The sequence below is a fragment of the Coffea eugenioides genome, chromosome 6 (genome assembly GCF_003713205.1).
Source record: "Coffea eugenioides isolate CCC68of chromosome 6, Ceug_1.0, whole genome shotgun sequence".
In the NCBI taxonomy this organism is placed as follows: Eukaryota; Viridiplantae; Streptophyta; class Magnoliopsida; order Gentianales; family Rubiaceae; genus Coffea; species Coffea eugenioides.
In genome coordinates this window covers 14422062-14565597 of record NC_040040.1, presented here as the reverse complement: position 1 = coordinate 14565597, position 143536 = coordinate 14422062, and the positions used below count along the sequence as shown (strand labels likewise).

The 143536-nt window shown below is 35.8% G+C and overlaps 9 protein-coding genes and 1 pseudogene across 11 annotated transcripts; 4 read left to right on the top strand and 6 right to left on the bottom strand.

The window, feature by feature from the left end:
- Positions 1-14459: 14459 nt before the first annotated feature.
- On the bottom strand, positions 14460-15867 carry LOC113773656 (annotated as a pseudogene).
- Positions 15868-22383: 6516 nt separating this feature from the next.
- On the bottom strand, positions 22384-26002 carry LOC113773654. The gene is made up of 2 exons (XM_027318286.1): positions 25678-26002; positions 22384-25079 (listed from the first exon to the last, which is right to left on the bottom strand). The coding sequence occupies exons 1-2, from the start codon at positions 26000-26002 to the stop codon at positions 22384-22386; spliced, it is 3021 nt and encodes a 1006-aa protein (XP_027174087.1).
- A 10747-nt stretch (positions 26003-36749) lies between these two features.
- LOC113775923 (autophagy-related protein 11) lies at positions 36750-46557 on the top strand. Of its 2 annotated transcripts, none has more exons than XM_027320975.1 (6): positions 36750-37038; positions 37400-38905; positions 40740-42408; positions 43248-43465; positions 45348-45561; positions 45975-46557. In XM_027320975.1, the coding sequence occupies exons 2-6, from the start codon at positions 37962-37964 to the stop codon at positions 46377-46379; spliced, it is 3450 nt and encodes a 1149-aa protein (XP_027176776.1). In that variant the 5' UTR covers positions 36750-37038; positions 37400-37961; the 3' UTR covers positions 46380-46557. The 2 variants fall into 2 exon arrangements, with proteins under 2 accessions (XP_027176776.1, XP_027176777.1); XM_027320976.1 differs by lacking the exon at positions 36750-37038 and adding an exon at positions 37251-37310.
- Positions 46558-54270: 7713 nt separating this feature from the next.
- On the bottom strand, positions 54271-59262 carry LOC113772817. The gene is made up of 6 exons (XM_027317298.1): positions 58788-59262; positions 57531-57809; positions 57257-57430; positions 57046-57152; positions 56051-56367; positions 54271-55093 (listed from the first exon to the last, which is right to left on the bottom strand). The coding sequence occupies exons 1-6, from the start codon at positions 58959-58961 to the stop codon at positions 54522-54524; spliced, it is 1623 nt and encodes a 540-aa protein (XP_027173099.1). The 5' UTR covers positions 58962-59262; the 3' UTR covers positions 54271-54521.
- Positions 59263-62322: 3060 nt separating this feature from the next.
- LOC113774637 (50S ribosomal protein L35, chloroplastic) lies at positions 62323-65792 on the bottom strand. The gene is made up of 3 exons (XM_027319214.1): positions 65404-65792; positions 65187-65303; positions 62323-62589 (listed from the first exon to the last, which is right to left on the bottom strand). The coding sequence occupies exons 1-3, from the start codon at positions 65668-65670 to the stop codon at positions 62512-62514; spliced, it is 462 nt and encodes a 153-aa protein (XP_027175015.1). The 5' UTR covers positions 65671-65792; the 3' UTR covers positions 62323-62511.
- Positions 65793-67203: 1411 nt separating this feature from the next.
- LOC113775170 (nuclear pore complex protein NUP43) lies at positions 67204-70972 on the bottom strand. The gene is made up of 5 exons (XM_027319932.1): positions 70217-70972; positions 68933-69002; positions 68046-68277; positions 67841-67914; positions 67204-67723 (listed from the first exon to the last, which is right to left on the bottom strand). Exons 1-5 carry the CDS (start codon positions 70879-70881, stop codon positions 67670-67672), a joined length of 1095 nt encoding a protein of 364 aa, XP_027175733.1. The 5' UTR covers positions 70882-70972; the 3' UTR covers positions 67204-67669.
- A 3650-nt stretch (positions 70973-74622) lies between these two features.
- On the top strand, positions 74623-90865 carry LOC113774759 (protein TSS-like). The gene is made up of 23 exons (XM_027319375.1): positions 74623-75190; positions 75605-75666; positions 75744-75836; positions 76862-76934; positions 77442-77831; positions 77933-77997; positions 78087-78218; positions 78712-78753; positions 78853-79374; positions 79499-79656; positions 80524-81028; positions 81270-81332; positions 81475-81576; positions 82339-82659; positions 82735-82827; positions 82902-83003; positions 83097-83201; positions 84195-84328; positions 85795-85978; positions 86709-86840; positions 86920-87032; positions 87842-87914; positions 88002-90865. Exons 1-23 carry the CDS (start codon positions 75121-75123, stop codon positions 90180-90182), a joined length of 5715 nt encoding a protein of 1904 aa, XP_027175176.1. The 5' UTR covers positions 74623-75120; the 3' UTR covers positions 90183-90865.
- A 5010-nt stretch (positions 90866-95875) lies between these two features.
- On the bottom strand, positions 95876-98590 carry LOC113775077 (heptahelical transmembrane protein 2-like). Of its 2 annotated transcripts, none has more exons than XM_027319809.1 (4): positions 98212-98590; positions 97954-98046; positions 97769-97841; positions 95876-96930 (listed from the first exon to the last, which is right to left on the bottom strand). In XM_027319809.1, the coding sequence occupies exons 1-4, from the start codon at positions 98463-98465 to the stop codon at positions 96256-96258; spliced, it is 1095 nt and encodes a 364-aa protein (XP_027175610.1). In that variant the 5' UTR covers positions 98466-98590; the 3' UTR covers positions 95876-96255. The 2 variants fall into 2 exon arrangements, with proteins under 2 accessions (XP_027175610.1, XP_027175611.1); XM_027319810.1 differs by having other exon boundaries at positions 97769-97838; positions 98212-98589.
- A 12013-nt stretch (positions 98591-110603) lies between these two features.
- On the top strand, positions 110604-113274 carry LOC113773653 (AP2-like ethylene-responsive transcription factor At1g79700). Its single transcript, XM_027318285.1, has 7 exons — positions 110604-110724; positions 110897-110953; positions 111097-111105; positions 111507-111595; positions 111696-111820; positions 112209-112285; positions 112718-113274. The coding sequence occupies exons 1-7, from the start codon at positions 110604-110606 to the stop codon at positions 113272-113274; spliced, it is 1035 nt and encodes a 344-aa protein (XP_027174086.1).
- Positions 113275-124778: 11504 nt separating this feature from the next.
- Positions 124779-133834, top strand: LOC113776140 (histone-lysine N-methyltransferase ASHR3). Its single transcript, XM_027321236.1, has 11 exons — positions 124779-125155; positions 126483-126629; positions 127273-127440; positions 128757-128783; positions 128895-129012; positions 129161-129257; positions 130520-130613; positions 130728-130806; positions 132076-132247; positions 132850-132930; positions 133480-133834. The coding sequence occupies exons 1-11, from the start codon at positions 124793-124795 to the stop codon at positions 133637-133639; spliced, it is 1506 nt and encodes a 501-aa protein (XP_027177037.1). The 5' UTR covers positions 124779-124792; the 3' UTR covers positions 133640-133834.
- The last annotated feature ends 9702 nt before the right edge of the window (positions 133835-143536 follow it).

The window sequence follows — 143536 nt, the reverse complement described above, 5'->3', positions numbered from 1 at the left end:
TCATACTTTTACATAAATAAATAATATAGTCAAGTACGAAAAAAATTATATCACTTGTTTTAAAAAATATAGCATTGTTTTTTCATTATTTTATTTTATTGTTTAAAGAACAAAGTCATTTTCTAACTACTCAAATATTGTCAATTTAAAAGTTAAAAGGATTAAATGTATAATAAAAACACAAAAATTTTATTAAAAAATGTTTAGTTATCAAAGAAAAATTAAGCAAGTGATAAAGTCGTACACACATTTAAATGAAGATCCAATGTACAAATATTATCAAAAGTATATATGCACTCTATTTCAAAAACAAAGACCCACAATTGAAAAAAAAAAAAAAGAAACACAAAAGTAAACTGAGTTCATTGAAAAACTGGACGGTTTTCAGTTGAACCATTGAGTCAAATGGCCCAAATAGGTTTGTCCAGATTTGACCAAATCAATTCCTTGTCCAATCAAACTAAAGATCCGACCCGATCTAATGCTAAGATCATAAGCCGATCGATTCAACCGTCGAGTTTAATAAATGTAAGACCTAATTAAGTCGGTAATAAATGTAAGACCTAATAAATGCACCTAATTTATTTTAGAACACAATAAACAGATCATGAAAAGAAGGAAATAATCAATAGTATGTAACACATCCTTGGGTTTTTTCTACTTTCGCGGCCTTTTCTTGGTACCAAAGTCTTCCTCGTCTTCCACAACACTTCTCTTTGCAGAATCTTTAGGATATTACTTGTGGAAAGAATTCATGAACCATATTGCATAGTTGTTTGTGTAGTCGATGTGTGGATAAGACCAAAACGAACAGTATATCCTTCGTTCCATTCAAAATTATCCGTTAATGACCATGCGAAGTATCCCTTAACATTGACCCCATCACTGCAAAGGAGAAAAAAAGAAATTGACAAATTGTTAGCAGAAGAAAGAAAACAAACGCATATTTCAATTTTCCTACGGATACGCAGTTGTCCTTGACCGTGCAACTTTACAAGTATCAACATGCTCAAGTAATTGGACAAATAACTTAAAGCTAAATAGACGTAATCCTTGTTCAAGTTATAAACTTACTCAATAGCTAGTCTGAGATTCAAAAGATGGTCTTGGATATATTTGATTCTAGTGTTATCAACCAGAGCTTCTGAAAGTGTTAAACTTGTGTTGTTAGCTTCATCCACACCTGTATGTATATAATGGGAAAATTTTTAATCAAATACATGCTCAAGCATATTGAAGTACACCGATCCCTTGTTTCTTCACTTATGGCTAAGAAGAAGGAAGGTGTTTCCAATTATCCAGTACGATTCTCAGTTATGTAATTCAATGGAACATTGTATGTTGCCTTCACACAGTTCAACAGTTCGCGAAATCGTTGGGGATAAATGTTCAACCAATTTGAGCCACCCTGCAATATCAGGCAACTACATGGTGCCTTAGCATATGGTATGAAAAGAATGGCAAAATTTTTAAAGAATTTCATTAATCTTGTCGTGCCTAATTAGCTATGTAGACTAAAGCCAATGGCTCCAGAGGACTAAAAGCGGTTGTATGCCATATTTTGCCAAGTTCATCAAATTCTTTCTTAAAAGTGAATGAAGTTGATGCCTCACCGTTGGATCAATGGGCACGCCATTTCGTTCAGCTGCAAGCTATATAAGACAGAAGAAACGAAAAGGAAAAGAAAAAATGCATCAGATTGGGTGTTATGCACATGGATGGAACTTTATTGCTCTTGTCGCGCCCCATTTTTCGCAATGGAAAAATAAGTATAAAAATAGGTATTTACAAAAGATGTGATTTTATTTTAAAATAAAAGAAAAGGACCTAGAATGGAACTTAAAAAAAATGCGACAATTTGGGTCCAAAATTTAGTCTAAGGGTTTTTAAGAAAAAATAGGAGTCGCCACTTGGTATTGAGTTTTGGTGTACCAAATCACCCAAAAATATTTTTTGACAAAAATAAAATAAAATAAAACCCCTTTTGACAACTTCAAGTCTTTGAAAAACAAAAGAAAATGGGTTCGGGAGTCACGGTTGAAGAAAGGGAAGGCAAAGGTTCGATTAACTCAAACCTAAGGCACCCTTTCAACCTAATCTAAGCTAGTTGCGAGGTTTAGTTAAAATTTTCCTAATCTAACCCTTAATTTTATCATATTTGGATGTTTCCTACATGGATGCAAATAAAAAATATCGAAAGGGGCAAAATGTTCATTCAAGGGTTTAATTGAACCAATCGCATTGATTGCGAAGATCAAAATAATTCCTTGAATGTGTCACAAGTATGCGAATGATGAAATTAAAAGAAAAGAAAAGAAATTAAATTATATACATAGATATAAGTTATCAAAGAAAAAGGGAATGCAACATAAATGGTACGGGAGGCAAAAACTTGTGACAATAATTTCCTTATACAGGGATTAATGGAATATTTAAACTGAAAAGTTATAATCTCCCATTTCCCATGTTTGAAAAAATAATTCTCCTAATATGCACAAGCAAATGAGCTAACTTATTATACAATGTTCTAAATGAAATGCAATTCTAAATGACATGATTAAGACATATAGAGGATAGGGGATAATATAATAGGAAATATCATGCAAATGGGAAAAGATCCTAAAAATGAAAATATGCATGAAAATGTAATGAATATCACACAAAAATGAGTCTAACGCACGAACAATCTAAGGGTCTAGCGTTGGACTAGCCCATTTCTAAAAATCCTTACTAGCGTTGGACTAGCAAGTAAGCGGAGGGAAAAACCACAACTAGTGTTGGATTAGTGTGGTGACGTCATGCATTAACAATTCATAGTAAAACAAATAAGGTATAAATTAAAATAAATAAACATGTAAGAGCACGTAACACATAACACATAAGCATAATATCTAAATGCAAAAATCCTAAGGAAAGCGGGTAAAACATATAACACATAAGCCACATAAGCACACAACCTACCTATTACATCGGGGAGCCTAACTACAATCTAAAAAGGGAAAATAAAGAAAATCCTATCTACCCTATCTATTACAACAGGGGACCTAACTACAATCTAAAAAAGGAAAAATATAATAAAAATAAATCTAATTATCCTATCTATTACATTTATGAGGTAATTAAATGCCTCTCGAATAATTATAAGAATTAACTAAACAAATATAAGAAAATTCGAATGAACATTTAAATCAAATAAACAAAACATATGAAAATATATAAACACATAGGAACACGTAGGAGCACATAAGAGCACGTAATTGACATTGAAATAATAATAGGGGTACCTCCCTTTTGAAATGGTGACTAAATGGAGTCAAATTGCCCTATTTATACTCACAATGAACAAAAGAATCATGACACCAATTTAATTGAAATAATAATAATAATAATAATGAAAATACTAAATTCACCTTAACATGTCAAACGTAAATAAATTTAAAAACATCTAAAAATTACAAGTTAAACATACTCAAAAGTAACATAATTGGCTATTAAAGAAAAAGAAGCAATCATAATAAAGAGAGTCAAAATTCACTAGGGACTGAATTGCAAAAATTGAAAAACTTTTGGGGACAAAATTATATTTTTTCAAAGTTCTGACCAGATTAAATGAAAGATAAAATTTAGGGACCAAAATGTAATTAATTTAAGGACCTAAGTGAAATAAATCTAAAATGTTCTGGGCCACAATAAAATTACTCCAAAGATCAGGGGCTAAAGTGCAAATCGTAATCAGATCTTCTTAAGAAAACAGGCCACTGGGCCATTATTTATTTCTTTGGGCCAAAAACTACCTAAGCCCAGCCAAAAGTCCAAACCAAAACACATAGGCCAGCCCGTCTTCTATCACTCAAACCCAACAAAAAATAAAGCATGGGTCTAACCTTCTAGCCCAACCCGAAATAAGAAACAAGGCCACTAAAAATAAAATAAAATTAGCCCCAACCACTTTCCTTTTTCTTTTCTTTCCTTTCTTTTCTTTTTCTTCTTCTCTTTCTTTCTTTCCTCTTCCTCCACTTCCAGCCGTTTCCTTCCCTTCTTCTTCGGCCAGCTGAAGTTTACCATGGCCGCCAGCGGCGCCACCGCCGGTCGCCGGCAACCTCTCCGATCGCCAAAATTTCTCAAAATATATCTCCCACTCCATTTTTCGCGTAGATTCCATTTCCGGATTTAGTTTTAACAAAAATTGACCCTAAAGTGGCCAAAAAACCAAGAAATCAGTCAAGTTTTTATTTTCTTAAAACCTTTAAACCTCCACAAAAAATCATAAAAATTATGCCAAAACCCTCCTTATAACTTCTACATTACAACTATAATCTTAGTTTGACAAGTAAACAACAACAAAATGATGCATTAAATCAAAACAGCCCCAAAAATGAAGAAAATATTTCAATGCCTTTAAAGCTCAAAACTCCAAAAAAAATTAGATAACCAAACATTTCCAGGCCTGGTGCTAGCTAACGGTCATCCGTTTTGACAACAACATGCACAATATTCAGCTTTTAAATCCATTTTTCCATTTCGGCATTTTATCAAGCATTTGGCATGCATTCACAACATCGTTTCTTTTTTCTTAATTTTATACAGGCTTGTCCCAAAAAACTTCAACAACACCATAATAGCAACAAAAATCAGTGAAAGGAAGAGACAAATAGGTAGCCAAACATGCATTTAATCTAATTAATTAAAAAAGGAAAGCTGGAAAAAAAATACCTCAATGAGGTTGTGGTCCCTTGACTAAAATTTTGAGGAAGTTCCAAGCTCTTTGTCCAACCGGTGGCTGCCTCCTTGTGTCTGAATAGTGTGTGGGTGTGTTGTGTGAAGTGAGTAAAGAGAGGGATATGGCCGAGAAAGTGAGGGAGCTTTCTTTCTTTTTTTTGTTCTGTTTTCTTTCTTCTGCCCAGTCCGAGAGAGGGAGAGAGTTGGGGAGTGCTTTTTTCTTTCTTTTGTCTGTTTTCATTTTTTCTTGTTCTCCGTGTGTGTGAGCCGAGAGAGCAGATTTGTAGCCAAAGTAGAGCTTTGTGTGTTTGTTTGGTCAAAATGATTATTTTTACCAAATGACAAGAAAGATAAAAAAAGTTGAGTGTAGGAATGGGTTAAGTGTTTTTTGGTAGGGAAAATGATGAAAATGTGTAAGTTTTGTAATAATTTGATTTTGATATGATTTTTTTGATTTTTTGATTTGACTTTTCTTTTCTTCTTCTTTTTTTTTTTTTAAAGATAAATCTATACAAATGAGCCAAAATATACTTAAAAATGCAGGAAAATAAATGACTTATCAAATAAAAAAAATTCAAGAAAACATAAAATTTGACAAAAATTTGGCAAAAATTTGGTGTCTACAGCTTGCCCCTCTTTGTCTAGAGTTTCAAAGAAACTCAAGACAAAGACGTAGACACCAAAATTGCTCTTCTGTTTCTTCTAACTGCACCTAAGCTAAAACAACAAGTCAACATTTGGCTATAATTATTGAGCAAAAGGATGCAGTAATATTGCAGAAAATGTGACCGAACTCAGGTAGAGTTGTCTACGTATCCCACCAGGGAAATCAGGTCAAACGTAGTTCGAATACAAGTGAACCCCAATGAAATAAGTACATTGACCATCTGTGATATTTACAAAAATCGAAAAAGCCCGAACTTTCAGAACTTCTAAACAGGAAATACAAAATGAATGTTAAAGCACAATTATTAGCCAAATAATCAAGAGAAACGGTCAGTAGGATACGACCCGAGCCTGCCGAGATTGGTGGGATAAAATTCAAATCCAACGAAAATAAAAACGGTCAGTGGGATAAAACCCGAGCCTGCCGAGGTTGGAGGGATAAAACTCATGCCCAACGAAAATAAAAACGATCAGTGGGATGAAATCCGAGCCTGCCGAGATTGGTGGGATAAAATCCAAACCTAACGAAAATAAAAACGGTCAGTGGGATAAAATTCGAGTCTGCCGAGGTTGGTGGGATAAAACCCAAATCCAACTAAAATAAAAACGGTCAGTGGGATAAAATCCGAACCTGCCGAGGTTGGAGGGATAAAACCCATGCCCAACGAAAAAAAAATGATCAGTGGGATAAAATCCAAACCTGCCGAGGTTGGAGGGATAAAACCCATGCCCAACGAAAAAAAAACGGTCAGTGGGATAAAACCCAAGCTTGCCGAGGTTGGTGGGATAAAACCCAAGCCCAACTAAAATAAAAACGGTCAGTGGGAAAAAATTCGAGCCTGCCGAGGTTGGAGGGATAAAATCCATACCCAACTAAAATAAAAACGATCAGTGGGATAAAATCCGAGCCTACCGAGGTTGGAGGGATAAAATTCATACCCAACTAAAATAAAAACGGTCAGTGGGATAAAACCCGAACCTGTAGAGGTTGGAGGGATAAAATTTGGAGAGATAAAATCCATGCCCAACGAAAATAAAAACGGTCAGTGGGATAAAACCCGAGCCTGCCGAGGTTGGAGGGATAAAACCCATGCTCAATGAAAATTAAAACGGTCAGTGGGAGAAAACTCGAGCCTGCCGAGGTTGGAGGGATAAAAACCATGCCTAACTAAAATAAAAATGTTTTATGGTCAGTGGGATAAAATCCGAACCTGCCGAGGTTGGATGGATAAAACTCATGCCCAACGAAAACAAAAACGGTCAGTGGGATAAAATTCGAGCCTACCGAGGTTGGAGGGATAAAATCCAAACCCAACGAAAACAAAAACGGTCAGTGGGATAAAATTCGAGCCTACCGAGGTTGGAGGGATAAAATCCAAACCCAACTAAAATAAAAACGGTCAGTGGGATAAAACTCGAGCCTGCGAGGTTGGTGGGATAAAACCCAAGCCAACTAAAATAAAAACGGTCAGTGAGATAAAACCCGAACCTGCCGAGATTGGAGGGATAAAACCAAACCCAACTAGAATAAAAACTGTCAGTGGGATAAAATTCGAGTCTGCGAGGTTGGAGGGATAAAACCCATGCCCAACTAAAATAAAAACGGTCAGTGGGATAAAACTCGAGCCTGCAGAGGTTGGTGGGATAAAATTCAAACCCAACTAAAATAAAAACGGTCAGTGGGATAAAACCCGAACCTGCCGAGATTGGAGGGATAAAACCAAACCCAACTAAAATAAAAACGGTCAGTGGGATAAAATTCGAGTCTGCCGAGGTTGGAGGGATAAAACCCATGCCCAACGAAAATAAAAACGGTCAGTGGGATAAAAATCGGGCCTGCCGAGGTTGGAGGGATAAAACCCAAACCCAACTAAAATAAAAACGGTCAGTGGGATAAACCCGAGCTTGCTGAGGTTGGAGGGATAAAACCCATGCCCAACGAAAATAAAAACGGTCAGTGGGATAAAACCCGAGCCTGCCGAGATTGGTGGGATAGAACCCAAATCCAACTAAAATAAAAACGGTCAGTGGGATAAACCCCGAGCCTGCCTTGGTTGGAAGGATAAAATCCATGCCCAACGAAAATAAAAACGGTCAGTGGGATAAAATCCGAATCTGCCGAGGTTGGAAGGATAAAATCCATGCCCAACAAATATAAAAACGGTAGAAATGAAAACACAAATTCTATACTATCGAACTGAAAGATCAGACTGCATGTTGCTTAAAAGGTAATAAAACAAGAAAACTTACCTGGTGGACTTGCAACTCTTTTGATTTTTTAAACTTTAAAAGAAAGGGAATAATGATTTTTTCTTTCCTCGGAAATGTATAGTAAAACTTGGAGCTCAATCCTTCTGTCGTTTGTCCTAGTGTGAATCATGCTCAACTAACCCAGTATTGTGTCACATAATTTTTCTGCAAAATAACAAAAAAAGGAAAAGAAACAATCGTGACAGAAACACTACCACCACCATGTGATCCCTTTGTCTTGAGAGCCGTGTAAACATGAGTTTCAATATCGATGAACTGCTTCTTTACGTTCGGTCGACAACCTCTTCAGAATCTTTGCAACCGTCAAATGTCAGTCATCCAGACTTTATTACCATAAGATCCTCAATTTCATGACTTCTTTGGCATAAATTATAGGGGATTGTCTTTTGAATGAGACCCAATAAATGGGAAACATAAACAATTGCAAAAAGTATTATTCATCATCCAATAATGCTAATATGAAATAAGTAATGATACAGAATAAATAAATAAAATAGTAAACAGAACAGTAAAACAAAAATTAGTGAATTTTTTGAATATAAGTCCAAGAATCAAAAGTTGGGTTCATATTTAGAGGACGGCCTTTGATGAGGAAAAATGGTCCAACTGACCCCTTCGACGTCATCCATTTTGGAATTCATTGTCGGCAAAAGAACAACAGTATGAAAGAGACCCAAATCAACGTAGTCACCAGCTCTCAGACCTCAACATCTTCTTCTTTGTTGCTGATCCTCTTGTATTCCAAAACCCTACCTCAGCGCCCTTTCGGGTTTTCACTAAGGTTACCCCCACCCCTTTTCTTTTTTTTTTCTTTTTTTTTGTTGTTTTTTGTTTTTTTATTCTTCTCTTTTTTTTTGTTCTTTCTTTTTCTCTTTTTTTTCGTTCTTTTTTATTTTTTTTTTGAAGGTGCCCTTTCAGGTTTTCACCTAGAGACATAGACAAGATAATTTAAACCCCAACTGGATCAATCCAGTTATATTCTGATAATGAGTAGCATTAGTGAGATAATTTTCTCTGACATATTTCAGAAAAATTGTATTTACATCATTTGCCAATTGATTAAAAAAAATTTTTCCCCAAAATACTGCAAAAGATAAAAGTCGGCAATTTTGGTTCTTGTGATTAGGATCGGATAGAGTAGCAAAGGAAAGGTTAAGGCTTGAAAGGCTTGGCAGCGGATCATATGATGGGTTTGCAATCATTTGAGATAACATTCTTTCAAAACTTTCCCCGATCTAGGGTGAGAAAGAGATAAAATTTACCCCAATTTAATTCTGATAGAATTTCTCTATTTTCTTTTTCTTCTCTTTTTTTCTTTTTTTTTTTTAAGAAACAAAATTGCCCCAGTATGGGGTTAGTGATTTTAAGGGACTGCCAAACGAAAAAGGAAGGTGGTTATGAAAAGTCAAAAGGAAAAATAAATTAGGGATAGAATGTCGAAATGAAAAAATGAGAGGAAGTATGCCTTAAATCCGTCTCTTGCAGTATTTTTAAAGAAAAATTTTTTATAATCAAATGAAAAACTTTTTGCACATGTCTGCATTGATTGGTTGGGAAAAAACTTTACCGTCCATTTCCATAAGGATGTGGCTTCGTCCCACATCGACGAAAGCCTAAGGAAACCTTTCCTTTGCTTCCTATAAATATGGGAGCCTATTGAAGGTTTTAGGTGCACCATTCAAGAGGACATTATATGAGCTATTAGTTTCTTGGGTCATCTAACTTATTTATAGTCAAATATTTTAGACTCTCTTGTTTTGAGTTTAGGAATATTTTCTAAACATTTTGTAAGTGCCATTTTGGCTTAGGGTCCATTTTCCTACGACTTTTGTATTTCTTCTTCATAGTAGAAATAATGCTCCTCCCTCGCCCGTGGACGTAGGTCAATTTGACCGAACCACTTAAATTTTGGTGTCTTTTATTTTGCTTTGTTATTTGTGTTTATTGGGTTGCCATAACCCTTTTATATGGTCGATTTTACCGCCTAATTATTATATGGCTGGTGTCTACCGCCTAAATATTATATGGTCAGTTATATCGCCTATTTTGTTCTAATTTTAATTTATTTATTTCTGAGCCAGTCCTAACAAACTGGTATCAGAGTTGGTTGATATATTTTGTAAGACAGATTCATCTCGTGGGGCTCGTTTATCCTTGGGGCCCACTCACCTATGGGGCCCATTAATCCGTGGGACCCGCTCACTAGACTTACATATTTGTTTGACCATTTTTTTAGACAAATTTCAGATTATAGGTTTTGTGGCAACAATGACAATAACAAAGACGGTTGTCAAAAAATTCGACGGGAATGCCAACTTCGGCATGTGGAACTCAAGATGAAAGCCATTTTGATACATGACAGAGTTGATTTGGCAATTTAGGGAATTGAGAAAAAGCCATAAGCTGTGAAAGATACGAAATTTATCGATATGGATAAGAAGGCTAGATCCAGTATAATTTTGAATCTCTCCGATGAAGTTTTACGGGAGGTAGCAACGGAGACTTTGGCCAAGGCTATGTGGGATAAATTGAAAACCTTGTATATGAAGAAGACAATCGAGAATCGGCTATATTTAAAGCAGAGTTTGTATTAAAATCGGCTATATCTGAAGGTACATCTATACTCTCCCATCTTGACAAATTTGATTCTATTATTATGGATTTGGAGAATATAGATTCGAAAATTGATGATGAAGATCATGCCCTATTACTTTTGTGTTCCCTTCCCCAGTCCTTTAAGTATTTTCGTGATACTATGATTTATAGAAAGGAAACAATTTCGTATCAAAAAATTAAATCTGTATTAAAATCTAAAGAGCAGATAGATAGGGATATTACTGAAAAAACTAGTGGGAGTCAAGCTGATGGCTTGTTTGTTGGGGGTAGATCTGAAAAGAGAAATACAGAAAATAGAAGTAGATCCAAATTCAGGTATAAAAATGTGGTGTGCAACTATTGTAAAAAGAAGGGCCGTGTTATCTCTGACTGCTTTAAATTGAAAAATTAAGAAAAGTAAAAGGAGAAAAAGAGTGAGACTACCGAGGTTAGTATTGCAGTTGATGAAAATGATGGAACCATTTTTTGTGTAACGAAAAATAATTTTAGATCTAATAATGAGTGGATTATAGATTCGGGTTGTTCATATCATATGTGTCCCAATAGAGACTGGTTTTCAACATATGAATCAACTGAAGGTTGAGTTGTCTTAATGGGTAACAACGCCGTTTGTAAAGTTGTTGGCAAAGGCACAATCCGGATTAAAATATACGATGGTATTGTGAGGACGCTGACAGATGTTAGACATGTTCCAGATTTGAAGAAAGATCTCATCTCTTTGGGCACTCTTGAGTCTATTGGGTGCAGGTATTCAGGTGGAGGTGGAGTTCTTAAAATCACTCGAGGTGCTCTTGTTATTATGAAGACACACAGATCTGATATTTTGTATATTTTGCAGGGATCTACTATTACAGGTGCTGCTGCTGTTTCAACATCAACTTTGTCCGATTCTGATTTCTCCAAATTATGGCACATGAGATTGGGGCATATCAGCGAGAAAGGCTTATCTATTTTATACAAACGAGGTCTTCTTGGTAGTCAAAGTATTGGAAAGATGGGATTCTGTGAACATTATATTTTTGAAAAGTAGAAAAGAGTTAGCTTCCAGTTGTTGGCAGTTCACAGGACAAAAGGAACTTTGGACTACTTTCATTCAGACCTCTGGGGGCCTTCTCGTACTCCTTTTAAAGGTGGTGTTAGGTACATGTTGACTTTTATGGATGATTATTCAAGAAAAGTTTGGGTATATTTTCTTAAGTATAAAAATAATGTTTTCCTAACTTTCAAGCAATGAAAAATTTTGATTGAGAAACAAACAGAAAAACATATTAAGCGGTTAAGAATAGATAATGGCATGAAATTTTGTGAAGGTGAATTTGATAGATTCTGTAAAAATGAAGGAATTGTTCGGCATCGCACTGTTAGAATGAGGCCTCAACAAAATGGTGTGGTCGAACGTATGAACAGAACGCTTTGAAGAAAACGAGATGTATGATCTCTAATGCAGGGTTGACAAACGACTTTTGGGTAGAGGCGATCAATATGGTCTGTTATATTGTCAACCGTTTTTCTTCTGCATCTCTTGATTTCAAAACTCTAGAGGAAGTTTGATCAGGTACTCCTTCTAATTACTCAAATTTAAAAGTTTTTATGTGTCCAGCATACATGCATGTGAATGATGAAAAATTGGAGTATAGGGCTAAAAGGTGCATTTTTCTTGGATATGCTTTTGGGGTGAAAGGATACAGATTATGATGTCCTGATCCCAAATCTCCAAAATTTGTGATCGGTAGAGATGTTACTTTTGATGAATTGTCTATGTTATCTTTCAAGAAGGAATCTTCTAGTCCTTGTACTACTGTTAGTACACAGAAGCAGGTGGAGCTTGATATTGGCAGTTTTGGTCCTTCTCAAACCAAATCTTTTATTTAGCAAGTGCCAGTAGATGCACTTGAATCTACTGTTGAAGATAATTCAGAAGAATAGGAATATTTCATAGCCAAAGATAGATCAAGGAGAGACATTCGACCACCACAAAGATATGCAAATTTAGTTGCTTATGCTTTGTCTGTTGCAGAAGAAACTGATACAGTTGGTAAATCTTCCACCTATTCAGAAGCAGTTTCTTGTGATGACTCTGCAAAGTGGGTTCTTGTGTTCTTGTGAGAAAATTGAATCCTTCATTGAAATGAAACTTGGGTTCTTGTGAAGTCGCTTTCAGATAAGAAATTGTTGGATGCAAATGAGTTTTCAAGAAGAAGGAATGTGTTTCAGGGGTTGAAGATGTAAGGTATAAAGCACGATTGGTTGTAAAGAGCTATAGTCAGGTACAAGGTGTTAATTTTAATGATGTGTTTTCACCTATTGTTAAACATAGCTCTATTCGTGTTTTACTTGCTTTAGTTGCTATGTATGATTTAGAATTGGAACAGCTCGATGTTAAGACTGTTTTCTTACATGGCGAACTTGAAGAACAAATTTATATGAAACAATCCCAGGGTTTTGAGATTGAAGGTAAGGAAGACCATGTTTGTTTATTGAAAAAATCTTTATATGGATTGAAGCAATCTCCAAGACAATGGTATAAGATATTTGATTCCTTTATGTTGGGTCATGGTTATTCAAGGAGTATGTATGATAGTTGTGTTTACTTCCGGAAGTTAAATGATGGTTTTTTCATTTATTTACTGCTTTAAGTTGATGACATACTCATTACTGCCAAGAATTTGTCATAAATTCATACTTTGAAACTGCAGTTAGATAGTGAATTTGAAATGAAAGATTTGGAAGCAACTAAGAAAGTTCTTGGCATGGATATCAAGCAAAATCGAGGAGTACGGAAATTATTCTTGACCCAGAAAAATTACCTTGAAAAGGTCTTGGAGCGTTTTGGCATGAAAGATGCTAAACCAGTACCTACTTCTCTTGCTAGCCATTTTCGGCTATCTGCTGCTCAATCACCACAATCAGATGAAGAGGAAAATTATATGGCACGGGTTCCTTATTCCAGTGCAGTCGGCAGTGTTATGTATGCAATAGTTTGTACTCGTCCAGATATCTCACATGCAGTCAGTGTTGTTAGCAGATATATGTCCTGCCCTGGTAAAGCACATTGGTAGGGTGTGAAGTAGATTATCAGATACTTGCGAGGTACTTCAAATGCATGTTTAGAGTTTGGAAGAAATAATAACACTTTGATTGGTTTTGTAGACTCAGACTACGTTGGGGATCTTGACAGGAAAAGATCACTTTCAGGCTATGTATTTTGCATTGGCGGTTATGCTGTTAGTTGGAAAGCTACTCTACAACCTGTCGTAATTTTGTCTACTACAGAAGCAGAATATATGGCTGTGACCGAGACAATCAAAGAAGCCTTGTGGTTGAAGAGTTTGTTTAGCGAGTTTAGTCTACATCAAGGTGCTACTGTTATTCACTGTGATAGTCAAAGTGCCATACATTTGACTAAAGACCAGATGTATTATGAGAGGACGAAACACATTGATGTGAAGTATCAATTCATTTGAGATACTATTGCTGAGGAAAAAGTCCTTGTTCAGAAAATCAGTACCAAGAAAAATCCTCCTGACATGTTTACAAAGCATTTTCCAGTTTACAAGTTCAAGCAGTGCTTAGATTTGGTTGGTATTCATTGTTCGTGATTTAGGCTCATTGGGGTTTATGTGGAGAAGGTGGAGCAGTTTTCGCTATTGTCGATATTGGAGACATGCCAAGGTAGAGATTTGTTAGTATGTGGCTTCGTCCCACATCGACGAAAGCCTAAGGAAACCTTTCCTTTGCTTTCTATAAATAAGGGAACCTATTGAAGGTTTTAGGTGCACCACTCAAGAGAGCATTATATGGGCTATTAGTTTCTTGGGTCATCTAACTCATTTATAGTCAAATCTTTTAGACTTTCTTATTTTGAGTTTAGAAATATTTTCTAAACCTTTTGTAAGTGCCATTTTGGCCTAGGGACTACTTTCCTATGGCTTTTGTATTTTTTCTTCATAGCAGAAATATTGTTCCTCCCTCGTCCGTGGACGTAGGTCAATTTGACCGAACCACGTAAATTTTGGTGTATTTTGTTTTACTTTTTTATTTGTCTTTATTGGGTTGTCACAACCCTTTTATATGGTCGGTTTTACCGCCTAATTACTATATGGCTGGTGTCTACCGCCTAAATATTATATGGTCGGTTATACCGTCTATTTTGTTCTAACTTTAGTTTGTTTATTCCTGAGTCAGTCCTAACAAACAGTATAGTAATTCAGTCCAACAAAGTCAAATGATCCTTTTACTTGCTTAGACTGTTCAGCTGAAAACTGAGGTAGACGTGATCTAACCAATTTTCGCATGCTTTCTGGATAATCACCAGTTACTAAAGGCTCCATAAACCTGAAACAAAAAGATAAGAAATGATAATTAGCAAATCAATTTCTTTTGTATCAAGCTTGAAATTAATCAAGAAATGCCACAAGCTAGCAGAATTGCATACCTTCCAAACATAAAATCAAGAGCTCTCCTCGAAGCTGCAATGTCGCTTTCCTTGTTTTCGTCCAGAGGCTCAAACCATTGGGCCACAAGTGTAATGCCTATCTTGCCTTCCTGAGATTTCTGCAAATGTGAAATGTTTGAACAATCAGTCATATGCTTAAGTTAACATGTTCAGGAAAAATCATGAGCAAAATTAAATCATACAATTGATCAGGTACGATAATTAATATGTGCTACTTAAAAAAGCACCTGAAATTTGTTCTTGTACGATTCTACAGCAGCCGCATGTGCAAGAAGCTGATTGGGAGTCACTATATATGGTTCTGTGCCTGGATTTCCATTGCTAGATATGATTTTGGACGTCTATGGAAAACATCTGCTTGGTAATAAACTGCCGGATCGTTTGCCTGCCCTGATACAGAACCACCTCGGCCGGGGCAGCTGTACCAGTTGCATGTCCATCATTAATTGCTAAAGGTCCATGGTTCAGTCAGCATAATCCAACGTTTCACCCGATCTCCAAATTCCCAAAAGCAGAGCTCCACATACTCACGGCAGTCATCCCTGAGTGAATCAAGTTAAAATATCTCATCAAAGAATGATCTTAATTTACTCTTGAAGAAACTAAGAAAGAGAGCCCCTCAAAGGGACATGAAGAGTCACTAGCTAGTTGATTCACTTACACAATCTGTGAACTTAGAAATCCACCATATTTATCTTCTAAGGCTTGTGGAACATCAAAGTGGAATAGAGTGACATATGGCTGAATATTTGTTCAAGTTTGACAATCATTCTGATCAATAGATCTAACATTGGAAATCGCAGAAGAAGCATATGTAAAAATGAAAACTGCAGAAGAAGAGAAAAACAATGAGATGAGTCTAATTCAATACCATTGGCTAGGAGCTCATCTGTGAGATTGTTGTAGTAGTCAATTCCTTCTCTATTTACACCAGTGTTCAAATTTCCACCTAACAGATAAAGGAACAAAATTGGTGAAATCGACTAGAAAATATAACCATACATATTTTAAAAACTGGAATAGGTCGAAAAGCTTTGTAGTTTTTTTTCCATTTTTTATTTTCTATTACCTAGCAGTACTCTTGGCCATGATATTGAGAATCGATAGGCATCCAACCCCATGTTTTTCAGCAACCATATTTAGTGTAATTTTCTCCAGCATAAAATTCAATTATGTCTAAAATCTCTATCCATAAATAAGTTTATGGTAACCCATACTTTTACCCATTTATTGTTGAGACGCATGACTGAGTCAGCTGCATACTTGATAGCACGCACGAACTGGTAAAAGTAAAGGATGAATGATTCTACTTTTAATAATTAGAGCAGATATGGTGAAATTGTAAAACAATGCCAAAAAAAAAAGAATTAAAATCTACATAGACTTTATGATCAGACCAGTTCTACGAACTAATTGATTTTGTCAAATTTGTTAAGTAACTGGTTTTTTCAAATCCAGACCTTTGTGGATGGCACATTTATGCATGTACTTTTGAAATCGTAGGTCAGTTTTCACAATATCAAAGTTTTCTTCTTCTGGTATGTCGAGATGCCTTGAATCGGGTTTTCGACTTTCGCTGAGCTGTTCGGGGGTTATATACACCTTATTTGTCAAATTTGGTTGTATATATACACCTTATATTCAGTCTGTAAATTATTCCTGTTTTCGTTCCAATAATAAAAAAAATCTGATTTTCCCCAAAATTGTTCTTGTGTTCTTGTTTGTTGCTTCTGTTCCGCTGCATCTGGTATAACATGGTAAGTCTTAAGTCGTCATCAATTTGGTAGAAAACCTGGGAATAGAAAAGCCAAAGTAAAGAATTTGAGATTGTGGAAATATATTACAATCATTAATTTGGTAAAAACCCAATTTATGGTACAGAAGAGCCCAGTCAAGAATCAATGGAGAATAATCTTCAACACACACGTCCATAGAGCCAAGACCATCGAACTAGATTTTCTTGGATTGAACTACTACACTAGTAACTATGCAACCACTGCACCAAAGTCCACTGGAGGAAATTTGAGTTATACAACTGATTCTCAAGTCACGTATGCAAGTAAGTTCTAAGTGTTTCTTGCAATAAATAAACCACATAAATAAATTTGCTTGTAAAATGAATTCGCTAATGTTATTCTCAATAAACCACAAATTGACTTATTCTCAATAAAAAAATGAAAAAACAATCATACTTTTGCATAAAATAAGACAAAAAAGTCTTTTTTTGCCCCTTTACAAGATAATGCAAAGAAAGTCTTACAACTCTAGCTATTGTATCTGACAATAATTTCACCTTGTTCTACAGGCGTTGTTTAAAAAAATGATACAAGTTTAACACTCGTAAAATCTCGAGTGGATAATACCAGAATAAGATATATTCAAAATCACCTTTTGAATATTCGACTAACAATTGAGTAAGCAAAATTGTGGCCCTCAAAGATAGACTGCTCCTTTCATTTAAAATTTGGAAGAATTATTATGAAGCTGTTAGGTTGGATAGCCAAGAACAACTACATACTGATAGAAAAATAGCAGAATGTGTGGTATTCTTTCTTCAAGTAATTATTTATGGTATTTTTCATGCTTTTGTAGTGATGGAGTAAATGTTAAGGGTTATTTTGTATGGTCATCCACGGACGAATTCAACTGGTAGTAAATACATTTCAAGATGTTTCATTATTACATAAGATTGATTATGTCATTTTTTTTATTTGTTTGTTTTTCTGTACTGAAGATGAAATAAATGAAAATACAAGTAGGCACATTGATTGCGTATTTGTTTAGCAAGATGTACTTTGTACCATGCGTTTCCCGTCTTAGGAAATATATAAATGAGCTTCTCAAATATTGAACAAAGTTGATTTTCTCAAAGAACATGCGACACAAAAAAAAAATTTTGGCAAATGGGATTGGTCGAAAAAAATAGACGATTTGGGTTTCGAGAAATTTCTAAATTTATGATGAATTTTAAAAAAATTCTACAAAGGGAACATTTTGAATATGGGATTCCGTTCAAGGGGTCTTCGCATTCAGCAAATGCAAGCTCCCTGATCTCACATTTGCCGAATGCGAAGTCTCCTTGAATTTTGACCAACGACATCCAAAAAAAAAAAAAAACAAAAAGAAAACCAGACCTCGCATTTATCAGTTACCTCGCATCTCTCAAATGCGAGGTCAGTGAAAAGAAACAGAGCATAGCCATATCTTTTTTGCTATTTCTGAGCAATAGAGCATAGCCACGAATTTGAAAGCCATTTGCCAAGTGAAAAGAAAATGTGCAGCGCAAATGCGACACAAAATTGGTTGGGGAGTCCTGTTGAGGTAGTAAAAGTGGCAAATTGGGAGGGAGGGAGAGAGGCGCAGCTGGCTAGCTTGGCAGAAACAGGTTCCAAAAAGGGGTTGAAGCTCTACAATGGCGGAGAGCTTCCGACGAGAAAGATGTGAGGGATTCCATCTGCCGGTCCTGGAAGCTACAATTCTGTTGTCTAGCTCAGCAAAAGAGAAGAGAGAGTGAGCTCCAATTTCTACCGGTTAGGAGACAGATTTGAATGCCTATTGTTTAGGTCTCTCTACGTTGATTGGTGTTTGTACAGCTTTGGAAATGAATTCTTGGGTCATTTTTTGTAGAAAGGCCAAAGAAGAAAAGTTGAGAAGAGAAGGATTCATCAGCGGATGTTCTGACAAATCAAGTGGTTCAGGCCGAGGTTAAATTGAATCACCACTTTTGGGGACATTTCAGATTCAGTACCTCGCATTCAAGAAATGTGAGGTACCTGAGCTCTCATCCGGCGAATGCGAGCTTGGTAAGTTCGCATTTGCCAAATGCGAGCTTTGTTGCTGTTTTTTAACTTTTTCCCAAAACCTTTCTCTTTTGTGGTGAAACACTGACCTCACATTTGTGAAATGCGAAGTTTTTGAACTTGCATTTCACAAATGAGAAGATCACACTCCTAGAACTAGTTTCAAAAATTATCCCCCTTGTAGAACAACTTTTTTTTTCATAACAATTTAAGAATTTACTCGGCATATCCTTAGAGGTAGCTGTGGCTGCCTGGAATTTTTAACCTGTTTTAAAATACACATTCATAAGCAGATCCTTGGAAAATTATAACTTTTAGTTTCCCTTCCATAAAGATTTTGAAATTAAAATTTGTTCCTTAAAGGTTTATATATGTGGCACACAATAAATTAGTTTCCATATAAGCCACTTTTTCTAGTGCCATTCTTGACGTTGTTAACATCAGCACATCAGTGTAAAGGTTTCATTTGTATACTTTGAATTTAGCTTGTTATAATTTTGGAAGTAAAAAAAAAAAAAGAAAAAAGAAAAAAAGAAAGAAAGGGCATCACATCATAGTTCAAAATTAGTTGTAATTACATACTTAAATGCTAGTCTTTCTGTTTTCTCATTTTTTTTTCTTTCTAAAATTAATCCCGAATAACTAATTAATCCCAAATTCTTCAATCCTAAAAAATGACTGATGGGACCTATATTTCCACGTCTCCAAATCTCCTGGATTTGCCTAATTGCAATATCCCAAAAAAGGATCCTTTTACCATCGGAATCGGGATTAATCCAATTAGAGTTAAACCTTTTACCATCAGAATTAGAGTAGAATCAGGACTAGTATCCTTTAACTAAGCTCTGGTACCTATAAAAACCACTTCATACTTCACAAAAGAAATTGTCATCCACTATCTCCAGATCTCTCCTTTAATTTGTTAAGAGTGATTATTTCTGATTCTTTGATTCTTAATTAATTTTTTTTATCAGTTGATCATGGCAAGAAAATCAACGATGTCAATTGTTGCTGCTCTTCTCTACCTCCTTACGTTTTCAACCCAGTCTATCCTTTGCCAACCTGACCTAAAGGTGAGGGACATTGATAAACAGCTTTCGGGATAAACTCTTGAACAAGGGCTACGGAGCCATGGCAGTTTTTGGTCTGGGAGAATATTTGGATCATCTGTTAATTTCTGCCCCATCGGAATTGACCAAGAACATCACCGCCATAACTGTTTTCTGTCCAACAGACGAAGGTTTTATTTCACAAAACCACATCGGCATTCCGACGACCTTACTCAAGTACCACGTTATACCCTTTAAGGTTGATAAAAAGACTCTTCAATCTTCCCCTGTTGGCTCCACCTTTCTGTGATGATATCGAACAGTAAACATGCAACAGACCAGCTTCCACTGGATTGATTTATGGGACGAACGCAGAATAAAGGACCAAATAACAGGGAAAATTAATAATAACCGAAGAATAATCGATGAATTGATATTGATATTGATCAATAAGCAGATTACAGAATTGGCGGGAAGGGGAAGGGAAGTGACAGAATGAAGGAAACAGAAAGAGAAAAGACTCAGGGAATGATCCCTTATAATTGCTAACAGAAATATGCTATCCTTCCACTACTAATCCTATCTTTATATAGAGCTAGCTAATGACCAGCTCTTTTGTCATTTCCTAATCCAGCTCGGCCATGTGATGCTTAACAGAATCTGTTGTAGCCACTAGCTCAGAAGTTCACGTTGCTTGAGTTCATTCCCAGGAAGGGCGTGATTTGGATTCCACGCCTCCTCTTGCAATCTTCTTTTATTTCGCACGTCTTCTTTACTTCATAAAGGCGTGAGCCAGTATTCCACGCCTGCCGTTTGCTTGAAGCTTCTTACTTGAAGGCGCGATACTTAATTCACGCTTTCAGCTTCTCTTAGCTAATTTCTGCTCCATGACAATTGCTCTCCCTTCAATCAATCTTGTCCTCAAGATTGAAATCCAGGGAACTCTCTCCTTATCTTCTCTGCATCCTCCCAGGTAGCTTTAGCAGGAGTGGTTCCCCACCAGTGAATAAGCCACTGCACTGCTGCTGCATTCTTTTTCTTGATGCTCCTGCGATCCAGGATTGCTGTTGGTGCCACCCTCAGATGTCCTTTTTCATCTAGGTTTGGTAACTGGAGCACTGGAGTTGTATCTTCCCCTACCTTTTTTTTTAGCAGTGATACATGAAACACAGGATGAATCTTGGACCCTTCAGGTAGCTTGAGTTTATATGCTACCTCTCCTATTTTCTGAATCACTTGATAAGGGCCAAAATATTTAGCAGATAGCTTGGTGTTGCTCCTCAGCTCCACAGACATTTGTCTGTATGGTTGTAACCTTAAGTAGACCCAATCTCCTACATGGAATGATCTTTCACTCCTATTTTTGTCAGCATAGAACTTCATTCTGTTTTGAGCTTCCTGTAAGTTGGTTTTGAGAATTCCATCCATCCTTTGTCGATCCTTCAAATGGTCCTCCACTGCTGCTACTCTGGGATGAGAGTATGGTCCTATTGCCAACTGAGGAGGTGCCATTCCATACAAGGCCTCGAATGGACTCATCTGAATGGCTATGTGATAGGTAGTGTTATACCACCACTCAGCAAGGGACAGCCATGCATTCCATCTCTTTGGCTCCAGATGTGTCATACATCTTAAGTACATCTCCAGCACTTGATTTACCCTCTCAGTTTGGCCATCTGTTTGGGGGTGATAGGCAGTGCTTAATTTTAAGTCTGTACCCAACAAAGTGAAGAGTTCAGTCCAGAATTGACTGGTGAACACCTTGTCTCTGTCAGATAGCATGCTTAAGGGAATTCCATGCAGTTTGCAGATGTGATCCAAAAAGAGTCTGGCTACTGTGGGGGTATCAAAAGGATGTGAGAGGCTGATGAAGTGGGCTGATTTGGTGAGTCTGTCCACCACTACCATGATAGTATCCTTCTTCTCTGAGATTGGCAGTCCTTCAATAAAATCCATTGTGACGTGACTCCATGAGTACTGTGGTACAGGAAGAGGTTGCAGGAGACCAGGATAAGCAACGTGCTCATCCTTTACATTTCTTGCATGTATCACACTGTAATATGGCATCTTTGATATCCCTGTGCATCCCTGGCCAATGGAACAACTGCTTGGCTCTTAAGTAGCTGGCCTGGATTCCAGAATGACCTCCCAGCTGCGATCCATGTATTGCAGCAATGATTTTCTTCCTTACATCTCCTTTTGAGCCAACCACTATTCTGCCCTTGTATCTGAGCACTCCATCCTGATATGAGTGTTCTGAAGGGTTATCAGGTGTGAGCAGCAGCTGTCTGACCATGTTCTGTACCTCTTCATCCCCTTGATAGCTTTCTATAACCTCCTTTATCCATTCAGGAATGACACACGTTAGTTCAGAACAATCTCCTTCTTCTCTGCTTGCCCTCCTGGACAGAGCATCTGCTGCTACATTTTCTTTCCCTTTCCTGTATTGAATCTCATAGCTGAGCCCCAGCAACTTGGTGAGCCATTTCTGTTGAAGTGAGGTAGTGATTCTTTGATCCAAGAGATACTTAAGGCTCTGATGGTCAGTTCTTATGATGAAGTGGTTCCCCTCCAGGTAGTGTCTCCATTTAGTAACTGCAGTCACTAAGGCTAGCAATTCTTTCTCATAAATAGACATTCCCAGGTTCCTGGGTGCCAGGCTTTGACTTAGGAATGCTATTGGCCTCCTGTCCTGCATCAGTACTGCTCCAATTCCTCCATAGCATGCATCTGTTTCAACCACAAATGGCTTAGTGAAATCTGGCAGGGCTAGTACAGGAGTGCTGCACATTGCCAGTTTGAGTTTCTAAAAAGCCTCATCTGCTGCTGCAATCCAGTGGAACCCATCCTTCTTTAGTAACATGGTGAGAGGTTTTGCAGTAGCCCCGTACCCCTTTACAAATCTTCTGTAATATCCTGTTAGACCAAGGAATCCTTTGAGCTCCTTGACAGAGGTTGGTGTGGGCCAGTTCATCATTCCTTCCACCTTCTTGGGATCTGCCCTCACTCCTTTTCCTGAGATAATGTGGCCAAGGTACTCCACCTCTGTTTGTGCAAAAGAGCCTTTGCTTTTCTTGGCATAAAGTTGGTGTTCCTGCAATAGATTCAACACTTCTGCTACCTGCTGTAGGTGTACTTCCAGGGAGGGGCTGTAAATTAGTATGTCATCAAAGAAGACCAAGACATACCTCCTTAGTTGATCCCTGAAAACATGATTCATAAGGCTCTGGAATGTTGCTGGAGCATTCGTCAGCCCAAAGGGCATAACCTTGAATTCATAAAGGCCTTGGTGAGTCCTAAAAGCTGTCTTGTGTATATCCTCCACCTTGACCCTGATCTGATGATATCCAGCCCTCAAGTCAATTTTGGTGAAGTATTTTGAGCCATGCAGTTCATCCAGAAGCTCATCTATTAGAGGCATAGGAAATTTGTCCTTCATGGTGAGTTCATTCAGTTGTCTGTAATCTACACAGAACCTCCAACTACCATCTTTTTTCTTGACTAGTAATACTGGAGATGCAAAATGGCTATTACTAGGCTGAATGATTCCCATTTGTAGCATTTCTTTCACCAACCTTTCTATTTCTGATTTCTGTACATAAGGGCACTTGTATGGCCTGACCTGGAATGGGGTAGCTCCTTGCTTCAGTGGGATGCTATGGTCGTGGCTCCTCCTGGGAGGCATGCCTTGAGGTTCAGCAAATACTCCTTCAAATTTGTCCAGCAAACTCTTCATCTCTGCTGGTATTACTTCAGTGTCCTCCTTCCCTTCCTCCAACACACACAGCTGGGCAGATATTCCATATGCCTGTTTTTTCCTCCATTTTGTTAGTTTACTCCCCTTGATGGCCTTGAGCTTGAGTTTGCTGACTTCTCCCTTCAACTCCACTGGTTGCCTTCCTTGCAGGAACCTCATGGAGAGCTGCCTGAAATCAAACTTAATAGGGCTATACCTGGCTAGCCAATCTACTCCAAGGACCATATGACAGCTTCCTAGTTTCAAGGTATTGAATTGATGTGTGAATTTGTTTCCCTGCATTTCCCACTGTACGGCTCCCTGTAACTGTCTGGACTCTAGTTGCTCACCATTGGCAACCCTGACTGTTAATGGATTCCCAATAGCTGGTAGTTGTATGGTTTCTGCTAACCTCTCATCAATAAAACAGTGAGTACTCCCACTATCTACCAGAATTATGATCTCCATTCCTGCTATCTTACCCTTAAGTTTAAGTGTCTTATGCTCAGTCCCTCCTGCCAACGCATGAATGGACACTTCTATGTTTTGATTACTCAATTCCCCTTCTGGACAATCACAGAATTCCTCTGTCTCCTTCCCTGGTTCATCTGAGTTCTCCCCTGCTCCCCATGGATCATCTATCAGCATGTAATTTAGGTGAGCTTGTTTGCAGATATGCCCCAGTGTATATGGCTCTGCACACTTGAAACACAACCCCTTTTCCCTCCTGTAACTTAGTTCAGAGGGGGTGATTTTTCTGAATTGGTTTGCTGTATGAGTTCCTGTTTTGGTGTTTTGGTTGGAAAAAGTCTCTGGTTTCTTATACTGGAAGTTAGGCCACTTCATTTTGGTATGTGGGGTGAAGTTTTGTTTGTTAATAGGTGGGATACCAGGTGAGGGCGTATATTTGTGCATCATCTTTCCCTGTGTTTTCCTAATGGCTTCCAGGTTCCTTTCCTGCAATTTTGCAGCCTCAATGGTGTCTGCTAAGGTGTGGGGTCTGGTCATCCTAACCATACTTACTATTTCCTCCTTTAAGCCACTAAGGAAACATGATTTGTAATAGGAATCAGGTTGACCAGGGAGAGATAACATTACCATAGATTTCAGTTGTTCAAACTTCTCTAGGTACTCAGTGACACTTCCTGTCTGCATCAGTTTGTTGAATTCCTCTATGGCCTCCTCTGGATCTCCCTCTCCAAACCTCTCACAGACTGCCATTGCTAGTTCCTTCCATGGGACTACCCCCTTCTCGTGGTACATGCCATGGAACCAGATGTCTGCCTTCTCCTGGAAATGGAGCTGAGAAATGTCTGACTTCAGGCCTTCCTCCACTCCATGGATCTGGAAGTATTTGTTCGCCCTTCTAACCCACTCTCTGGGGCTGTTTCCATCGAATGCAGGGAAGTCCATCTTTGGTAGCCTGGCTCCACCTTTACTCCCCACCCTCTCAGCTGTATCTGTGGTGACTGCTATCCTAGTCTCACTCCCAGAACTACCCCCTTCTACCTCCTTTCCTTTGTCATTTAGTTTGGCCATGATCTGAGCCATCATGTTCATCATCCCTTCATATTTCTGATCTAAATTTTTTATGGCCCTATCTGTGCTCTCCCGCCTATGTTCCATTGCCCTTATCGACTGTTCTACCCCATCATTTTTATTGGCAAAAGTCCTCATCACACTCCCCAACTCAGTGAGTTCCCTTCTCAGAGCTTCCTCCTGATTCTTAGTCATGTCCCAATGGCTTGTAGCTAGCTCTGATACCACTGTGATGATATTGAACAGTAAACATGCAACAGACCAGCTTCCACTGGATTGATTTATGGGACGAACGCAGAATAAAGGACCAAATAACAGGGAAAATTAATAATAACCGAAGAATAATCGATGAATTGATATTGATATTGATCAATAAGCAGATTACAGAATTGGCGGGAAGGGGAAGGGAAGTGACAGAATGAGGGAAACAGAAAGAGAAAAGACTCAGGGAATGATCCCTTATAATTGCTAACAGAAATATGCTATCCTTCCACTACTAATCCTATCTTTATATAGAGCTAGCTAATGACCAGCTCTTTTGTCATTTCCTAATCCAGCTCGGCCATGTGATGCTTAACAGAATCTGTTGTAGCCACTAGCTCAGAAGTTCACGTTGCTTGAGTTCATTCCCAGGAAGGGCGTGATTTGGATTCCACGCCTCCTCTTGCAATCTTCTTTTATTTCGCACGTCTTCTTTACTTCATAAAGGCGTGAGCCAGTATTCCACGCCTGCCGTTTGCTTGAAACTTCTTACTTGAAGGCGCGGTACTTAATTCACGCTTTCAGCTTCTCTTAGCTAATTTCTGCTCCATGACACTTTCCTACCCTCCTCACGAACGCCCCTCCTCTGGTCAAGACTCTCCATAACAATGAATCTTCCATCAACGATGTCAAGATTATGAACTGGGAAATCTACAATGATGGCAAGTTGATTGTTCATGGAGTTGATGCATATTTCAATCCGGCATTCGCTGTTGTTTATCCTGGTAGAGTTGCAAAGCACGATTGTGCCGAATGCAAGAAGATTAATTTGGATGATCATCATAATGATCACGAAATTCCCAAAGGTCTGAACAGCTGCAGCAGCAGATCGCTTCTTGTATTGGCTGTAATAGTATTGGCCGTAGCAGTAATTGGTTTGTCCTGCCATCGTTACTTCTACGAGGGTCGTCATGATGATCATCTTCCAGTGAAGACTAGTGGTCTTGTTCGAAGTATTATTTCGGATCATTCCATGTTTTTATATTTCTAAATAATTTGAAGTAGGCTTCAATAGTTTTGACAAACCTAGTCTTCTAGGATTGTCGAATTGTTTAGAATAAAATTAGTTTGGTGCTAGGGACTATGCTCATGCATTGTTATCATGACAAGTTTTTTACAGCAATTGTCTCAATTTGCACAAGTTTTTTTTGGAATAAGTTTATAATGTTGATTAACAATTATGCACTAGATGTCAATATCTTTCTCCAATTGAAAACTGAAAAAAAAAAAAAAAGAAATTGTGCCATGCTTTCCATTGCCCAATTTGACGTTAGAGTAGACGTGCTAATCAATAAATTAAAATTTTGTTTTCATTCTTTTGAATGAAATTTATTCTCCATGTACTTGAAATCTAGTCTAAATTTACATGTTCTGTGGAAGACTTTAACTTTAACTAATTTGTATAATCACTAATGATCATTGAAATTTCAAGATTCTTTAGTCTGTTGACTTACGTCATTAAAAGTATTTTCGCTTTCAATTTTTTTGGGGGGAAAGGAAAGAATGACCTCTTTCTTTTGACAGGCATAAGAACTCAATTTATTAAAATTCAGCAAATCATAAACGCTACTATAAAAATCAGCAATCAGGTCTTAGAAGAGGAAAATCCTCAATTACATTAGGAGGAATTCCCAATCGACAATACACTGAACAAAAGCAAAGAAAAGATAGCCCCTATTCCCTAGCCAATTCCCAGTTTTACTTGGTCCTAGAGATCTTCACCGAAGAGAGAATGACATCTTACACTTCATCAATTATGAGAACTTAGCTCATTACACACCAAATGCATAATATATATAGGCTCAAGAATATTTGTAGTGCAAGGAATAATGACATATTGATTTCATACAATGAGTGTATATATATCTACGTCAAAATGGGCAAAAACTTTATCTCCAATTCACATTTTCCACCTACTGCAACTTTGACCGGGATGTAATGCCCTTTCTTTCTTTTTTTTCTTTTCTTTTTTTTTTTTTACTTCTGAAATTATAACAAGCTAAATTCGAAGTATACAAATGGACCCTTTACACTGATGTGCTGATGTTAATAACGCCACGAATGGCACTAGAAAAAGTGGCTTATATGGAAACTAAGTTATTGGGTGCCAAATATATAAAACTTTAAGGAAGAAATTTTAATTTCAAAATCTTTATGGAAGTTAAACTAAAAGTTATAATTTTCCAAGGACCTGCATATGATTGTCTATTTTACAAGTAGTTGAAAATGCCGGGAACCCACAGCCACCTCTAAGGACTTTTTATTTGTTCTGTGCATTGCGATGCAACTAAACTTGAAAGGCACTAACAATGAAGAGGAGACTTGACGTTGGCATATCATAAAAATTGAATGAAAAGGTAAAAGATGAATGATTGATAACTTATTAAGAAGAAAATTAAATACTTGAAAATGAAGTATATTGCTTTGTTACCAAAAGGTGATAGTAATTGTCGTGCTTATTTACTAGTAGGCGCAGCTGGTGGTATTAACCATTTCGTTTTCATTGCCTTTTTTTGTTTTCTCTTTCTCGATGTTTTAATGGCATCTTATGTCATTCTTATTCTTTTTTTTATTATTATTATTTTAAAATCAGCACATTAAAATATAGTAAAAAAAAAAGTTAAAAACTGCAAAAAGCGAAAATAGATAGCTTAGGAGGTTAAAGTACCATAAACTTTAAAAGTGCATAAATAAATCTTACCCAAATTGAAAGTTCAAAGAGAAGAAGAGTTTTCATAAAAATTATTATAGCGCATTCTTGAATAAATTATAGGGTAAAAAAAGATAGTTAGAGAATACATTTTTGAATTTGTCACTCGGCTAAATAATTACTTTAACTTCAGCACATCAGAGAGAGGGGGAACTTTAACTTAGGGTGTATTTGATAAACTAAAATCTGATTTTGAATTTTGATATCTGAATGTTAATACTAAGATCATAACATTTAAGTGCATTCTATTTTTAAAAGAAAAAGCACATTCTGTATTTAACCGATAACTGAATGGTTTATCACTTATTATTCGAAGTTAATTTTGTCTATATAATTCAGATCTATTTAATTAATTAAGATGTTCTTTTTTTTGTTATCAAATACATATTTTTTTTTTTTAAAAAAAACATACATCACATTTCAAAGAAGAATTAAAGTACCTTTTTTTAATATATCTAAAATATCCAATCCAATCCAATCCAAATGGTTAGCTCAATACAAATTGCTGACCTAGCATAAACTTTTGATATTAAAGTGGCACTCCAAACCTCATGGTTCTCATTTTCGGTGTTTTACTTATTTAAAAGAAAAAAATTCATAAATCAGCTACTGAAATCCCAACAATGAGCTAGGCAATTTCAAGAGGGCCCTAGAAACAAGTAGCTCCATTTATATACTGACAATGCTGTTTTTAACAGAAATCTCTCTCCACTCAAGTATCATGTAGGGCTGCAAACGAGCCGAGTCGAGTCGAGTTTTGGCCAATCGAGCCGAGTCTCGACATAATTTCATTGAACTCGAACTCGATCTCGAGCTCGAAAAAAATAAAAAATAATTATTTTATTTTTTAAAAAATAAATAAAATAATATTTTTTCTTAATAAATAATAAAATATTAAGGATATATATGTAATTTTACTATTAAAATTAAAAATATATAAAAAATATATATACTTAAAATAAAAAAATATATATATATATACTTAAAATAAAAAATATATATATACTTAATATTTTGAGCTCGAGTTCGAGCTCGATATCGACTCGAGCCAGCTCGAACTCGACTCGAGCCGCTCGCAAGTCGATTCGTTTGCAGCCGTAGTATCATGGGGAAAAAAATTGTTTGTCACTCCTTACTTACTGCTTCCAAGATATCCATCCCGGGCCCTTGTTATTTGCCTTGTACTTTTATGATGATAATATTTTTCATCTTGTCCTTTCTTTTTATTTGCGGTTCGTTTCTCCAAATATTTTGGATTTTTTGTCGTATTGAGAGCTTCTGTGGATGCAATGCAATAAACAATTAAACAGTTCAGATTATATTATGGCTAATGTTTGTGACATTTTTTTTTCTTTATATACTTTGCAAAAATAGAAAGGAGGTAGAGAGTCATTAATAATCATTGAAATGCCATTAGTAATTGGACAGGAGAGAACTCTAATAGCTCTCATCATTATTAGGTTTGTGATTCAAATCTCGGGCCTGACAATTAAAAATTGGGAGAATGTAATTAAGAAAGGATAGAATATAAATTTTTTGGGAGATAAATTTTTTGCCCATTTTAACGTAGATATATATAAACTCATTGTATGAAATCAATATGTCATTATTCTTTGCACTACAAATTTTCTTGAGCCTATATATATTATGTATTTGGTGTGTAATGAGTTAGATCCATTAAAGCTAAGTTCTCATGATTGATGAAGTGCAAGATGTCATTGTCTCTTCGGTGAAGATTCCTAGGACCAAGTAAAACTGGGAATTGGGTAGGGAATAGGGGCTATCTTTTCTTTGCTTTTGTTTAGTGTATTGTCGATTGGGAATTCCTGCTGATGTAATTGAGGATTTTCCTCTTCTAAGACCTGATTGCTGATTTTTATAGTAGCGTTTATGGTTTGCTGAATTTTAATAAATTGAGTTCTTATGCCTGTCAAAAGAAAGAGATCATTCTATCCCTTCCCCACAAAAAAATTGAAAGAGAAAATACTTTTAATAATGTAAGTCAACAGACTAAAGAGTCTTGAAATTTCAATGATCATTAGTAATTATACAAATTGGTTAAAGTTAAAGTCTTCCAGAGAACATGTAAATTTAGACTAGATTTCAAGTACATGGAGAATAATTTTCATTCAAAAGAATGAAAACAAAATTTTAATTTATTGATTAGCGCGTCTACTCTAACGTCACATTGGGCAATGGAAAGCATAGGAAATTTTTTTATTTTTTTTTTAGTTTTCAATTGGAGAAAGATATTGACATCTAGGGCACAATTGTTAGTCAACATTATAAACTTATTCCAAAAAAACTTGTGCAAACTGATAATAATGCATGAGCATAGTACCTAGCACCAAACTAATTTTATTCTAAACAATTCGACAATCCTAGAAGAGTAGTTTTGTCAAAACTATTGGAGCCTACTTCAAATTATTTAGAAATATAAAAACATGGAATGATCCGAAATAATACTTCAAACAAGACCACTAGTCTTCACTGGAAGATGGTCATCATGCCGACCCTCGTAGAAGTAACGATGACAGGACAAACCAATTACTGTTACGGCCAATACTATTACAGCCAATACAAGAAGCGAGTTCCCGCTGCTGCAGTTGCTCAGACCTTTGGGAATTTCGTGATCATTATGATGATCATCCAAATTAATCTTCTTGCATTCGGCACAATCGTGCTTTGCAACTCTACCAGGATAAACAACAGCGAATGCCGGATTGAAATATGCATCAACTCCATGAACAATCAACTTGCCATCATTGTAGATTTCCCAGTTCATAATATTGACATCGTTGATGGAAGTTTTATTGTTGTGGCGAGTCCTGACCAGAGGAGGGGCGTTCGCGAGGAGGGTAGGAAAGGTGGAGCCAAGAGGGGAAGATTGAAGGGTCTTCTTATCAACCTTAAAGGGTATAACGTGGTACTTGAGTAAGGTCGTCGGAATGCCGATGTGGTTTTGTGAAATAAAACCTTCGTCTGTTGGACAGAAAACAGTGATGGCGGTGATGTTCGTGGTCAATTCCGACGGGGCAGAAATTAACAGATCATCCAAATATTCTCCCAGACCAAAAACTGCCATGGCTCCGTAGCCCTTGTTCATGAGTTTATCCCAAAGCTGTTTATCAATGTCCCTCAGCTTTAGGTCAGGTTGGCAAAGGGTAGACTGGGTTGAAAACGTAAGGAGACAAAGAAGAGCAACAACAATTGACATCGTTGATTTTCTTGCCATGATCAACCGATAAAAAAAAATTAATTAAGAATCAAAGAATCAGAAATAATCACTCGTAACAAATTAAAGGAGAGATCTGGAGATAGTGGATGACAATTTCTTTTGTGAAGTATGAAGTGGTTTTTATAGGTACCAGAGCTTAGTTAAAGGATACTAGTCCTGATTCTACTCTAATTCTGACGGTAAAAGGATCCTTTTTTGGGATATTGCAATTAGGCAAATCCAAACAAACCTCTTTCTCTTGTAGGAGATTTGGAGAAGCGGAAATAGAGGTCCCATCAGTCATTTTTTAGGATTCAATTTGGGATTAATTAGTTATTAGGATTAATTTTAGAAAGAAGGAAAAAAAAAATGAGAAAACAGAAGGACAAGCATTTAAGAATTTTGACCGGGATGTAATGCCCTTTCTTTCTTTTTTTTCTTTTTTTTTTTTAGTTCTGAAATTATAACAAGCTAATTTCGAAGTATACAAATGGACCCTTTACACTAATGTGCTGATGTTAACAACGCCACGAATGGCACTAGAAAAAGTGGCTTATATGGAAACTAAGTTATTGGGTGCCAAATATATAAAACTTTAAGGAAGAAATTTTAATTTCAAAATCTTTATGGAAGTTAAACTAAAAGTTATATAATTTTCCAAGGACCTGCATATGATTGTCTATTTTACAAGGAGTTGAAAATGCCGGGAACCCACAGCCACCTCTAAGGACTTTTTATTTGTTCTGTGCATTGTGATGCAACTAAACTTGAAAGGCACTAACAATGAAGAGGAGACTTGACGTTGGCATTTCATAAAAATTGAATGAAAAGGTAAAAGATGAATGATTGATAACTTATTAAGAAGAAAATTAAATACTTGAAAATGAAGTATATTGCTTTGTTACCAAAAGGTGATAGTAATTGTCTTGCTTATTTACTGGTAGGCAGAGCTGGTGGTATTAAACATTTCATTTTCATTGCTTTTTTTTTCTTTTTCTCGATATTTTAATGGCATCTTATGTCATTCTTATTCCTTTTTTTTTTATTTTTTCCAAAATCAGTACATTGAAAGGAGGTAATGTGTCACTAATTATCATTGAAATGCCATTTGTAATTGGACAGGAGAGAAGTCTAATAGATGTAATCATTATTAGGTTTGTGATTCAAATCTTGGGTCTGACACTTAAAAATTGGGAGGATGTAATTAAGAAAGGATATAAGGGATAACTAAAAAAAATAAAACACAATTAGTAACACTTGATGATATATATTTGGGCTCTAATTAGTTTGTGAAATACTACTAATCTAATTAATATGTGTGCATACCTTTTAGAGAAAAATAAGTTTGAAATGTGGACTGTTAACAATGCTACATTTTAAAAAGGTAAGGATCTAAATTGATTTTTTTTTTTTTTTTTGGAGAAACAGAAACTCCTTGTCGAGACGAAATTGAGCAAAATTACTAAATGCCCCCATCCCACTCGCACGAAGGCATCTGTCTGAAACAAGTTCGTACAGTTCCAAGTTTTTAACCAAACACCAAAAAAAATCCCATGTGATTCTGTGATGCATAAGGCGATGAGATAGCGAAACGTTGCAAAAATGTTCATATCAGACAAAGCAAATTGTTGTTTCCTTCCATGTTGACGTTTCCCATGGCATCTTCTTCTATCTTTTTCATGTAATAATCCGTGAAATGTTCTTGTATATATATAGCTCTTTATGCTGCAGGTGTACTAGTTTTGGAATTTTGTGTAAAAATACGAGTTTTGGAATCATTTGATTACATATAAACATACGTGAAAAGTTTTCTTTTTATGGAACGTGGAACCCAATTTTCTAAATTAAGAAGAAATATAGTTCATTTACTTTTCATAACAACACGTTGTGTTCAACACGTCGTGTATATAGTAGTAGTGCATTTTTCATGTATTGAGTTATTTTTATTAGTGAAGGTAATCGATTTTGGTGCCTTCATCAATCCCAAATAAACGTTTTCTGTGTTTATTGGTTTCAAAAAGAAAAAGAAAAAGAAAAAGAAGAAAGTAATGGTTCAATAGATATTGACATTTTATATGAAAAACAACCTCATAGTCCTACTTTTCTCAATATCCAATTATAATTTTCATCGTCTATATTCCCTTCTAATATTTAATTTTCTAGAAACAGGGAAAAACAGAAAGATAACATACGTCCTAAGTTTCATATATTCATACGTACATACATATGTGTGTGTATATATGTATAAAGAATTGATTAATTATTTTAGTCCAATACATGCTTATGATCATGCATGTTTAAATTGTATCACCGGAAGATAATCATCCTAAGCCTTCTTGTAGAAGTAACGATGGCAGATTGGCAGGTCAAACCAGTTACTATTACAGCTACAACAGCCAATAAAGCAAGAAAATTAAAGCCACCAGAGGAACTTGAAAAAATCAAAGTACATCATCCATCAATAATATAAGAAATGATCTGCTATTGGACGTTTGGGAATTCATCATGATCAGCAGAATCGTTCTTTGCAACTATAGATGGCGAATGCCATATTGAAATAGCCGTCAACTCCGTGAACAACCACTTTACCATGATTGCAGATTTCCCAATCCATTATCTTGACGTTACTGCTAGAAATTAACTTTGCCGTCATAGAGAGTTTTGACAAGAAAAGGGGCATTCTCAATGTGGAGCCAACAGGGAAAGATTCAGGAATCTTCCTATCTACCTTAAAGGGCACAAAGGTATTGGAGTAAGGTTGTTGTTGGAATGGCAATGTGGCTTTGGGAAACAAAGCCTTTGTCCGTCTGACAAAAGACTGTGATGGCAGTCATGTTGGGTCAATTAGGAAGGTGCAGAGGTTAGCAAATGATCCAAGAAATTCCCCATGTTGTGGGTCAATTAGGAAGGTGCAGAGGTTAACAAATGATTTAAATATTCCCCATGACCAAAAACTCCCATTGCGAGAGTTCCTTACCAATGCCCCTCATCTTTAGGACAGATTTGCTAAGGGTAGATTGGGTTGCAAAGCAACGAGGCAAAGAAAAGCAAGATCAACTGATGTGGTTGATTTTCTTGCCATATTGATGTATAAAAAATTTTATGTTTGGATTGTCATTGTTTTACAAAAAAATTTTAGTTTTTCCTAAATCAATTTTTCAATCACCTTTTTTATCTTACATATATCAAATTGTTACAGTACATTTTTCTATAAAAACTTCAAGAAAATAACAATCCAAACGGAGCTGATCCTTAGGATCTAGAGATCCTGAGTTCTAATCATCTTTTCTCTTTTCCGCTTTTAAATTCCACCCCATCCCTGTTGGGAAAAAATAATTTCAAAAAGAAAAAAAAAACCGATAGCTAAAGATGTTGATGCTAAAATTTAATTAACAACTACTGATAAAAGGTGGTTACTCGATCTCGATGGATGACAAATTTTGCCAAGAAGTATGCAGTGGTTTATTTTATTTATAGCTACTGGTCATTATTAAACTTCATTGATCTTAGGATATCAACTTCTAACTCTGATAGTAAAAGGACCAATTCTAATTCTAATAATGAAAGAATTTTATAGGTATCAGAATTAATCCTAATTCTAAAAGGATTAATTTCAGGGTACCGCAAATCGGCAAATAATGTTGTTACAACCAATCCTTTTTTCTTGAAGGAAATTGGAGGCCTGGAAAATATAGTTCCGAATGTTCGATCAGTGGGTTGAAGTTGGGATTAATTTGATATTCAGATTTAAATTTAGAAAGATAAGAAAAATGAGAAAATTATAAGGGCAAGAAATTAAGTATATGTAATTACCACTGCTCATATTGCCTGGATATGATGCCCTTTCTCTTTCTGCTTTTTTCCCCTTCTTTCCTTGGGAATTAGAACAAGTTAAATTGTATGTACAATTGTATAAATGAGAATTTACAAAGAGTAAATTCTATATATATTGATAGTGTATACATTATTACCATTTGATTCACAACATATGTGCAAAAGTTGAATTTCAAATTCAAATTTTATATAATTGTTATTTATTTAACACTGATAATATATACATTATTAGTGTAGAAAAGATTAATCTATTTACAAATAGTGATGTGCTGATGTTAACAACGATATGAATGGCTCTAGGAAAAAATGGCTCATACTGAAACTTTAACTCTAGTATTGGGGGGTCAAATGTATACAAGTATAAACCTTTAAGAAATAAATCTAGTTTCAAGATTATTGTGGAGGTGAAACAAGAATTTTGTACATTTCCAAGGATCTGTTTGTAAATGTATATTTTTTCAACAAGTGAAAAATTCTGGCTAGCTCTATCCATCCAGAGTTCAATATAAAATTGAAAAACTGTGCGGACACAACCAAACGTTTTATTTGTTCGGGAAAAGCAGTGTAATCATAATTTCTTATTACCCTATCAATGTGACAACGAGCTCATAAAGATAGAGGTTGAAGTTTAATCAATAGAGGCTATAAAGAAAGTGATTTAATTAGAGTTGCATTTTGATGTAACTAAGCTTGAAAAGCCCTGACAATGAAGAGGACACTTGATGCTGGCATATCATAAAAATTAAATGAATAGGTAAAAGATAAATACTTAATACCCTCTTGATAATTGGAACCGGTGACTTATGGGTTACAAGTGAAACATCTTATTGAACTTATTTAACAGAAAACTAAATACTAGAAAATAAAGTATACTACTTTATTATCCAAAGGTCATAATAATTGCCTTGATTATTTACTATAAAGCACATCTGTATTACACATTCCATTTTCATGTAATTGCTTTTTTACTTTCTTTCTCAATATTTTAATGGGATGTTGTGTTTTTCTTATTCAAAACATAAGTACATTAAAGCATGGTTAAAAAGATTAGAAGCCGCAAAAAGCAAAAGTATTTAGCTTAAGAGATGAGAAACGTACAATAATCTTTAAAAGAGCATAATAGTTTATTCAAATTAGAAATTTTAAAGCATCTAACTATCTTTTTGTCCTCTAATTTATTCAAAAATGTGTTATAATAACTCTTTTTTTTTATTGAAAACTCTTCAAAAGAGCATAAATGAATCTTACCCAAATCAAAAGTACAAAGAGAAAAGTAAGACTCCATCCCCGTTGTCTTTCTTAGAAGAGTTTTTAGTACAAAATTATTATAGCACATTCCTAAATAAATTATGCGCTAAGATGACCGTTAGAAAATACGTTTTTGAAATTTTTGACTCAACTAAAGTCCTGAATAGAATTATTAACCATCTTTCCTTGCCCTTTTCCTTCTTAGTATCACTTAACCTCAAACTTAAGTACATCCAACCAAAAAAAAAAAAGGAAGGACTATGACTTACAAATTAGTACTAGATGACAAGTCCGCCTAAAACATACGCGAAAAGTTGATGCAGGTAAAAGGGAACAAAACTGAATTTATGGGGGATGAAATCAAACATTGCACAACTTCATGGGGCAAATAGAAATTACCTTAGAGTATAAAGCATTATACTTTTTACCAAAATTTTAAAAAAAAATTATGCTTGAAGGCTGGAGCAAATAATTTACCTTCTTCTTCTTCCATGAAAGAAAAGGAAAAGGAAAAAGAGTTGATGATCAGGAAACGTGCATACATTTACACACACATCATCGTTAGTGCTACTAAACTCCTTATTACTCTTATAAAATATACTGCAATGATTGTAGAAGAAGAGTAAGAGGGTACATGACATTTCCAACATTGGATTGCCATCTGAAATCCTTTTCCTATTCTTCCTAGACTACTGCCCCCAATCCTACCCAAGTCCACCCCCGGCCCTTATAATTCTGATGTGAGAAGGATACTAGGGAAGGAGAAGAAACAAAACACACACACACACACACACAACACGCACTTAATTAATACCAAGATACTACCAAGCAACATCTTCCGCTGCTTCTGCTGGTGGCTCTGTTACCTGTTGGTTAATTGGCTGGTTGGTTGGTTGGTCGTTACTTCCGTCAGAAGGTTCTCTCTTCCCGATACTAGTGTATTAATTATAAAAGAAAAAGAGAAAAGAAATCTTTTTTTTTTAATTTTTTTTTTTTGATCAAATATTGTTCCATCAAGGAAACACAAGCAAGCCCATCTACAGAACTTACTAGGAAAAGGAGATAGCTTTTCGTGTTAAAACTCTTTCTATGCAAATCCTAAGTAACATTCTCTTTCTTCACGTAATTGGGCTTTTCGTTCTTTCCTTTCTTGGGTCGAGAAAAGTTTGCTTCTTTGTTACTGAATTCGTACGTTTTTAGCCTTGGCTTCGAATTTTGGGTGTGGGTTCTGTTTTTCTGGGGTTAAAGATTCACTTTTTTATTGCTTGATTTTGCAGGAATTGATTGATTTGGATTTGTGGGTTTCGGAAAAAAGAAGTGAACTTTCGTCGGTTAGTAAAAGTTGGGGCTTTTCTAAGAAATTGCGGTTTCAATTGCTAAAAATTTGGGTTTTACACGGGGTTTTTGGAAGTGGTTGAATAATATTTGAGGTTTAATTGGTACAATCTTTGGTGGGTTTGCTGGGATTTTGCTCATTTTGCTGACATCACAGGTGGTTGATTGTTTCTAATCAGGATTTTCTGGAAAATTTTTCTGGAAAATTAACTATAGAAATTGCTATTTCCTCTTGTAAACTAATTGGAGGATTTGGTGGGATTTGAGCTGTTTTTGTTGATTTTATGGTGGATTGTACATAATTGCTGGAGAGCTTTTGATAACATAAGCTTTAAAGGTCTAAAATTGGGGGAACTGTTCATCTGTCTGGGGCTAGTCAGTTGGAGAAGCTGTAACTAGTGTTTTAGCCCTGACCTTAGCTGAACTATTCAATTCGCGTTGTTGCTGTGGTTGTTCTTATTTCTTAGCTGATTCTGATTGTTGCGGTGGAGGGGCAGTTTTACAATGAGTTCAAATGTCACAGAAGGTGTTGTTCAGACGGGCAAGCTTTTGGTTCATATTGCTGAGAATGGGCACTCGTTCGAGCTCGAGTGCGATGAATATACTCTCGTTGAGGCTGTCCAGAGATTCCTAGAATCAGTTACAGGGATTCAGTTTAATGATCAGCTTCTTTTATGCTTAGACATGAAGTTGGAATCTCAGCGGCCCCTTTCTACCTATAGACTTCCGTCTGGTGATCGGGGAGTATTCTTGTTTAATAGAGCAAGAATGAGGAGCAATTCAGAGCCTCCTGCAGATGAGCAAGTTGATATAATTGATATTCCTGATCCCCAAGTGCCGTCCTCCTCCCATAACCGTCACCCCTTGGATGACGCTCCTGACCCTGCTCTGAAGGCCTTGCCATCGTATGAGAGGCAATTCAGATATCATTTTCAGTTTGGAGATGCTATTTATTCCCGTACGCGAGCAAAATTGGATATCTGTGAGCGGCTTTTCAGAGAGCAAAAGGTTCAAGAGAGAGCATTGGAGATTGCTGGTCATAATTTGGATCATTTTTATAGGATGATTCTCCAAAACTATAGGGATTTTGAGAAGTTTTATTCGCAGCAGCATAGAAGGCATGCTAATCTTCTGGCAAATTTTGGAAGAGATATAGAGAAATTGAAAGCTTGCAAGATTTTGCCTGCATTACAAAGTGCTAGCCGCAGGTGCTTACTGGATTTTGTGAAGGAAGAGAACTTGCAAAAGGCTGTGGAGGACTGTAGCAATTCCCACAAGCAATTTGAGAATAAAGTTTTAGACTTTAAGCAGGAGTTTGGACAGCTAAAGCGCAATGCTGAACATTTGTTTTCCAGTAAAGCTTCTTTCCATGTGGGAGAAATCGAAACCACTCTAAAAGAGCACCAGCGGTATATTAATGAGCAAAAAAGCATAATGCAGACCTTAAGGTACTCTCACTGTCCCGTTCTCTCTCAGTGAATTTGTTGGATTTCTATGTGTTTTGTTCCCCAATTTAGTACTGGTCTATAATTTGTAAATGTGTTGCATAATACACTGTCTTACTGATTCCATGAATTTGACATTGACTTTTGGTTATTATAGTGAAATGTCACGATGACTGGTAATGTGTTTGACTTTATTTTGATGGATTTAAACTTATATGTGAGGATGTTTGCATGAAAACTTATTATATCTGGTTCTGATTTTGGCACATGAATGCCTTACGTTGATTTTCCCTGCTGAAACAGCAGTTCTCTAGAAATTTCTTAAAATTTCACCATGACTATTGATGTCTTTGACCTTACTTTTGTTTGATTTTAAACTTATGAGTACGGTCGCATGAAAATTTTATGCATGTTTAGTTCTGATTTTGGCATATTAATCTTTTGCATTGTTTTTTCCTCTTAAACAGCAGTTCCCTTGGAATTTCTAAAACATCACTTTCCTGTCCTATTCTTTCACCGCTTTTAGGTAATGTAAACTTGCCTATGGTGCAGTTTTGAACATCTGAGGCCCTGTGGCCGTGAATGACTTGATTAAGCTGGTTTTTCTCATATAAATAACTTTTTTGATAAATAACTTTTTTGTTAGGTGTTGTAGCTTCAGAGAAATGTGTAACTGTTGTAATTAAATAGCATGGCAAACATAATTTTCAGTAAAAGACATTAGAAGGTCAAACATCTCGACAATGCTTATGTAATCTAGCCAGTAAAAGAATTTGGAAGATCAGGTATTTAAATTGAAGATATTTATACATGCTTTGTCAATAATTGGAAAAAGGAGTTAGCGTTCTGTTGGTACTTTAATGAATTAGAATCTGAAGGTAGGGAGGTTTATATAAAACAAAGGTTATAGTTCTGTGCTATCTTTTCAGCAGGAGCCTCATGTCACAAGTTCAGTGTGTTATTAGGTGAACATTGATGTGGACAAGGACATCAGTTTCTGTAATAGTTCTCTCTTGAAGAAGTCAATTAGACAGAGGTTTTATTTAGATTCTCGGGAATGTCTTTGGAATTAGTTGCATGGGAATATCTTTTTTCTATGGATGGGATATGTTTGTCTCTTTTCAGTGGTAATTTTCTTGATTAAATCCTTGGACACTGAGAAAGAGAAAGTTGGGGTTGGTGGCCCTCCTCAATGGTGCTCCTTAACACAAGCTCCTGAAGTGGGGATTATTTAAAAGTGCTTAAAAAACCTCTTTTTGGTGTTTCAGTTTTTCTTAGTCTACTGTAACCAGAATTTAAGAAAACCAAGACAACACAAATTTGAAAAATTTTAAAATGTTAAGAATGGTATTTTGGCAGTTTCAACAGTGTAAGCTTTGGTCTTTAATTGAAAGAAAGAACAAAGCTGAAGTTGTTGTTGCTCTTCTTTTATATTTGCTAAATACTTTGGTAGGCAGTACTATTTTTTGGCTTAAGCCACATCATTAATTTTTCTTATCCAACTCTAGACAAAGGAAAAATTATTATTATTATTATTATTATTTGTCTCTTTCAATGTGCCAAGGCCTGTTGATTGTTGTATATAAGCATGCTCTATTTTGACGTACATATTGGCACATGCATTTGGAGATTGACTTGGGTGTCTTTTATACCAATGTTGACCAGGCTGGAATTGATGTTACACTTGTCCTGGATAATTTTTTTCTTATGTCGTATTATTTTCTGTGGTTCTTTAGATTGGTTTTTTATGTTGAGTGGTCTAATGCCTGTACCTTCCCTTTTCTGGTACATGATTTGTTTATATGTCTCCTCTAAATTAATTATCATGTTTGTGCAGGAAAGACGTGAACACTGTAAAGAAGCTTGTTGATGACTCTCTTAGCAGCAAGCTGTCCTCTTCACTTCGTCCCCATGATGCAGTTTCAGCCTTAGGTCCTATGTATGATAGCCATGAGAAGAGTTGTCTTCCTAAGATGCAGGATTGTGAGCGTGCAATATCCAAATTGCTTAATTTTTGTCAGGATAAAAAGAATGAAATGAATGTCTTTGTGCACAAGTACATGCAACAGATAGCATATATACAATACACAATCAAAGGTGTGCGCTTCGAGTTTTCTGTCTTCCAGGAGCTTTTGAAGCGCCAAAGTGACCAATTTGAGCACTTAAGGGTGGTGCATGGAATTGGTCCTGCATACAGGGCATGCCTTGCTGAGGTGGTGAGAAGAAAGGCTACAATGAAGCTTTACATGGGCATGGCTGGACAATTGGCTGAAAGGCTTGCAACCAAGAGAGAGGCTGAAGTAAGGAGACGAGAAGAATTTCTTAGAGTACATAGTTTGTATATACCAAGGGATATACTGACATCAATGGGATTGTATGATACACCTAACCAGTGTGATGTCAATATAACTCCTTTTGACACGAATTTGCTTGACATTGACATTTCAGATGTTGACCGCTATGCTCCAGAACATTTAGTTGGATCACTTTCTAAGACTGAGAAACAGGGGACTTCCAGAGGTTCATTTTCGATGTCAAATGATAGTTCACACACAGCTGAGATTGAAGAAAGTGTCGTGGACTCCCCTGAGAAATTTGATTCTATGGATTTACTTGAAGGTTCAGAGTTGGCAGAGATTGCCGGAACCAGCAAGATGGAAGTTGAAAATGCAAAACTAAAAGCTGAACTCGCTTCTAAAATAGCTATGATTTGTTCAATGAGCCCTGAATTTGATTATGAGTCGCTGGATGACAGTAAACTAGATAGTTTACTGAAAAGTGCTGCTGAGAAGACAACTGAAGCTTTAAATTTGAAAGATCAGTATGAGAAACACCTACAGACTATGCTAAAAACCAAGCAAATCCAGTGCGAATCCTATGAGAAAAGGATTAAAGAACTAGAGCAAAGGCTATCTGATCAGTATCTCCAAGCACGTGAGCTTCCAGCTGATGAGGATACATCCAAACTTACTCACTCGGCTGTGAGGACTGATGATAACAAATCAGAGATAACAGGTGTTGGAGAAACTCATGTGGAACATGCACCGGCTGAAACCATGGATGAGTTTTCCTGTGCATCTAGTTCAACTAATAAAACAGGGCTGCTCTTTAAACAAGGTAAAGCACAAGAAGGATTGGATGATAATATGACGGATTCATCTGGTATGCTGAACCCTCAGTTGGACTCATCAATGATAGATCCGCACCGTGATGAAGGGCATCTTTGTGACAAAGAAGGAAATGATTCATATGCAGGATTATCACTTGCAACTAGCATGGCTGTGAGCATGTCTCAGCCTTCAAATGCCTTGCCTCCTGATATAGCTACTGAACAGGGTTTGGAATGCAAAAAAGGTGCTGTTCTTGTACAGGAGTTGCAGGGGGCACTTGAAGAAAAGGCCATTCAACTTTGTGAAGCTGAAAACAAGCTCAAAGCTCTGATAGAGGAAGTGGCAAAACTTGGAAGGGAGTTGGAGATTAGTCGGAAGCTCCTTGATGAATCTCAGGTATTATGTTTGTAAAGTAGATTGCCTTGAAATTTCAGAGTCAATACGGTGACTCCACGAAATATGCTGAATCATGTCCCTGATTGTTGTCTTTTCTTGCTTGTGTTTTGATTTTTCATTCAAATGTATTTTAGAATGTTTCATGGCATTTGTAGAAGGTTCAGCTCTCCCAATAATCTTTTTTTCTCTTTCTCAACTTACCTGCTGTCTGGTAAGTTTTTTAGGACCAACACTTTTTTCTCCAAACTTGGAATACATGTTACTGTAGTGGAGATGGACCTTTCTTCCTGTGCCATGCTAACCTAGGCAAGGAAAACGTAAAGGAATGAGGGCAATCAAAAGACTTGTTTAATGAAACTAGAAGGAAACAGAAATGTTTGATCAATGTCAGTTCACAAAGTATAAGATGGTTGGAAGCATACCTGTCTGGCAAAAATGATTTCGAGGTGATGAGTCTTGACATGGTTTTCTATATCCAAGCTTGGAAGTTTGAGAAGCTTTTTGCTTCGTACAGAATTTTGAAATTGATTGAATTGGAACTTTAGGTTACTTATCTTGGGTACAAGTAAGTAATAATTTACGGGCTTCCCTTCAAGGAATATTTTGGGTGTAGCAATACTTTACAGTTGGCTTAGTCTTATCTACCCCCAAAAAGACACCAACACAAAAGGGAAAAAAAAAATCCTCAAAAGAGAATGGAAAGAAAAAAGTTCAATGAAGTGGAATAGAAATAAATTGCTCATGGAAGTATGTGCCTACAACTCTTGGTATTTTCCTCATCTTTTTAATAATTCTTGCTAAAATAATGTTGCCATTATATAATACATGTGCTTTTGCAGATGAATTGTGCTCATCTGGAGAATTGTCTGCATCAAGCAAGGGAGGAAGCACAAACCCATCGTTGTGCAGCTGATCGAAGGGCCTCTGAGTACAGCGCTTTACGTGCTTCTGCTGTTAAGATGCATAGTCTATTTGAGAGGCTGAAAACCTGTGTTTCATCTAGTGGAATAGCTGGTTTGGCTGAATCATTACGTGGTCTATTTCTCTCTTTGGGCAAGTATGTATTCTAATTTGTACTTTTCCTATTGGTACTTATCTTAATATTGTATTAGCTTTCTATGCACCTGAAGTATGGTTAGACTAGGTAAGTCATTATATGCTTTAAACATGCACATTGTTTTCCATGTGTATTGGAATAGAATTTTAGTTTTTTGGGGATTTTATGAAGTTCAGACTGGCTGCATAGTTATTGTTTATCCTTGTTGGGGATATATGAAAACTTGAAAAAGTGAATTTCACGGTAATTTCAGGATAGAAGCCTAATACTATGGTTCTGGAAATGGGGAGACAAATAATGTAATTGTGCAAGCGATCTTTCACTTAGTTGTACCATCTTTGTGTCTTTGCACTTTTTCTTCCTGATGTTGTGTTGGAGAACAAGGATCTTGCCTTTTTTCCTTTTTGTGGGTGCTGCACCATTTTCTTTTGAAGAAACATGATTAAAGGTAATTCCAGCAAGTGGAATGCAAGCATGGCCTTCCGTGATAGAAGGCAAGATATAGGATGACATTTAATTTGGAATTAAGGAATGCTATTCTCTGAAAATTCCAAGAAAATCATAATTTGCTTTTCAACACTCTTTTATGTGACAAGTGGGGCTATTTGTCTCTGGAATCAGTTTGCAGTGTGTGCCCCATGTTGTTAAGGTGTTAACAAGATACATTTTGAGGGCCAGGACCTGGAAACCTTAAAAACAGGAATCAGCATGCTTTTACATTTGACAATATAGACAGAACATGGGATTAGGATCAGCCAGTCTATGCAAAGATACATGAATAATGTTCTCTGCGTGGAAATATTTCAAATGATTGGACATTTCAATTGTCTACTTCTTTTGTGACTCCACAGGATTTCTGTGCTTTATAACTTGATCAAATTATTTGGTAAGCAATTAAAGAAACATTCATTCTGAGGTGTTGAAAGTTTTTTTCTTCAAGGCAGAAGTGTAAATGCATAAAATGAGCTTTTCAAGTGAGCAAAAACACATTATACAAATCCATAGAGCATGGCATATATATGGCTATACTGAAACAGAAAAAAACCTACCAAGTGGTAAGTAAAACAGGCATGAGAAATGCCCCACTTCATCACTATGTCACAGTTTTACTTGGTAAGACACAATTCTCCAGCTTTTGAATAATATATCCAACCTGATAAACAATAGAATTCACTAAATGTTGTTACAGCAGAAATATAGACTGGATCATTCCTACATCTCCGAAATGCAAATATTGTGACTGAATGGGCTAGCCGCCTTATCTGATGTGCAAAAGTATTCAAGCAGGATTGCCTGCTGAACCAATTTTGTTCTTCATGCCATGATTCATATATGTTGGATCTTCCCAAACACAATAGTAGATACAGAGCTCCGACAAAATGAGTGCTGCATAGTTTCCTCTTCAGAACCAGTCAAAACAGAAAGTGAACTAACAATTGGAACACTTCCCTATTTTATTCTGTGTCTGGTACTAAATCTATGCTTACAGATTACCCATCCTTTGCTTATACCGGTTGACCATAGACCCTTGCCCCTTCAGAGCTTCCATAGATTATTAAGGTTGTCTAAATTACAAGAAACACTGCATGGTGATAATATCAGTATACATTGTGAATAGAGTTTTAACCAAGTCTGACTGCCTTTGCCATCTGCCAGTCATGCCTTTCATTCCCATTGTTGATCTTTCTGTCCTATTTTTGATTTATGTCATTTTAACTACAAGATCCTTGTAAGCTGATTACCATTCATGTGTGTTTGATACCTTCTTTGAGTATAAAATGTAACTGCTTTTATCAGTTGTGAGGAAGCTTTGTGCTATTATCTATCTTGGCTGTTATAAGTATGATGCTTCACTGAGTTGCATTGTAATTTTGAATTTCAGTTCCATTAGTGAAAATGAAGATGATGGTACTGTGGACTTCCGTGAATGTATCCGTGTACTTGCTGATAAAGTTGGTGTCTTATCAAGACAACGTTTGGATCTGCTTGATAGATATTCAAAAGCTGAAGCCAATACTGAGCAGCTTACTAAAGAGTTGGACGAGAAGAAAGAGTTGGTTAAAACACTCTATGTAAAGCATCAGATGGAGAAGCAGGTAATGATGGTTGATCTTTTATGGTGTGCTTATGACTGTTTTTTAAGGTATCTCACAGATAAAGGTTTTGATAAATTACTCGTGTGCTACGAATGACGATTGAATCATTTTACAATTTAACTGTCCATGCAATGTCACCTAATTGTGAAGTCCCTTGACCTTTGCATTTTAAAACTAAAAGAAGCCTTGTTAGTTTGGAATGTTTATGAAGCTGGATACTTTTATTGTTAGTTTGTCTCAAGTCCAAGGCATCCACCAATTGAGCCTGCACCTCAACCTGGTTTTGGCAGCCAGAGGAACTGTGCGGTTTTGGATCTCTTGACTTTACACCTAGTTAGAACACACGCTATCTGAGAGAGACCTATTTTCTGTAAATTTTCTTCTTTTGCTTGACGTGTAACTGTTCGTAGCAGGCAAACAAAGAGAAGATATCTTTTGGTCGATTGGAAGTACATGAGATTGCTGCTTTTGTTCTCAACTCTGCTGGGCATTATGAGGCGATAAACCGAAACTCCTCCCATTATTACCTTTCTGCAGAATCTGTGGCCTTGTTTGCTGACCACCTTCCAAATCGCCCTACCTATATCGTAGGACAGATTGTGCATATTGAAAGGCAGTCCGTAAGATCTCCACTTCCGACCGGTGATCAAAATAGAGATCGGCTGGATGTACTGACCTCTGACGCAGGATCCAATCTTTTGACCTTGAATGCAGGATCAACTTTAAACCCTTATGGTCTTCCTGTTGGCTGTGAATACTTCGTAGTGACAGTAGCTATGTTACCTGATACAACCATTCATTCGCCCTCTCCTTCCTGATCTTGCGAATGCCAAAAATTTGACATGATGGAAGACACTAAGTGTAAATATATAACTTGACATTTGAATCACTTCTTAGTGATTCTAACTTGGTTTTACTTTTGTACAGCAATTGATCAAAATTCATCCAATCACCTTGTAAATAAGATGACTGACTCTAAAGATGCAAGCTTTTATATGCATGTTCTTTACTAGGGTCTTTCTGTCGGATGCCAGTCTGCTGAAGCTCGGATATGTTGGGTAAATACTCCTCTAGGGGAACTTTAAAAAAAAAAAAAAATGCCCATTTTCATTGCTTGTCATGTAAACGGCTGTTTGGAATGTCCCATGAAGTGGTGATATATAGCGTCGAAGGTGAGTTCAGGCAGAACTGCATTCCCTCTTCAGTTCTGAAAGTGAAAGATCATACGGACGTGTTCTGTCTTATATAAGTTTGCTCTTTTTACTGTGATTTCGATTTGCATCAAGATGAAAAGGGATGGATCCTTCCAATCCCAAAATTACTTGGGGGCGTCGAGTGCTTTGATTTTTTTTCTAACATCTCAAAAGTGCCAACAAACCAAAGTTATCTATTTTAACCTGAACATTTTTTGCTTTTTACTGCTTTTACTATTTAGCACTCTTTCCCTCTTCTCCTCGTGTCCCATAGTAAAGAACTGCTATTGTGTTTATGTTAACAATCATCATATTTTCTACTGCAAACATAAACACATATCAACACTTTTATTACCTACCTATGGTTACTTGACAACTACTTGCTGCAACTGTTATTGGTCTTCGTTTATTAGTTATTACATACATACATACGTACGTATGTACGTCCGTACATATGTGTATGTAAAAGAATTTAAACTTTGATTGTTTGTGACTTATAATTCTCTAGTTTCTTTCATTTCTCATCATAGGAGTTTAAAATGACACTGCTAGTGTGCAGAGGATGAATGATTAGCTATCTTTTCTTCTTGAATTACAATCAACGCATAAATTACTCTTTGTGTAAGTAAGATTATGAAGGCCTGATTAGGAATCCACCCGAGAAAGGGCAGTACCTGTTAGGTTGTAACTAAAACTTTTCCAAGATGAATCTCTTAGAAAACTTTGTGGCAGATTACTTAATTTCTTTTACTATTGAGCTTGCCACCACTATTTATAACTAGCTTGCTGAGATGATGGAAGAGCGGTATAGCCATTCCTATTTCTGGATTTTGCTTGCACTCCCATTTTAGATACAGATAGCAATACTGAGACATTTTGTAAAATCCTATGATAAGTAAAACAGCCATTGAGGTAACAATACAGCTTAATTACTTCCAAATTAGGGAACGAAGACAAGAACCAACGACTATACTGTCCATGCACCATAACACGACTACATTCATTTCAAGTTTCTACACTCTACAATGAAATCTTTTTTAGCTCTCGAAACAAAAAATCCTATGCATTTTCAACTCAAGGCCATGGTTGAAAAATCTTATGAAACGTTTATTGAATTCTCTGAGGATCCTGGATTCAATTTGTATTGAGTTTATACTAAGATTTCATGATTGGGCTCATATTAATACTGCTACAAGTACTATTTGTGTGTTTCTATGTTAAGAATGTTTTATGTAGTTATTAGGTACGAATGATATATCAACGTATTAATGAGATATGACAAGTTTTGTAAAATTAACTCGGTTTCATTTTGATATATAACTACATTAAGTAGCATATTGCTCGTGGAATGCCCAAGAATCATTTATTTTAGTTTACCAAATAACCAAACCAAAAAAAAAAGGCTTTCATTAAATATCAAGGAAATAGTACATACGTGGAGGGATCCATTACCTCCAAACAAATATATCTAAATTTGACAGTATCAGCATTCAGCAAGAACTAGTACCCAGAAAAAGTAAATTAACCAAATCACTATCAAACGTAAAAAGATATATCTACCTCCGAACATTACGAAAACACTGCAACAATTCAACCCAAATTCACAAAGTTATAAACTTAATTTGCACATGTACACGTTTAGCTAGGGAAAAGGCAATAAATATACTTGTATAATTTAGCTGTTCAATAACATACAAAAATTCAGTTGATAGAACACAACTTCACAATTCACATGGTGGCAAGAAACGCACAAGCATCTGAATCTAGTCCTAATTCAAAATTAAGCAATGGATTTTTGCTTAGTATAAATAATTTTAAAAACCTAAAAAATGATTTAGTGGACCAGGATGAAAGTTCCCTGGACTTCAATCTCTATAGGTACAACTCACGGCTGGGTTTTGATGAAATATGAACATGCATCGTCTGTCATCCTAGTCTTAGATTTGTTGGTGATCCATTGCTGTTGTTGGGAGGTTTTCATAATCTCGAGAACTTTTGCAGTCTAATTGTCAATTGCAGATTTGAGGAACCCTATAAGATCGTGCAACTCAAATTAAAATTATAATAGCTATGTTTTTTTTTTTTTTTGTCTTAACATCTTTTTATATGATTACTAGGTACTAATGATAATAATTCAAGTGAGTAATTATATTTTTATACTCCATAAATAGCCATGTTTATTCTGTCACATTCCAAGAGAGAAAAAAAAGGGTAGGTTACAGTTAGAAGGCAGAAATATTAGGAGATTGCATATGCAAGTGAACCATTCCATATTGACATAGGTTTTCGAAAAATTGTCGGACCGTCCTACCAGACCAAGATATAAAACGAAACTGATAAAGGGTTCATATATAGTAATTAGTTAGTCTCCGTTAAGCTCTTGGGACAAAGCAAAACCCTCAAAAATCTGAAAGCCATCTTCCAAGATATATATGAAGTTCTCGGAAAAACCTGCTGGTAATCGTACGCTATTTTTATTTTCTGCTCTGAACTTTCTACTGAGTTTTCCTCATATATGCAGTTTAATTACGTTTTTCCTTCTTTCTGTCTTGATGTAGTGAAGTGGTTATCAATCAATGCTTTTATTAGTCAAAACTTGTCTTATGTTGGTTGCTTTTATGAATTTCCTAATAAAAAAACAATGACAACGATTGATTGTTTTTTTTAAAAGTGTAATATGATGATCACTTAATAGTTTTGCTCGAGAAAAAAGGTAAAACCTCTTTGTTTTAAGTTTTGGCACGATTTTTTTTTGTTTTTGATTGTCTGCAACTCCTTGTTCATTGTCTTAGAACAATGATTTGATCCTAATCGTCCCCTCGTCATCCCGTTTTCGAATAATTCATTGTTGGATTAGCAAGAAATTAAAAGGGATTTCTTGGTAAGTACGTAATAGCTTTTGATACCCGAATTTAGGTCCATCTACCAGGAGTCGTCGCCGCTGCCGGCAGGACAAGAGTAATAATTCTAGCGAACCTATGGACTGTGAGCATTATGGGAAACTGCTTAGTGGATTGCAAACTGATTGCATTAGAAACTCTGGACCCCTGCTAACAGATAAGCAGCAGAAGGGAGACGATAGTAATAATACCTCTGACAATCACGATAATTTTCATATCGAAAGTGAATATTATGGGAAGGTGCTAAGTGAATCCCAAATTGATTACATTCGAAACTCTGGACCGCTGCTAATAAAGAAGCAGCAGAAGAAGAAGGTTCCACAGGTAGTTGATCAACCAGGTGAAGACCAGACAGAAAAAGATCTGCCTGATGAATTTTGCGAACCCGTAACTATTTCAGAACCTTCATCAAATACCAATCCCAAAAGACGAAGAGGTAGCAATGTATCAGGAATATTGATTTATTGTTTCTCGATGTTTCTTTTAAGAAGTTTTGATGATACTGAAAAGTATAATGCTCACGTTTGTTAGTTCTGCTGGCAGGTCGAAAAGCTGAGGCCAGCCCAAGTAATACAACTTTGTCATCAGCTAAGAAAGCTTCAACATCAAAGAAGAAAATCAAAGCCCAATCTCCTGCTCCTCCTGCTTCCCCTACTCCTCCTACTCCTACCCGTGACCATCACATAACCTGGGATCTTTTTGATGAAACACCTGCATCAGTTGACCAGAACTGCCCTCTATGTGAAAATGATTTGTCTTCAACTGTGTTGGAGGTGGAGGATGAATATGAGATTTTTGGCGTTGAGCAGGTGACACTTCCCTGTGTTGCTATTTTGGCATGTGGCCATGCTTTCCATAGTGAATGCTTGGAAAGCATCACACTTCAGGATCAGCGAACTGATCCTCCATGCATTTTCTGTTTGAGTTGCGTCACATAAAACTGTTCCAACTCTGATGTTTCTTTTTTCTGAGAATTAGAGTACAGATGTAACTTCCCCTGGTATGAAATTGACAGTGTAGATTGAAGGATCCATTGAACAAATGGTCAAGGCAAATGTGGTCTAATGAATTTGCTGATTTTTTCATACGACAGTTAAAGCAAAAGTTTACTTCTTTTAAAAATCTTGGAGTTATTATTATTCTTAACTAACACATTGGGAAAACTACTTGAATGCAGATACAATTGAGAGCAGATACTTCAGAATTTTGGTGTTTGGTTAATGAATTAAACTTTATTAAGTTAATAGTAAAAAATCCATTTATAGCTTAGAGGAAACAGAAATATGCTTAAGAAGGAAAAAAAATATTAAATAACGGAAAAAACTTGTATAATGTTCTTGTACGCTAGTGTTGGAGAATTGCGCAAACAAAGAATCATATTGGAGATTTCAATTGGTCATAAGTACAAGATTCATGCAATGTTCGATTGCTGCAAAAAAAATTTTTTTTTTTTTTAAAAAAAAGCAAATAGCAACAAGCTTTTGTCATCCAAGAAAATAGATGGCAGTTAACATTAATTTCAGCAGATAACCATTCCCCTGATTCAAGCAAGTTATTTATCCCAACAGGTTCATATCCTTGAAAGTAATCTATTCAGTGAATTTGCCCTTACATGCATCACTATTCTACATCCATGCAGCACCCTGGATTATTTCACAATACACAAACTTATTAGAGAAGATTTTTCAGCTTTGTTGTTGTTGTTGTTTTTTTTTTCCCCCCTGACAGAATTAATATCTTTGTATTGAGTTATCAGTTAACTATATACAAATTCGAACATTAGCATAAAACTCAAAATGCCTCCTGAAGAACCACCACATCTGCCCAACAGTTCTTTCTTTGCCACTCATTCATCATTGTAATTTCTTTTAGCTTATGTACAAATCATGCATTTAACCATATAGGCTTTCTGTCAAAAATTACACACGCACACGCACTAGACGTCTTACAAACAAATTGCTTTGCATCATCTTTGTTGAGCAAGTTACTTTTCACTTTGAGTTTTCGACTTGTTTGCTTTCTTGTTGAAATTTTTTTACATGTTTCTTTGGGATGTATCTTTCAGATGTCTGCATGCATGGTTAAACTGAATTAGTTGATCTTTCTTGTTGCAGGCCACTGATGCATACAAGCATGTTCACTCTTAGTGCTAATTATTGGGCGGTCCTTTTTCTTAAACATTTTTGTGTTTTAGACACCTTAAGTATAAACAAAATTGCATTTGGACGTGCAAGTCTAATTATTGTGACATTATCACGACTAAAGGTTAAAGATACATCATCATACTACAAGCATAAAGGATTCATGTTCCCTCCATTGTTACTCTAAAAAGATGTTTATACGAACTGATATAGATTCATAATATGTCATCATTGTTCATATTTGAAATCCCATTTTTGCATACGTGTCATGATATTAGACCGATTTGTGGAAAAAAAAAATCTACAGTGTAAACATTCATCCATTGAATGAGAATTTTTTTTTTTTTTTTTAAGAAATGGGTGGTAACAATGCTTTTTTTTTCCAATCATGTGCAGGTTTGGATTGCCATTTTTTTTCAAAAATTGTTTACACTTTCCGTGAACACTTCAAATCATTACAGTATAATTTTTTACAAAAACTTCAAATGGGCTTGAATTGGGTGATATTCCTGACCAGAATGTGATTATTAAGTTTTACTTGTTGAGATACATTATAGTTGATTGAAGATATTATACTATACAAATCGAAGATCTCCAAGCAAATCATGTCCTAATTCATTATACTTTTGTCATGTAATATTTTATGGGTTTTGGCACGGTTGACTCGTTATAGTTGCTTGTTGTATGCTAATTATACATGCAATTTGGTCGGCTTTGTATAGAGGCATCAATTACACAATACTGTGTTCCTTTTAACATTCAAATTTTTGGGAGCTATCCTTTGCTATAAGGGCATCTGCAACGGAGTCTAATGATGCATGTAATGCTTGCCATAACACGGGTCCATTACACGGGCATCCATTGTGGCCGTATAATACTCATTATACGTATCATTCTGATAATACATATAATGGGTGGGTCAGTGTCAAAATTTAGTAATGACAAAATTTATACCAACAATGTTAAAGTTAGCAACGTTCACTTTTTTTCCAACGGTTATGTTTTAATTCTCTATATAAACATACAACACACTCCTTTTTCTTATATCCTACTATTCTACTCTATTATTTCTTTTACTCTCTCACTCATTTTCCTCAACCTCTTTGCACAATTTTTTAAAATTTCAATATTTTGTGATTATGGATGAGAATTTTTGTAGTTTTACAAATATGTTAAATGCTCCAAATATAGAAAATTCATCCTCCTCACAAAATCAAAACCCCCAAAATTTTCCAAATTACCCATCTTCTGGTATTCCTACAAATGTCCAAAATTTAATGAAAGTTAATACTTTTTTTTTTAAAAATAACAAAATTAGTTTTAAAAAATTACTTTATTTATTTATGGGATATGAGTTATGCATTATTAAAATAAATGTTTAATTTAATTGTGGACCCATACTATTACACCTTGTGGAGTGTAATTCATTGTGAGTGGAAGTATAATAAAAGATGAGAAGTGGCATGTGGATTACACTATAAAAAGTGTAAACCATTGTGGATGCTCTAACTAATTTTTTTTCTTTCAAAAAGCGAACAATATATAGCTACTAACAGGAAATCGGAGATCAAAAGCACGTAGAGATTTCTGCTACTTAGATGACTTTCGTTTCCCAAATGAGTTGCTTTTTTCTTGCAATTTTTTCATATAGCATAAGTTTAGCCTTACAACCATGCCGGAAAAAGTATTGCTAAAGGAAAGACCTTTCTAACATGTATATGTATGTCTCACTCAGGAAATTTATTCTGTGGACAATCCTTAGTCTAGTAAACTTTCCTAGTTGAGTAAATGAACTAAATTTTGTTGCTCATTTTCTTTTTCTTTTTCTTTAACTTCTTTGGTAAGAGAACCACATCTCTTTTATGGTATCTATTTGACGGATGACTGAATTTAGAAAAAGCCCCATCTCCAGTTCAAACTAAAGGTCGTCACTCCTTCCACAATTGTTTGTTTCGATTTATTTCGGCCTTAGTTTGCATTTTGTACTTTCATACTCTTTAGTCTTTGACATGCTATTGCTTTTGCCTTTGTTATTGAAATGGTTCTTTAGTGCACAAATGGATCTACTTTATGAACTCAACATTCCGTTTGGATTGCTATTTTTAGGAGAAAAATGGTAATCCAAAACAATAAGGAGTATCAATTCTTCTTATATGGTCCGTATCATGCATGCGGCTCTAGTCATGTTTAATTCAATCACAAAGCATTTAGCAACCATGGCCTGCCATTTCCCAAAAGGAGTAGTAATTTTTGGGGAACCAACATTTATCAATGAAATCTTCACAATAGAGAGTACCATATCAAGGAAATCTCATCGTTTTCAACCATGCAGAAAGAGGAGAGGACCAACATGCGAAGAAATAACAGAATAGCAGCTGCAACTTCATTTGGTCTATAAACAAGTAAAGAACGTGGAGCCAAGTGCAAAATTGGATTAATTGTTAGGAATTCTGGGAATGCAGCAAACAAATTGCAAACAAAGAAAGCTGAATAATTGTATCAATGACCCTCGAAATTAACTATTTGATAAATCTGATCTATTTACAGACCAGTAGTACACCGTTCAGGAAATTATCAGGATTCTTCATCAAAACAAATTTCTGAATCCAAAACAATTTCCAATTTCCAGCTAATCATTAAACACCAGGAACAATAGACACTGCAAAGCAACCAGTTCACCATCTAAATGGATTACATATGACCTGCATATACGGCACTATGAACCATCATCTATATTTGCTTTCATCAGCTTCTGCAATGTTGAACAAAAACTTCGGAAAAGATGCAATACGAGGCAGATTAAGTAGAAGGTCTCCAAGTGAGTCTCTTCTTGGGATACCTGGAGTCTGCTTGGGATCCACTGAGCTCACTACATCATCGTGAGCCTTCATCTCAAACATAAAGTCACTAGGGTAGTTCAATTCAGCATCTCTCCCAGCGAAGGGTCCTTCAGAGTAATTTTCTCCCTCAACATGTGCACTGGAAGCTACTGTTGGATCCTGCAGAAGACAGCAAAGCGAATTGACCTTTTTCATGAGTTTCTCATCTGAAGCTGCTACATTCTGGGTGTCACTAAGCATAATCTGTGCAATGTTCTCAAAAATGTTCTGACACTCTGATGCCTTTTCCGAAGGAATACTTCCAGAGGTCACTTGTTCTGAAATATGTTGTCCAATGTGACTCACAAGATCAGTCATAGACATAGAAGGATGAAGCCCCGGCACTTTCAAGTTTTTCAGCCCTTGGGAATCAGATAGATAATAGTTACCATTCCATTCAATTGCATTTGCATCCATAACTATCAATAAGCACAAGACGGTGAGTGACAGATCAAAAAAACCAAAAAATACAGTATAATTCAGATTTATCTAATATCAACAAAATCTCCAGAAAAAATATTGGAACTTAGCTAACTAGCCAGTAAAGAGGTTTGAGAAGGAAGATGCAGAAGCAGGAGTATTTTTTTTTTTTTTTCTGGTCATCTCTGCAATTCACCATACCTTACTCTTAAATTTTTACAGATACTTATATTTACATATGCAGGAACTTCACTCAGTGCTGGCTTCTATCAAGGTAGTTGACAATAATGACAATAAGGCAAAGGATATACTTGTAATTTTATAGAAGTGAAGCTCTGTACTGGGGAAGTTAAGGAAATCTAACGGTACAATTGAATGAAACTTGAGAACAGCAACTCTAAATAGATACGAAACATTTCAAAGTACGTCTACAATACTCTAATCAATCATGAGAGAGAGAGAGAGAGAGAGAGAGAGATCAACTACTAGGGCAATGAAATTCAGCAATCAGTAAAATCCTATACATGGTGCAAGTACAAAGGCTTGAGCAACTGAGATCTTTGAGCTAAAAGAAGAAAATCACAACCAACCACTAAAAAAGAAGCTGCATCAAGGATGAAAACAAAAGGCAAGAGAAAAGACCATCCCAACTAACAGACCCCATGGCTGCTAACATAGGAGGATCCTACAACTCTTCACCAGTTCCGCATATGAACTTCAAGTAAAAAATGAACAAAGAAAAATGATAGCAGCCGAGTAACTCTATAAGCTTCAAGTCGTAAGTTTCAATATACTCTTTAATCATTCCCAAAACAAGATGTCCAGTACTTAATATAAACAGAAAAACAAATATGTGAGGAACAGGAACTTCTTTTGCCAAAAGATTTAAATGTCACCATCTCAATCAGTAACTGATTTCCACTTAACAAATTCACACAAACATGAAGAAGAGATACCTGAGCTTGGCGAAGGGGCTTCTTTGGCTGAGCCTGTAGTGGCTGAATCCCAGGTATCGAAATTCAATGATGACAAATCTGAGATGGATGGTGATGCTACATCAGGAAAGCTTGAAACAGAGGATCCTTCACCAGTCCGGAGTTGACTAGATTTAAATTCATCTGGACTTTCTACAGCAGAAGCTTGCGTATCAAAGTAGGGTTTGTCCATAACTATCTCAGGCTGTTGGCTCAACATGTTAAGTCGTGTATCACACTGAATCAGCTTTTCAAAATGCTTGTTTAACGCACCTGGAGGGCATTGCAGAATATGTTGCCTGTTCAAATCATGTAAAGGCCTTCAATATTGACAGCCATTCAGCTTTTGACAAATATGGTTGCAAATGGAAAAGAAAACTCAACAGAAAATCTTTCCATGCACACGAATATAACAAAAGTCAGCAACAGATAAGTATCCAGTTGTAAGCCTAGTGATAAACATTGTTGTGCACCAAGGGCATATCCATTCAAGAGTATAAGCTTGAAATAGTGGTCTCTTTTCCAGTTTCAGTATAAAACAATCATCTCCTTTAACTGGTTCAAGTCTTCAATTGTTATGAAAGAACAATTTTACAAACAAAAAGCATAAACTTCGAAAGGTGTAACAATTCAAAAAACTTCATCAAAGAACAGACAAAATGGTGTACAACTGCAATAATTTCCATGGAATTATGCAACGTATCTTATGATCTAAATGCCCTCTGATGCCAACAGAAAAGAAACTAATGAACAATGACAAGACTCCCAATCTTATATATGCTAAGCCAAAGTAGTCACATTAGTCTAACGCAAAAAGCTGTAGACACACAATAGTAAATCAGACACTTGTGGAGGTTTATCTAAACACGAGACTCAATCAGTAATAATGACTATGCATATGGTCATCTCTAAATGGTTATGTCAATTTTTGCTTTAAAAAAATAACCCCAGTACTAAGACGATGTCTAATGATTTACCTATGTATACTAGCCTGTCCATCAGTAAAATCAGATGCTGCCTGCCACAAAGTGTGCTTTCGGGGCTGTGGGTTGGTCTCCCTGAAAAACAGAGGTTGCCGGGCAAGCTGAAACACCATAAATACTGTTAAATAACCTAAAAATACATGGTAAACTAAGCCAGATGAAATAGAAAGCTTAGATATGGCATCATACTCGAATTAAATCTTACCACTATAGTCAAAGTGCTAGGCCCATTATCAGGAAAACTTGCTTTAAGAGCCATAATATCAGACCACTGTATCTCTATTTTACTCTTCAACCCAGCTTCAAGAACTTCCCAAACAAGCTTGTGCTTAGCAAAGTAACATTTTGCCACCAAGTCACCTTCATGCCTAGCGACAAACTGCCACCACATAACAGATACAAGGTAAAAATATGGTTCAAACATTTAAGACATGCATTAAAAATATTTTTTTAAAAAAAAAAAGAAGCATGATACATACCTCCCAACGTCCAATCCTTATAACAGAAGCAGCAAAATTCGAAGCCTTCATCTTATCAGTTGCAATTGAAGCAGCTGTGTTTTTTGCGTCCTTGTTTGCTGTACTAGTGCTACTGCCAGATTGAGCCGCTACAGGAGAAGCATTGTTCTGGGATAGCCTCATTTGAATTAAATCCAGCAAAGACGGACTCTTCCTTAACCGCAAACCCAAAGGGCTAGGTTCATTGAGCGGATTGTACTGCAAAGGTGTAGCAGTAAAATCATTGTTCGCTGTGCTCCACTGTTGCAAAAAACCAAAAAAAATAATTATATAAAAAATGAATAAAATACCAAAGTTGGCACAGAAGAACTTGAAACAAAAAACAAGTCAAACCCATCAGGCTTCCAACACAACTAGGTAGCTGGCCATAAAATTCTATTAACCTATACTCCAAATTCAAAATCCAAGTTGGTCCCTCAACTCAACTATAAAATTGCCAGATTGGATGCATGCAATCAACTACTCGAGAAAAGTTCCATAATTGCAATGATTGACTTCTGGTATCACTTAAAACTGGGTCCAAACAAGATGGGCATCCTTACGAAAAGCCTCATGAAGACTGACACGTTGTATTAAATTGCATATGACAAAAGTTAAACAACAAGCATGTAGATTACCATGTATGCAGAAAACCACAGCCTTGCAAGCGCAGACCAACCAAGAATCTTAATGAAAAGAATCATCCTTTCATGCCTAAAACATGAACACCAATATCTCTCCTACGATAGTGGAAAATTGCCTTTGGAACCTAGTTTAAGAACACCTCCTCCATAAATACTTTTATGAATCAAATTTATTCAGGTAATTTCAAAATAAGATTGTTCACATTCAATACAAAAAAAAAAGTTAATCAAGTCATCCCTAATCCTTGAACACTACTAAATATCCATTTTCCTCAGCTTTACTGTATATGCGGGTTTCACTATTTGGTAGCTGTAACATTTGAACTTACGGCATGTAACAAAGATAAATTTAATAAAAAAGGAAAGTTTACACAAGCCCAATCTATTTGCTTATCCAGCACAAACTACTAGTTCTTTCAGCTTCCCTTCCGATTTTCGAAACTATTCTCTGATAAAATAACAATTCAAATAAAATATAATTCTAAAAAGAAATTGGACCTAAAGCCACCTCAAATATTCTCATTTAATTCAGAATAATTACTTAAAACTTAGAACTAATACTTATGAATTGAAAAAAAAAAAAAAAAGGAACTACCTGAATGAATGGCGGCGATGATGAGGTAGACGGAGACAACCTAGATCGTTTACTTAGACGTCCGTGACCTTCCTCGGCCTCAACCTCCTCCGCCGCCGCGATCTCCAACTTCACCGACGTATCATTCCCGGCACCAAACGACATCGTTCGTGACCTCATTTTCGACTCAACCATCAAAACAAAGGAAACTAACCAAAAAGAGAAAAAAAAATATATATTCAAAAGATGAAAAGGGAAATTTATCAGGTACTGAAGAATTCAGGTAAAAAACATAAAGGGATATTGGTTGAATTGGATAAAGGAGAAATCACGATAGTGCCGAAGAAGTTGGAGATTTTAGAACTGAGCTGAAAAGGAAAAGAAAAGTGAAGGATAATTAGGGCATAAACCCTAGAACTTGAAGGGGAAGAAATTTTTTTGGAGATTTTTCTTTCCCTTCCTTTCTTTCCTTTCTTTCTTTTCTCTTCCTTTTCCTGTGCTGCTTTTGGATCCTTGGCTTGGGCAGACAATGACAGAAAAAGGAATTTTTTAAAATTTGGTAAAAAGAGTACACGTGCCTTAAATTATTGGATGGGTACTTTTCGAGGTTGTTGACGACCAGATTCGTGTACTCGGGTTTCTGGGTTAGATCCGAATTAATGGTTTACAATTCGGAATTTACGATGTTTTGTAGAAATTGAAAAAGAAAAAAATAGTTGATTATTATTTCACAAAAATTGAAAATAAAAAAATTATTCACAAAATGCTCATGATCAAGAAAATTACTAAAAGTGAAAGTAGTATTTATTGCCAACTCAACCATTCTTTTATCCTTTTTCTTTTGAAATTTCTTGAACTGCATTTTTTTTTCAATTAAGAGCTGAAATTATAAATCATTTTAACAAAATTCATCTAGATTTTGTATTTATTATTGCTCTATCAAGGTGTTCACAAATACTGAAAACTGATGAGTTGCACTACTATTTCTTGCTATCATTATTACTTGTTCTAATAGTTGAACTGAAACGAAATTGAATAAAAAAAACTCCTTAATATTTGTCAAAATACATTCAATTTCAATTACTAAAAGAGTAACTGGAATAAGAGGTTTTACCCTTTTTTATCGAGAATCTGCATCCTCATAATGTAAATTTATTAAATTTTCTCAATTTATTTAGCATTTATTTCATATCACTCTTTTTATTCTTGACAAAAACTGAGGTTGCGGTGTAATTAGAATTGTATAATAAAACAAAAAGAATCGCATGGTATAAAACAAAAAAAAAAATTAACTCTTCTGTCGGGTTTGGATTCAGTTCAGGTATTCGGGCCATCTACTAAAATCGGGTCCAATAAAGTTATAGCCGCCTGCCAAACGACAGCGAATATAGCTATTGTAGAAGTGGATAAATTGTGGGCCCAGATTCCATGCAACAAACAAGGGGGTGATTGGGAGTCGGTGGTGTTTTGCTAAATCCAAATTCCCATATATGCCCAAATTTTTTTTTTTTTTAAAAAAAAAAGGAAGCCGAAAAAAAGAACATTTAACTCTTTCCCTTGTCGGATGAAGCTGAAAAAGCATAGGATCTCCAAGAATGGATATTTCCAAAAATTCTTCACAGATTCGTTGTATTATCCTTTTGGAGTAACCGTTGGGGATAGCCAAAGAGTGAGAAAATAAATTCTAATTAAATAAGAAGATCAAAATGAGTTATGGGCTGTACAGGGAACATTTTGTTTGATGTACATGAGAAGAATTATATGTGTCATGAGCCATCTAGAATATGCTAATCATCTAATCCTATAAATTAATTAATATATAAGATAATCCATCTCAGTTATGACGTATACAGAAGACATTAAATTGTTGTACCAAAGCAAAACATGCAATCATTAGGGGGATTAATGTTTGCCAATTTAGGCTGGTTGCCTTGTTTGTTTGGATTACCATTTTTCTTTAAAAAAAAAAAATTACGCAGCTCTTAATTATTTTTTATCTTGTATTTATCAAATCGTTATAATAGATATTTTTATAAAAACTCCAGAAAGCAGCAATCCAAATACTAGGGTTGCAATTTCAGGAAGTTGGGAATTCTGCTACATCGTCACCAGAGTTTTTTTTTTTTTTTTTGACGTCTTCCTTTCTTGATATTTTCGACCACAAGAATCAAATTAATTGAACTGAACACACCATCCAAACTAGAAGGAAAAACCAATATTGATTTTTTTAAAAAACAATTACCGAGACCTATACTATTTTATCCTAAAAAGAAGGGAGAATCAGCTGGATTGTATAAGAAACTAACACAATTAAAAAAGGGTGCACTAACACACAATTAAATTTTTTTTTTTTTTTTAACAGCAAGGTGGTCAGGTTGAATTCATGACCTACAGATAAAGGGATTTTAGATCTCTCTTGATATTGAATTCAAATCTTGATTATTCAGTAGTTGAATAAAATTAGGGAAAGTAGCTGCGGTCAACGTAGTAACTAGGAAGGGTAAGTTTAACATCTTAACGTGTAATACAGAGCTTAAAAACTTGATCAAAGAGGAGAAATATTTCAACCATTTCACTTTTTTTTTTGTGCTTTTGGGTGCAAAATTCAACTATTTCCCTTGTCGGATGAATCTCAAATATGGTAGGATATTTCCAAAATTTTCTTCATAGGTTCATGTACCATCCTTTTGTGCCCCGTCTAGTTCTTTACACCATGCTCCAAGACCCACATAAGAAGAAGAATTAAATGAGTTATCATCCTGTTTGCAGAAAACAACATTGTTTGGCGTTGCCATCTAGAACAACATTAATGATTCGGTCGTACAACTAATTAGGTAAATCCATCCCTTTGGCTCTAGTATTTGGCAGAATCATTTTGGGATGATGCTCAATGGCTGAATTTAATGACAAGAACATCACAACCATTATTGGGAGAATATTGGAATGCGCCTATGATCTTCTATTGTAGTAATTGTTGAACAAAAATTTCTACCAAGTGCAATGACAGTAGTATGCTGCTTACCTCATTACCTCTGGATCATAAACCTGGTCTCAAAAAGGATTTTCGAAGAGACAAGGTTAAATCCATCAGGCGTTAGTGTTAAGGACACAGCATAGCCTTCTTAACCTCGAGACAGAAAGCAAGCTTTCTAGTGGACAAGAGAAAGTATAGTAACTCCCACCAAAGTAAGGACCCAGAAAAAGGTACTTAATCCTATCTGCAATTATCAGGGCCTTAAGATTTATCAACTCAAAAGGAATGTTAAATCTCTTAATAGGATTGTAAGTGCAATTGTACGAGTTCTCTGCAACAGGATCAGCAGAGTTTTAGCGTTGCTAAAGCAGAAAATAGCATTTAAACAGTTTAACAAAGAAACAGAAAAAAAAAAAAAAAGAAAGATCCACTTTGTCTATGCAGCAGCTATTTACCAACAGATTAATGCTTCTTGTCAATGTCGTTACCAGGAAGGGTAAACTTATCATCATAAGGTGGCTTCTAAATTTTTTTTTTTTTATTAAAAAAAAAAAATACTTTGCTAGACGTGAGTTCATAGTGTAAAGTCATTGCAAAAGTAATAGCGAGCAGAAGTTCTTTTATAAGGTAGATGGTTAGACCATAAAATACAAACTAAGATGGAAGGGAAGGGCAAACAATGGATTGCTTACTTCCTCTACGTAGAAAAGACGTGCTTCAGTACAAAAAAAAATAACACAGCATCTGCTGCAGTGCCCATCTGCATCAGCTCTAGTTCGCTTTGCGATTTACTTTCAAATAAGGCAAAGCACCAATTACATTGTTGTAGTCACTCTGGTCAACTTGCACCTGCATAAAGCATGAAAAGCATATGATGAAGAAACCCAATGAGTTGATTCGAGACTAACAGTTTAGTAGATGAAGGGACTTCTGATTTGTCATGTTTCATTAATATATCTCCATGTTTCTGATTTTGCTAACTAGAGTTTGCTTAATGAGAGGCTTCTTTCCTCTTTTCAAAAGCAGCTACAGGCTGCACAGCATAAAATATGGACTTCTTACTCCTATCTGTCCTCTAAAACCTATATGATGTTGAAGCCCTGAACTCAATCGAAGTGCTACATCTGATTAGACTCTGAATCTTACCAAAAATGCTTAAGCATTTCACTTGATTTTTTATGTGTTATTTATCTGTAAAGTCTTGTTCCATTTCTTGATTTCCGTACAAGATTGTCCTCATTACATTAACATTTAGCAACTTATGAATCTCCATAGGGTTAAAATAACATGCAACAACGTGAAGTATATGAAGGTATACTTCTTACTTGTCCCTCAATAGCCAAATGACACCCTAAACTTGGTCTAAATGTTCCTTTTGTTAGACTTAAAATTCTAGGTAAAGTGCTCAAGCAGTTTGCATTGTGCTTTTGATTAACCATTACAAAGACACATTCTGCACAAATTTAAACTTAATCTTTCAATTAATCTTTCAAAAAGGACATTACAATCTGTAAGAAAGCTTAAAGTCCATTTATCAGGGAAGATTTCTCCAATTCCTATAGCAGTAAGTTCCCCAAAGAAGACAATGGACCAATTCCAGTACTCTTAATTGTGCAAAGCATGGGAATAACAAACAGACAACAATTTTCTTTCTTCAATTCTTGTTTTCATCAGCCATTTCTTTCTTTCGTTCTTTGTGTGTTTCCATAAACAGTGATGGTTCAAATTTTCTTTTATTGATCTTAAGCAATGGCATTTTTTCCTTTCTAACGTATAGCAAATAGATTAAGTAGGTTTAATTAAGACAAATAAGTCCTTTACTTGCTAGCACAAGCCTGACCTTAATATAAGATCTCAGGCAGCACTTATTCATGTTCCCACCCACCAAATATAACTCTAGATAGTACCTTAAGCTCAAATTAGCTAATCTCTAGTGTTAATTAAGTTTCAGAAAAAACACGTTGAAAAATCTCCATCACACTTTTTGAGCAAGTAACCCACTTGTCACAGGAAGGGAAAGCAAAAAAAGGTCTTAGCAAGTCAAGCCTCAGTAAAGATGAAGTTAGCTTTTACAACATGCATTACTGTGCCCGTGATACTGATAGTCTGATGATACTGTGCCCGTGAACAACACTCAAGTAGCTTGAGACTAGAAAATTTGAGTGACCATGGAGCAGGCTCAATTGGGCACAACCTTAGTCAGCACTCTTAGAATTTCCCATAGCATAAATCACTTATCTTAGGAAAAAAAAAAAAATTTTACACCATCCAACAATTTCATCTTTCTTTCAGTTACTTCTCCATGATGTAATGTTATTGTACCTTACATGGACTTAGATTGGAATTAAGTGTGGCTAAGCATCTTTTTAGATCTGAAATCTTAAAAGGAGCTCTCCACGATATTTATCCAATCATTGCTAGTCTCCTAGTAGAACATGACCTCCAATATTTTTGCAAGTTCTGAAGGCTACCTGGTCACTCTGATTGCTAAGATTGGCAGAAGGAAACTGTGAACTGGATTAGAAAACAAACTTTAACCCAATCAAATCAAAACCCATTTGCATACAGGGATACCATGCCTTGTTTCTTTATGCTATTCTTCCTTTTTCACTACTTCTCTTGGATCCATTTGATTCAGTGAACTTTCTTAAAGTGTTCTCTTTCAGGAACCAAACAGATTAGCACTGACTCCTTGTAAAGCCCCAACCTCATGTAATGACTAGCCAATATACTTTCCTCCTTCCACCAACCTATTGCTTTCAAAGGACATACTCGAATAATAACCTCAGGATAGTGTGAAGGGACAAACCTCTTTCTTTTGCTCTCTTAGACAGTTTACACAATCAACCAAGCAAACTTAGCTCTTCCTCAAAGCAAAAGCTCACCATTCTACTATAAAGTTTCCCCCTGGTTTTGGCACTCTGCACCTTTAGAACTCTTCTATCCCTTCCAAATCACCAAAACACATGCTCAAACTTGCACATCGCTGATTCTAACTAGTCCAGAAGAAGAAATCAATATCCGAAGGCCAGTATTGAGCCCCTTAGCTGGCCCCCATAGGTGTTCAAGGCTAAGTTTACACTTGGACAACATTGATCGTTTTGGCAGTGATAAAAAAAGAGCTACAACAAAATATTAAAAACACTTGATTTCATTGTCTTTCTTACTGTATCTAAATCACGGCATTTCTCCTATGAAGATATGTATGATTTGAAAACTTGATACAACAGAGTTGGGACGAGGTTAAAGGAAAACAACATACACTGTACACCAAAATTATATTATTTAAAGATTAAAGTTTCCAACAGGTGATCAGATAAACCAATTAGAATTCACTTCTACACAAGTTAATTGATCAAAACAGTAGACAGAACCGTAAAACATAAAACAAGGACTAGAAATGATCTCAAATTGCATCATTAGGAACTTGAGAAAAGAAGGCAAACCATCTTGGAGAGTCTCAATTTTCTCTTAGTATTCTTCTTTGCCAACAAATGCTGCTTCCCAGCTCTCCTCCTCATAATCTTCCCACTTCCAGACACCCGAAACCGCTTCGCGGAAGCCTAAAAATCCCAGAGAATATAAACACCCTTTCATACAGCTCACAAAAACCAATTCAACAAAATTAAAGCTCAAAAAGAAAAAAGGAAAGAAAAAAAATACCTTGTGGGTTTTCATTTTATAGCCTTTAGCACAGACGATAGTGAGGAACTGTGGATTACTGATCTGGGAGGGGGAAGCAACAGTGGAGAGCCTGTTAAGCACAACTGGGGTGAACCCAGAAATGCTGCAAGTAGAGCTGAGGTTAAGTGAAGTTTTCTTGGCGAAGGGAGAGAGGTGAACTGTCCTGACTGGGTGATGTTGTTGGGGACCCTTTATGCCTAAGGAGAATACCATTGTTGTTGTTCTTGAAATTGGGGATGATGCCATGGTTTAGGCCACTGTAGTGCAGCTCTGCCGGGAGAGAGGGCTTGGGTGGGGAGGTTCTCTGGGAGGGTGGAGGGGAGACCGGAGAGATGATGTGGATAATGATGTGTGGTGACTTTTTTTTTGGGATTTTGGGGCATCAGCAACGGCCAGCAAAATTTTCATCCAAAATTCTTACTTCTTTCTTTGAAAGCAAAATTCTTAATTCTTAATAAAGACTCTGGACTATATTAAGACCATTTTGTTTGTACATTATAAATTAAGAAAAAGGAACCATTTTGTATTTTATTTCTTTTTTCTTGGTGGTGCTTCTATGAGACCTTTAAATTGAATAATTAGACCATATTAATTCCTAGATTTATAATTAGTCACAAACACGTATTAGAAATTTGGTAAATTTTAATAATCTCGATGTTGATGAAATTTTTTGGAGCAAGGGATGTTGAGATTTTTATTTTCTTTTTTTTTTTGGTGTATCATTGAGATGCACGTGTGAAGTAGAGACTAGACTTTTTTCCATTGCATTGAAGAGAATTTCCCTCAATTACACCCTAATAAAATTTATTTAAAAATTAACATTGTTCATAATATATTTCATTACACGTATTAGTTATATATGAAATTTTGTATGAATTTGACTAAGTTTTATAGTCTGATTAATCATTACAAAATTTGTTACAATTTTGGTCCACTTTCCACCATTCAAATGTTTCACATAAATTGAATGTCAAAATTTTCTCAAAAGAATATGTTTTTAAGTATGTTAATCTAGAGATCGAAAGAAAAGTAATAACACAAATGGATGATTTAAAAATTTTGTAGTAATTTAGATATAAATAAATGAATAGATCAGAGGACAGAAATCCAATAGAGATAATCTTAACCCATGAAGTAGCTATAGTTAAATTGCTTATATCTGTAAATTATTTCGAAACCTCTTTTGAGGGCACCAAAGTTCATTCTTTGTTTATTGTTTGCTTTTTACTCGATTGTTCACGTACACATGGTACATACTTAGTATCAGTTCTGAATTTGTCCGTCCGTGTTTACGCAGATGGCAATTGTCATACAGGGACACTATTCAGATTATTTCTCTAAGGACTTTTATCCACCAAGAACTATCAGCTTACTGCATTTGTATATGGTGGTAATTGGCCCCCGCAGGCTAGCGCATTTGTATATGGTGGTAATTGGCTAGCTCGAGCAGTCCGCATGGTGGTAATTGGCCCTGCAGGCTAGCTCGAGCAGTCCGCTCCCCCTAGTTAGGGTATGGCGACCAAAAGGTCCTGACCAACCAACGTTCGAGTCCTGCGTGCAAATGCTCGGTGTGGAATGGGACCTCCTCTCCCGAATTGCAGAAGATTAGTCGGGTCATTAAGTATTACCAGTCCAAAAACCCGGATATCCCTATGTAGACAAAAAAAAAAGCATATGGTGGTAATTCGCAACTCTTCCCCTCGCAAATATGAAAGAAAACAAGGATTAAACGCTATAAAATAGCGAGGGGAAAAAAAAAACAAAAGCAAGAAAGGCTACTTTGAAAATTGTCTGTTCTTTTTACTCAGATGATGCCTGAAATTGTAACAATAGCCGTACTGGATTCTTTACAAGTCAGCTGACATCTAAATGAATAATATAAATGCTTTCCCCTTTGCCAGGAAGGGGCTGGATATAGATCCCTGCTAGCATCCATCTCTCACTTCCATCCATGGTCTTAAGCCCGGATGAGGAGCACCATTCATTGGATACAAAAGGGAGCACTTTGTTCTTTTAACAGAACAATCTTTTCACTTCAATTGCTTTCAGGTTTCATCGGTCCACTAATTAAGAACTAAGACACGGGGTTGGCAAAATCACCATGGACCAAGCAAAATACCCAGCTGCATTCCGCTCGAAAGAGAACTCCCTTTGCTGAGACCAGCCGCATTCAGGGGGGAAAATGAAAAATTATCGACACAGGATCAATATACAACAATCTTTCTTTAGGATCAAATGCTGAAAATCATGACCTTGTCAGGATGGCTATAGACTCCCACTCCAAGCTACATATAACATCCTGTACAGAAACATGGAAGTATCAATTGGTGCAATGTATTAAATAATAACTCCAAATCTATCAAAATTAGAGTAAACTAGTTCAACGAAAAGCAGAAGTAACACAACTTCCACTTACTGAAGGATTTTCTTTGTCAATGTCAAAGCTATTGATGGCACAGGGTTCAGCCAGAAGCTCCATCGGTACTTCACCTATCCGGTAGAAAAACAAACAGAATCAGTTCCAGCCATCAGAACCATAAAGTGGAACTCTTTCAACAATTAAGGAATGGAAATTCAAGGAGGAATTCATTAAACAGTTAACCAGAAATTAAGATGCTTACTTTGCTCAATCACAGCAAGAATGCCATCTTCTGAGCATATCATTGCAGGAAGAACACGTGATGATGAGACATTGCGGATATTAGAAGAATGAGTGTAGTTGTCATATTGGACCTCCCAAATCTCACTCTCGGATGGAGAATAAGTTTCAGGGGTCCCAGCCCCAGAAAGAATTACAGGGTGGTGCTGCCACCGAAGATCCCATGCAAACACAGTCCCAGAAGAGCCTCCTGCCTTCAGACACATGATAATAACACAAAATTCAAATTCTACCACGATAAAGCTTTTAATGAAACAATTTAAGAGTGTAAACCATGAAAGAGTTTTTGTCTCTAAGTCATAAAATAACAATGGAAAGCTGTGAAACTTCTTTGCATAATGGTATGGAGCTGCAAAACATTACTATCAAATAGCATGTAACAATATTTCATTTACAGCCATCCCCAACAACGACATTTTCTTTATACAGTAACTAGTGCTAGGCATTCATATTATGTAGATCTATTCCATGATCATAGCTAACAAGAGAAGCAGCAGGAACTGTCACTTCAAATTCCTGTCATGCTAGACAATAATTAGTCTCTTAAAAGCCATAGCATAATCCAGGTATGCTATTTCATGCACCTTAAATAGGAACCTTTCAATTTCATTAACTGTTCAAAAAATTATTGGACTAGTATATATCCCTTTTGACTTCTGATACCAAAGAAATTCACACTTCAAGAAATTTTGGCTGTGAAACAGAGTATGACAAATGATTAATCAGTGCCGCTAAACTAACCTCCTTGAGACTGCTGATTTCTTTGTGCTTATTAGACCCAAGCAAATTATGTTAACTAACAACAGCTCATAACAAGACTTGTGAAGATTGATACAGAAGAAAGCTTACAAGACAAGTGTGCTTTCTTGATGGATGAATATCGACTGAGTGCACAATACCAGTAGTAGTTCCAGAACTCCTGTAGAATCAACAAACTAACTAATTTTAGATAACTTACCAATAGAAGAGATCAACAAAAATGGTATTAACTTTTAATGCTGGTCACACCTAAGAATATAAAGTGTTTTGCAGCCAAAGTACTCCATAAACAAGTCAAATAAACCAATTCTACAACTCCCAGCAAAAGATTATCAGTTTCACCACCCAAGTATGAAACCAAAGCAGATGTTTAACTATCATGAATTAGCAAAGCAGTTTAGGACCATTAACTTATGGAACTTTGTTTGGCAGTTTCATAACAACAATCCTGATCTAGTTAAGGATTCTGAACAACTACATCATGAGACGCCACACAACTAAATATAAAGAAAGAAAAGTGTTCAACATCCAGTGCTGCAACTTTTAGCATCATTGAGTTCATAGCATGAGATATTCATTAAAGCTTCTGTACCTTTTGAAAAGCTTCTCATTTATCAAAAGGAAGAAAATGATACATAGACATACTATAGTTATACATTAGACTACCATGTCACATAACAGGTTAAAATGGGCCTCATTAATCATCAGATTTAGACCTATGAAGTTTAAAAGCAAGAAACAAGGATTAAGTGTTTAGCATTGCATAACAACAACCGAAGTTGGCTGATAGTCTCAACCAAATGAAGCATTTCTTTCATCAAATTTGTTTGGTTAAATAAGACAAAGCTTATTATACTGCTATTAATGAATGCTCTTCTCAGAAAACTTTCTCTGACAAACTTCAGTTCACAAAATAACAAATTCTAAAAGACCAAACAGCTAAGCAAGCACTTAACAAATTCATTCCCTTAAAAAATTTTCCTTTCTAAGAGTTCCCCTGCACAAATCCAACAATTTGTTATTCACTCCTTGCTCTAATTGTGTGCTTATATTTCTTCTCATCAGGCAATCCTGCAAACCAGCAGCATTTCAAACATACGATCTGTTACATGCCAGATTTTTTTAATTCACAACATTAACAAGTAAAACTATTAGGCTAGGTAAATAATTACATGAAACAAATGATTTAGCTTTACTCAATTAAGTTCAAAACCAACCCCAAAGAAGAAAAAAGAGCATCATATGAGATAAAACCAAAAGGAGCAATAGACCTTATACTACACAGAAAAAGGAAATATGAAAAAGCATAGATGAATACATTATGAAACATGAAAAGATCCAAACTTTGAGAAAATTCAAGGTACAATGAGTTACCAATTGCCTTTGAATTGAGACACCGGTCCGCCGGGCCGTCTCTGATCCCACCATTGAAGGCTATATCCCAATCCACCAGTCACAAACTCGAACGGCGAAGCCCACTTAACAGTGCTATAAGAAACCAACCCATTACTATCAAAGAACCTCTGATTGCTCCCTCTCCCCTCACTCCCAATTCCAATCAGATTAATCTTCCCATCCTCACCAACACTCACAACACTACCAGACCCATTTCCATCCACATCAATCCCCGAAACGGGTCCGCGATGGAACCCTTTTTCGGGTACCGAAAACTCAAAATCCAGAGACCCATTAACTAAATCAGCAGACAAAAACAGCAAAGACCCGGAAAGGGTTGAGGCTGCAATCAGGGGTTTTGGTGATTGGGGAATTAAAAGGGTCTTGAGAGATGTGATTCTGGATGGGGTCGGGTAAGAGGATTGAAGGGATAGATTGGGAGGTGAATTGGGGGTGTAGGTGAGGGTCTGGAGGGACGAAATGGAGGTGTCGGAATTGAAAGTGGCTAGGAGAACGTGGCGGTGGAAGGCGGAGAGCTGGGGGAGCCACCGGAGGGCGTCTATGTACTGGTCCTGAGGGAATCTATGGACTTGGAAAGGCGGAGAGTGGGAGGTGGGTTGGGGGGATGGAATGGTGAGGGCCATTGTTTTTGGATGGAGGCGTTAGGGTTTTGGGAGGGTTTAGAGAATTAATGGCAGTTTCAGTAGCGGGCGGGATGACAGTTTGTACGTGCATTTCACCACTTGTTTTTCTTCGTAGTGGTACTAACACATTTAGCATCGTCATGACTCGTGTGTTCAAACTTCAAATTAGTATAAAAATAAAAGGCAAATACATCATCATGAAGATGTTTATTTTTTTTCAACAATGCTATGAAAATCAACCATCTAAAGGGGACCCACTAAACTCCGTTGTCCAGGCAATTACTGACTAGAAGAGAGGGGATCCTCTCACAATAATAAAGATGTTTATTAAAGTAAGCAAATTGTCTATATCTTCCACACTAATTAGATTAAGGGAAAATGATATGTTTCATCCCTCACATTTCGTAAAAAAATTCTTTTCGTCCCTCACATTTAAAATGAAACAAATTGATCATTCACATTTAAATACCAGCTTTTACATCCTAGAAATCATCTCTCAGTTGTGAATCAAACCATCTAACAACCCGATTATAAATTTTAGGAGTAGAATTAGTAGATCACTTGCAAAAATATATTTCTAACAACTAAATTAAACCATTAAAAAATCTTAATTAAAACCCATTTGCTTCTGCATCGAACTCCTTCAGTGATTCCATTTCACTGGCAAATCTGCTTTCATAGGAAGCTCTTGCAGCAAACCATATTCTATCTTTTTATGCAAGTCCTGGATGCTCTTTCTTGAAGTTATTATACATGTGTCTCACACACATGCGGTATTCCACACCAGGCAGTAGCTCATGTATTGCTTGAAATGGATCTTATGTATTTCCACCAGATGATGTTTCAACTGCACCTTCTCCTTCTTATCCTACTGTTTTCGCTCCCATGCCAATGCAGGAAACAGCTCCCTCTTCGGCGCCATTGACCAGAGTTCATCCCATCTCAATGTTGGCTGCCACTATACTCGTCTTGTGTGTAAGTGTGATTGCCATCGGCAGCGTTTGAATGATCTGAATCTAAGCAAGAGACATTTTTAATGGTTTGAAAGAGGATACAATCTTCCAAATCTCCAGAAGTTTATTTGTTCGGATTATTTCTCATATATAGTTTTGAATTAGGCAAATTGATTTGGGTTTGTCTTCTTCTATTCTCTTTTGAAGAAGCAAATGGGTTTTAATTAAGATTTTTTAATTGTTCAATTTATTTGTTAGAAATATATTTTTGTGAGTGATCTACCAATTCTACCCCTAAAATTTATAACCGGGTTGTTAGATAGTTGGATTCACAACTGAGTTGATTTCTTGGATGTAAAAGCTTAAGTTTTTAAATATGAAGGACCAATGTATTTCGTTTTAAATGTGAGGGACGAAAAGAATTTTTTACGAAATGTGAGGGATGAACAGGTCATTTTCCCTTAAATTAAAGAAACATATTTGATTATCTTCAATTTCTTTCTTTGATACACCATATAAGAGTTACATTCTATTGTAAGTTATATGCTAGTAGTAAAGTGACGACACATTTCTCTAAAACTCAAATCAAACGGTAAGAACATTAATCTCGACTTCAGTTGTTGAATTTAAAAAAAATAAAAGAGTTATTAGAGTATAACTGCAATAGGACATATCCTTTAATTAGAGGCGTAAACTAATCTAATCAAGTCAAACACCCTATTTTTCAAGCTTGTTTGATTAATTTAGCGAAATTGAAATTTTGTTCAAACTTGTCTTATTTATTTATCGAATCGAGTTTGAATGAGTTTTTTTTTATTATAAAACATAAAATACTATTCAAATTTTGTTTAACTAGTTGATAAATCAAATTCAAACAAGTTTTTTATTAAGTTCTAAAAAACATAAAATGCTATTCAAATTTTTTTTTTTTAGTCGATAAATCAAACTCAAACACATTTTTATTAATTTGAACTCGATTCGAGTATCGAGAAAGTTTATTCATTTTTCAACCCTATTTTTAATACTAACTCAAAATGTGTGCTTTTTTGATATTCTCATAGCTATATAATTGAATCTACCGAAAGCATATACCCCTTCACTTCCTCTCTCTCTCTCTCTCTCTTTTTTTTCTCTTCCTCTAATTTCGAACATCATTTAATACTTTGTATAAACTGTAGTTATATCCACTTGAAAGTCGAAATCGTACTCAATGGTCAAACACAAGCTAAACAGTAATAGGAGATAATTTAATCCAATTTAATCGTACTCAAAACCGTGTTGTTGTTTTCTAGCTCCCTATAAGTATAACCTGTGGTTAAAGCTACAACAGTCGTAGTTGGATAAGTAACTAAATTGACTTCTGGCCATGGTTTTGCTAACTCCTTTTATCTTTCGGTACGATGACATGAATTTCAAGATTCAATGCCAGCCACTCATTTTGATATGGTAATAGATAACGAGGGTTTAGAACTCTCAGGTTCTAAATGAAAACAAAATGCTGACGCTGCAGAGTGCCACTTATTGTAGTGGCAAGTTATCTTTTTGTCCCCGCTAAATCTAACTCTCACAAAACCTGCCGCAGTCCCATTGGCCAAGAAAACAGATTTGTCTGAGAATTCAAGAACTTGAAACAACCGAATTTTCAACTCAAAGTTTCAAACGCATTTCTTGCAGAGTCTGCTGTTGCAGTTTTTTCATTGGGATTCATCGATGCTGGGTATATTATATAGCGGAATATACATGATCATACCTATTAATAGAAAATCATGTCTGCTGGTCCTTTCAGCTATCTTAATTAGTGGAGATTGGTCAAGAATTGGAGTTGTCTCAAAAGAGAATGAGGATTTGCTGAAGGCTGCTGATTTTGTTGTCGTTCCATTTTGCTTCTTTCTCATATTTTTGCTTTCCAAGAAATCAGAAGATTGATGATCGGTCTTTCACACGAAGTTTTGATTAATAGTCACTCTATTCTGAAGCTTGCTGGAGAGACAAGTAACGTGCATGAAATCTGTCTTCAGAATTCACACAGAGACAAGTGCAGTGCTGGAGGAACAAAGACAAACTCGCTAGTTTGCCGGTCCAATCGATTTTTTTTTTCAATGTCCAACAAGATATCAAAAAGGAAATTATAGTAAACAGTTCAATTTCTTGACTTTTCTCAGTGTTGACATAGAATTTGCTCCTGCAATTTCAAGCATGAACTCAGGATTGATTCTTGAAACAGTTCAACAAATGCAAGGTCTAGATCCTCTTTGAGTTTAACTAGCCACAAGAAGACATTGTTAGAATACAAAAATCCACTAGTCTCCATGCCATTTGTCCGAGGAACAGCTTCAAATTTTCGTATAACTACAAGGAGGAGATCGTCTATAATTTGGACTTTGGCCAAACATCTACTAACAAACATAGAAGTGAACGTGGCACGAACTTGAGCGCATAAAATCAATCGGCCAAATTAATCGAACTATTGCCGGTCAAATCAGGCCAAAAATGAAAACCTCTCAATGAGAGAAAACGGTCAAATGAAACGAAGATAAGTCTCTTGAATTACTTCAGCTGCTTCTAGCACCCAATCTTCCAATGACAAAGGCACAAAAAATTGCAGAGAGAGACGCGTAGATGATCAGTTAGTGAAATGAGAGGCCTTAAATTGCCAACCTTACATTCCACTGCTTGTGACAAACACAAGTGCCATGGTTTTGGGTCACCTTATCCTATCCGCCTCTAACTCTCCTCTCTTTCTATTTCTCATTTCTTTTATCTTGTGCTCCTCTCAAAACTCAAAAAAAAAAAAAAACACAAGTAGGAGAGCTAGTTTTCCCTCTTTACCTTCCTCTCTTCTTGGACCCCCTTACTTCGCTACATTTATCATCCCCTCTGTATCTTCCTTTATTATGCCCCTTTTCTCGAACAAAGTGTGCTTCCACTTCAAAAAACTGTATACAATAGCAATTCCAACCTGCACTTTGCACCACTTAAACTAGCTGAACTTGAAACTTCTGAAGCATTTTTCTTCACTATCCAAAGTTTGCGTTTTACTCCGTTTCTTATCGTTCTTCACTTGAATTCAACTATTTAGCTTAGCCCAGAAAAGTTGAGCATTAGATAGTCTGTTTTATGCGCATTTAGCACTGATAGGAGTCATCATCTAATAACAGCAGAAGGGGTTACAGTGCATTTTGAATTGTAATATAAGAACAATTGATTGTTTAGTTAAGTGAAGCTGGTTATAGTATTGTTGTAAACTAGCAAAAGTTATCTACAACCCAATCGTTTCAAGAAGAAAATGGCTCCTAAAACTGGAAAAGCTAAACCCCACAAAGCTAAAGGAGAGAAGAAGAAGAAAGAAGAGAAAGGTTTGCGATTCTGCTCATCTTATATTATTATTTCCTTCACTAATTTCCTTCTCCAACTATGCTTTTGTTTGGTCCCACTAGTGTTTGTCTTTTAGGCGAGAAGCATTGGTTTAACATTTCTGCTTTCACATTACCATGATGACAGAACAGTATTCATATTATCATAACAATTGCATCAAGTACAAAACATTTTTTTGAGCCAAAACTTCTCAATTTCCCACAACATTGCACAGATTTTACATCAAGTTTAGTTCCCTTTAATTTTTTTTTTGTGGCGCTATAATTACCTATTGTCATGTTATTGGTCGAAAGCTCTTCATACGTGCGTGTGTGTTAAACAACCCTCAGTTTTTTGGTCTTCCAATTAGTTAGTTCAGTCTTGATTAATTACATCTGTTTTGGGGTTTCTTGCAGTAATGCCTACAGTTATAGAATTAACAGTAGATACACCTGAGGATTCACAGGTGACACTTAAGGTAAGTGCATGTTCTGGCCTTCTGCCAATTCTGCTAACACCACCAAAGTGCACCAATTGGAGGACATTTTACCGCAGGGAATATCGACGGACAAGATTTTGGATGTGAGAAAGCTTTTAGCTGTCCATGTTCAGACCTGCCATCTAACCAATTACTCCATGTCTCACGAGGTCAGTGCTCTCACCTTCGTACAGCATTCTCCATTCTTCGTGCTACGTTATCTTATTACATTTTACACTAAGAATTGATGGACTCTAAACATAAGATAAGACACGACCTTTCATCTATCATCTTCCTGCACCAGAATGAAAATGAAAAAGGGTACGTGATGCCGATTTTGCATTGATGAAGCTCAGGAGTTAGTTATAGCATTCATGTCATTGAAGTTGAGGTACTCGATTAATCACAATCCAAGATTTGGTCCAATCTAAGAAGATTGCATGTCTTGTCGTTGTATCTCTGGTATTGGACAAAACTGGGAGAGGTAGCTTCAAAGTTACCAAAACTTTGTGGGCATACTAATATAGTGTCGCAGTCCTAATATTAGTGTCAATTGTGTGGGCGTAGAATGCGAAATTTCTCCCTTACACTCTTTCCTTTCTTTCGTGCCATCTAATCCATCCCTCTCCCACTTACAAGAAAAAGAAAAGGCTAAAAAGATTGATCCGAAATGCTAGCTTTGACAATTAATATAAATATATTATTGTTGTGATATTAAAACTCTAGCTGTGCAAAATCATTTGCCAACTTACCAAAAGGATCAGTTGTGTCCGACCCGCTAGGAAGAGGAACTTGGGACCATGATTATGGAAACCATCATTTTCAAAATCTTCTTACAAGTAAGTATGAGGAGGATGCATCATCCTGGAAAATCGCATTTTGTGTTTTTGAATGCATAGTAATCTTGCAGAAATTGAAAAAAAGAATCGTGTTAAGAGAATGGATAATGTTTTGTGCTCTTCAAGTAATAATTGAATGTCTTACTTTAATTTGTAAAATATGAGAAATATTTTGAAGCTAATTATATTTTCCAACACTTCTTCAAGTTTTTTAGAAGTAATAATAAAAAAAATTTCCACGATAAAATATCATGTGGGAATATTCCACCAAAATTCTATTGTTTTTTAATTAGTTAACTAATGAATAGTTTTTTAAAAAAAAAAAATCCTAACCAACGATTTGCACCTCCAAGCAGGTAAAAGGCCCACGGCTGAAGGATTCCGTCGAAATCGCCTCTCTCAAACCGTGCCATCTCACCATTGTTGAAGGTATTATAATTTTTACATTTCCAAAATGTTTCTTTTCTTTAACAAAACACATTGTATCGTTCAAATTGAGTAATTATTTCTTCTATTTTGAGATTAGATATCAACTTGAATTAAGACATACCATCTCATTGTCAAATGAAAAAGATGTTCTCTAGTCTTAAGTCTTGTTTCTATAAACTCAATAAATTTGTGTTTGGATTGTGAATTATGCAAATTAAGATTTAGATACAGTAATTTGATTAATTTTTATCCCCTTATGCAATAATCAAACTATACAAATTTCTTACAATACGACACTTCTAGAAAAACATTTGATTTTTATGATTTGGGAGGTCTAGAACGCTTTATAAAACTTATCTCGTGGATAATTAGACCTATAATCTAGTGATCCTTGAAAATACTGAAAAACATTTGAATGTTAGGACATAAATTATTTTTCATCAAGAGTATTGTGGCTATGGTCGATTATCACAAAATATAGGGGCCATTGTCTAATAAATTTTGCAGAGGACTATACTGAAAGCCAAGCCGTGGGCCATATTCGACGACTACTCGACATTGTCGCTTGCACGACATCGTTTGGCGGTTCATCTTCTTCGCCGAAACCGAACAGTAAACCCGGTTCAAAGGATACGGGTCATAAGGATTCCGGCTCTTCAGAGTCCGAACCCGGCCCGGAAAATGTCATTTCCGACCCGACTTCTAAGCCCAAACTCTCCGACAAGAAGTCCGGCACCGTTGCTCATTCCCAGAAACCGAAGCCTGAGATTATTCCCGCCGACGGAGGCTTGGCGGAGAATAATGGCGATGCTGCAGCAGCTATGATGTGTCCTCCGCCGCGGCTCGGGCAGTTCTACGACTTTTTCTCCTTCTCTCATCTCACTCCTCCCATCCAATGTAAGTTTTTTATTTTAAAATCATTTATTGCTATTTTTTGTCCAAAATTTGTATGTTATCTCGTATTAATTGTCATCTTTTGAACAAATATATTTTTGCAGATATTAGGAGATCAAATCGACCATTTCTGGAGGATAAATTGGAAGATGATTTCTTCCAAATTGATGTAACTATGATAAATTCTTCTTTTTTGTTTTTTCTTTATGTAATTATTTATAGGTATTTGATTGAATTGTATGTTTAAATTTGTTACAGGTTAGGGTTTGCAGTGGAAAGCCAACAACAATTGTTGTTTGTGAGAAAGGGTTTTATCCAGCTGGAAGAAGAATTCTTCTGAGCCACTCTTTGGTTGGATTACTCCAGCAATTAAGCAGAGCTTTTGATGCTGTAAGTATCAGGATTTCCGATACCATTTTACCTTATTGATTTCTTGACCAATGGGCTATTTTTGCTAAAAATAGATCCACTATGTTTACATTATACTTTGCGCGATGAGCTAGGCATTTCACCAGTAAATTAGTTTTGTTTACAGGTTACACTTTACTAATACCAACATATGAGGTTAAAAGAAAAAGGAAATAAAAAGAGATTAGAGTCTTTTATGCTTAAACTTTATAGTTACTAACTTCGCAACTTTTAAAAAGAGAAAAATTATGAAAAAACGGAGAAAAAGAGCAAATTTAGTAGTACTGTTTAATGTCTATCACCTTCGTAAAGACAAGATGTTTTGTGTAAACAATCTTGAGGCACAAGCTCATAACTTTGGATTTGTCTTGGCCATGATCCATGTTACTTGCTTTGAGTCCCTAACTGTTATTTCCTTTCATGCTTTCAGTAAGCATGATCACTTATTTTTTCAACTTTATCTTGTGGTTATCAGGCATATAAAGCTCTGCTGAAAGCTTTCACTGAGCACAATAAAGTAAGTATTTCTTGTACGTCATTCTGTCTTGATCCAAATATTTGGGATGGAAAACATATAGAACAACAATTTGTTGTAAACTTCAGTTGTTCTTTTCAGTTTGGGAATCTTCCTTATGGTTTTCGAGCGAATACATGGGTTGTACCACCTTTTGTTGCTGAGCAGCCGTTGGCATTTCCACCATTGCCTGTTGAAGATGAAAATTGGGGAGGAAATGGAGGTGGACAAGGAAGAGATGGGAAGCATGATAATAGGCAGTGGGCAAAAGAATTTGCAATTTTGGCAGCAATGCCATGTAAGACGACAGAGGAAAGGCAAACTCGAGATAGGAAAGCCTTTCTACTTCACAGTTTATTCATCGACGTTTCAGTCTTTAAAGCTGTTGCAGCAATAAAGAATTTAGTGGAAAATAACAAGCACTCAACAACTGGTTCTAGTTCCATCAAATATGAAGAGAAACTTGGAGATTTACTCATTGGGGTGACAATGGATGTGGCTGATGCAAGTATGAAGTTGGATTGCAAGACTGATGGCAGTCGAGTTCTTGGAATGTCACAAGAGGAAATTACTAAGCGAAATTTACTTAAAGGCATAACTGCAGATGAAAGTGCAACTGTCCATGTCAGTTTAGCAATACGTTCTGTTCTTCATTTTCTTAAATTTTTCCAGATGTCATTCCTGTTCTTGACATTTTCTGAGGAAAAAAAATATATTTTCATTATTCACACATATTGTTTTCTTGCAGGATACTTCTACCCTGGGTGTTGTGGTTGTTAAACACTGTGGCTATACAGCCATTGTCAAAGTAGTAGCTGAAACAAATCAGAATGATAGTTTAGTTTCCCAGGACATTGAAATTGACGACCAGCCTGAGGGAGGCGCAAATGCCTTGAACGTGAATAGGTCAGTTCTCATTTGGCTTCAAGATTTGAGAATTTTCCTGCCTTTACATTAGTATATGGTTCCTATGATGTTTGAAATCGTATGCTTTCTTGGTTCAAAATGGCCATTCATAATGCTGTCATTGAATCCTCACTTGAAAATAGATATATACCAAACTTTTGCATAACTCTCACAATGCAAAAATTGTTGTAAAATATCAATTCTACTCCTAATGAGAGCAACAACCTTCCTTCTTAATAGTTAGCATACGGAAAACTTAGGAGATATTGGGCACTTGCTTAACTATGAGATTTCATGGCACAACTACATGCATCAAGCATGCCACTTTCTAGTTGCATATGTTGTATGTATATTTCACAATGGATTGATGTAGGCAGGGGTAGAGCAGCAGGGTGGTCTTTATATAGATCCTTTTTATACAAGATCTTGAAATTTTGTTTAAGTTTTTCACTCCCGGTCCCCTGACTTTTTCTCAGAAACATTTGAGGCCTTAAAAAAAAGAAGTCTTCAAATATACTTTTTTAATACTTTTTTTTGGCGTTATTACCTTGTCCTTGAAGGATTATTTTCTTGTTTTTAACCCTATGTAGCATTATACCATTGTTGCAATTTTTATACACTTTTATTTCTGTCCCTAGGGGGAAAAAATTACTTCATTTGATTCAGTCATTTCCCTCTTGCAACCATTGTTGTAAGATAAACTTATATACAACATTTCTATCTTCAAATTTGCCAGCTCTTCCCCCCAGCCAAGTTGCAAAATTGTGGATCTACCACTGCTTCATTGCAACTACTGTAGCTAATATTACATTTTTCTTTCATAGTAATGATACTGTCAGTAACCAGTGTCTGGTCATCTCATCTCAGCTTGAGAATGCTATTGCACAAGACATCGACATCCCAGACATCCAGCCCAGTTCAAAGATCAAATATTACAGATCTTGAAGATTTGCGCACTTCTAGGTCATTGGTAAGAAAGGTGTTAGGTGAAAGTTTGTTGAGGTTGCAAGGAGAGGATACTAAACAAGCAAAACCAAAACCAGTTAGATGGGAGCTGGGAGCCTGTTGGGTGCAACATTTACAAAATGAAGATTCAGGTAAAACTGACTCTAAAAAAGGTGAAAAAGCTAAAGCTGAGCCAGCTGTAAAGGGGCTTGGAAAAAGTGGTGGACTGCTCAAGGATATTAAGAAAAAATCGGATGACCGAGCCTCAAAATCTGAGCAAAGAAAAGAGGTTGCAAATGATGGTTTTGGTGCGGGAAAGAAAGAGCTAGCAACGTTAGATGAGGCAAAAGAAACGATGTGGAAAGAATTGCTTTCTGAAGCATCATATTTGCGCCTTAAAGAGTCAGAGACTGGTCTTCACCTAAAGGTTATCTAACTGCTCTATAAAGGAAGACATAGTTGCATTGATTTTGTATTATTTTCTGTGATTCATGTACTAACTAACACCTGCAAGAGTATTTTTGCATTGCGTTTAACTTTGTCTGTGATATGTGATAGACAACTCTTCAGAAATTTTAATGGTCTAACCATCGGGAAAATGATGTATGTGCCCCAAGAGGTTTAGTCTTCTTAAAACTTGATTGCTTTGGTTTCATTCATGTTGGCAGTCGCCCAGCGAGTTGATTGAGATGGCACACAAATACTATGCTGATACTGCACTTCCAAAACTGGTGTGTTATACATCTTGCTACGTTCTTTATATAGGAGCTTATTAATGCTTTGAAATCTCAATTAATGGAGTTTAAGACCAGCAACTATTGGTTTCATTGAAATGATAAAGAGCATCAAGTATTGATTTTACCAAACTGACAGGTGGCTGATTTTGGCTCCCTTGAACTTTCACCAGTTGACGGAAGGACGTTAACTGATTTCATGCATACAAGGGGTTTGCAAATGTTCTCCTTAGGACGCGTGGTAATAGTTCAATTCATTTATGCTTTTCCATCTTCTGACACCTATTGCATCACTGAATATATGAAAATCATAGATGAATCTTATGACTAGTGAATCTGTGATAAAGTGAGCAGGCTTTTATCAAGGCAATAAGCCAGAAAGTTAGAGCACATCATTAAGATAGTAATATTATTGTAAATGACAACTAGCTGTGATCTTGCAGAAGCTTGTACTTTGGAAACATCTGCATCTAGCATTCTTGAAACCGAAACACCAAAATTAGTGATGCTAAATTTTTACAAAAGTTCGAGGTGTAAATTTTGGAATGATCATTAAAATTCTGTAATAATTTATATCTACTCATGGGAGGGCTATTCTGCATTATTCAGGCATTTTGAAATGCGAAATGCTGTTTCCATATGGTATTTCTAGAATTTTTACACTCAGGTAGCTGAACTATCTTTATGAAAAATATGAGTTGATTTTAAGATGATTTGTTCTGATACATAAATATATCAGCAGAAGTAAGTTTAAATCCTGTAACTGTTAGATGATTGACTTTGATAAAAGTTCACTGTCATTGATGAAAAATTCTATGTGTTTATTTTTGTTAGATGAATTTCTTTTACTACCTTTATATCTTAAATTATATGGATGAACACCATTTTCACACTTCAATGAGTAATGAAACATGAATATGTCCAACTTAAGATTCTATATTCTTTATTAGCAACCAAAGAAACAATAAATCTTGAAAATTTATTTTTTGTGCTGTCATGCCAGGTTGAACTTGCAGACAAGCTTCCTCATGTACAATCACTCTGTATACATGAGATGGTTGTTCGAGCTTACAAACATGTATTGCATGCTGTTGTAGCAGCAGTAGATAATGCTGGAGACTTGGCCTCATCAATTGCATCATGTTTAAATGTATTGTTAGGAACAGCATCTAGAGGAAATGCTGATTCAGAAATTACTGATGATGATACATTGAAGTGGAAGTGGGTGAAAACTTTTCTTTTAAATAGATTTGGGTGGAAATGGAAGGACGAAAACAGCCATGATCTCAGAAAGTTTTTGATTCTTCGTGGGCTTTGCCATAAAGTATGTTACTTCTCAAACTAAGAAAAGATGTCATAATCTTCCACAGTTATATAAAAAGATGTCATCTTTTCTCAGGTTGGACTAGAGCTTGTTCCCAGGGACTATGATATGGATTCATCTTGCCCTTTTAAGAAGACAGACATTATAAGCATGATACCTGTATATAAGGTATAAAACTCTACAATTCAAGTGAAAGTTGATTTTGAATAATTTTTAATTACAACATTTAAATTTCCCTACAGCATGTTGTGTGTTCGTCTGCTGATGGGCGTACTTTGTTGGAATCGTCAAAAACGTCCTTGGACAAGGGTAAATTGGAGGATGCTGTCAATTATGGAACTAAGGTAACACAAACTTCCATCTCCCTGGCAACTCAAGGATCTATTTTGACTAGATTGAATTGTTGACGATGCTAATCTCCATTCTGTACTCTGCAGGCACTCTCCAAACTTGTATCAGTTTGTGGACCTTACCATAGAATGACAGCCGGAGCATATAGTCTTCTTGCTGTGGTTCTCTACCATACTGGAGATTTTAATCAGGTATGAATGTAATACTGGAACCCATGATCAATTGGCAAATCCTTTGGATGGATATAGAGTGCAGCTTACACTGAAATATCAAGAAGAAACTATTCACAGAAAAAATGGAGCATATCATTCCTTGCTATGAGTATTCGAAATTGAATTAATTGGTTTGTTGAGCTGGTCAACAAAGAGTAAATTGGACTGGTTTATATAAATACTTGTTTATAATAAACACAATGAAATACAGTTTTGCTTGTATTAGATTAAACGAGAAATTGATCATGTAGCCTTATCGCAAGAGAAGGTGAACCAGTGTTCTCCACTGCAAATAACTTTTATGGTAGAATATCTTAATTTGGTCATTAAAAAAAATGGTAAATCTTTAGACGATGTGAAGGTTACTGCCCTAGCTCCTTCATGCATTTCTTCTTCAACAATTCTCAGGTTATCAGATCCCAAACCTTTAGAAACTATTACACATTTTAGAGGAATGTCTATTAGTTTGTGACTTTCTGTAGTCATTCACTCAATGTAGTAAAGATAAATTGGAGGAAACACATACCATGCTTATGCTTTATATGTTGCTTCTCACTTAGAAGGGTGTAAAATATTGGTTCTTCTTTTCTTTCGGTTCTTGGAGATCTTTGGGACCTTTAATTGTTATATGATATTTTAATTTCTTGAGCATTTGAAAGAAAGTAGAAAATGCAGTGATGCATAAATCCATGTCTAAGTAAATATTTGTAGAAGAACCAACGGAGTTGCACGGTTAGGGCCAGCATTGCTGGTATTGATGTAAAGTTTCAATGACATATTTCTATTTTCAACCCGTACTTTGACATCTTAAAATGTAAATGCATGGTTTTTACCAAATATACTTCTGATTTACCTAGTATGACGTGAGAACTCATGATACTGTCAAAATACTTTTCTCTACTTATCATGCTATTAAACACATACTAACTTTTTAACTCTGTTGTCATCTTTTACCATTTTTCTACGATTCAGGCTACAATTTACCAGCAAAAAGCTTTGGATATAAATGAGAGGGAGCTTGGACTTGATCATCCAGACACAATGAAAAGTTACGGAGACTTGGCTGTCTTTTACTATCGGCTCCAGCATACTGAGTTAGCCTTAAAGTAGGTCAAATACATTTAAATTTGAAAGAATTTTCACCTAGATAGATTCTTATTGAAATGTTGATTGTTCTTGTTGCTTTTGTTGCCTACTTAGAAAACAGTCACCTTTACTACAATATTGCCGATAAGGTACATTGCTTAATCTGCAGCTGTTTCACCTAACTTGTCCCTTAAAGAGGAAATTCAGAAATCCTTTCGCTTTAGTTTTGCTGGAAAGTAAAGTAATTTTTTCTGGATTTTTTCAGAGTAGAGGATAGAAATGTATTAATGACAAAAACGGTACAAGTGATGAGAATTGGTTAAGGAATCAGTTGACTTTCTCAATGAACTTACATATGTTATTTTAAGCTAAACATCTTTACTTGTTCTAATACATGGAAAAATTTTTTAAATGTATCAACAATGTGAAAATTACTATATTACTGAAAATTCTATCAGGTAGCCTGCATGGCAACCTCTTGTTTCTAGAGGACCAAGCACAAATTTGTCTTGACGGCTCAAAGAATATGTATGTTTTTGGTCCTGCTGTGGAGAACATAGAACAATTTTAGTTGTTTGGTAGCATGAACATCATATTGCAACAATAGTTGCATCTCTTATTCCCATAGTTCCTTTTACTTGCTTTTATCTGACCATTTAATTCCTTATTACTGCTTTTATGGGTTTAATTTCTAGGTGATCTGTGCCAAACTATTTTTTGTCATTGCTCCAGGCTGACAGTTCTGCATAGCATGTTATATGTATGTATTATATTCTGATCTGCTCTTGAACTGTAGTCCAGTTTCCCATTGTTTGTGATTCTACTTAAAGGTCCTGGAAACTTAACTACTTTGAAATGTTATTAAGAGGTGGCTCTGGCAGTTTATTTGCTTTACCTATGGTTCAATATTCTTTCTGTAAGATGCTGTAGTTGATTGCCATCAATGCAAAATCTTTGCAGTGAGCTGGTTACAGTCAAGGAAAACAGGTCATAGTCATAATCATATTTTTAGTACACTATCATCCATTTGGCTTTAGAATCTTATCTAGTTGGCACTAACTATAATCTAAATAAGCTGCAACCTTTTGGGCCTGGAAAAAATTCCAACTTTTGCTAATCTTTTGGCCTTTGACTGGTAAGTTCAAAAAAATAATGTGCAGTAAAAGAATTGTGCATGAGCTGTTGATTTGTAACAAGTTCTTGACTATATAAAATATGCTTAACAAAATTCTGACATATTTATGTTGATAATCTGGTTGAGTGGAAGACTTAAACTTGCTAAATCGAACATGACATCTACTTACTTTTATTAAAAATAGGAGTGAAAGAGTTCTTTGAGTATTAAGACGGACTAATACCAAGTCATGTACAAGGCAAATCCCCATGGTGCTAAAGGACTATCTCTTGAGTCTTGAGATGTTGAGGCACAGATGTTTATATGATCTTGGTTGTTTTTCATTGAATAATATTTGTCTGTTTCCCATAGGTATGTCAATCGTGCATTGTATCTCTTGCATCTAACTTGTGGACCATCTCATCCAAATACGGCTGCCACCTACATTAATGTTGCAATGATGGAAGAAGGTTTGGGCAATGTCCACGTTGCTCTTAGATACCTCCATGAGGCTCTTAAGTGCAACCAAAGACTTCTTGGAGCTGATCATATCCAGGTCTCTCTCTCTCTCTCTCTCTCTCTCTCTCTCAGAGGGAGGCATAAAGAAGGGGAGATAACATAAAATACTGAATTTTAGCTGCAAAGAATACAAGACCCTTACATACATACACACACAAATACATATATACATACATATTTGTGTGTGTGTGTGTGTGTGTATGTATATGTAAACTCCGCTATATATTCCAGCAGATGTCTTGCTATTTTCTAGAAGAACCATTCTTAGTGCATAGTCATGGTTTTTGGGAAAATTACCAGAGATTCAAATTATGTTTGGCAAAAATTATAATGGAATCTTAAACTTCTCTCCCTCTTGAATGACTGCTCTTGTGGACATATGCACGTGTCCACGAAAACACCTAACCTCATGAAAAAATTGATCAAACTATGTGGGTTTGGTTCAGTGCTGTCAATCTGTCAGTTATTTTACATCATCATCTGTTATTATTATTGTTGTTGTTTTGGTGTCATTTGGTCTGACCAAATGTAGTTGTAAATGTTGGTTGGTTGTGGATATGTTGTTTGTGCAAATCTACACAAACTAATTTTCTGTGTATCTGATTTACAAAAGTAAGCAGATCTTTGCAAAAATTTAAACAAGGGCTTTCCTCAAACAAAAGATCACTGTTTCTATATATTTCTTCTTTTCTCTGCCTTGTGCATTGAGCATAATGGATTCTAGCTTTCCTTTAGCATGTTAAAACTGACATTTGTGGCTATTTCAGACTGCAGCCAGCTATCATGCTATAGCAATTGCTCTCTCTTTGATGGAAGCATATTCATTGAGCGTTCAGCATGAACAAACCACTCTTCAAATACTGCAAGCAAAACTTGGACCAGATGATCTTCGTACACAGGTGATACAAATTATCTTGCAACAAAGCCTGAATAGTTTTCAGTTGATAAATATTTCAATCTTATCAGATGTTTCTTCAGGATGCGGCTGCATGGCTTGAATATTTTGAGTCTAAGGCCCTGGAGCAGCAAGAAGCAGCGCGTAATGGTACCCCAAAACCAGATGCTTCTATCTCCAGCAAAGGACATTTAAGGTGATATTCTGTTTATTATTTTCATTCCCATTTTGCATTTTCTATCCTGTGAGAAAATACTTAAATTGGAGTAATCTCTTAAATTTAATACCTTATGGAGGTTAATGGAAATGCTTGAATCTCTTGAGTGCCTCAAATTCGTATAATTAACAGGCATGGATTTCCATTAGTGAAATCAAAAACCTGTTTGGTGTGCTCAAGTTTTACATAGTATTTGGTAAACCTTCAGTGCATCCACCTATATTGGCCAAAACATAAAGGAGCTGACTTAAAACTCGTTTTAAGTGGCGGTTTGGGGTAGCGGTAGCTTATACAAAATACTTCACTTAATAGAGCTTTTAATAAGCGCACTTATTAAGTGGTTAAGCATGTTACTTGGATGCATACTTCGATAAGTGTTTATTGGGTTAGATAATGTGTAATTTTCAATTTTTAAAATGTATTTATCTCTTTATTGAGTTCATAATATAGGATGAATTGATTAAATTTTATGTTTTATTTTTGTAACACAAACTATTCTAAAAGCACCAAATTTGAGCTTTTGCTAATAGTTCTTTTAGCTCCAAAAGAACTACTCCTGAATTTATGGAATGATTTTCACCAGAAACCTCAAAAGTACTTTTATCACCTAAAATTACCTTTTTGGCGAAAGCACTGCACTCCCAGCCAGGCTCTAAAACCAAATAATCCCATTCTGGTACCATCTTTTTCATCACAAATATAGAAGAATTAAAATTTGAAAATTGCTGTGACTGCATTATGGATTCTATGGTTCTTGATTGCATAGTTCCACTTTTTTGTTGTACTAGTGTGTCAGATTTGCTGGATTACATAATACCGGACGAAGTACGGGATGCCCAAAAGAAACAAGTTCGTGCAAAGGTCAAAATCTTTAATAATTCTGAGGTTCTTACGTGTACTTTCAATGTATGCTGCTACATTCTGATGAATATCATAATTATGACGCAGGTAAAAGCCAAAATAGGACAAAATGGGGAGACTGTTGAAGACAAATATAACAAGGATGAATTGCTATCACCAGCTCATTCTGCGGTGGAGAATTCCAGTGATAAAGAGAATAAATCTGATCTTGAGAACAAATCTGAGCTGCTATATGTGGAAAACATTGACAAAAAACATGATTTATTTTCAGCAGAGCAAGCCATATTAAATGATCATGATGATCTTGCACAGGATAATATATCTGAAGAAGGTTGGCAAGAAGCTTTACCTAAGGGTCGCTCAGCTATAGGCCGCAAGCCTCCTGGTTCAAGGAGGCCCAGCCTCGCAAAGCTGAACACCAACTTCATGAACACTTCTCAGGTATCCAAATTCCGTAGTAAAAGTACCAATTTCTCATCTCCAAGGACATCACCTGATGAGTCTGCTGCTGCTTCCACACCTACTCCTGCTCTAAAGAAGTTTGGAAAGAGTGCTAGCTTCAGTCCTAAGTCAATTAATCCTGCAATTTCAAGTACTGGTGCAGAAAAATCAGCTAACCCAAAGTCAGCCTCAGCTAGCCCCGCTCATACTGATCCAGTTAGTAAGGCTGGTCAAACCATAAGTTCGGTCAGTGCTCAGACGACTGGAAAGCTTTTTTCCTACAAAGAAGTTGCTTTAGCTCCACCTGGTACAATTGTGAAGGCAGTGACTGAAAAGTTTCCAAATGAAAGGTCTGCAGAAACAAGTCTGCCATCAAGCAAGGAGACAGGTGTGACATTTGCAAGTGAAGTGGTAGAAAGGAATAATGGGGAGGAAAGACAAGTTAAGAGTCCCACTGAAGAGAAATCACCAGTGGATCCTGATGAGCAAATGAATGAAAATGCCAACAGAATGGTACAAATAGAAGAGGGAGCGACTACCTTAGTCAAATCTTTAGAAGGAGATGAAACTGGAGGTTCTAATGTAAAAGGATCTGAAGTTATTGAGGGTAAACAAGAAAAGAGTACTGTTGAAAGCAAGGAAGGGGAAACAGCACAAGGTTCTGTTTTGGAAGCTGAGAATTCTGTTACTTCTGAAAAGTCAGAACTTGGCACTTCCGAAGTTGAAGTGTTTGAAAGACAAGATGACAAATGTAAGGGAGCTTCATCTGAGAATGAACCTATTTCTACTTCGGTAGAAAATACCACCCTGTTGTCAGAAAAACATACATTTCACCAAAAAAATGCAGTAGAAGCTAAACAGGAGAAGCTTTCTGCTGAGAATGAAGCAAATGAAGGTAAAGAAATTGCAAGCTCTTTGCCAACCAAAGGAGAAAAACAAGGGGATACTGAGGCTGGAAAAGGAACAAGCAAGAAGCTTTCTGCAACTGCACCTCCATTTAATCCATCAACAGTTCCAGTTTCTGGCTCAGTTCCAGTGCAAAGCTTTAAAGAGCTTGGAGGAATATTGCCTCCTCCTGTAAATATTCCACCACTGGCTCCCGTTTGTCCAGTTCGTAGATCACCACATCAGTCAGCAACTGCAAGAGTTCCATATGGTCCCCGACTCTCAGGTGGTTATATTCGATCAGGGAATCGGGTTCCACGTAATAAAACTGTTTACCAGACTGCTGAACATAATGGGGATGGAAGTCACTTCAGCCTGCCAAGAGCAATGAACCCACATGCGGCTGAGTTTGTACCAGGCCAGCCATGGGTTCCAAATGGTTATATAGCCTATTCAAATGGTACTGCTGTATCACCAAATGCTTATAGTATATCTCAAAATGGTGTACTAGTTTCACCAAATGGTTCTCCAGTACCCTTGCATGTTTTTCCAGTGACTCAAGATGGGTTACCAGTACCAATAGTATCTGTAGAACCTTATTCAGTTGCAAGTGCTACAGAACATGCTGAAGATCAGAATGAAGTAGCATCAGATGGGAGTAGTGAGGAGTCCTCCGGGAACTTGACAGTTGAAAGCTCAATAGTCGAGCAAGGTGAACAGGATCAATCTGACATTGGTGAAAAACCATGTGATGATGAGTCTGGAGTTGCTGCAAAATCATGTACAGATCCTGAAGAGAAACCCACAGGTACGGCCACTCCAATTCCTGAGATTGTTGCTGCAAAAGAAAGCTGTGGTAGCATTGTGGTGGAGAATGCTAAAATCAAACGTTGGGGAGATTATAGTGATGGCGAAACTGAGATTGTTGAGGTCCAAAGTTGAGAAAGTCTATTAACTTTTGATAGAACTGAACAGTCTTAGAGCCAAGTCGTCGGAAATGCCACAGCGCCAAGAGCAACTAGTGAGACTTGGTATATGTGAAAGTCATGAAGTTTTATAGCTGAGATTCTATCCTTTGGGAAGGACCATTATAGCTGCTAAGGTACCAAATATGAGTTGGCTGATGATGCACTTTGAGAACAGATTGATATGTTGTACAAATCAGCATTATCTACCTTGAAATCAGTAAGTTGCATTGCCAATTAACCGAGGGAGCAACAGATTTTGATGGAGGACCGCACTATTGGGTTTAACTTGTTTCGTTCTCTTCTGGAATTCAATTTTGTTGGTTCTTTACTAACCAAGTAAGATCTTGTAGGAGTTTTGCATCTTCAGGCGTTCTACAAATGATGACTGTGAAGTGCAATGTAGATCTGCCAGGGTGTCATAGTTTCTCATCCCAGTTACGCTTTGCTGTAATTTAAGGATTTTTAGCTTTGGTTCCAATTATTTGATAATTAGGCTAGCCGAAGATATCAGCAGTCACAGACTTGAAAGGCTCAACACATTAGGCTGCTAAGTCTGTATGGCATCTTGAAACTTAAAGGATCATGAATAAGTTTTTTTTTGCAGTCTGGGCTTTTATATACACCACTCTCTTTTCGGGGCGAGGTTGAGCTCTGCTATTCATTGGTATGCAAATATGCTTCGTTAAATTTGCTATTGAGTATGAACAATATGGTAGTTAACATAATGATCGCTAAAGTAACAAACCCACTAATTTATTCATGTTGTCGATCAGAAGATCAAAATAGATCTTAATTTTGTATGTTCCAAAGTAGAGATGCAACAGGATCAATATCATTATGTTCTGTATTCTTAGACAACGATAATAATACTTCGCTAAATATCATTTAAAGAATGTATATAAACTGGGAAGAGGGTGCCAAAGCATGGTCGTCCTCCATGTCTTGCTCACGTGCGGGTTTTGAAAGTGGCCCGAGCTGGAAATTTTTTTTCCTTTTTTTTGTATTTGTTTGCTCTTTCTTTCTTGGAACCCAACGTCTTTCTTTGTTGTGAAAGTGGTCGTCCTCCATCAAATGTCTTTTGTCCTTGGAACCCAACAGTAATTATAGCGTCTTTGCTAGCAACCCTATAAGAAAGGCAGCGTGCTTTTTATTGAGCTGTTAAAATCGGGGTGGTGATGATTAGCTTCCTATTAAAAGCAGATAACAGGATGCTAGAGACTGAATCACTTATCGGCACTTGCTTCCTATTTGAGCGAATTTCAGCTTGAATTACCCCTGCTGTGGGATTTATTAGTTATAAATTATCAGTTAAATAGATAGATCAGAGTGTCCAATAGGAACATTGACTTTTGACTTAATTACTAACACTGCCCAACAATAAATATATATATTCGAGTAGACAGGGCGGCTATACATTCGTTCGTTATGCTGGCCTCAGGCGTCTTAATGGTTCCTCGGATTTGAAACGCACAGGCACTCTTTGTGGCTTTTCATGAAGCTTCTCGGCCCAGCTTTTCATGAATGGAGGTGGAGAGTTGCTTTTTAGTCGTTCTTCATGTAAACGTCTGGTCTTATATTCCTATTCCTCTCCTCCAGCTTATTTTGCACCTGCTGCTCAGCCTTCACTGGTTCTGTTGCATTTTTTGGACTCTTGCTGTCGCCATTGATATACTCCTTGTTGCTATAACCTGGAAGAGGTGTTCATTCTGTTTCTAATTTACAGTTCTTTTTTATCAGATTATATTTCTTGTTTCGTGCCTATCCAGGTTCTAAGCTTAATGAGGTTGTTCTTCTATCCATTTGCATTCAGTTTCGCTTGTTTACTGATTAACATTTTTTGTTCGTAAGATTAGTTCCTATCACTATATTGCTTTTCCATGGTAACTGCTGTTTAGATGGTTTACGTTTGTCAACTGCTTAGCTGGTTATGTTGTGTGCGTTGCCTTTGTTAGCTCCTTACTTGTTTTTTCCCTTCTCTTTCGCACCATTGTTTTATATGCTGCTGTTTTTTAAGTCACTGCTATTCCTCTTATCTGTACGTGTTTGGTTATTTTTTTTTTTCCTCATTGCATATGTCATTGTTCCTTGAACTGTTCTTTGTTATTTCTTTATAGATGAGTCGCTGCTGTTTTGTTTTATTTATGCCATTTGCTGCCGGTTGAATTGTGAAAACATATTCATGCCTTTTAAGTTTATGTTAGCTGCTTTGCGGGACGTTTGCTATGGGTGTTTGATGCTTTTTCCTTGGTTTCACGCTGTTCCTGCGTTGAGTGAGTTGCTTCTCTTTGTTGCATGCAGGTTGTGCGCTCCATCTCCTAGAGTTGTAGCTGTTTTCACACTGTCCCGGTTTTAGCTAAGAATAAGAAAAAATGCAGTCCCTCGAGAGTGTTGGCTCATCCAATTCGCCAGCAAGAAATACCGCATTTTCATTCATGCTGCTTCTTTTTCAGATTGAACGTGCCTGACCAGGTATATCCTTGCTGTACAGATTCGCTGTCATTATTGCAAAAACACCTTATCTCAGCTTTCACAATGCTTGAATTTCTCTGCAAATTTTAGATATTTCCTACTCAATTCCAGGCAATCCTCATTAAACACCAGTGCAATCAAATTATACTGCGTGAGGGCTACAAAACATGGATCATTAAACTCAACAAATAGTGGTTTGGATAACGTTGGTAGGAATTCTGTCGCAGCAACATCCTGAGGCAGAGTGATGCTTTCTTGCTCCGTCATTCCGGAAGTTTAGTTTTTGATGTGATTCATTTCTCAGAGGACCGTCAGCAAGCACGCATGCCATGGACAGATCCATTACCTAATATTTTACATCTAAAGCCGTCCTTTGAATCAGAAAGTTAGCCTTGCTCTTTTTGGTCTGATTTCACTCATTATTTCTTTTTTTAACAAAAAAAATTGCTTGCCTCATACGTATATAATTTTCTCTGCAGTGAATAGAAAACTAAGAATAGTACGACAGCGAGTTTTATCATCATTGAAACCAGATTTTGCGCACAACTTAACTGAAGGAGCGTGTTTCTATCAGATTGTTACAGGGCACAATCGACATAAATTTGTAAGTTTTTAATTACTTTTTAATGCATCTTCCTGTGATTATTCTGCAGCAATGTTAACGATGTTGAATTAACTGCTTACCTGGTGACAAAACACCTTCTGTTACTCTGAGTTTTGGAAACAAAACACTAACTATTACGATCCATGGAAGACAGTTTATAGATAACTGGGACATTTTTGCTGCTGAGCATCAACTGGAACTAGATGAAATTTTAGCTTTCCTTCCTGAATCAAGCTACACCTACAATGTTCTGATCTTTGACAAATATGGTGTAGAAAAGCAGTTCTCGTGGTATCATAGTTTCCATGTTTACTCCATCATGAAAAATGTATAAATTTAGATTAATCAAAAATAGAAGTTTCCCTGCATCGTGTTTCTTTTTTCAAGCGTTTAATATAAGGATTATTTTTGCTCATACATTATTCCATGCTCTGCAACTTCTTTTTCTTTACCAGCTTAGACTTAACAAATGTAAAACTATCCTGGTGAAAAAGTTGCCCACAACACTCGGCTTCTTCCAGACATTTCTTTTTTTCTAACCTTAGTGCCTTTGTACTTGCTCCTAAAAACATCCAAGGTGCATGTCAAAGGTTATAGGACAAAAAATAAAAAATGTACTTGCATTTCCAGTATACATTCTATAACCATGCTAAGAATCCAAAAAAACTTCCAACCGAACTAAATAATTTCTCTGTACGTTAAATATCTTCTGAAATACATGTTCACTGTCCCCTCAACCTGGGCATATTTACACCGTACCACCGTGCGCAAGCACGGTGGACATCTCCTAGTCTTACCTGAATTGTGAAACGCTATTATTTGAATTGATAGAAATCTCAGCGGTTTGATTAAGGTCGAATAGGTAGAGGTGCAGCTTGTAATTGATATCTGCAGTTGTCTAATAACTGTTCTTCCTGATGGCTAACTTTTAAAAGCATCATACATTGTGTACACCTTCTATAGTAATGTAGGTCGACAGCAATACCTGGGAAAAGTGCAACCAAAAGGAGCCATTTCAGAAAATTTCAAGATTTTGTTATAGTGATCTGCTGGAAAGTGGGGTAACAAATTTCACTTTGGGGGCTTGCACGGTTTTCTTTTCGTTTCATGCTTAAATTTCAAGAAAGGGCAACACACCTGCACGGTTGGAAATCCTGGACTTTGCTAAACGTGTACTTCAGCTCAAAAGAAGCTTAAGTAAGAGGGCCTCTGTCCTCCAGAAGTATGCTTGTTTCTTTCCTCTGTACTAGTTAAACTGAAACAAAATCACTCGACATCCTACCCTTCGTAAACAGTATTAAATCTCTCATCTAATTTAAAATGAAAAATTAGAAACTGATCAGTTCTTGGCTGTCAGCCCTAGCCACGGAATACTGAAAAGTAAAATTCGAAGGTTTGAAAAATGAATAATTGATGCAGCTCGTATTTTCGTTTACGAGCTGTTTCAGTTGCTGTCGGAATTGAGACATTCCTGTGATTAAAGTGAACATAATTTTGGGAAGAGGACCAAATGGAAGGGTAAGAAATATATGCGATAGGGAGCATAACTATTGGAAATGACCTTCTTAGAAATGCCAAATGTAGGTTATGGTGGTCAACAATCGCGTGCTTAGGAGCCGATCTAATATTCCCCTATGGCTATCAATTCACCGTGATTTCCTGAAATCTGGACTTATACTTGGGATCATAAATACCTCCCATTATCCATAATCAAAGGTAACACATTCTCATCTGCTTTCTCGTTCATATAAACTCCTGAACTCCTAATCACTAACTCAGGCATCGAAGTCATCCCGAGGCTACAAAACCCCTAGGCCTTTATTTCTCGTTGTGTTTGCAGACAAGAAGTTCGGCTCAGACAGTTCAACTCCGCCAGTTTCCTCCTTGCACGAACCACATAGAATATTTAATGGGATGTTCAAAAGATTTGTTGTGATCTTTATTGAAAATTTGCATAAATAAAGGCAGGTTTGCTGTGTGTAATTGTTTCCTACTTAATTCTTTCCTTCTCTTCATTGTAGCAAGTGAACTTGGCTTCTCTTTACCCATAACTACTTGCATGGCAAAGTGAAGTGGAATGGCCTAGTGGATTGTTAGTAATGGGAATCTTTTGAAGTCGACAATAGGTTTAATTTATCTGCGATTCCTTTTGGCATTTGGGTGGCAAGTTTATCTTCTGACAATTAATAGATCCAAATCTGTTTACGAGTTCACAGAGGATAGTAGTAAGTTCAACTGTTAAAGAAGAGATGGAAAATTTTTTGAGAGTGCAGTAATGAGAAGGAATTGGGAGATTGACACTGGATGATTTCAGTAGTGATAATGAGAGCCAAAGCTCCCACATTTAAACATTGTACTGCTGGCTCATATTTTTGTATAGCTTGTCATAATTTCCATCCTTTTGCACCCTATTTAGCTTCGTACAATTTCTTGGACGTCATTTGCTATCGTAGTAAATGCTCAAAGTGTACATTTATTTCAAGATTTTGTTCAGACTATCTCTCAAGGTTTCGTACTTCAAGATTTTGTGCTGAATTACTGAACGCTTAGGGATGCATGAAGTAACTTCTTTTGGAGCAAGATGGCTGGAGTCGTATAATTGAATGATGGCACCTTTTGATTCGGGTTGATTTTCAATATGGTCCACCTTATTGTAAGACAATTGTGTCATTAAAATCCTAAAATGACTGACCTATGTCCCCTTCAAAGGAAAGGGGAAAAAGAAATGAAGGTCTTGCAAGAAGCCTCCTCCAGACCAGATGTGAATCCTCTTCAACAAGGATCAATGGTACAATCCAATAGAATATGGTTCTAATCTTACTCTTACACCCACGACCACCACCTTAAAACAAAAGCTGCAACAGCATTCACCTCATCATATCTTTCATGAAGGCGTGAACCGTGAAAAGAATGCAACATATATAAAATCCATTCGAAGATTCACAGCACTGCTGCATCTAGCTAACCATACGCTTCAACCATCACAGGCTGGTAACCCTCCACGCAAATCCATTATTACAAGAGTGGCAGCGCTATGGGCAAGAGCAGCAACAACAACCAACACATGGAAGATTTGGTGGCTCTGCCCCACAATATCAAATGCACCTGGCCTCCATCTCTCCGGTATCCTACTCGTGTAAAATCCTGCTCCAGCAGCATATAGAAAGCCCATTACAATCTCATATCCAAGAGCTACTAGTATGTGTGGGCTGTTATGCCAATAAAGAATGACGGCATGTGCTGCTGGTATCACTCCTGAGAAACCCATGGCGAGGAAAATGTTTGCCCTGAAGGAACGGAAACGACCAGAGGATAGAGCAGGGGCAAAGAGGGTGACCACGGCAAGGCTACCAAAGCCAGTAATTGAGGCCAGGTAAAAAAGACGCCAATAAGGGTGACATGAGAAAGCATAGTATATAGGGGCAAAGAAGGAGCAGATTATCATCAAGGAAATGCCAGCATAATCAAGGCGCCAGAAGAAGAGATAGAAACGTCTGGAGTGGCAAGCAAATAGATGGGCAAGAGAGCTACATATCATGCAGCACATAGCCCCTCCTAAGAGCACAAACCAAGGCCATTTGGGGATAACATCAGAATCTCCATTCACATGTAAGATTGATGGTTTAGGAATGTGCCTTAGATATGATTCCTGCAATCAAATATATCAAGTAAATTAGGTCAGATGTATTAGTGTGCCATCCACCAGAGCAAGTTATTTGACTCTAAATGTTTTTTCCTCCAATCTTCATGACCTACAAGTCTACGAAGTCATTTTCTCCTCTTTAACATCCATAATAGACGAGCAAATTATCCAGGTAATCGCTAGACTTCTTCAATAGTCAAGATTTAGACTTCTTCAATAGTCAAGATTTGGCCACTTGATTATTAGTAATATATTTTTATCCATTAAACTATCAAAAATATAAATTTTGGACCGTTCCATCTAATTTTATCATTAATTTTATTAGATCTACGAGTCTACATGATTTCCAGCCTACTTGCTCGACACCCCTTTGCTGGGAAACCAACATGTGCAAGTCAAACTAGCAACAAAATCAAAATGTAGATAAGCAGAATCGGGTCCTCTAGAACAGGAAAAAGCTACTTCTACTATACTCGTAGTAGATTGCAATTTTGTAATGCTCTTTTAGCAACAAACTCATCTACTTTATTTCGTTTTATTTTCTACTATCACCATTTTTTTCAATCAATTAGAACCTTACGAACCCTCTTATTAGTTGCAACCAGTTTGCGTAATAAGACACCATGATTGAAAAATCGACTCTATGTTTAAACAAAAAAACAAGAAATCGATATAGCAAATCACAAGATCACATGGGCGCGGGACTCGGTCACAAGATTTCCCCAAATTATGGGCCCAATGTCCTGTAAATACCCAATTTGTTGGGTCCCATTCCCCACTACCGTAGTACCGTGCTGTCCGTTGAATTTTAGTGACTTTGCAAAATTTATAAGAGGAGACTTACTAGGAAAAAAGCATCAGAGCCGTTGATTGTCTTGTTCATCATCATCATCAACGGTCCATCAGTCCCCGGCCTACTAATTCAGTTTAATAACCTTATCAAAATAGTTCATATTCCAGGAGAAAATTCTAGTACGGGAAAGGATGAATAGCTTAAAAGAAACAACAAAATGACGAAAATGTCCTCACCTGAAGAATCTTCCGACCAAATTCTCCACCGTCGCTTTTTTCGTCAAGCTCATCGCCGTCAACCACAAGAATATCGCGAAACCAACCAAATGCCTGAGAAAAAAAAACCACATTACCAAATGCTCTGCTAGCTAAAAAAAAAAAAGAAGAAGCACCAAATTCAACTAGCTTAAACCTGAGCTGCAAAACTTGAATTTTTTCAATGAAAATGGGCGATCAGTTACATTGGGAAAAAAAATTAGAAAAACGAAAACTCACGTCCAGATATTCAGAGTTTCATTGTGGACGGAGAAGACGCTCAAAACGACGTATTTTAACGGCCACTCGCAGCGGTAATGGTCTCTGATGAATTCATTATCCTGCATGTAATCAGGTAAGGACTCGAATTTCAACAATTTTTGCTGGAATTTCATCTTCTTTGTTGCTCTTTTGTTGTTCCGGTCCGAATGGACCGATTCAACTCCATGAGCACTAGCATCAGCATTTCCGGTTGTCCTGGTCCTCTGCTTCATCTTCGCCCGAATACTGATTGCCTTCTTTTGCTTTTTCCGGCGAGGTTGTCGCCGGAAATCTCAGGTGGCTATACTTTTCTCTCTCTGTATAAAGAGAAGTGAAGAGAAATGGACATAGGAGTATTTATATGATGGGCGGGGAATTTTCACGAGTGCAGCAAGCAACGTGTTGCCATAGATTTTTTATCTTCGTGTTGCCTATTTTATTTTATCTTATTTTATTTTTGCGTTGATAAAAAAGTGGAAAATTACTTTTTTTTAAGCATCCATAACATCTCTATAATTCTAATTTTTATATTTCAATTTTATTAGATGCACCCTAAAAGAATTAGACGACGCCAAATCAGTAAAGTATCTACTCCTTGATCCACTTCATGAATTAGGGCTTATGGTGCGCGGATTCCATCAACATCTGTATAGTCTTGCTTTGAAACTTGATTTGCATTGCAGGTGAGGTGGATTCAAACTTCCTGACCTACCGTTCAAAGAGGAACTTACTCTCTTTTGCGGCTATTAAATCAAAATTCAGTGATTACTCATTCAAAGACGGATATTACTCACTCAGTACAATCGAAGTACTAATTTTTTTTGGTTGATCAAATGGAGAAAATATGTCGTTGACCTTACGGGGAAAATATCTTTTAATTTATTTACTTATTAATTTTGTTCTGGTGAATTAGGTTAGAATTATTATACTTGACATAGAGATAGAGGGATTTTTATTTATTTATTTTGAGATAGAGGATTGATTAGCCAACAAGGCCAAAGGTTTTAAGTGGCCCGGAACGATGGGGTAGAATAGAATACTAGAATTTCTCTCCCCAAAAAAAAAAATTAATTAAAACGATGGGTCAGAATTGATATAAAATTCGAAATCTATCTGCTGTGACTTTCTCTTTGCTATATAAATATTTATATTATTTTGGGTTTTGAAAATGTAAAGGGGAATATTATTAATGATCGGACGTTTTAGAGTTTGAATTCAAAATTGAATAATTTTTTGTGGGAACTAATTTAAAGTCCCACCTGAAGGATTATGGGATCTAATGCAATAATTGTCTTGTGAATATTTAATGCACTATCTCGGACAAGCTCAAATTAATCCGAAATTTAACAAATTTAAATAATAATTTTCTAAGTGTCTAATTAGTTATTTAAATTTACAATCATCATAGTCTAGATTTTTTTAATAATATCTATTTGGTTTTCAAAAGTTTTACACTAGTAAATAAACGACTCGGTTGACAAAGAAAAAGATTTTTTAGGGAGGTAAAAAACCCAATATATTAATAATCAAGTTACCTTTATAATTAAAGCTAAGAAAATTTCACAAAAAAAAAAAAAGTAATTTTCATGTGCAGCATAATTTATTTTCATTGTTGGTAAAATGCGAAGTTTGCGTGGCAGATGATGATGCATGTTCTTTCTTTTTGTGAGCGCAAGTATCATTTTTATCTTGCTGGTCTGCATGGAATTTTCAATTGTTTTAGGTGAAGAATGCCATTTGAGCGATGAAATAAATTGATTTTTATTTTCTGTTATTTGTAAATTCTGAAGTTAATGGTGCATGCCTGGTGGATATTCTTTCTATATTTTTATTTTTTGGAGGTCCAATCTTCTCTCTATTTCTGTAGGTGTTGTGCTTCTTCTCTTTTTTTTTTATTATTATTTTTTTTGTTTATCGTTTAATCTTCAATGGATTTAGGTGAAGAATGTAATTTGACTGATGGATTATCATCGTCGGATTTGCAGCCAGCCTGATTTGTTAGTTTGCGTGAGGCATAGTTTCCGCTGACCAAAATGTAGAAGCCAAGACCAAGAACTGAATTACGTCGTTTAGCGGATTTGATATTATCTTTGCCAAATATATTGTAGGCCCGATGGATTTGGTGTCGGATGGATTTACTTGAGAATGATTAGTCAAGGCACAACATCGCTTTCTTCCACGCTCACTTTTGTAGAAGACGTAATCAAGGTGTAGTTTTGAAAGAGAAATCAAACTGCTCAATTCAAACTGCTCAATATTTGAATTATGTTTAATTCGATAAGAATTGATTCCAACTTGGTTCGTCAAACTAAACATTAGAGCATTTTGTGTTCGATAAATATTTAAACTCAGTTAATGCTTGACTCGATTATCACATGATTAAAATTTATAGGTAAAAAATTTAAGTTACTTGAGTTTGACTCGATAAGAGTTTGTTAAATTCAATTTAATGGATAAACAAATAAAATTTGAACAGAATTTCGAGCTCAATAGAATAATCAAACAAATTTGATCAAACACTGGGATGTTTGGTTTGCTTAGACTCGTTTACACTGCTGTCAAGAAACTTTATTTTATCTGTTTGGATTCAAGAGTTTTTCAGAAACTACTTTTTAAAATACTACTAAAATTTTTAAAACGTACTTTAAAAAATAGTCTAAATTTTTTTTAATGTTTAAAAAATATCCCAAAATATATTCTAAAAACTCTTTTACTCTTAAATATCCCAAAATATTTTCTAAAATATACTATAAAAACTCTGTTACAGTAAAATTTTTCAAAAACACCCCAAAAAACAGCTAATCCAATCAGCGACATATGGAAGTGATATTTGTGAGATGAATTATACCTTTTTGGTTGAAGACTCTTCCTTTATTGATTGATTTTAATTGACTTTGTACTTGCTTAAGAGGAAGGACGCGAAGAAAATTGATGGCCATGGTCTCCCTTAGAAGGGAAAAAGGGTATTTTGTTGGTGTTCAATAAGAGGAGTGCGATCGTTATTGAGGCAAATGGTATCTTTCGAATTATGCAAGTAATATTTGTGAAACTAGTTACAGCATTCTAGGTTAGTAGTTAGTGCTCTTCCTCTATTGACTGATTTTAGTTTATCTTCTTTCTATTTGCTTAACAAGGAAGACGCGAAGAGAATCGATACTCGTGGTATCCCTAAAAGAAACAAGTGTCAGAGGATAAATAGATTATCAGACGTTACCATTTAAATCCAATTTAATGGGTCAAAGCTTGGATTAGCTGTGTTCGGGATTGTTTTTTTATATATTTTACTGTAGCAATGCAGGTGAAAAACTTTTACTGTAGATGAGATTATTATTTTTTAAGACTGTTTTTGAGGTTATTTTTTGTCTTTTTAGAATTGTTTTTTGTATTTTTGAAATTATTTTTGTTGGTGTATTATTGTAGCATTATACATGAAAAATTTGTTTTTAAAAAAATGATGAATCCAAACGGGCCATCATTTTTTGAATGTCAATTACGTGTTTGTCTATTACATGCCTTAGTTGCACATGATAAGCACGCAAAATAGAACGGTGGATCGAATTATAAAATTCGAAAACTATTAGTCGCTCAATGAATCGTGCAAATCTTTACTTACGAATTTTATACACAATTAAGCATCAGGTCAATCTCTTTCTTATCCTACTTTGGACCTAATTATAAATTAACTAGTTCCCTAATCTCTATCTGATTATATTCATAATATCCTGCATACGGTTTCTTGGATGGTGCGTGCTTCACGCATAATTAAGGTATATTTTAACTGGAAAACTTTGAGAAGACAAAAGCTGAAGTTTCACGCAAATATCTTCTTAAAAGTTATTCACTCGCCTGATGAATTTATGACTCAGTAGTAATCCATATGCATACTTTCTTTGCCTTGACTCATCTTAGACTCATCTAGAAAAGTACTCCCATATTGCCTTCCGGTGGGACAAATTTTCAAATGATGTAAATTGTAGTAATATATACGTACACACACATATATATATGTATGTATGTATATATGTATGTATGTATTCATATTCTGGTTGGTATAAATGCTCATACTTTGGGGGAATATTAATGTTGCTTCTGCTATTGGTTTCAAGCAGGCGAAAAATGACGCAACCTGGTTGGCGAATCTTATTCTTAAAAATACTCCTAATAATATTCATTATGATAAACTATTTTGGTCGTCTTTGACAAACAAAAGTTGCATGTTCTTGCCTGCGTAAGAGTTAAATGAGTTTAATTGACATTCATTTTGTATGCATGCTCTTGGTACTCCCTTGCTATATTTTGAGTGGACTTGAAATCTTGCTAATGCTTAAAATCACTTTTTTTTTTTTTTTTAAATTTAAGTCTTTCATTTGTTTGAGTGATGAGGAGAAAAGAAGGGTCATGGGAGACTGTGTCTAGGTATAGAATCTAAGAGTGTTTTTGATAAAATTGAAGTTTAAAAATTAAAATATGAAATCTAAAGTTTGAATCTCATACATTTGAGTGTATATCATATTAAATTATTTTTTGGAGCAATTTTTGTCTAGAAATTTCAGTGCTACTTAGTTAATTCATTCAAATGTTCTATTTTTTTTGTTATCAAACAGGTCTTAAACATATTAAGATCTGAATTTATTAATTTTAAATATTGAATTGGATAATCAAATAAGCCGCAAATGTAGAATATCATACTACTACTCATAGTATTTCATTCCAAAGTACATAATAATAATTTTAGGAGTTAAATCCACACTCATTTCACTATTCAGACAATCGTAACCTTATATGCTAAAAGAATCTCATGTACGCGATCATGAAAGATGTCGTCGCCAATCAACTTAAGCACATTCGACAAGGATTAACCTTTCATTGTCTTGTACATAAACTAACACAGTAGCTGCATCTCATATGTGTTAAATTTGAAGTGCAAATTTAAATTAAAATTAATTGGTAGCATAAGAAAAACTATTATTTATTGAATAACAAACACCTAAAAAAGAATCTTTTACTCAAAGGAGATGATTTTGGTAAGGATTTTTTTTTTCCTGCAACCAACTCTACTGAATGCCTTTTCTGGGATTGACACCATTCACTTTCTTACAAATGAATGAATGCAAATGATAGTGCACCAAAAGCATGAAAGAGTCAAAAAGTTGTGAATTTCAAATAATAAACGTGGCGGGTTTAGGGAAAAAAAAAAGAAAAATAATGAAAACAAAAGAACAAAAAAGGCCCTCTCCTCGAGTCAAAATTGAGCACTATTCTTTGCGTTTTATATTATTTGGTGCGGCTCCTTTTCTACAAAGCAGAATCCAGAAATTACCAGTAATGCTGTTTGAAAAGTACGTCGAAATCACGATCCGAACAGAGCACCGGTTAAGGTTTCGAGCTGACTTGCAATGAGCCGAACAGCGAGACTAGCTAGAGAATAGAGAAAGTAATAGTATTGTGTAGCGTACCTTTTCTGGTCTTTTCATTCATTATTTATACAGTTCTTTAAGATAGTCATGGGAGAGTCCAAAGTTATCCCTTTACCCTTAGTAGTTATCCCATTCTTGAATATGAGTCATACTAGGTCACGAGGGATGGAGTCCCTCTTGAACCCTACTTTGGGCCTTATTCCGATGGATCAGGAGTCCTTAGTCAGTTCGACCTCCGGAAGATCCATGGTTGAGGGCCAAACAGACTCGTCAGCTCGGCTGAACCGACACTGTGTCCGTGGGGAATTGGCCCCTCTACACTGTCTAAACCTTTCTACTTTTCTACTTGCTCACAGGATGACAATTGCATACCATTTTAAAGATAAAAAAGGTTGTAGATCTTCAAAGTGATCAAGGGCATTATATATGAATCAGCTATGAATTTATGATCGAGAATTTATATATAGCCTCCTCTCGTTGTTTTTTCATTAAATTTACTTTGCAGGTTTGTCGATTTTTTCTCTTGGTTCTTAACTTCAGAAGCAGATTGAACGAATGGAGTTACATTTTCAAGATAATGGTACAATTTATTTGGCCATTAAAATATTATCAGGACTTCATTTTAAATAGTCCCATGGAAGTTGAAGACTATCAATCCATACCTACTATCACAAGATGATTATGCATTTTCTTCAGTCTCAGGGTTGAGAATCTTTGGTTGATTGCGAAATAAGCAATCTTCATTTTAGCACTTGGTGATTTTTCATTGGTGTGGATTTGTGTGGCGGGGCCGCTGGATTTTGGCACAAAACAAAAAAGATCTGAAAGCAGAAAGCATCCTTACTTCAATGGACGGTGGCCGGTGGGTGGACAGCCGCAGCTTACGTTGGAAATTCAACAGTCAGCCAAACTCTAAGGTACCTGTCTTGTCTTTTAACTCTTTTTTTTAAAATCTTTTTCTAAATATTTCATGCGATAAGAAGTACCTTTTTTTCTTGAGGAAACAACTTTACTATTTACCTTTTCAATAAGCGTTACTTTTTTATTTTTTTATTTTTTTCGAGGGGATGCACTTGTTATTATTAATGATAGTTTACCCAATGATAATTAGGATTTTTTAGGATAAAGAGCTCATAGGGCTTATTCTTGATTGATTATTTTTTTGGTTTTATATAATCAGTTTTTTGTGATGTTTTCAATTGCTTTCATATTCAGATTATTGATATTGTTAATAATGAATAAAATTAAAATCCTAAATTATTCAAAGAGTAGCTTTTGCTGATTTTGATTATTCTCTATAATCACTTTTTATAATTAAATTTTTATAAAATCTAAAGCAAACGAGAACAAGGCCATAGTAAACTGCTAAGCTTAGATTCGCCTCTGAAAATTTGTGTTGGTGATCAAGAAATTCTTTTTTGATCCTATCACCTACTGTTATGTTATGCCCAGAGAAAGTTTGGCATCTATGTTTGCCAGTGATCTAGGCCTGCTTGTTTCTCTTGTTTTCTCCATATTTTGTTTTTTCCAAGTCTTGGCTACTTTACAAGTAGATCACCAAATCACCAAACTCGAATTTTGCTGGACAATGGCATTTGCACTGACTGTAGAATCTTCTATGTTCAAGCTAGTATTTCAAAGATTTTCTAATCCGCAGTTGATTTGTTAGACTGGAGCCCCGAAATTAACATGGACTATATATATATATCTCGAGAGAAAATTTTGGATGGTTTAAAAAAGCATTCCATGTATGATTTGCTTCTATACACTTCAATTTTCGATGCTAAAACTTATCATATGAGAGAGTTACACATACAAGAAAGCAAACATGTTGTTTGGATTATACCACCTTGATATGAATGGATAATCTATTAAATTATTGAATTGTTAAGTATTAAATCTAATACATTTGAGCACACATAACTTATCGCTTAATTTTGGGAGCAAGTTTTGCTTAGAAAATTCAGTGCCACTTAATTAATTCAGATATTCAATTTTTGATTATCAAACGGTCTGAATATGTTAAGATCTAAATTCATTAAATTTAAGTGTTGAATTGAATTATCAAACAAGAGCCTTAATCTTCCTTCACAATAAACGGGTCTTCAGTAATTGGCTATATATTCCTCAAGAAACAAAAATCAGCTAAATTTTTTTTCTTAGGCAATATGAATAAGCAAACAGACTAGTTTTCCATAATATTGGGCCTATCTTGGGACCTCTTATTAGACTTGAAAGGTTAATTTGAGCTTCTGAGGCTGGACCTCCCATTTCGCATCGACAATGGGCTGCAAAATGTTGTCGACAGAAGTGTGGTGTACGGAGTACTAACGTGTCACAAAATTAAAAGGTTCAAGTTCAGGTGTTCTAGGATTTTATTTCTCTAGTGCATTTCATTTCAGTTAGATTTCTTTATAGGTATAGAGATTGGAGCTTCTGATAGAAATCCCATTTTATCAATTTTCAAGAAGAATAAAGTTCTTAGTTTTGTTTCAGCAGAGTAAAAGTTGTTTGGTGGAAAGTTTTTTTTTTTTTTCCTTTTTGAAGAGTGGAGTAGTGCATAAAAAGTGGAGTAACTAATTGTATATATCTGTTTAAAGAGAAAATGATGAACAGAAATCGGTATTGGATTCAGAATTTGTAGCTGTTTAGTACATAATTAATGTTGTCGTACGTAATTAAATTTTCTTCATGTGTACCATACAAGAAATTGCTTCATAAAGAAAAGCTACTTTCTTGACCTTGGTGCATGCATATATAAAGTTTTCTTCGTTAAACTTTTCTTGATGTTTTCATCTTTTCAGCTGTAACATGAGTAGTTCAGAGTTGCTATTCAGCAAGTTGAGGGAAAAAAAAATATTTGCTTTCAATGTCATTTACTTATCTTTCATATGAACACGAGTTTATCTTATTAGTTCCCATCGAAGTAGTTAAAACTACGTTTAGGTCGTTTTCATGATTAATTTTTAGCTTGACTATCTACTCTATCCAATGTCCACGGTAAATTCTTTATTTAATAACTTTGCAGGGCCATGTAATTAAAATATCAGCTGAGCTGATCCTTCGTAAAATGATTAGAATAGATTAACATTTCAACAACTAGATTATTTTTTCTGGGCACTCTTCGCATTGTAGAGAAAAAGCTGCCGGTCATGGGATAGGTGGAAAGAAACAAATGAAGTATCTTTCATATTTCTTTTCCTCTTGTCATTTTGTCTAGTTGAGTAGAAAAAGGCTGAGCACATGAAAATATAGAATCATTACTAGCTTCTTGATTGAGATAAGAACATTTTTTAGAACGATGGGCTGTGAGCTAGATTCTGTTATGACAAACTAATTGCTTGCATCCCATTAGAATTCACAACTTTAATCCATGCGAACATGATTTCTTTGCATTTGGTGATGCTTCATTTACGAAAACGAGGACTTGAATCTATGCATGTATAAAGGCCTTGAAGATATGTTGACTGATTATGCATGGCTGAGCATCACACACAAGAATTGGGAGGAAAAAGCATGCAATTTTAGGGCTCTTTACTATAAATAAGGGTTAAATCCAATAGACACCCTCAAAAAATGCCTTTTTTTTTTTCTTCCCTCACATTGTCTTCTGAATATTTAGTTCAACCAATTCACCTGCAGCGCAATTATAATTTTTTCAATCAGGAATAATTGGATCGGGAAATCATGTCTAGATAAGATATCTCATCGATCGGCTTGGAAGATGCGTTTTAATTAGCTGCCTATTCGCCACAATCTCTGGGTGTAAGATTAGGGTTAGTTTCATTTTAGCCCACCAACTGTACCTCAACTCTTGCTTGTCCCTAAACCACAAATTGATACACTTTAGTCCCTAAATTATAAAAGACATTCCACTGAAGTAAATTATTAACAGAATTTTCAAAACTAACGAAGTACTGGTTATACAAGTAGCATGATTTTATGTTGCAATAGTATAGAAGGAAAATCATATAAAAAAATTGTGAAAATTTTATAGAATCTTCTCATAGTGTGAGTACTTAAAAGCATTTCGAAAGAAAGTTCAAAATCCTTCAATTAGGGTGATTTGCACCTCAGTTTTGGATACAATAAACATGTATTATACCCTAAATTAAAAATTGAACATGTCCTACAAAAAAGAGGCATGCCAGCATCTATCTAGAATCCTGAGGTTATATCATAATGGAGATTCTAAAACAATTGTCTCCTTTTCAACACATAAATCAGTTGCTATATTTAATTTCGTTTGATTTGTTGACCTGCAATCTAAATACTTGTACGCCAGAGGAAGTCGATGGTTACGGGTTGATCATAGTTTTCTTTAATATTTCTTTTTCAGATTCTGATTAGGTAATCTACACGTATCTATAACTATATATTTAGTCTTGATATTAAGGGGTCCAGTGCTCTGCTTACCAAATGTACTTGCACAAGATAGTGTTTTTGATTGGATGATTAACGAAACATTGCCTGCAAAAATGGTCCCTCTTGTGCCTTAAATCCCAAATAGTCCATGCATAAACTGCTGGAAAAAAGTATATCTCATCCATTAATCAATGGTTACTGCACCTATTAAGTTCATTAGTTTGAGCAACCTTGTAATAGTAAGTGAAAAACCTGCAGTATCTTTTGAAAGATAATGATTGATGTTCAGAAACCTTATTGCTGCACTCAAGCTTACACTCTTTTTTTTTAAAAAAAAAAAATTCATATGTTACCCTAAAGCCAAATTTCTGAAAATTGTAAGTTTCAATCAGGTTTGACCACGTTAACTTGGCGAAATCCACTTGTGATTTGGATAAGATTTATTGATTAAATTATATTTCATGAGATGGTATGCAAATGTATAATGCAAATTTTACGCCTTAAACCAAAGTTAAGTCTAGTTTTGCAAACGGTCGACTCGTCGATGACAAGTGATATTTGCACCCTAAAAATAGTTTTGGACACTCCATTCTAATATTTTATTATGTAAAGAAAGGTGCAGTGAGAATATCATTTACCTTGTTTGTATAAAAGAAAATTGCAATAGGGATTTATGATTTATTGTTTGGGCAAATTTAACACTTTTATGGATAAAAAAAAAAAAGCAGGTCTACACACGGAGGTGAGCCAAACCAAACCAAACCTCCTATTAGGTTTTACGTACATCAGAAAGCCATTCAATGTCAAACCAAACCTCCTAAACACAAACATATACATGCGACTACTAGTATTAGTATAATGTAAATAGCAGATTTACAACACATTTTTATGCCAATTATGAAGGATTAATTCGTAATAAAGATAAGTAAGCTGATCTAAGTGCATGTGGATGAATTTTTTTTTCCTTTTACTAATTGAGTTCCACCAATAAAAGTTTGTAGACAATCTTTGAAATTACAGCTCCATGTGTGTTTAACGTATTATCTTGACGAAACGTATAAGATCCCAAGAGGCTGCTTTGTCTATCTCAAATAGCATTATCTTTAATGACCGCTTACCTTCTGAATTACATTGGAAAGCTGTTAAACTTCTTGACTGTTTCTGAAATACAGATGAAATGGTTACCAGTTTCTTTATTTAGGGGCGATTTGACATATTACAGCTTTGTACCTACCTTAGAAAAAGACTTGGAAAAAGCGCACGATAGTTTGTCCTCCCAAATATCAGAATGGTAAGTCAACTGAAGGAAAAGTGTATTCCTATTGCTTGGCAATTTACAAGAAGTAGATAACCTTGGGTATGGAGACAATGTCCCAACTCCAAACCAAATCCACAGTTGAGGAATGGATTAATGAAGACCAAACTTTGATAAGGTTGCTAAATGAAAAAACTGATTTGTCAGGAAACAAAACAATCTGCTCACTTGAAAGATAGATCATAAAAACCATTTACTTCTGACTAGTTGATCTGATTAAAATTTTAGTCACCATCAACTGAGCTATGATTTTTCTTTTTTTCTTTTTTTTTTTTGTGTGGGGGGGGGGGGTGTTGAGGACTAGCTACAAACAGCTATGGAAAAAAAACTAATTCACACGATCATTGTCAAGAATAGTTATTCCACTAAACATTCCATAGAAAAGCAAGTGCTAAGCTAAGTCCCTACAACAATACCATATTTTAGGTTGGCTTCCATGCATGAATCTATTATGAAAAATCAATTTAGAAAAGATGAGAAAGATATAATTAGACACAGTTTAGTGTCCAAAGCAAATGATTTGGAAAATAGAAAATATAAAATAGCTGAATTGAAGTACTTCAGATCTCTGGTGATAATATTCCCTAAACCTTGCTTTAAAATTTTGGGTTCCCGGTTGGTCTATAAGTATAGTTTTGTCAATAATCAATTTCTTTTGTTAACCAAAGTAGATGGTCAGCCATAAAAAAAAAATACTACAGCAATTATTCTAATTAACTCTATAACCCATATGCCCTCGTGTGCGTGGAACTTCTATCTTTCCTCTTACCCCACATCAATTGTATGTAACCTATGAACCAAAAGTCTGGAGCCTGATCATTGATATCAACATTTACTCGCAATCAACCAAAAAAAATTCCTTCACTAGAAGATATCATATAGACCAAAAACATTGTTAGTCTAGGGAAAGATCGACAACAGGGTTTATAGTACAAATTTAATATGGATAAAAGTTTGAGTTGTTTCCATTAAATTATACAATAAAATTGAAGTGCACAAGTAACAAAATTCATGTTAGGACAAATGAGAAAAAATCACTCCAAGCCGGTTTGAGACGGCAATTAAATCTTCCTTTTTGCCGGCTATCTCCCTCTCGTTTTCCAGCCCATTATTAGCATTCTTCCAAGCCGATAATTTCTTCTGTCTTCCTCGTGATCCCTTTAAAACCCCTTCATTGGGAGACTCAGTCATATCATTCCAGTTTGTATCTTACTATCCTCGTTCTTACTTTGACGTAGCACTTACTTGTTGGCTTCAAACCCAGCACTAGTTCCATGACGAAGATTTCACAGCAAAACCAAAGGAACAATTCAAACCTTGGGAATGGGATCAATAATTCTGCTATCAAAGTGAAAAGAACTAGGAAAACTGTCCCTAGAGACTCTCCTCCTCAGCGTAGCTCGATTTATCGAGGTGTCACAAGGTTGAATATTTGCACTTCGAATTTTATCTACAGTTTGGATTTATTTTCTTTTTTGTTCTTTAAACATTCTTTTCCCTCGAGAGTCGAGTCTGATTTGGTAAAGTTTTGATGGGTTTAGGCATCGATGGACTGGAAGATATGAAGCTCATTTGTGGGACAAGAATTGCTGGAATGAGTCTCAGAACAAGAAAGGAAGACAAGGTTCGTATCGATCATGGTCCTCTTCTCTGTGAAATTTTATTTTTGATTTGTTTCTTCTGGATTCTGGTAGTGTTATCAATGGTAACTGATCCCTTTTTTTTTGGTCTGCTGCTGCTGAACGTGTGGAATTTATGGAAGCGCAGTCTACCTTGGTAAGCAAGCAATTTTCGTTAAGCTCGATTTAAAATTTTTTTTTTCCCATTCCATAACCATTATCACTTTCTATCAACTGTGGCCATGCATTTTCTTCTTTCTTATTTTTTTTTCTGTTTCTTTCTTCCACATTACACATCAATAAGAGTGATAATATCCATCCTAACTCTTAAAACGGTAAAAAAAAAATTTAAAAACAATCGTCAATAATTTACAAATGTCTTATAGTTGGGGAAATAAATATCTAAAACAGAAGATGTTTTCCGACTTTTGTGCCAAAAAAATGAAGAAGAAGATATTTTCCAACTTTTTACAGACTATTTACGTTAATTATTATCCAAAATTGATGAATTAACATTTTTCTGTCGATAATGTATATGGTACATGTATCTTTCTTCAGGTGCCTATGATGATGAAGAAGCAGCTGCACATGCTTATGACTTGGCTGCACTTAAGTACTGGGGTCAAGATACGACCCTTAACTTTCCAGTACGAAGCTAGTTGCTAATCATAATTACTCTTTCAAACATGTTTGTGTTCATTCTCTTTCAATCTTGATAGTGGGACTTACTTGCATTTATATTTTTAGTTGGCAACTTATCAGAAAGAACTGAAAGAAATGGAGGGTCAGTCCAGAGAAGAATATATTGGATCATTGAGAAGGAAGAGCAGTGGTTTCTCACGAGGAGTGTCCAAGTATAGAGGAGTTGCAAGGTAGGACATAGGATAATTATGCTCTTCTTTTTTCATGAATTTGATGAGTCGTGTACTTTACTTTTTTCTTTTGCCCCTGTAATGCATTAAGAGGTATGGACACAAAAAGTTGGGTACTGATTTCATTTTATTGAAAAAGAGGAGTTGGGAATGAAAAGTTTGAAATGCTAGACAATTATCAATTGAGTCTCTTACGTTAAAATGGAAAACGAAAAGTAAAATTCTGGAAATTTATGTCAAAATGTTTTTTTGCATATTTCATTTTGATCCTAGGTTAATGTCAGAGTAGAATTACATATCCAAAATGCTCCAGCAAAGGTGAAGTAAGTTGAACCCTTTTTTATGACTGATCAATCAAATTCCCTATTTTAATCCTATAATTCAACAGGCATCATCACAATGGAAGGTGGGAAGCTCGAATTGGCAGAGTTTTTGGCAACAAATATCTTTATCTTGGAACATATGGTAAGCCTTTCATTTCCTTTAAGCAACAACATGTTGAGCCATCCATTACAATTTTTCCAATAAAAAATTAAATGGTGCATGCATGCAATATAATTCATCTGGATATCTGCAAATAGTATGCGAAATTTTACTAATTGATTTTGATTGCGACTTCAAGCGTATGTTTGTTCTTTATTCACTTATCTGTCTTCTACCTAATAAAAACAAATTAGTATATGGTTAAAGTGGTTGTTTGGCGACCTAAAATACATTAGAGATAATATATTTTCTTTTTGTCAGTCACCATCACTTAGTTGGATGAGTCCACCAACTCTAACCTTCCATACCCCTTGAAGATACGCGGAAATTAACTGTCATTATTAAAATAAATAAATGTAGGAAGTAAATTAATTTCCCTATATGATCCTTGAATTATCTCATCAATTCTTGCAGCAACTCAGGAAGAGGCTGCAATTGCATACGACATGGCTGCCATTGAATATCGAGGACTTAATGCTGTAACAAATTTCGACCTCAGTCGTTACATAAAATGGTTAAGACCTAATGCCACCACCAGCACCACCACCTCCGCTGCGATCACTGAGCCTAACCCTAATGTAGACACCGATTTAATGCCAACCCCAGATCCAATGTTGGCATCAAGCTCCATCTACCACCCTCAGACCGAACAACAGCCGCAACCTTTGGATATTACCACCGACATAACCCTAAACCAATCGCGCCCTGCCTCAGCAACATCAGCCCTTGGTTTGTTACTTCAGTCATCAAAATTTAAGGAAATGATGGAGATGACTTTGGCAGCTGAGTGTCCGGTGGCCTTAACCACGCCGGAGTCTGAACCAACGCAATGTAGCATTCCTGATGATGCACAATCATTCTTCACTACACCTGACATGGGCAGCTACATTGATCAAAGTCAAGAGGATATTTTTAGCGAGCTAATTAACCCTTTCATGCAACCAATGTTACAATTCGACTTTGATGTTTAAGGGGAAGAAGGTTCACTTCTATGTAGTTCTTTCATAGTGTTAAGTTTCCAGCTTCTTTTCTAATTTTTTTTAAAAGATTAGAAGGCAGTGCAGTAATTTGTTGGAGTAAAAATGTCACTATTAAATCAAATTGCATTTTTGTAGATATATATATGGGAATAAATGTATGGTGCATTTTTGTTATTTGTTATAATATCCATCAATAAAATATTTCTCCATTTCATTTGCGTCATTTTTTGGTTGATTCTATATATACTGCAAGATAAGAAATGTAGACAACTTGGTAGTACTGTAGAAGAATGTTATATAAACTTTTACCTCGTCCAGCAGTATTAGAGGAAGTAGCTTGTTAGCTATTAATGATTTCGAAAAGGCTGGATATTGAGGATTTAATGTTCGCCTCTAAGCTGCCTTTTGATAGCATCCTTTATTGATTAGACGCTTCTTTGCTGTCCCAAAAAGAAAGATTAGTAGGATTCATATAAATCGCTCTCATAAGATCCTGATGGTCTTGATCTCATGCCTGCTCATCAAATTATCCACGTGAAATATCGATCGGTTTATGATATTTTGCAATGATGTTTTATCCTAACAATTTGGACCGACCCCTTTACACATTTGGACTTCATTGCCCTTTCGTCTTCTTTTAATCCAGTAGTTCTTCGTTTTTGTTCGAACTTCATTAAGATCTTATACAATGTTTTTTGTCTTGCTCAATTGGTCTTTTATGCTTCCACTAGCTCGTCATGGAGTATAGAATTTTGTCTTGCTCAATTTGTCTTTTATACTTCCACTAGCTCGTCATGGAGTAGAGACATATTTACATTTGCACTAGCATGGGAGGATATATTCTAATGTGGTCACGCTATCTCTTAAGTGTTTTCGAAATATCTGTGTGTATAGGTGAAAGAATAGCTGCAATAGATTACTCTTTGAATAATTGAATGTGAAAGATTGGTTGATGTTTGTCTTATCTACCGTTTTTACTTTTGTCTGCTGTTGGTGGGATTTTATAAACAGGTAAGTGGTCACGTGAAGAGAATAGTTACTACTAAAAGGAAAAAAAATCACACGCTCGCATGCACATCTATCAAGGGAAGTTTTTAGATTTCTCTCTGCTGTCAGGTTTAGGTAAAAAGGCTGTCATGAGGGGATCAGTTCTCAATCTAGAAATCCTCACATAAAGAGACATAAACTGGGAAAATGTATTAGAAAGAACACAGAGAGAATGATGAAGAAGAGGAGGTTTTCAAGAAAATTTGTTTTTGCCATCCCTCAATTAGTAATCTACTGCATGTCGATTTGCAGGCCGTAAATGGTTTATCACAAATATCGAAAAGATTGATTGCCATATCCGACTGTGTTAATCTGTACTCTGTAAATAAAATCTAGCAAGAAAAATGAATTGAAATCATTGATGATTTAGCAGGAGAGGATCTCAAATTTTTTTCATGTTCAAAAATGAACATCCATGCCTAATTTTGTGGAAGCTGGTAAATTTGTTCTTTTTTCTTCTTTTTGTTTTTTGGTTTTGAATCTAGGAACAAGGAGGGTAGAGATATCAAATAATCAAGAATAATACATAAATTTCTTTTTCGGTGCTTTAATTTCAAAGAATTAGGAAAAGATCAGATAGAAAAATTTATCCTTAACTGTCAATTTTTTTTTTTTTTCCTTCAATAGGGTATCCGACTGCATTGGCAACCGACTAGTCCTCCACTGGACGGTGATCCCTACCCCACCAAGGAACCAGAGATTGTTAACAAGGTGAGAATATCCGACTGTATTATCCGACTACATTGGTAACCGACTAAGACTAGTCCTCCACTGGACGGTGACCCCTGCCCCACCAAGGAACTAGAGATTGTTAACAAGGTGAGAGTCGACCACACGACCAAAGGCCCTAAAGAGGACATCCCTTGGCCAGCCGCTCTACACCGGGGGCATCCTTAACTGCCAAATGAATCAGATACTTTGTACTTGTTTTGAAAGATGCCTACCATTGCTACGTGATGTGCTACTTTCATTTCGGCAGCCCCATATTCCCTTTTGCAAAAGCTGCAGCATAATTAGCGATACTGTATTTCATCTCATGATATGCAAAGAAATAGTCAAGAAGAATCATGCAGTATCTGCATTTCAATATTGCACGCATTGTAAATTAAAAAATGAATATAAACCCTACAAGTATGCATATTCTAAAAACCAATATTCAATAGCATCTTTTATTAGAATTATGATTATAGATATATAATTATACTAAAATTCGCCCATTTAGATTGTTATTTTTCATATTTTTTGTAGGAAAATATACTCAAAGAAAACGGGGATGAGAACCATGTCTTCAGAGAAGTGACCATTTGAATCAATACACTAGAGTGACAATTTTTTTTAATTTGATTTTAGAGCATGAAGACTCATCGAGACTGCATAATAATTGTGCCATGCAGCACGAATTGATTCCTGTTGATGAAAAAAAAAAGAAAAGAAATAGGGAGTATAATTATGCAATTGATGCTCAAAGAAGTTAAGATTCAGATTTCCACCAACAACATTTGACGTTCGCAATTGACGTTCGCACTTCAACAGTTGAAGTGCCGCCATTCCCTTTGACTGCCTCTGGGGTGCCGCTGGGCTCTTTGCCATTCTCCTCCAATTTCCTTTCAACATTCCACTCAAAAAGCCCATTCAGTATCCAATCCACCAAGGCTTGTGTTCAGTTCTCTGCCACATGCTTTGAATAATTCCTTGTATTAACTTCTCTTCTTGTTATATCAGGATTCAAGAATCACCCTGCAGGTATGAACAGCCGAAGGGGGGGGGGGGGGCCAGGATTCTGTAGACAAATGATAATTAGAGTAATTAATTTGTGGAAGAGGTAAATGAAGTAGGTAAAAATCTATTGTTTGGCTATACGTTTTGCAACATGCCCTATCCGATCAATCTCTACTTTTTTCTGCAACAAATATATGTTTCCCAAAATCTGTCGCAGATACAACTAAAACATTGAAATTGAAGAGAAACTCAATCCACAGCATCAATCACTTTTTTTTTTTAACACCAATGGTAGATAAGTATGGTACAGCTAAAATTCATGGTAGTAGTAAATAAGTTAATATTAGGACTGTAAATCGAACCAAACAACTTGTTACTTGACTTGAACTTACCTCGATTCAGGCTCGTTCAAGTTTGTTTGTTTAGATATCAATCCAAACTTGAACATTATTTCAAACTTGAAAATATTAACGAACTAATCACGATTTTTACGTTGTCCACTTCGATATGTTCATAAACATATAAGGTAAGTAAATTTCACAAAAATATACATAGTTTCTTTTCTTAACTCCACTTCTTTTCTTCCAGTATGTATATTACTTGTCTTATAAAATAACAAGCATATAATACTCTTGTCTCTTGAATAGAAATAAAAGTAAATCTTATATACACTGACAATGTATACACTATCATCGTTGGATTCATAACATGTATACAAAAGTTGAATTTCAAATTCAAATTTTGCATAGTTATCATTCATCTGACACTGACAGTATATACATTGTCAATATAGGAAAGATTAATCCTAGACATAATTGATTTTAATCACATCCCTAATTCATCATAATAGATTTCTTCAATAGGCATAATTGACTTTAATCACATCCCTAATTCATTGTAATAAATTTCTTGAATATCATATAGCAAAAATTAAGGGAAAAAAGTAATAAATTTCGGTGAAAATCACTATATAATACGACATAAAATTTCAAGTTAAGCCAAGTTTTGATTGTATATGCTTGAGCTCAATACTTTAACAAGTCAAGTCAAGCTTTTGGTGAACATACATTCGAAATTTCACGAACCTCCATCAATTTCTTGCAAAAAATTATTAAACACAAGTCAAGTTCAAACATTCCTTTTAATATCCAAACCAATTCTAAACATACTTTTATCCGACTCGTTAAGCCTCATTTTCAGCCTTAGTTAATATTGCACAGAGTTCACTGTTGAAACCCCTTTATCAATGCAAAGTTCTTGATTTGTGAAAGGATGAGTGCTGTAGATAACTCATCCAAATGATCATAAGGGCGGTAGGCATATTTTTGGCCGTCTTATTATGTGAACTTGCTGCAAAACATGGAATTACAGATTGAAAGTCTAACTCATTTATTTTTACTTAGCCTCTTGGACTAAGTTTGTAGGCTGTCAATGGTCCGGATTTGAACCCGGACCCGAAAGTTTTTTCCAAGTATAGGTTAAAAATAATTCTATTACCCGAATCTAAACCCGTACCTGTTTACTCTAATAAAAAAGCGGGTCAGATACGAAATATAGGATTCTGACTCATATTCGATTCAGACCCGGACAATACATAAATATTTATTAAATATAAATATTTCTAAATACAATAAGAATTCTTTTACCTAATTAACAAACCTTAAACTTACAATCCACCCACCTGCACATCTCTCTCTCTCTTTTCTCTTGCTCCACCCGCACATCTCTCTCAGACCTTATTTTTGTTGGGCCATATTTTTTTTTGTAGATCCGGATCCGATCCAGGACCCGTTAGACCCTGTTCCGGGATCCTAAGCACAAGACCCGTTAGGTAAACAGGTTGGGTTAGGAACTAGTATATTATAACGGGTTCAGGTCTGAAATTTTCAATTTTGGCCCGAACCCAACCCGTTGACAGGCCTATAAGTTTGAAAGCTTACATTCTAGTGGACTAAAATTGCTACATTGATGTAAACTGGCCCAATACAATTGTAAATCCTAAGACATTAAGAACTCGTGTGGAATGCTATTTTTTCGGAGTTTAGTAATTTGATATATGTGAAATAATTAATTGATTGAAAAATATATTTACGAAAAACTTAAAAATTTTGGGATGAAAAATTGCAATCCAAACAAGACCTTAATATTTTTATTGAAGTGGCATTGGTTTTATTGTGGGAAGAATTATTTTCACAGATTAGTTGGAAAATAGAATAAATTAGGGTAGCAGCCAAGTTTCCCACTTTGGTCTCTTTCAAAATGGTCACGAGGCTCCTTCTAAAAGTAGTTTGGAACATACTTATTAAACTCGACGCAACCCGATAGTAAAATCGGTCAGTTGAGTGGCTCGAACATCAAGCCGAGCTGAGTCTCTAATTTGACTAGATAAGGAATTGATTCAGTTAAACCCAATAAAACTCATTTGACCCGTTGGTTCAACCAGGAACTTGCACTAGTTTTTCAATTGATCCATTTTTTTTTCCAATTATGGGTCTTTGTTTTTTAGACAAAGTATATATATGCTTTTGATAAGATTTGCATATTGGATCTTCATTTAAATATACATAGGATTTTATCACTTTCTTAGTTTTTGTTTGATAACTAAAATTTTTTTAATAAACTTGTTTACTTTTTTATTATGCAATTCATCATTTTAACTTTCAAATTGACAATATTTGAGTTGTTAGAAAATTATTTTGTTTTAAAACAAAAATGAAATAATAAAAATAATGCTATATTTTTTAAAATAAGTGACACGTTTTTGTTTTATATTTGACTATATTATTTATTTATGTAAAACCATGATAAAATGAAATTAAATGTTCTATTAATATCTATATATATTCATTATATATCTTTTTAAGTACAATAATTAATATCTAAAAGTACTTTATTAGATATTTTATGTGTATTAAGATTACTATTTATATTTACAAATATTAAATTAATACTCAATGATTCAACCTTCGACCCATCGACCGTCCTTCAGCCCGGTCGGGTTTAATAACTATTGGAATGAATCTATAATTTTCATTATGAAATTTCCTACGCCAATCCCTATTGTCATCCCTAGAGACACGTAAGTTAGGAGTCTCATGGGAGGGCTCCACACCAGGGATACCGGCTTCCTTCGACAAATGAAGCCACAGATGGACTGGATCTGGATTGCTGTGATCAGCTCAGCATGTCCATTGTTGATGGGAAGATGTGATATTATATATGCAGCTGATCCTGAGTCCAGCTCAGTCAATCCAGGGCCTTAAAATGCCAATGTAATTGGTCCAATCCAATGATCTCACTGAGGCGGTCCATCACACAACCACCCCTCAAAAAGTTACCTTTTCTCATTTTAATGGTTAATTTAATTTTATTTATTTATTTGGCTTTTTTATAATACAAATTTCTCTAATACAATGTCAGGTGTGTTTTTAATTACTTTACAGTTTTAACTTTTAAGAAATATCCCTTTATTCTAAATTTAATGTTGTAACTGTTTATTTGCTTGAATCTAAAGAACTACCATCGGAGAACTACCTTAACTTGGGAAATTCAGCAGTGATTTAAGATAGGGATGAATAAAGCAGCTATGATATTTGCAATTGCAACTCACTAATCAAGCTTTAGCATATGGTATTTATCTGTTTTGGAAAACTGTGCACATACTATAGACAATGCATGTCATGGTGCAAAATATATTTTCACTGATGAGAGTTGTGGACAATGTCTGTACTCTAATTTTTATTTTGAGGGAAATAAAATTCTTTTCTGAAAATTATCAGACGGATGGGATTTAGTAGTAGCAACATTTTTCTATCAATAATTTGATTTTATTTGATTTGGTCATCAATATTTGGAGTTTGAGCTACACAATTTGATACAAATAAACGGAACTTTTAGCTATGACGTACGACACAAATACATGAAAATTGATGGGAAATTTCCAAATTGAGCAAAAACTGAGGATGTTTCTTTTTCCTAGAAGCAACCCACAACCCGATACCTATAGAACCTCAAATTCCTATTAAAATAGAATTGGCATCCAAGCCTACGTCTACTTTGGATTTTGGAAACACCACTGTATAAATAGGTGTTACCATATTATTTACTACTTTTCTACGTAGCAGAAATCATTCTTTGTTCTTCTTTTTCGTACCATTTATTTTGCTTACATTAAATATGGCTAAAATAGCACATAGAAGATTGCCCCGCGAGTCCGATGATCATCAAAATTCAGACAGCGACAGGAGATGGGAGCATACTATGATTACTATCGACGTCCTGGGTTCTGACAACCAAAACATCCCAGCTGACGATAACGGTAAAGTGCACCAATATTCACCGCAAACTCCTGAGCTAGTCGTTGCAGTTTGTGGTTGCTTGCTCCTCCTCGTTTTTTATTTTGTAATCATCTGTCTAACAGTTCTTTACGTTGAAGACAGTAAAGATAATTATGTTAATCTTGAAGTTCCTTGTTTTGAAATTCACTCTGCCTCCATGTCTAATTTTAATGTCACCAATGCTCAAATCAATGCCAATTGGAACGTTTCTCTCCTTGCCGCAAACCCCTCGAGAAACCTGGCATTCAACTACGGGTTCATGCAGGTTTATCTTGCACACAAAGGCAGAATTTTTTCATCGACAACGGTGAAGCCTTTTCGCGAAGCACCCGGGAGGGAGAGGATGCTGGAGGTGGCTTTTCCAACGTTTTCTGTTGATGGATGGGTAGCCGATTCCATAATGGATGATAAAGGGTCGAAACAAACCTTTGTAATCAACGTAGGTATATGGGGTTCTCTTAGCGTTGAGGATAAATCATCTAAAGGGGAAAACAAGAAGCAATGGACAAAGACCATCAACTTGTCTTGTGAAGATATAAAGCTTCGGTTTTGGAGTGCTGATACAGCTTCAATGGTATCACAATCCCCGGCAGAATGCAATTCTATCAGTTTAGTCGTCGACTGACCTCCAGGGAGGGATTTTCTATCTGTCATAGAATTAGGGTTAGGAAATAATTTTTTTTTTTAAATTAAGTTTACATTTAACAATGGTTATATTAACTAGTTGAAGTTGGTTTGCTTGTGGAGTTTCACTAGTTTGTTTGGCAGAGTATTTGTCGTCTGTTCATGCATGAAACGATTTTAGCGAGTGATTTGATCTCCTTGTGGGAATTTAATCTCTTTGAGTTGTACTTTAAATCTCATTGGTTGTGATTGTTTGAAGGATTACTTGAAGAAGTAAAAAGACAAACAATTTTATGCAGAAAAAAAAAAACGCAGTTTGATCAATAAGTGGAAGAAACACTTATTATTCGTTGAAGATCTTCCACCAATTTTCTTTTTTAAACTTCGTTTATTCTTCGCTATCATTAACATAAAAAATTCTGATGAAAGACACTAGAGGACATGTTCTGATCTCTGAAGCAGCAAAATATACGTTGTTAACTTTATGTATATTGAAGATGCATGGTAATTTTCACCTAGAGAACTTTGGCACTTTTCTCTTATTGTTGGTTTTTGTACTTGAGATTAGTAGTATCCTTGTTAACCAAATTAACCCTATATTCAATAATTATGGTATTATATAATCCCAAAGAACGGGACATATTATGAGTTATTTAAAGTCACTTTCAACCAATTTGGTAGCTATATTATATAAAACATCGACCCAAAGCAACCCTAGATTCCTAGAAGCAATATTGATTCCGTTTTTCCCTTTTTGTTTTTCAAATAAGATTTACTTGTGTAACTTCAACTATGAGACCAATACAAGAGATTGGAACTAACCCCCTTTTTCTTCAAAACAAAAAAAAAAAAGGAAAAGAAGAAGAACTAACCCCCTTTGTAGGGTAATATTAACATAAAGTTAGAATACACTTATATCTTGGTCGTAAATTTTGAAGCCAAATGTGTCTAGATCTTGAGAGTGATCTCAATCTTGAATACTAGATTAATAACTCATCAATGGTTTTTTCCCTTTTATTGTTGGAGTTGGCAGAAGCAAAGTGACTACAAATACATCTTTTTGGGTAATTTCATGATTTTCCTAGATAAATTTCACAATTTTCATTTAAGTGCACCATTCATCTCTCTTTGTGTAAATTTCAAAAGTTCCCAGGATCGTATTACTAGAATTTATAAATGGTTTTCCAAAATCCGCAGATTCCCAAATCCCTTGATTTGGTGGCATTTTGGAAGCCACAAGGAAAGGATGTAACTTTAAACTCCCATGATCATCTATGGAATTTTGCCTCCATATTACTTGATGAATTCTTCTTTTTCTTTTCTTTTTAAAGGCATACTGAATAGCATAAGAAATTGGATTAATTTTTTTTTTTCACATCAACAATGTATACACTAGCAATAAATATGCAATAATGGTAGAAAATATATCAAATTAACATGTCACAAATATGTACAAATTTGAAAATCAATAGACACAACGAATCTGAAAAATCAAAATGAGTAAAGATATATTGAAACTCCAAAGTGCCTACCATTCAAATGAATCATTATAACTCGATAGATTCGTGCATGTTTTCTAATAATTAAACATGATTTTAGCCTCTAAAGTTTTGACAAAAACTAATGCAGTCCCCAAATGTTTGACATTTTAGCACAATTTTAGTTCCTAAAGATTCGGTAGAACGAATTTGATTCTCGGTATCTCAAATTTGAAATAGATTTAGGATAATTTATGGATTTCTCCAATTATGTCAATCAAATGCAATCACATGTTGATTAAGCTAAATTTTTATTAAAAAATAAGATAGAATTGAGGAAAAGCAAAATAGTTGTTAATTTGAACAATAAAAATGACTAACGTGATGAAATGTATGCAACCAATTAAATAAGACATGCAAAAAAGAAATTTTGTTAAAATGTACACAAAAATTGAATGTTAGGGATTTTTTGCTTGCAGGCGGTAGGGATAGACAACGAAAATGAGTTCTGCATAGATGAATTGAGTGTTCCGAGTGGTTCAATTTTACTGTTTAACAATTTTCTTATTTTTTTTTATCTATTTTATTGGTTAATTAGTTAGCACTTGAGTTACTAGTCCTTAGTCTTATTATTTTAAGTTAGTCGCTATTTTGTTTATTTAGTTTGTAAAATTTAATTTAACGGACAATTGGCTGCAAATGAATAAATTTTGTTAGTAATTGGAAAAAGTTCTTCAAATATCCTAAATCGGTTTAAATTAGATTTATTAGAGACTAGATTTGTTATTGTCAAAATTTTAGGGAGTAAAATTGTGCAAATACTAAGCATTGGAGATTTGATTTGTTTTTGTTGAAACTTTAAGAACTAATATTGCACATGTGCTAAACATTTGAGACTACAACTATAATTTTCCCTTTAACATTCAACAAATTATATGATGCAACATTCACTCAAAATTTTGTATACAATTTAAGTGACTCTTAATGTAAATAAAATCTCATATTTAATTGAATATCAAATTTAACTTTCTTCATATCTTGAAAATCACATTCGGTACAAAACTTTTATCCTTAATTTGATTTGAGTTTTGAATCTCACACGCCTGTGACTGCCCATTAGTCCATCACGACGAGGCAACCCCTGTTTCGTTTGTGGCCCAAATTGCATGTTCGACCTACTAATCCACCAACTTTTTACTAATAGTTTCGCTAAAATGAAGTCTAATCACCATTAAACAATTTATACACTGTTTACCCAAAAAAAAAAATATTTATACACTAAACTCCAAATTACCATCATGAACATTTTTTTGGGCTCTTACCTATAATATTTCAATTTAAGTGAAAGTTTTTCCACTCCTAATCAATTGAATTGACCTTTTTAAAATGATAAAATGGTCTCGATAGTGCATTAATTATATTGATTCACATGGATAGTATACTATTCACTTTGACTCTTATTCTATAAAATTCAATTATAAGCTACACTCTAGACTTCAACGATTAATTGTTTGAAGTTAGAATCTTTCAAATTCTTCAGTGCAGACTAGGAAAATAATGTACTAACTATCAAATAGTACAATACTTTGTACACATACATTCTTCTTTTTTTTTTTTCTGTCAATTGTCATCGTCTAATACTACTTCTTTTCCTATTTCTATGTTAGTTTATTCTATGAGAAGGCCCAACTAAATCAATTGGAAATTGATGGTGATGGAACTATTATCCGATTTAGACGAGTACAACTACGCACCTATATAAAATTAAAAAAGTTGTCACCATCTAATACTACTTCTATGCTAGTTTATTCTATGAGGAGGCCTAACTGAATCAATTAGAAATTAATGGTGACGGAATTATTATCCGATCAGACGAATGTATTATGCACCTATATAAAATTAAAAAAGTCACTTATAATAGCAAAATAATGAAAAGTAAAGTTTAAATCTTTGACCTTTCACCCAACTTTATAACTTTAAGTCAGTAGTGGTAGCCAACGGCTGCTGGTTTCATGCATATACATTCAAGAATCCGAAATAATATACACTAGTTTAGTAGTTTTGTAGTAAAAATAAAAGTAGTATTCTTTCTGGAAGTTCTGTACAATTCCTTTTCCCCCCAAAAAGGAAGTAACAAAAATTCATCTTTCCCGCCCAAAACCCCCGCAACAGTGTCTCCTCTGCCAAAACCCCTACCCCCGCCCCCCTCCGCCCCACCCCACCCCACCCCACCTTACCGCCTAAGCTAAATTCCGAAATCTCTCTCCACTGCCAAGATAACCCCTTTTTTTCTACCCGGAAACAATGCCTGATTTAGACCCACCATCCATATTCTCCTCACCAGCTTTACTACCCATTGTTCCCAGCTCCAATCCCATGAAATCCATCACGAATGGAGCTGAGAATCCCCTCAATTTGAAAACCTTGAACCCCAATTCCCTGTGGGAAGTCAGCAAGAAGAAGGGCGAGGTAAGAGAGCAGGGAGAGTTGGAAAATCCTAGCAATGGCAGTGATGGGATTAGTGCTATGAGGATCTGCTCAGGTGCTGAAATGGGTGGGAATAAGAGCTTGATAGAGCATGTGAAAGATTGGGTTCAGAGGAGGATTGATTCTGGGGTTTCTGAGCATAGATGCTACTTGCCCTTTCTTGTTCATGCTCCAAGAATGGTAATTGCTCTTTAAATTTGGTTAATTTTTGCAGCAGTTTTTAGTTTGGAAGTATTCTTGGAGGTACTTTGTGGTATTGATCGAAAGGGATAACTTTATTAATTGTTTGCGCAACGCTTTTCGAAATGTTAGTTAAATAGTTGCTAAATCTCGAGACTTTTGACGTTATTGTTCTATGTGAGCTGAGTTGAAGGATTATATTGTCAGTGAGTTTGTTTTTCACTTTTTTGGTTCTTGAAATAAAAGGGTTTTGTTATCTGGGAGAGTGGGAGTGGCATATTCTGGTTACTTGTTTGAAGTGTTAAGTTGAAATTATGAGAAATGTCGTCATATGCAACTGACTTTATAAACCAGATTGCAGTGATGTATAGTGACAACTAAGTCTTGAATCTGGCTTCATGGTGCCTGGTCCTGAGTTGGAATTCAGTTAAAACCTATGGAAATTCTGTCTTCCATGTTTTTTTACTGACATGCTAGCTCCATAAGTTCAAGCTTGTCGAGGGATGAATTGCAAATAGAGGTTGACAACATAAAATTTTTTTAGCCGCATGGTTTTCCCTTTTAAAAGAGTTTCTTGTTTGTGGTGTATAATTGTTCCTTGCCTTTATTCGAAATGGATGAATCAGTTTCTTTCCCCACCTTATGTACTTAGCACCTTTGATTTGACTCAACGCTTTTTGGTTGAGATTACAAGAATAAACTTCTATTGATTGATTGCTGCAGTGAAAGTAGTTATCTTGGCTCTTTGCTGACGAAGTTTCCATCATGGAAGTTCCACAAAACATTAACTCGATTTTGACAATTATTGAGGATGACTATTCTGGAAAAAAGAAATATAAGGGAAACTTTGATGGTATTTTTTCTCTCTCTCACATTTTTTTCGACTTTGTAAAATATCCCAACCATGCTCAAGCACTTCCTAGAAAAAATTACAGGTGTCTAGATTGCCGTTGTCGAGAGAGAAGATAAACTCAAGGCTTCAACTTGCAATGGTGACTTTATGCTGATGTGGAATACGGTAGCATAACAATTAACCTACTCTGATCTGAATGTTTTTTCAAGAAAGTTGCATAACTTATGGTATACAGGCAGATTTAAGTCTCGTCAAGCAGCATAAAGGAACTAAGATTACTTTCATTTGTCTTGAAATTCTCATCCTGTTACTAGCATTAAATTCAGTATTCTATAAACTGCAATCAAGAATCTCGGTTTCTGTGATCATTTCCTAGTTTGGCAGTACCATAGATGGCTATTATTTGTATTTTTTTTCCAGTAAACAATTTATTGTTCTGGATAAATTTAGTATTTTCCTGATCATTCGTCTCAGGTTGAATGCCGTGTTTGCAAAAGCTGTGTGTTCCCAGAGGAGGAGATATTATGCTCTGTTCGTAGTTGTCAGGAGGTATATCATTTAAAGTGTGCCATAGAAAAGCTTCGGTTCTCATCCTTAAAACCATTCAAGTGCCCTCAGCATGTAAGTTTCTCCTTCAGCTGAAGCTTCTATAATTGGAATGCTTTTGTGACTGTTACCAGTCCTTCTGTTTATCCTGGTTGTCTAGTGCTGATTACTCATTACTATTTCCCCAATATTTGAGGTTGGTCATTGATATGTTTTTCTCAGTTAAATTGATCTCTTCCATTCCACTGGAATGTCATATAAAGCATCTTAATGCTCCAGTTTCTTATTCTTGTTTGACAAACCTAGTTATGGAATTCAAGCTTAGCTAGTTTTGCACTGGATCTTTGATGTCATTTCCCAATGTTGCATCTTTTGTGGGATGAAAGATGCTATGAGCATGGTCATAAACTTTTGCGGTGTGTAGAGTGATTGGATTTTAGTAGTAATTGCATAGAGTCCTGAGAAAGGATGGACATTGATTATGAATTGACATAAGATGTTTCCACGTTTTAGTACTTCATGGAGTTCTTTGCTGATATCTCCCTGTTAACTTTTTCTGTAGTTTCAAACAGGATTGGTATCTTGTTATAGTTTCATATAATTGTCATGTCTGCTTTTACAGCAATGAACTCCCTCTTTGAGAAGATAAGTTTTCTCTTTGTTTAAGTTATTGATGCTGCAGCAATGGTTATATTTTTGCCATTCTTTGCTGGAATAGGCTTGTTTCCTATGCAAAGATAAAATCCACTTGTTACGCTGTACAAGATGTCATATGGCTTCACACCTGAAGTGTGCGGCATTTCCAAAGGATATAATCTATCATCCTTGTCAAGAGGGTCAAATGATTTGTTGGAGACATCCTAATGATTGGCACAGTGACAGAGAGGTCAATTCTTCCTTCTTCAATATGGTTTCCCTTTTCTTGTATTCTCCATCTGTTGCTTGGTGTCATTTCTTAGTCTGTTGTGGTCTATTTACTAGAGTGAAATGTAACTTGCAAGGTGCCACCTTCTATATAACATGAAGTCATTATGTAAATCTCTGATGCGCAGGAAAAAATTGAAGACCTTCAGAAATTTCTTTTGAGTCACTGTCTTTGATCTTCAGCAGTAATGGCTGTAATTTTGAAAGCATTTATATTTAACACTGTGGAAGCTCTAAAATAACCATGAGGGAGCCAAAATGGATCTTTCCTTCTGTGTGATTACCCTTGGGTGTTATTTATATGACAGAAATGTATAGAACATGCATCTAGGTGTCCAATCTAAAATTTGACAAGATAAAAGTTTTCTTGCTTTCATTACTGACGGGAAAGATTGTCGTAAATAAAAAGAGAGATTGTTGTAAAGGGCATATCATCATCTGAAGAAGGTTTAAACCGAATAAATGTCCTTTTGGCATGCCCATGTTGGAAGTTAGCTGGAAAACCAAAAAATTTGTTGGAACCTGGGTCCAGTCATTTCCAAGAATGTGGCAGCTATGTAGGTATATCAATGGAAAATTTCCTATCTGGATGAGGAGAGAAAGAAATGATGCTTGGCTAAACTTAATTGTCATAAAGGTACTTTTTTGATGTTTGTTCATGTACAGATGTTTAAGTGACGATGAGAAAATTCACTTCATTTACATTTCTTTACTAATACTGCATGCTCGCTTTTGTATTCATTTGTTTCTTGGATGGTCAAAAGGAATTTTTTCCTTTTTCATAGGAACTAGACAGTGCACTCATTGCAAGCTGTTGCTTGTAAGCTTTTGAGGCTCATGTCTAGGACAACATTTTTGCCCCTTGACTCAAGGAAAAAAAATCCATTCTCGGTCTTCCTGTATTTTAAGAGACAGGTTGATCTTTTAGTCATCTTTCTTTTCTCTACTTTTTTTTTTTTAATGATTTCCCCCCTTTTAGCAATATCTTTCAAATTTTTGCCAGAACAATTTATCATACTTTCTGGGTGAGGCACTTCTGCATCTAACTGGATGTATGTTGAGATGTTGCTTCCTTTGTACAGTTTCCTATTCATTACAACTTCTTTTTACCATTTAACAAGCAGATTTCTGGTTTTCACATTGAAATGGACTATACCATCAAAATTATTTATCCTTTTTTGCTAACTTTTGCAGAATTTATGTTTCTGTTATTGCTTGATTCTTATTTTTGATGGATTAGGCTGGCTGACTGGACTTACGTATCTTTTTTATAAACAGCAAAGAGTTCCAGCGAATAACATGGAGGTTAGACTTTTAGATTATCTTTCTTTGTTGTTCATCAAATGAGAACAGCTTCATGGAATGTTTTAATAATATAGATCATCTAATACGTTATTTTGCCTTTAAACATGTCAGGAAGTATTCTGTGAATTACCTATACCATACAGTGAAGAGGAGTTCAAGATTGACATAAGTTGGAAAGATATGATAGAGCATAAATTGGAGCCACCCCCTTATGTCCACATCAGGCGAAGTATCCTATGCATGCAAAGATTTTGTTGTTGCTTGGCTAATGTACTTTTTATAGTTGAGTGTTTTGGCCATTTTGGCTGTGCTGTTGATGAAAGAGATTTGTGTTTCTCTTTTGTACTAATCCTGGTTGTATGAACTTAACTAAGTAGATATATACCTTGTTAAGAAAAAGAGAGACAATGCTGATGTTGACATCGGATGCACGAATTGCTGTTCTACTGAGTGCGCCGAGGATTGCGTCTGTAGGTACTGTATTTTCTCAGCTGATTGCATTTGGTTTCAATTTGACTCCAGATATGAGTTATCTAGCATCATAAAGTAGTTATGAATTGATAGTATGAGCTGTAAAATGCTACCTTGTCTTCAGTCAAAAGCAACTTTGTGTTCTATGATATAACTACAATGCTCCTGTGTCTATGTCTACTTGCTGGCAAAATCTAGGATAGAATATGACAAACAAAATCAACTTGATTTCTTGGAGATCATGTCGAGTTGGCTAGGTTAAGCTGAACTAGACATCTTAACTGAAAAATTACTAGACTTGGCAACTTATTTGAAATTGAAGTGAATTTAAAACATAACTAGCATCAACGTTCTCAAGGCTAAGCCTCACTTAAGACCAACTAGTCAAGCAAATTGAGCTTTAACATTATTGGTGTATCATTTAAAACATACTTTGGCAGGTTCTTAAGGCACAACGATATATTCGTATAAGTTTCATGCAGAGTAGGAGACTGTTTTCCAATTGCACATACGATTTGACTCTCTTTTGGCAAAATTTGGAAAAGGATCTAGCACAGAATATGTGAAGCATATGTTCATAGCAAAGATGACTAGGAAAGCAGAAAAAAAGAAAATTCTTTGAAATACTAGCAGGTCTTCAAGTGAAATATGCTTGGAAATTCAGTGTCAGCAATAGATATCTCTGAAAGCATTAGTGTATTGTGTCTAGGACAGAAATCATGTTTTTGAAAATCCTCAATATTTTGTTGTGCCTGATTTTGTTAGATTATGAGCCCCTAAATACATAATGCCTATTACCTGTGAGTAATTTTTGGAAACAAATTGCATGAAGATTATGTACCAGAAAGATCTGAGGGTCATCTTAGAAGAAAAAATTAATTAAAGGGCAACTTCAGGAGGTCAAATCCTTTTCCAATTTCAAAATGCAATAATTTGCTGCCATAAAATGTTGGATTACCCAAAACTTCTTAGAAACACATGAATGAGGGTAGTAATTTGCCTAATTTATAGCATGAACTCCTTAAAATAGAACTGATGGATCAAATTATGATCATTTATAAACTGGCAACAGAAGTTCATTTCAATCGGTCTAGTTGACCTTTCCTCGATTTATCGATGTAGTGTGTGAACTACTGATCATACTAATGCTCCTCATGAGCAGTTGTCTTACTTAATAGACACACTTTTAAATAACATATCTGTTTTAGTTTCTACATTCTGGCATGTGCCTGATATTTTAATTCCATAAACTTGCAACGCAACAGGGTTCAGTCCATTAGCTGCTCAAAGGCTTGTCATTGTTCTGATATGTGCACCAACAGGCCATTCAGAAAAGAGAAAAAGATCAGTATTGTCAAGGTGAAATTTATCTTTTGATTCTTGATGCACTTATATTACTTCCTTAACAGCTCAATTGTGTTTTCTTGTTTCAACTCTTCTCCAATTAATACAATATTTGTTGTTCCATGTTAGACTGCACTTTGTGGTTGGGGTGTTGTGGCTGCTGAAGGAATTAACAAAGATGACTTTATAATTGAATATGTTGGGGAAGGTAATTTGCTTGGTTTTTTAAGTACCGAAGCTTTCAACACTGCTATCTTCATCACAATTCTTCTATCTCTTTCTAGGAAAAACCCTAGTTGACTGACAAATAATGTTGTACGTTTTTAGAGTAATTATGGTACCAATCTTTCCTTCGGTATCTATGTCATCTTCATTATACCTTAAGGTAGACTTCTGCTGTCCTTCTTAAGGCTTCTTAGACTCGTGCATCTTAAAGGTGTAGAATTTTGTAGCTAAGCATATTCTTTTGTACCATAATCCTTTATAGTCCTGAAAGTAGTGCTATTAAAATGTCTATCATCTTATCTGCTGCCCCATTTTCTGAGGATAATTTGTTTCGCTTACTGCATCTGGCTGTTTCCAAATAATGTTGACTTCCCAGAAGAAAAAGACATTATGATCCTACCTCAGAACTTGTAGTCATTGGCCTGTTAACATTTGAGCATTGAGAGAAGGCATGAACATTTTAACTAGTCAAGCACAGAAGCTATGTGCTAGCAGCTGAACATTCTCACTAGTCCTCCAAAGTTGGAATGGTTGCAAAGTATCAATAGCTACTGAACTCTATCTACAAAAGATATTTGTCTAGATAAAACCATGGTGGCTTGATTGTTTATGAGGAGATGAACAGAATAAGCCCAGATGAAGAATACTTGGTGTAAAGATCCTAAGGTCCCTCCCATTGGTGAAATAAGAAAGATGAGTGGTGCGAGATCCCCCAGTACTTGTATAGACTTAGTTGCCAGTTGTTGATCCTGGCTAACCATACAGAAACAGTTATCTAGGAACCCTATTTCGTACCTAACGAGAGTGTCAAATGCACACTGGGAACTCTCACCCTTAACTTTTGAAATTCCACACTGAGCTGAAATTGGCCCTTTATCTTCAGGCAAATATTTCAGAGAATTGGCTCTCGAACATTCAGGCAAAAAGGGGGTAGGTGTAGCTTTCGAAGGGTCCTCACTAAATGAGTTTAACATTCTTCACAGAGAATTCCATTTGTTTCTCTGTAATATAACTCCAGACAAAAGAACTACAGCATTCTACATAATACAAAAGCAGGCAGTACTAGCCTTCCTCTTTTTAATGGTATTTGAGTTGTAATGTAGCTACTAATGGTTTATCATATTGCAAACATACTCATGCTTTTGAAAGTGCAGAACAGTTGGTATTTTATTTTTCTATGACTGTCCACAGAACTTTGAATCCTCATCTAGACTATCATTTCTAAAATTGATACATATTTAACATTTTACAGTTATAAATGATGCTTTATGCGAGCAAAGACTATGGGAGATGAAGTTCAAAGAAGTCAAGAACTTCTACATGTGTGAAATTCGGAAGGACTTTACAATTGATGCAACATTTAAGGGAAATTCTTCTCGTTTTCTGAACCATAGCTGCAATCCAAATTGTAAATTAGAAAAATGGTAAGTGAAATGAACTTCTAGTTTTTTTGGTTATACTTTTCAGATTATTCATATCGATCGTTTTCAGATGCTACGAGTTTGTAAGTTGATCTAAATCACCTAATGATTTTGTATTAATTTTACTCTTTCTAAGAAAACACATTGAACCTTTTTAGGTTGTCTGACAATGGAAATCTAACGGCTTGCTTATCCTTGTAGTCAGTTTACTTGCCTCTCACAATATTTAGCTTGTTTAGTTGGACATATGCCGGAAAATTTGATAGTCTTACAATTGCGAGGAACCAAGCTTGAAGCAAAAAGATGAACACAGTTGGAACCTTTTGTGTCCATTATACTCTCCGTTGAAACAATGAATGAAAGCTTGGGATCTAACATTTATTAACCATTTTCTGTGTCAAGTATTAAATCAAGTACTTCGATGAAATGACAGCACCCTTTTGGGAATTAAGTCATATATGCTGGATCTGATAATCCTATGGACATTTTGTTGATTAACCTGATTCTCATCACTAACAGTGCAGTGAAGAACTCTTTTTGGTCTTTATACAGAAATTGTCTTGTTATGATGTGTGCTGACTTTAAAATTGATGCATTTGCTGAAGGCAGGTTGAAGGGGAGACTCGTGTTGGTGTCTTTGCTGCTCGAACTATTGAAGTTGGAGAACCACTAACCTATGATTATCGGTATGACTTCGTTCGTATAATTACATATTTGATTTTGTCTGTTAAGGAAAATCTTCAAAGGCCGCTGATTTTGGCTATTAATAAAATTGGCTGATGCAAAAATTGCTACTGCTGCTCTTAACATAGAGAAATTGATATGGAGGGTATGCCTCAATGAGACAGATATTGGATATAGCTGGAATCTGAGTCTTCCGTTTACCAGGGACTTCTCTTTGTTCTTTAACTCAGTTTGGGGATGAGTCTTAATGCAGTTTCTTTACCCAATTTGCAGTGAATTTCATTTACTTAAAAAATCCTTTCATTTTATTTTACTCAATTTGCAGTGAGTTTCTTCTACTAGTTCTCCTTTCATTTTATTTCACACTCTAGTCTAGTGCTCTACACCATCTCAAATAAAGCATCTTCAAGAAAAGGTTTTGCTAGTTGGTGCAAGTGCCAGGGCTAATTCCCTGTAGCCATTCTTTGGTAGGAATGATTTTATCTTGGAGAATCAGCTAATCAGTTATACTCTGCTGCTTAGCATTGTAAACTTATGCATATGCTTCTCAGATTCATACAATTCGGGCCAGAGGTTAGGTGCCACTGTGGAGCTTCAAATTGCCAAGGCTATCTGGGGACCAAAAAAAAGATTTGCAAAGTGGACTTTTGCTGGGGTTCCAAACGCAAGAGAACAGCCACGTCTTGTTTAGCCATCGTAAAGTATGATTAACACTGCCCATTTCCCTATAGGGCCACTATTGGTGTATATTGTTGTCATCATATTGTTCAGTTAAACAAAGAAAATACAATTCTTTTCCACTAAATCTCAACATTCCACAACCTTATTTATGTTGTGGGATGCGCCATTTTCTTTTGCTTTTTCAATGCAACGCCCTGGTGGATCTCATATAGGATCTTCTCATTGTAACAGTGATTTATTTGCTAGTCCCACTTTAGAAAGATTCACAGACGATATATAAAATAGTGAAGTTTTGTTCTTTTAGAAATTCTTTGAAAAGCTTTTGACGCTCTCTGATAGCAACATTACATGCAGCTAAACTTTTTTTTTTGTTTGAATCAAGAGGATCTTTGATATGTTCTACCTTAAAATCAAATCCGTCAAGTGGACAATTTTTTAACCAGTGGTTTCTTTTAGACCAGCCTAGGAACAAAACAAAATTTTTTTTTTGTCGATACGATAGATCTACAATTATTTTATGCTACACGGAGAGGAGGATCTGAAGAGGTTGAAGTGGCTTGTCACATTATTGTGGTCAATGGTGGGAGACAAGGTTTGATCCCCTGACCTTCTACCTCACCAACTTTGGTGGTGGCTACTGAGCTAGGAACAAAACAACTTATATGATATTTTTCTGACTTACCTTGTTTGGACAGTGATTTTCCTTAGAAAAATTGTTACGTTTTTCGTGAACACATCTTCCTATTATCTTTTTATCTCACATATATCAAATCATTACAGTAATTTTTCTACAAAAAATCTAGAAAAGAGCAATCCAAACAAGGTTTAAGTTGCCAGTTTTACAAAGTAGCTAAAATAAACACTGGAGTCACCACATCTGCACTCTTGAGATCAGTGTCTCACATGAAAATATGCACACACCTAGGGGTGCAAACGAGCCGAGCTCGAGCCGAGCTTTGGCTAATCGAGCCGAGCTCGAGTTAATTTTGTGAAGCTCGAACTCGAGCTCGAGCTCGACGAGCTCAAAATATCAAGCTCGAGCTCGAGCTCGAGTCAAATTCGAGTCGAGCTCGAGCTCGAACTCGAGCTTAAAAAATAAAAATAAAAATAATTATTATTTTATTTTTAAAAAATAAAAAAAAAATTTAAAAAAATGAATAAAACAATAATTTTTTTAATAAATAATAAAATATTAGGGATATATATGTAATTTTACTATTAAAATAAAAAATAAAAAATAAAAAATATATATATAATTGAGCTCGCGAGCCGCTCGCGAGCCAACGAGCTTAATGTTTTTGAGCTCGAGCTCGAGCTCGAGATCGAATTAATTAGCTCGAGCTCGACTCGAGCTCGATATTGACGAGCTCGAGTCGAGCTCGTATTCGAGCCGCTCGCGATCGGCTCGCGAGCGGCTCGATTCGCGAAACACCCCTACACACACCGTTCGTTCGGTTATCAAAATTCACAAGGATAAGTATAGATGTCTAGCACGGTTCGATTGTGCGTGTAAGCGTATGTGTGTGAGTTTTTCTAATAGGTGGCCAATGGACATTGAACACTTGTTAACACATCTAAATTTTATTATGTATATATACACTAATAATTATTATTTTTCCTTGCATTTACACATTTTTCTAATTAATTTTAACTTTCCAAAAATTAACTCCTAAAGTACATTTTAATGATGCCCACTGGGTACTTATATTGGGATTCAAGTACTTGTGACTCATTAAAGATTTCTAGAAAACTCATCAAAAAGTTCAATATGTAAGTCAGGAATTCAACTTTAATAAAAAAATTTAATATATTAGGTTTCGAACCTTTACTTACATAAGCATTCTTTCTCCATCTCTCGAATCAAACTAATTATGTGGGACATAATTCTTTATTCATAAATCTAACAAATCTCCCCTTTCATGAGTGACCCCTTACATTAAAACCCAAATTTATAAGTTTTTCTCCGAACCCACTTTAATATTCAATGCAAACCTATTTTAATACTTAAGGTCACCTTTTCTTCTAATCATGAACCTACTCTTCTTCAACATCCAAATTGAATTCTAGACCCATGTTAACCCTTGCATCTTTGATCTAACACCAATCAGACTCCCTGTCAAACCCATAGTGCACCTGGTCTAACACCAACCAAACTCTTTAGCATTTCGATCCACCATCAAAAAGAGAATTTTCACTTGTCCAACTCTGAAAAAAAATCCACTTGCCCATCAGTAGCCCAGTTTCGCAATTTGAAACTCTAGACTCCTTATCAAACCCATGGCGCACCTGATCCAATACTAACCAAATTCCTTAGCATTTCGATTCACCAGCAAGAAGAAAATTTTCACTCGTCCAACTCCTAAAATAATTCACTTGCCCATGAGTAATCCTGTCTCGCAACCTGAAACTCTGATACTACTTATTGGGATCCAAATACTTATGACCAATTCACTCGCAACCAAATTCTGATACCATTTGTTAGGGAGAAACACTTCTAGAGAACCCATCAAAGAGTCAAATATATAAGTCAGGAACTTAACTCTGACCAAAAAATTTAAACTATTAGGTTTTGAACCCTTGTTTTAAGTGTTTTTTCTTCATCTCTCGAACTAATGTGGGACATAATCCTTTATTAAAAAATCTAATAACCTATTAGATGGAAACTATACATATACATATACGTAAATACATACATATATAGATTGCACATACCTAAATTCTAACAAGTAATGGGTGTGTGTGAGAGTGTTTTTTTAATGAACAATTGGTACTTGTTAATATATCTAAATTCTATGATGTTTATACAGACACAAACAATTATTATCTTCCTTTGTATTTATATATATTTTTTCTAATTTACTTTTCCAAAAATTAAGTCCTGAAGTGTATTTCAGCACCTATTAGACAGAAACTATATATATATATATATATATATATATATATATATATATATGTATATGTACACACATACACACATATCTAAAACCGCGGTCAAAATAAGTTAGCATTGGACACTACCCAATTAACCGCCAGCTCTTGGGCTGGTGGCCACCACCAAGCCCTTAAGGTTTTGGTGGGGTGGGAGGCAAGGGTTGGTCTGTCCCCATCGATCTCCATAGGTTCAGTTGAGCCTCCCCATAGATAGAGTAGGAGTAGGAGTAGGAGTAGGGTAATCTTAAATTTTTGTTCCTTTCCTCTTGAACATCTAATTCCAGTCCTCAAACAATTCAACTTACCAAATACGGATTGCAATTAGGATACAAATTAACTACAGTATTATTTAAAGCCCTTTTTACCCTCAAGCATAATTGGCCGTTTACTAGATTTACTTATTCATTACAATTAGATTACTAATAATACCAGCAAATTGAGCTCAGCATGGCAGCTTCTTCAAGTCAACCACCACTGCCTATAGTTTTCCATGACAACGACCATCACCAACAAGATAAGCGAAACCTTCCTGTGGGAATAACGTTCCGACCAAATCCTCGAGAACTCATACGTTATTATCTTGCTGTTAGACATGCTGGCCATGAAATTTATCCAGCTGGTATCATTGGTGAAGCAGACTTTTCTGCACATCATCCCGAAGAACTTGCCCTCACGGTACATTAATTCTTAGTTGCTCTGTTAATTGATAGTTTTTGTTCCAAATCATCTCTTCCTAATCAAAATCCACAACCATTGAAATTTGCAACATGCCAAAGTTATTCACGCCAAAAATTTTTAATTTCTAAGTCTTTACTCATTTTAGTTTTCTAGGTAATAACGTGTCAATTCTTTCTCTGCCTCTATCATATTGTTAGAGGATTTCTTAGTTCATTTGGCTTGGTTAATGTTATCCAAACAGCAGTTGGTGCTTAACCAGTAATCGCCCGTAATAATTTTCTCTAGTAAAATTTTGGTTCCTAAACTATTGGCAAGAAATATATATCCAATTTGAAGCAGATTTAAGACATCGCATGAATTTTTTTCAAAGACATAATTCAGTCACATGCAGTCATGTATCGATTGAAATGAATTTAAAAATAAAGAAGCAAAATAATAGCTAACTTTAAACAATAAGATCTCATGTGCTAACTATTTAATTAGTTAAGAAAAATTTGTTAAATTACAAAATTGAAATCAAGCAATCAATTCATGATCAAGAACCCCCTATATATCTTTGTCTATCCCTACCACCCCAAGCCAAAAAACCTAACATTCAATTTTTGGATATAGTTCTACAAAAAAAAATTTTCTATTTCTTGATTAATTAGTTACTCACGTGCTGTTACATGTGTTATTGTTAGTCTTCAAACTTAGCCATTATTTTTTTAAACAATTAAATTTAACAAACACATGACTGATTGCGTTAGTAATAGAAAAACATTTGTCAATTGTCTTAAATCTTTTCAGATTGGAAAAATTGGGGATCAGATTTGTTTTTGTCAAAACACTAAGGACTAAAATTGTACTAAGTGCTAAATATTGAGAATAAGATTTGTTTTTGTCAATACTTTAAGGACACCAAATATTGAGAACCAAAACTGCTTTCCTTTTCTGTACAGAATTTGATGTTTAATTAATAAGACAAAGTTCTTTTGCCCAAGATATTGTGCTTGTCTAAGAATATGATTCCTCGCTTCTCATACAAGGTACAAACGTTGCATTTCGTCGGCCATATCGATGGGAATTAGGATAAACTTAACTAGTGGCATAAAGCTGGACATGCTGGGAATCAAGATCCACAAATGCAGGTTGTTCTCCCTGCCATGGAGCTGCCCATTCCCTGTTTGCGCCACTAGGTGGTGGCTAAGATTCAATCACTTCTACCCCTAAGAAAATGTTCCATTAGATATCAGAGGCACAAAAATCTTTTGCAAGAATCCACAGGGCTAAATTTCAATTGTCAATTCACAGAATCAAGTATTTAATAGCTTGGACTTTAATTTCAAAATCAATTAGTAGTGAGTGAAGTTGTCTATAATCTTATTGAATAGTCCAGAGAATCATAGGTTGAGTGACTATTCTGTTTAATATTGAGTATATAGAAAAGATAATTTCATTAAAACAAATCTGCACTAATGGCAGAAAATACATCAAACAAATATGACATAGATACATATAGATTTGAAATCAATAGATATAACAGATTTAAGAAAATAATACAAAGAAAGATAACATTGATTGTTCTATATATCTTCCATCTGAATGAATCACTGTACTCCTATACATCAGTGCATGTCTGCTAACAATCAAATCTAATTAAAACTAGTTCAAGTCCAAAGAGAAATTTAGATTTGACAATAATTGAGAAATTGTAGATTTGAGAAACTAGATTCTAAATTTACAGAATCTCAAATTTCATAAAGATAAAAACCTAAAAAACTCTCATAAGGAAAAACTTAAAAGAGAATAAAACTCTCATTAGAACAACTTAGAGAAAAGGAACTCTCACTAAGAGTTTTGAGAAGAGAAGAATCTCTCATTAGAATTCTAAGAGAGGTGACAGGTTGTCGAAGCCTGTGCAATAATAAAACCTGCTCAAACTAAAAGTGATTTCTGTAGATAACGGTGAGCAGGGTCGAATCCACAGGGACTGGGAGTAATTATTTCTTTTCAAGTTCACAGTGACAAGGGGGGTGTTTTTGTGCAGAAGGTGACAATCAAAGAAATTCAAATAAAATCTAAGAAACTACTAAAAATTAAATAACAAATTACTAAAATCTAATGAGTAATAATTAAGGATCTAGCCAAGGAATAACTTCAGCAATGGTTCACCTAATTGATCATCGATAAGCAAAGGCAATCCCAATTATTTACTAATAAATAGGTTATAACTGCCAAACAAGCGATGACAGTCAACCCCTCCTTACTGTGTCGATGATTAAGGTACGCCCGTTAATCACTGCTCTAATTGAGAAATAATCCTAGGTACGCCCGTAGAATTTAATTCTCCAATTGCCTTACGTATGAGAGGAGCCCTATTCTAATCAAATAACGCACTACCAGGGTTATTTTAGATTAGCCCGCGTATTCCCCTGACACAAGTCTAATTATGCCAGTTGCCACTATTTTAGAGCAATTAAACAATTACGGATTTAATGCCCTAATTGACAATAGATTATCCAATCAACTAATTATCTGGATCCAAGACAATCAATTAATTAAATAACCATAAACATAGCAACCAAGAAATATGCGGATACCAATAAATGAAAGAAAAAGATAAAATTAAATCGATCTCACAAATTTTAGGCGACCCAGAGCCTTCGTTGTTCCTTGACTAGAGTGAGGGAATTAGTTCATAATTGATGAACAAAATCCACACAAAATTGAAACAAGAGTCGCGGCCATCAACTCCGAAATTGGGAAATGCAATTCACTCGAAGGAATAAAGCAAAGTAAAGTAACAATGGATGATTTAGTCTTCAGTGCTCCTGACTCACGTAGGAGGTAGCCACAAAAGATTCCAAGGAAAAGTCAAAAGCTCTCCACTACAAGACGAAGGAGACCAAACGGTCAAAGGAAAAGCTAAACTATAAAAATGGAAAAACTAAGAGGGAAGCCAGCTCCCTGCTGTGCGGCGGCTCTGTGCGGCGCCCTCCCTTGCGGAGAGGACTCCGGAGGAATAAGAAGCTCCCTTTCGGTTAGCCCTTCCAAAATAAAGGGCAGGAGATCTTTTTTTTCTTTGCCAACACTGCCCTTGGGCTAAGCTCTGTGACTTGGGCCCCTTTTCCCCACAAATTGGCACTTGTTATCGTATTTTCGTTCTACTCCCTGAAATACATGTAAACTACGAAAAGTGAGTAGAATCTAATAATTAATCCATATCAGGTCAGGTAATAGGGAAAATTAATAATAAAATAAATGACAAAATCGCACCCTATCAATTCCCCCCACATCTAAACCATGCTTGTCCTCAAGCATAAGAACATTAAACAAGTGCCAATATTTGACAGTAGCTATTGCTCTATCTACCAAATTACCAAGATATCAAGAAAAATAATAATCAAGCATCAATGGTCAAGTCCAAGAAGCATCACTCCGGTTAGCTTCTAAACCACAAATTTCTCCAATTTCAGGTTAACTAATCTAAGAAAAAGGAATGACGCATAACATTTATCAGCAAATGGTCCAACTATTAACCAAAATCTCAACATTGAATCCATAAATCGGCAAGCTGACTATTATTAAACACTAACACAACCTTCACTTTTTTTTCACATTTTTCTACTTTTCTCTTTTTTCTTTCTTTCTTTTTTTTTTCTTCTCTTTTCCTAATAGTAACAAAAGACTTAGTCGTTAGCCATTTGAGCCTTTTGACGCGAACTCCAACATTGGCCAGATGAAGGAGCCCGGTTACTCAGCTTCTATCGCCACGTGACCACGTACTCATAGCAATTACTACTTTTTGACGCGAGAATCAACACTTTTAGGTGCAGATCCCCGGTTACTCAGTAGTAACTAATAGCGGAGTACAGTCAAGTTTATGCATAGCTAAAAATCACAAAAAGTCAATATAACACAAGAACCAAAAGAAAACTTGCATCAGCTAGCCTCATTTTCAAACATGGAGAACTAAAGTTAATAACCGGACCAATTCACTAAAAATGCCAACAATCATTCCCTATGCCTAAGAAAGTTAACCAAAAATTATAAGAGTAAAACAATTATTGATATTCACCAAAGAGATGTTCTTGAATTCAACCACATTAACTTGATACCCTTTTATTATTAAAATTGGCAATAGTAGAAACAGAGACAATAATCCAACATCAAACCTTGGCATGCACTTACGAGCCAATCACTAAAAAGAAAAAAAAATGAACGAGAGGTGGACAAATAACAAACTAAAAATAAAGAACTAGTATAGCTGTCCCCCCCACACCTAGATCCTACATTGTCCTCAATGGAGGGATTAAAACAATTAAAGCGAAGAGGGCAACGAAACTTCCCTCACGAGTGGCCAAAGGATAGGAGGGAACAGTGGAAGGAAGCCGAGCTCTGAGACATCCTTGCCACTTGGCGGGTGATGTTCGTCATTCGTTCATCTACGTTGTGAACCTGTGCTTGTAAGTGGCGCCACTCACCATTGACGCCAATTATCACCCCAAACAACAAAAGACAGAATATCCAACAAAGATAGCAATCACCAACGCACATTCATAGTCACCGGTGTTCCCCAACTCAACAATTAAAAGCAAACACGGGCCACCCAAGCCCAAATATGGTCAACAAAGCAACAGTTGCACTCCAAAACTAACAACCAGCAATTATTATCAACAACTAGAAACTAGCAAGGTCACGTCAATAAGCACAGGGGCTACCCAAATCAGTCAGTCAACAAGCAAACTCGGGCCATCCATACTCTCAACAAATGCATTCTAAAATTTCAACAAATATCTCCAGAAATTTCAACAAATGCTATAGCAGATCAAAGCAGTAGTAAAGCAATAGCCCCAAGTATGTACTAATCCACCAGTTGGGAACCCCGGCCGCTGAGGTCACAAACAATGGTCCCAAAATAGCAATATTAACCAATCACCAGGATGTCTTCCATAATTAATAAATGCTACCAATCTCACAAGTAAAACAAGCGGCCAGATATTCCAATTCAACATGCAAAAGCAGAATCAAATCGCCCAAATGTCACTAGACAGTTGCAGTATTTCAGCTCACCCAAAATCCCAACAAATGGCTCCAGTTGGCCAATAAAAGTCGCAACTCAAAATTATTAATTTCAATGATAACAGCTCAGGGATTGGACAATGATCACTTGGTCAACTAAATAGAAGTATGCAATTGAGGTCCAATTACCTCACCAGTACCACTGGTGTAGTAAACTGTGGAAAAGAAATCACACACTACCACTAGCCGGCCACCGATAAACCAAAATAACAACTATCAATGCCAACAATTGAGAATTTCAACAATCAAAACACAGGCAGAGCTGCCGTCCTAATTAGCAAAAGAAAATTTCACAACACCAGCCCACCCAATGTAGTCAAATCGTAACAAGGGCCCCAATAATATGGCATACCAGTGACAGCATTTCAGAAATTGAACAATTACAACCCAATCACAAAACCTCAGCAGTTAACCAGGTGGCCAACCGAACGAAATGAAGAAATTAGGGGGGGCAACTTCCAATTACCTCCACCGTAGGTAGTAGCCAGACGAAATGGGACAGTAGTGGGTGTCAGTTGTGCCGGAATCGCGTGAGGGGTTGCGGCGGTGTCGATGAAAACAGCGGCGGTCAACGGTGGAGCAGGAGCGAGCGGCGCGCTATGGAGGTGAAGATGGCGGTGGAGCGCGCAAGGTGGGCCGCGACTGGCGACGGAGAGCCGCGCTCTGGTGGAGCGCTGGGGTCGCGGGCGGCGGCTGGTTGCGGACAGTGGAGGCGATGTGGTGGACGGCACTGTCTGGCGGGCGGCGATGGGGGCTGGTGGAGGTCCGCTGAGTGGCGGCGGTGGACCAGAGAGAAGAGAGATGGGAGAGCTGCGGCGGTAGGCTGCTGCGTGATGGGGGTTGCGGCGCAAGTGGGCGGCGGGCAACAGAGAAGGAGCAGGGGAGGAAGAAAGAAGAAAGAAGAAAGAAGAAGAAGAAAGAAAGAAAAAAAAGAAAGAAAGAAAAGAAGGAAAAGAAAATTTTTTTTCTACGGAAATCAATTTTTTTTAAATTTTTTTTTTTTTGAATTTTGGAAACTAAAGCTACGTTGATAAGAAAAATTTTCTTTGTTCTTTGTTCTTTTTTTTTTTTTTTTTTTTTTTTGAATCCTTACCTTTCCCGCGAACGTGACGCGGGCACGTCATGAGGGCAAGAGAGCTCTCAGAAGTTTCAGAATTTCTGATCGTGAGCTTCCTGCACGTCCCCACGCGGGCACGTCAAGAGGGCAGGAGAGCTCCCAGAAGTTTCAGAAATTTCTGATCGTGAGCTCCCTGC

Excerpts from the sequence above, each read along its gene's own strand:
- LOC113773654 (XM_027318286.1), bottom strand. The coding sequence starts at position 26,002 with ATGGCAGGACAAACCAATTACTGCTACGGCCAATACTATTACAGCCAA. Across the intron at positions 25,080-25,677 it reads GAGGGGCGTTCGTGAGGAGG|TGGTATCAGAGCTAGCTACA; the intron begins GTAGGAAAGTGT and ends ATATCATCACAG.
- LOC113775923 (XM_027320975.1), top strand. The coding sequence starts at position 37,962 with ATGAGTTCAAATGTCACAGAAGGTGTTGTTCAGACGGGCAAGCTTTTG. Across the intron at positions 38,906-40,739 it reads AGCATAATGCAGACCTTAAG|GAAAGACGTGAACACTGTAA; the intron begins GTACTCTCACTG and ends ATGTTTGTGCAG. Across the intron at positions 45,562-45,974 it reads AGCATCAGATGGAGAAGCAG|GCAAACAAAGAGAAGATATC; the intron begins GTAATGATGGTT and ends TGTTCGTAGCAG.
- LOC113772817 (XM_027317298.1), bottom strand. The coding sequence starts at position 58,961 with ATGGTTGAGTCGAAAATGAGGTCACGAACGATGTCGTTTGGTGCCGGG. Across the intron at positions 57,810-58,787 it reads CATCGCCGCCATTCATTCAG|TGGAGCACAGCGAACAATGA; the intron begins GTAGTTCCTTTT and ends TTTTTGCAACAG. Across the intron at positions 57,431-57,530 it reads TAAGGATTGGACGTTGGGAG|TTTGTCGCTAGGCATGAAGG; the intron begins GTATGTATCATG and ends ATGTGGTGGCAG.
- LOC113774637 (XM_027319214.1), bottom strand. The coding sequence starts at position 65,670 with ATGGCATCATCCCCAATTTCAAGAACAACAACAATGGTATTCTCCTTA. Across the intron at positions 65,304-65,403 it reads ATAAAATGAAAACCCACAAG|GCTTCCGCGAAGCGGTTTCG; the intron begins GTATTTTTTTTC and ends TGGGATTTTTAG. Across the intron at positions 62,590-65,186 it reads AATTGAGACTCTCCAAGATG|GTGCAAGTTGACCAGAGTGA; the intron begins GTTTGCCTTCTT and ends TGCTTTATGCAG.
- LOC113775170 (XM_027319932.1), bottom strand. The coding sequence starts at position 70,881 with ATGGCCCTCACCATTCCATCCCCCCAACCCACCTCCCACTCTCCGCCT. Across the intron at positions 69,003-70,216 it reads TCTCAATTCAAAGGCAATTG|GAGTTCTGGAACTACTACTG; the intron begins GTAACTCATTGT and ends TTGATTCTACAG. Across the intron at positions 67,915-68,045 it reads TCTTGCTGTGATTGAGCAAA|GTGAAGTACCGATGGAGCTT; the intron begins GTAAGCATCTTA and ends TCTACCGGATAG.
- LOC113774759 (XM_027319375.1), top strand. The coding sequence starts at position 75,121 with ATGGCTCCTAAAACTGGAAAAGCTAAACCCCACAAAGCTAAAGGAGAG. Across the intron at positions 76,935-77,441 it reads CCATCTCACCATTGTTGAAG|AGGACTATACTGAAAGCCAA; the intron begins GTATTATAATTT and ends TAAATTTTGCAG. Across the intron at positions 81,333-81,474 it reads ATACTGCACTTCCAAAACTG|GTGGCTGATTTTGGCTCCCT; the intron begins GTGTGTTATACA and ends CCAAACTGACAG.
- LOC113775077 (XM_027319809.1), bottom strand. The coding sequence starts at position 98,465 with ATGAAGCAGAGGACCAGGACAACCGGAAATGCTGATGCTAGTGCTCAT. Across the intron at positions 97,842-97,953 it reads TTGGTCGGAAGATTCTTCAG|TAGGCCGGGGACTGATGGAC; the intron begins GTGAGGACATTT and ends AAACTGAATTAG. Across the intron at positions 96,931-97,768 it reads GCTCTGATGCTTTTTTCCTA|GAATCATATCTAAGGCACAT; the intron begins GTAAGTCTCCTC and ends ATTTGATTGCAG.
- LOC113773653 (XM_027318285.1), top strand. The coding sequence starts at position 110,604 with ATGACGAAGATTTCACAGCAAAACCAAAGGAACAATTCAAACCTTGGG. Across the intron at positions 110,725-110,896 it reads TAGAGACTCTCCTCCTCAGC|CTCATTTGTGGGACAAGAAT; the intron begins GTAGCTCGATTT and ends GAAGATATGAAG. Across the intron at positions 111,596-111,695 it reads ATACGACCCTTAACTTTCCA|TTGGCAACTTATCAGAAAGA; the intron begins GTACGAAGCTAG and ends TTATATTTTTAG.
- LOC113776140 (XM_027321236.1), top strand. The coding sequence starts at position 124,793 with ATGCCTGATTTAGACCCACCATCCATATTCTCCTCACCAGCTTTACTA. Across the intron at positions 125,156-126,482 it reads TTGTTCATGCTCCAAGAATG|GTTGAATGCCGTGTTTGCAA; the intron begins GTAATTGCTCTT and ends CATTCGTCTCAG. Across the intron at positions 130,614-130,727 it reads AAAAGATCAGTATTGTCAAG|ACTGCACTTTGTGGTTGGGG; the intron begins GTGAAATTTATC and ends GTTCCATGTTAG.